Source organism: Micromys minutus (genome assembly GCF_963924665.1).
Source record: "Micromys minutus genome assembly, chromosome: 4".
Lineage (NCBI taxonomy): Eukaryota > Metazoa > Chordata > Mammalia > Rodentia > Muridae > Micromys > Micromys minutus.
In genome coordinates this window covers 42,538,936-42,663,189 of record NC_137973.1, presented here as the reverse complement: position 1 = coordinate 42,663,189, position 124,254 = coordinate 42,538,936, and the positions used below count along the sequence as shown (strand labels likewise).

General features: G+C 45.9%; 4 protein-coding genes across 7 annotated transcripts; 2 read left to right on the top strand and 2 right to left on the bottom strand.

Moving 5' to 3' along the window:
- Nucleotides 1–4,185: 4,185 nt before the first annotated feature.
- On the bottom strand, nucleotides 4,186–11,509 carry CFAP276 (cilia and flagella associated protein 276; the record flags this gene model as incomplete). Its single annotated transcript, XM_080916421.1, has 5 exons — nucleotides 4,186–4,256; nucleotides 4,659–4,783; nucleotides 4,940–5,055; nucleotides 5,874–5,990; nucleotides 11,429–11,509. 5 exons carry the CDS (start codon nucleotides 11,507–11,509, stop codon nucleotides 4,186–4,188), a joined length of 510 nt encoding a protein of 169 aa, XP_080772547.1.
- A 1,144-nt stretch (nucleotides 11,510–12,653) lies between these two features.
- Nucleotides 12,654–85,886, top strand: ELAPOR1 (endosome-lysosome associated apoptosis and autophagy regulator 1; the record flags this gene model as incomplete). Of its 4 annotated transcripts, none has more annotated exons than XM_080915498.1 (22): nucleotides 12,654–12,806; nucleotides 51,316–51,436; nucleotides 54,369–54,561; nucleotides 61,033–61,180; nucleotides 61,634–61,714; nucleotides 62,142–62,247; nucleotides 62,387–62,536; nucleotides 69,221–69,309; nucleotides 71,510–71,687; nucleotides 72,179–72,307; nucleotides 72,841–72,931; nucleotides 74,231–74,336; nucleotides 74,573–74,710; nucleotides 76,164–76,424; nucleotides 78,590–78,763; nucleotides 79,926–80,106; nucleotides 80,863–80,959; nucleotides 81,434–81,535; nucleotides 83,194–83,320; nucleotides 83,401–83,579; nucleotides 84,475–84,640; nucleotides 85,802–85,886. In XM_080915498.1, 22 exons carry the CDS (start codon nucleotides 12,654–12,656, stop codon nucleotides 85,868–85,870), a joined length of 3,039 nt encoding a protein of 1,012 aa, XP_080771624.1. The 4 variants fall into 4 exon arrangements, with proteins under 4 accessions (XP_080771624.1, XP_080771625.1, XP_080771623.1 ...); XM_080915499.1 differs by having other exon boundaries at nucleotides 85,784–85,870; XM_080915497.1 differs by having other exon boundaries at nucleotides 85,763–85,870.
- On the bottom strand, nucleotides 55,828–56,478 carry LOC308419572 (high mobility group protein B1-like; the record flags this gene model as incomplete). Its single annotated transcript, XM_080915338.1, has 1 exon — nucleotides 55,828–56,478. One exon carries the CDS (start codon nucleotides 56,476–56,478, stop codon nucleotides 55,828–55,830), a length of 651 nt encoding a protein of 216 aa, XP_080771464.1.
- A 10,123-nt stretch (nucleotides 85,887–96,009) lies between the features above and the next one.
- SARS1 (seryl-tRNA synthetase 1) lies at nucleotides 96,010–114,162 on the top strand. Its single transcript, XM_080915312.1, has 11 exons — nucleotides 96,010–96,200; nucleotides 103,370–103,440; nucleotides 104,925–105,005; nucleotides 106,707–106,865; nucleotides 107,716–107,859; nucleotides 109,280–109,435; nucleotides 111,284–111,505; nucleotides 112,014–112,143; nucleotides 112,419–112,576; nucleotides 113,366–113,495; nucleotides 113,767–114,162. Exons 1-11 carry the CDS (start codon nucleotides 96,065–96,067, stop codon nucleotides 113,916–113,918), a joined length of 1,539 nt encoding a protein of 512 aa, XP_080771438.1. The 5' UTR covers nucleotides 96,010–96,064; the 3' UTR covers nucleotides 113,919–114,162.
- Nucleotides 114,163–124,254: the final 10,092 nt, after the last annotated feature.

The following is a 124,254-nucleotide window of genomic DNA, read 5'->3' as shown; positions in this document are numbered from 1 at the left end:
TTCCTCCTCCTATTTCGCCATCTGGTTTCGTTTGGTTTTTGAGTCAGAGTTTCTCTATGAAACCCTGGCTGTCCTCAGACTGAGGGATCACCCAGTTCTGCTCCCCAATGCTGGGATTAAAAGCACGAACCTCCACACTCGACTTTCATTTGTTTAAAATGTATTTTTATGTGAATGGGTGGTTTTCCTGTACATATGTCTGTGTCCCACATGTATGTGGTGTCTACAGAGTTTAGGAGAAGGAATCCGATCCCTGGAACTGGAGTTACAACTGTGAGCTGCTATGTGAGTGCTGGGAATCAAACCCTGATCCTCCCTGGCGGAGCAGTCACTGCTCTTAGCACTGAACCATCTTTCCAGGGCCCCCTCCTCGGCCTTTTGAATTGAGTTCTGGGATTGAATCCAGGCCCTTGGTTTTGTAAAGCAGCTTGGTACTGAGACTGTGAAACAGCATTGTCATTCCTAGGTCTACAGAGCCTGTTACTAGTGTTTTGATAGGGATGGCATAGAATGCTTTGGACACTTTAACAGTGCTGGTTCTTCCAGTGCATGAACACAAAATGTCTGCATGTCAGTGTCTGCCTTTTGCAGTTTCTCAGTGCTTACAGTTTTCTTGATAGAGATCATTCACAAGGGATTGATTTCTTGTTCACACAATTTCCTATTGGTACATAGAAATGCTACTCCCCGCAGGGCCCCTTACTGAAGATCAACCCAGGGCCTTGGACATACTAGGCAGTTGTGCTATCATTGAAGTACATCCTAACCCTTTTTATTTTATTTTGAGACAAGCTCTAAAATTCCCAGGCTAGCTTGAACTCATTCTATAACCCAGGAAAGCCTTGGGATTATAATTCTTCTGTGTCAGTCTCCTGAATAGATGGTTTACTCACATTCTGAAATTTTTATCCTGAAACTTATGTTGAATTTATTATTAGCTCTAATAAATTTTGGTAAAACTTCTGATGTTTTCTACCCGTAAGATCATACATACATTTGCTGGGTGGTGGTGGCACACGCTTTTGATCCCAGCACTTGGAAGGCAAAGGCAGGCAGATCTCTGAGTTTGAGCCCATCCTGGTTTACAGAGCAAGTTCCAGGACTGCCAAGGATTCACAAAGAAACCCTATTGCAAACAAGAAAGCAAGGAAAAGCAAGGATGCAACATCACTGCATCCATGACAGCTGGATTTCCTACCCCCCCCCCCCCCGACACCACCCAGTTCTGATACTCTTTGTTCCTCCTGGTATGGCATCCTCTTGCTAGGATGTCAGCATCATACTGAATGTAAACGGTCCAAGATCTTAGAGGGAAAGTTTTCAGATGTCTCCTATTTGGTAAAATACTGAGAGAGGCTTGTGATGTATAAACAATGTTGGGGTAATATCCTTTGTCTTAGGGTTACTATTGCTGTGATAAAACACCAATTTGGGGAGCAAAGGGTTTATTCAGCTTACACTTCCACTGCACTGTTCACCACTGAAAGAAGTCAGGACAGGAACTCAAATAGGGCAGGATCCTGGAGTCAAGAGCTGATGCAGAGGCCATGAAGGGATGCTGCTCACTGCCTTGCTCTCATAGCTTGTTCAGCCTGCTTTCTCCTAGAACCAATAATCCAGAGATAGAGCCACCTATGACATCATGGTCCGAGCCCTCCTCCATCAATCATTAAGCATTTCATGGAGGTTTTTCAGTTGAATTTTCTTTTCTTTTTTTTTTTTTTTTTTTTTTTAAGATTTGTTTATTATATATAAGTACACTGTCTCTGTTTTCAGACACAGAAGAAAAGGGCATCAGATCTCCTTACAGATGGTTATGAGCCACCATGTGGTTTCTAGGATTTGAACTCATGACCTCTGGAAGAGCAGTCAGGGCTTTTAACTGCTGAGTCATCTCTCCAGCCTGGGGATGTTGGATTTTATCAAATGCCTTTTCCCATCTGGTGAGATGATTAAATGGGTTTTATCTTTCAGTCTGTTAATGTGCCATTTCCTGTTCATAGGTTTTTACATATTGAAAACTGCGGTCCTTGCTATGAACCACATTTGATCACAGAAAATAATCCTTTTAATGAGCCATTGGGCTTGGTTAGTACCTTGCTAAGTTTTACATTTATGTTTGTCTTAGTTACTGTTCCATTGCTGTGAAGAGACACCATAACCAAGGCAATGTTTTAAAGAAAACATTTAATTGAAATATTGCTTGAAGTTTCAGAGGGGGAGTCCATGACCATCTCGGCAAGGAGCACCGCAGCAGAGCCGAGAGCTCACATTAGATCCACATGTTAGACGCAGAGAAAGAGGCTGGGCCTGGTGTGGGCTTTTGAAACCTCAACGCCACCTGCAGGGACACACCTCCTTCAACAAGGCCACACCTCCTAATCCTTTCAGAATTGTTTTTCAACTGGGAAACATTCAAATATATGAGCCTAGCCAGAAGAGACGGTGCACACCATTAACCCCAGCCTTTCTTTATTCAAGCCACCATAACACTTATTACAAATATAAACCTTTCCTTTCTCTTGATTTTTAAAACAAAAAAGTGTTTGTGAGTGTTGTGTGTGTAAGGCTGTTTGTGTGCATGTAATACGTATTTAAGTGTGCATAAGTGTGTGAATGTATAAGAGTATGTGTGTATATGTAAGAGCAATGTAGGTGTGTATGTGAGTGTGTAAGAATGTATGTGTCTTTATCTGGGTTTGATGTTGGGCTAATGCTGCCCTAAGAAATGAAATTGTAAGAATTGCTTCTTGTTCAAATTTTCAGAATAATGTTAAGATCTTATTTTGATGGTGTATTATATAAGTATCTCGGGTTGGACTCGAACTCACTATATAGCCAAGGATGACCATGAATTCCTGATATTCCTGCCTCAGCCTCCCAAGTATGGAAACTTCCTATTACCACATGGCAGCAGATACTATCTGAGGAGACTGGAAAGTTTCAATATAAGGGGATACCGCAGTTCCTGGAGGAACCCCTTTTGTATCTGAGTTATAAATGAAGCAATACTGTCAGGCTTAACTAGAAATGGGACTTTCAGGGCTGGAGAGATGGCTCAGCAGTTAAGAGCACTGACTGCTCTTCCAGAGGTCCTGAGTTCAATTCCCAGCAACCACATGGTGGCTCACAACCATCTGTAATGAGATCTGATACCCTCTTCTGGTGTGTCTGAAGACAGCTACAGTGTACTCATATTAATAAAATAAATCTTTTTTAAAAAAAGAAATGGGACTTTATAGTACAATATTTTTTGTTTGTTGAAAATATTTTGAGGCAATATTTATATAACTCAGACTGACCTTGGACTAGCATCTCCCCTTCCTGTTGGGTGCTGGGATTAAAGCTGTCTATCACTATCCATACCTTAGAGCGCAATATTCAAAAGGTCATTGGACCAGTTTTTACCCAATATTTTTTGATAACAGGTTCTTATCAGTGCCTTTTAATTTTTTATTTTTTGTGCATATTTGTGCAGACTCACATGCCTGTGTGTGTGCACCTGTGGAGGCCAGACGTTAAGGTTGGGTGTCTTCCTCTCTGTCTGACTTATTGTATGTTTATTTGTTTGTTTGTTTGAGACTGGGTCTCACAGAACCTAGAACTCAGTTAATTCAGCCAGACTGGCTGACCTGCAAGCCCCAGGATCTGAACACTGAGTTTTTGAATGACATTTATGAGAATCGGGTCTATATGCCACAGGGGTAGAGGCAGGGAAACGGAACCTCAAAGAGAAACAGACTAAACCCAAGAGGAGGATTAATGGGACGTTAGCAGTTAGCCATGGAGAATGGAATACTGCAGTGATAACTTGCTCATTAAGAGAACTATGTCTTTATATTATAGGCTATGTCTATTTCCTGTTTCCCCGACTCAGTGCCAAATGCACCGGATGTGGCTCTGTGTAGCCGTGGCTTTAGTTTACAGACGTATACACTACATACTTGTGTCCGGTCCAAACCAGTGTGGCTCTGTCCTAAACCCTTACGTCTGGCAAAAAGACTTTCCAAGGCGCAAATTGACCCAACAGGACTAGTTTCTAGAATTGGGTTTTTTTCCCTCCTTTTAAGAACAATCAAAAATGCCCTGGGCAGCAGACACATCGGGCTTCATGCTGAACAAACCTATTTAATGAAGATGGGTGGCCGATGTTTCACCGAGTTGAAAGTAGCCCAGTTATCACCACTAGGTGGAGAAGAAGCCACCATCATTTTTCCGGGAGTAACCTCCATTGGTGGCTGCAGTGTGAGGAGACACTGTGAAGAGAACAGAGTGAGCTGGAATTGCAGACCCTTTGCCCCAAGCCCCGCTTTAATCCTTTAATCAATGCATTTATCGATACCATGAGGAAATTCTTGGAAAGGTAGGAAACAGATGTGACAGACCGATGGAAGTGAACCAAGGTCTTCCCTTCCACATTCATGTCCAGTGCCTGCCCAGTCAAAATGCCACCTAGACCTAAGGAACAGAGTCCTTAGTTCTATCAGCTGGTCCCCTAGTCTGGCAGGTGACAGCTTAATCGCTAATTCCCACCCCCTATAGTCTCTGATCTTTCCCATTGACCAGAGACCACGAGCCTCTGATCAGGGCCATCCTTTAGCATTGCCCCCCCCCCCCCACCGCCACTTCCGTGAGTCCACCCGTCACCTAGTCCTCACCGATGGATCCCTGGATGCTATAGATGGATTCCTTCTTAGGGTTGATCCAGTGCCTGATGGTAGTCCGGGAAGTAATGGGGGCTGGAGGAGAGTGGAAACTTTCTCCAGGAAACTGGATCTTGGTTCTAGACAATAGCGGAAAGAGAGCAGAGAAGAGAGTGTCAATCAGAAAGGAGCTGGTGGGAAGGAAACGTGATTTCATAAGCACAAGGTGTGGTTTGACCTTCTGTAATTGATGCTATGTGTCCTTAGGGTGGAGGGGCTTTGCCTCAAGTACTTACCTCTGGATATCCTCAATGGTCTCCTGGTGCAACAGTATCTCAGTTTTGTTCTTGAATGCCCCAGTGTGGTGGTCATACAAGGCTGCTAGGCGGAAATCCAGATCGTCCTTTGGTGTCTGTAGAGGAAGGAATCAGTAGTTAACGTGGCTGCTCTGTGCCTTGACTCTCGTCAGATTGTATCCAGATACTGTATTCAGATCGGACTCGGCTCTCCTATTCCCCAGAACTCCACCAGCTCTTAACACCACATTGTGCATGATGAGACTTCCTGTCAATAGGAAGAAGGGTCTCTTTTGGTTAAGTCTGTGTTACTGGTGACATGGAAAATTATCTTTGATTTGGATTTAATAAATCCTACCCCATTTATAGTTATATTCAGCCTTCAACGGTTTTTTTTTTTTTTTTTAAGTTGGTTTGTTTTTGTCTTTTGAGATGGGGTTTTTCTTATGTAGCTCTGGCTGTCCTGGAGCTTGCTCTGTAGACCAGGCTGGCTTCTAATTCAGAGACTTGCCTGTCTCTGTCTCCCAAGTTCTGGGATTAAAGGTGTGCACCACCACAGCCTGGGGCAGCCTTTGATTTGATGCTGTGTGTGAGAAGAAATTTGATAAAAATGATTTGGACCAAGCCTTGTGACTTAATAGGTTGGATGGTAAGATTGGGAACAAAAGGAAAGATGCTGAGGCACTTCAGACTATCTTTAGAAAAGGATATTGATGCCAGGTGTGCTGACATATACCTGTAATCCCAGTATTTACAAGGGTAAGACAGGAGGGATTGAGATCTCCAGGCCTGTCTGGGCTAAATACTAAATTTGAGGTCAGCTTTGGCTGTGTAGCAAGGATCTATCTTATAAACAGACAAAAAAGAAAATAAGTGTATTAAGGCCTAAGAAGACGTAAAAGGAAGTAGTGTTTCATATTTCAATGCTAAGTACCTTAGGATCAAAAAAGTAAGCATCTCTCCTTATGGACGTGACAGTTGGGGTTGAGCTGAGCCGACTCCAGGGATCCTGCTGCTGCGCAAGGTGGGTTGGGTTCTTAAACGGCGATTTCTGCAAGAGAAACCACATGCAGGACCTAATTACCAGACGCCTTCCCGATGCAGTGTGGGTCACGTTCATCACTGTGCTCCATCCCATTGTATGAAGAGGCACAGTAGCAGGAGCGGGCTTCCTGAGCTTTCCAAGTGAGAAATCACTGAAATGGGTCAGGGAAACAAGAAACTGGTAGATCAGGATCCTGGAAATAATAATAAATAAGAGGGGCTCAGGGAACAGAGTATAATTGTGGGACCTGATGCCAAAAATCCCACACAGCTGCAGCCTCTGCTACCTCTGTCACTGGGTCCAGCCAGTGTGCATGAGATCGGTGCTCAGCTGGGTGGGCAAACTCAGGCTCTGACTGTGAGACCAGTGCTCCACTGCTGGTCTTGGTGGGACTTCATTTTCGCTGCTGCCACGGGGCGCCAGGGCAAGCTGAACCAAGCTGGTGAAAGACTCTGGTGCAGGATGCAAGAAACTTTGGGAGAGAAAATCTTTTCCCAATTAGAGGTGTTAACAGCTCTTTAGAACAAAGGAACTCAGGTGGAGGAATGATTTCTACACATGTCTCTTACTTTTGCCCCAACCTCCTGTATAAATAAAGTATTTGAATGGCTTGGCCTGAGGGCTTGGAAAGACCTTGTCTACATTTTTGGGGGTGATACTGCTTCTGCCTAGAGATTACATGACCCAAACTAAACAACAAAATCAAAGGCTGAATAGATGTATAAATAAGAGGAGGCTGAGGCAGATGGATCTCTGTGAGTTTGAGAAGAGCCTAAGTTCTAGGTCTGCCGGGACTTCACAGAGAAACGCTGTCCAAAACAAACAAGCAGAGGCAGGACTTGGCATGACCTATCTTGCTGGGGTCTACGTCGCATCCTCCTGTGGAGGCGGGACTTGAGGCACGGTCAACGCCTGAGGGGCCGTGTACTGCTTATGGCAGTGTGAAGATCCTGATTCTAGAGAGTTTGGAAAGCTTCCTGTCATCTCATTTACCATTCCCGGGGCTTCGACCACCTCAATGAAGAATGAGGTGTTCCTAACACAGCCCACCTGCCCCACACATGATGATAATGGTCATGTTTAGAAGTCTCATGTTTGGACTCTGATTAACAGAAAACTGGAAGTGTATAGCTCCCTGGAGAACTGGAAACAAATAAGAGAAACCAAGTTGTCCACACGCAGTAGTAGGTGAGGCTTGCAGAAAAAGAACTCGACCAATAGGCTCTGTGAGGGCAAAATTTTCACTGGGGCAGGAAGGGTTTCATGAGAGGCAATGGGGAACAAAGAGTGTGTGCTGTCTAGGTGAGAAAGATTATGCAAAGAAGAATTACTCACAGAGGAAAGGAACATCAGAAAAAAAGGTCACTGGACACTCTGTTCTATAAACCCCACAAACATAAGTGAGAAAACCTTGATTTTTCTTGTAAATAACAATGAATATTTTCAGTACTGCATGTGTCCTCATTACCAAGCACATTGACCTAACACATGTATTTAACATGTATATAAAAACTAGGGCCTGATCAAACCAATGAGCAAATTCTAGTGAGCCTCCTGTCTAGCCTACTCTCCCTCCATGTAGCAAATTACTGTGTGATTTAACCCAGATAAATCTTAGTTGAACAGCAGCAGGATCAGACAAATATGTAAAATATGAATAGGTTCAGCCTCCGTGTTTGCTCTGCTGTATCTCTGAGTGGCTCTGCCACATTCCTTAGAAGCTATGCAAGGCTCAACATCTCCATTGGCACAAGGAGATTGCCTTTCACTAAGGCCAGGTGGTGGTGGTACATGCCGGCGGGAGGCGGGAGGGGGGGCGGGAGGTGGGAGGCAGGCAGATCTCTGAATTAGAAGCCACCCTGGTCTACATAGCAAGTTCCAGGACAACCAGGGCTACATAGAGAAACTCAGTCTTCAGAACCCAAACTAAACAACAAAATCAAAGGCTGAATAGATATATAAATAAGAGGAGGCAGAGGCAGGTGGATCTCTGTGAGTTTGAGAAGAGCCTAAGTTCTAGGTCTGCTGGGACTGCACAGAGAAACGCTGTCCAAAACAAACAAACAAACAGAAAATGCCAACTACCAACACTGATGTCAGTCTGCAGACCCTCTCTTCTTTGATCCCAGGGAGGCATCCCTTTGCTTAGGAGGAAGCTCCTCTAGACCCAGCCCTTCCCTTTTCTTTCCATCTGTACCATTCCCCACCCCCTCATCTGGCCCCACCTTCTGTACCATCTGTTTATGGAAGAGTATCTGCCACACTGTCACCGTCTCCACAGAAATACCCTTCTTCAGGGGTCAACAATTACCAACTCCCCTTCTTCACCAATTCCTGTCGCCAACCCTTTGTGGTCTAGCCTCTCTTCCAGTGCCCACTGAAGCTATTGACCTATGATCTCTGTGGTTAACAGAAGGATCTTTTTAACCCTGATCTTTTTTTTTTTCCCCCAGGCAACTCTGAAACACCACCACTGATACTTCATCCTGTGAGGCCAACTCTGGCCTCTGGCTGTTGTTACACCTTCCTTCTCTGCTCAGTCTTCTCAAGAGAGTGTCTTTTTGTTTTATTTTTTTAAACTTTCTTATTCTATGTGCATTGGTGCATGTACATCTGTGTGAGGATGTCAGAGCCTGGAGTTAAAGACACTTCTGAGTTACCAAGGGCATGCTGGGAGTTGAACCCAGATCCTCTGGAAGGTCAGTCAATGCTCTTAACCGCTAAGCCCTCTCTCCAGTCCTCCATGTCTTATTATTATATTCACAGGACAGGCTGCTTTTCCACTATAATTTTAAACAGCATATAAGTCGTGTAGCTCCCAGGTATATATCTTCAACCCTAACTTCTCAAACCTGCATACCACACAATCATTTAAAGATTTCACAGGCACCACAAAAGCATCTACATGATTGATGTCAACATCTTTCTGTTCAAATCTGCCTCCTTGGGATGCTCCATCTCAGTGATGGTGTTAATTGAACCCTCAGAAACACAAGGAGTCAATCTTGTATTTATCCATTTTCTTTAGCTCATATGGAGTCAGCCATCAAATCCCACTACCTGGTCTTCTGCATCCTTCTCAAACTCATCTTTGATGTCAGTTACTCTTCTCCAGGACTTCTGCACCTGCTTCCCAGCTGACTATTGTACCCGCTTCCCAGCTGACTACTGCACCTGCTTTCCAGATGACTACTACACCTGCTTCCCAGTTGACTACTGCACCTGCTTCCCAGCTGACTACTGCACTTGAATCCCAGCTGACTACTACACCTGCTTCCCAGCTGACTACTGCACCTGTTTCCTAGCTGACTACTATACCTGCTTTCCAGCTGACTACTGCATTTGACTCCCAGCTGATGCACTTCCGTTTCACTCCCAGCCTATTCAGTGTACTACTCCATGTGATTTTTCTTTTTCAAGTCAGAAGAACCTTATTCATTGGTTACCAATTCTGTGATAGATGTCTCTGAACATTAACAAATGTAATCTTTTATTATTAGCACACACTAACTATACAAAACAGGCTTCATCATGACATTACAAACAGCACAAAACTACGACCACATTTATCTCCCATTATCCTCTCTCGATCCTCTCCCAAACAGTCCCCTTCCTATGTTCATGTCTGGTTCCCACTTGCTTTGATATCACTCATGCTAGGCAAGTTGAACCACTCAGCTACTCCAGCCTCACATCCTTCATTTTAGACTCTGCCTGAGATTGCTCACCTTCCTTATTATGTTTGCACCCAACTCCTGGAAAATATAACGGTTCTTTATGACTAAATAATACTCGGTTGTGTATGTTGCACACATTTTGCCATCATGAGGTCAGGTACCTAGGCTATTTTTATTTTTTTAACTTGGGGACTGTGATTATCAGAGTCATAGTGGACATGCGTAGGCATCCTCCTGCTATCTCAGTTCCTCTGGGTATCCAGGACGTCCACAGCGAGCCATCTTGAGACTCTAACTTCCCTCTCACCACAGCCACACACAGCTATGCACAGTTGTTGAGGGTATAACCAAAGTACATTCCTAGCAGCAGTGACTTATTTACAGCGAGCTTAGGGAGCTTAGCATATGGTACTCATAAGATCAGTCCCATAAATGTTAATGGTATCCTCTCTTAATCAAGTTTACCCACCTAGGCCACCAGTTTTGGTTTTGGGGACAGTATTTCATAGAATCCAGGCAGGCCTCGAACTCGTAGGCCCTCCATTTTGCTTGTACATATGCATTTAACACACCTTTACTGTCACAGTGGTGTGATTCCCAACAGCTCTGTGATGACTCCTAGCCCACTAACACAATGCTCACAGCACTCAGCCACCAGGATCTGGTCTCTAGAACCCATCAGTCCCAGTTCACACTGACGTTTGGCTTTTCTGGAGTTACAGTTCTCCAGGGCCACTCTGTCTCTCCTTCCCATGCCTCTGTACCCACTGCTCTCCTTCCCCCCAGTAGCTAATTTTTCTTTCCTTCTTAACTGCCCCTCCACGCACACACACATGTGTACACACACACACACACACACACACACACAATCTCCCCTCCCCCTTTGCATGTGTCTCAGTAACTCATCAGATGTCACTCACTTTGGGAAGTTCCTTCTTCCTGTTCCTGTTCTCAGACACTCTCCCCAGGACTCCACCACAATGCATGTGCCACTGAGGGAAATACACTTTGGTTTTTGTTATGTCTGTGGGCTTGGTTGTTGGTTTGTAAACAGGTTCTTATAGCTCAGGCAGGCTTAGAGTTCCTGGTCCTCCCCTTCACCCACCAAATCCTGAACAGTTGTGTTGCCCACTAAGTGACTGGTTCAGTTGCTGGCCTGGCTTCCCCACTGAGCTAACTGGACAGTAACACGATCTAAATTTAGGCTGTATGCCTTCAGTGTTTCGTAGCATGTCTGGCATATAAGCAGGAAATATGGAAGAAAAGGAAGTTCCTTGGTGTTGTTATCAGACTCAAATTACCCCTTAATTCACTTTATTATGGATCTCTTCAAATATCCCAAAGAATTAGACTAGGAAAAAGACAGTTTGTATTTCTAGACCACTGAACACAATTAAGTTAAACACACACATATACAAATGTGTTCTCATCAACCAGAGGCCAGGGGTAATTCTATAGCTCACCTATCTATGGAGTACAAATGCCAAAAGAAGAGAAAAGGGTAGCTTGGTGGAACCCAGACTAGTATGTTATATTTCCCCATCATTTATATTCCCTATCACTGCTTTGACAGACCTTGTTCTTCTACATTAGAGTTCAGTTCCCTCTGCTCAAAACCACTTCCAAAACGTTATCAGACACAAATAGCGGGCCCAGGAGACAGGCAGAAAACACGTTTCTTTGGTATTTGGTGGTTTCACCAGAGTTAGGTTACCAAGATTCTGCTGGAGGCCCCACTGGGAATTTGCTGAGGAAACCTCAATGTACCTTAGAAGCCCGCAGATTTCCCAATTGTGTGTCTTCGTCGCCTAAGGCAGTGTTCGAGAAAGATTCCTGAGCGTGAGGCATGCTTAAAGGCCCAGAGACGCACGCTTACTCCCTGGAGACTAGTGCAGCCCCTACACGACCTGGCTCAAGATCCCAGGTCCCAATTGTTTGGAACGCCCAGTTTTTAGTTCCTAGGCAACTACCCCTCCAATTATGACACATGTAGTCCCTTGGAGAGATGCGCCACCTGGTGGTTCAACTAAGAAGGCTCCTTGGGAGGAGGCTGCCGTGAATGCGGAGGGAAGGCTACCTGGTTACGCACTCTGGAGCCTCAGTTGGAAAACGCTGGCTTCCCACGGCATGCTTTCTGCAAAAGCTGACGAAAGAAGTATTAAAAGATGACCCAAGGGTTTCCTTCTCACCCTCATCTAAAAGAAAGCTTCCCTATTTTCAAATCAATGAGAGTAAGAGAATGTCAAACAAACAAAGAACAAAAACAAAACAAACAAACAAAAAAAAAACCCCAAAGATCTCACGAGTCCTACTTGGAAAATTGTCTATTAGGTCACTCTCCTTGCTGTTTAACTATGCAGACGTCAGGGTTGGTCGCCGAGACGGCTGTAAAAACGTGGATGGATTTGGCGGGCTGGAAGGATGGAACTAGCTTTTGCAGTCAGTGCTGGGGCCACTCTAGGAGACGATTCCTGGAAGATGACGAAGACGTCTGTCTTCCCCTAATCGTTTTACAAGCCATGTTTACAAAATAAGACATGCTTAGAAATAGCCCTCGACCCGGAAGAGTAATAGGTGTAAAATGAGCTGCTACAGATGTTTTGGAGGGTTCTTCTACTGCGTTCTTTACGTAAGCCTGTTCGGTTAGTTGCAAACCCTGGCGCGTGCACTCCCACGCCGCGCGCCAGCGGTGGCGGCTGCCATGGAGACCGGCAGGTGAGCGGCACAGGCGCGCGTGGTCCCTGCCCCACCCGCGCTGAGCAAAAAGGATGCGGTTGTCAAGGCGACGTGAATAGGAGGAGAGGACCGAGGGAGGAGGAAGGATGGGCGGCCTTGGCGTAGCCGCAGGGAGGTGACTGAAGCGAGTCCAGCCCCTTGCATCCTCCCTCTGTGTACCTCCCTCCTCTTTTTTTTTTTTTTCTCCTTCCTTCTGCCAGCATAAGCAGCCACCGCAGCACCTGAGCTGCTACTGCCGCTGGCTCAGGACAGCGATATGGCTGAGCCTGGTCACAACCCCCATCCTTCTGCCACAGACGGAGGAAGAACTGAAAGGCGCACATCCTGGCTTCTGTGGCTGTTGCTTTGGGCTGGGACCACCTTCCAGGTGACCCTGGGAACCGGACCCGAGCTTCACGCCTGCAAAGAGGTACTGTCCACTCCACCCCTTGACCTGATCTCACCACTTTGGTCAAAAAAAAAAAAAAAAAAAAAAAATCATCCAGATTAGAGACCTTGGAGATCCAGTTACAGTTTCAGGGGCCACAGAGTTCAGTTTTTTTCTAGGGATGAGTAGGGGTTGGGGGGAGGGAAGCAGCCTGGCGTCATGGGTGAGGCCAGCCCATTGGAGGACTCCTAAAATAGATCACCCTCACAAGATCTCAGTAGCTCGGCTCCGTGAGTAAGGTCCAAAAGAATGACAGTTCTCAGAAAGAGAAAGAGTCAGGAGTTGCTTTCCAGATGGGTGGAACTACCTAAAAAGTGGTTGAAAACACCGAGAGGCCAAACAGAAAGAGGAAAGGAGGGGACAGGGATAAAGGTAAAGCTAGGGACCGGTAGTAGACTGGGGTCAGAAGTTCTGGGGTTTGAGGGTGGGAAGCTTGGGTTACAGACCTTAGAATAGTAGTAAGTACCCTAGTGTTGCCCGAAGCTGCTGACTGTGGCCCTGCTGGAAGCTTTGCCTGTTCTCTTGCATACTTTGTTTAGTGTTTAGCACACGACCTACCTTTTCTCGATTTTGAATTCTGTAACATACTTCGCCTACTCTTTCCTTTGAACTTCTGTTAACATATGCCATGAGTCTTTTTCAAGGTGTCTCTAAAATGTTAGCAACATAATTCATACAATAGGTAGTGAATTATTCTAACAACAACCAAATGCTTTTTGAAATTCGTTTTTTGGGGTCGTATGACAAGACACTGGGCACAGCAAAATTAAATAGTTCTGTATTAGTGAAACAGCGATGTTAGGTTTGTGCTCCAAGTGATTAAAAAAAAAACATATGGTAGAGGCAGCGCTGAAATATTTACAAGAAGTATATTGGGGGAAGGCAGAATGAAATTTATCTATGCAGAATGTGAGAGAAAACACGTCAAAAGTCTAGCACTGTAGGAGGAATGCTGAGTATCAAGCCAAACTAAGGTATTGAGGGGTTAAAACAGTCCTTTTAAGTCACAAACGTTAACAATGCCAGTGCCGTGCCATAAATACAAGTGTTATTATGTAGGGTCCCAACCACTAGCCTGTTTACAACATAGCAAATCACAAGAGGAGCAAGTGGGGTTTTTATACCAATACTGTTTGCCTCCAAAGATTCATTAATATTTGAGTGGCTCGTGGCTACCAGGCTTGTTGGCACATGCCTTTAATCTCAGCACTTGGGAGGCAGAGGCAGGTGGATCACTGTGAGTTCGAGGCTAGCCTAATCTACAAATCAAGTCCTAAGACATAGCATGTTCCACAAAGGGAGAAAAGAAATGGCTCTGGCTCAGTGGTTAAGAGAACTTGCTGCTTTTGTAGAGAATCTAAATTCAGTTTTCAGAACCCATATGGCTGCTCACAGCCATCTGTAATTCCAGCTTCAAGGGGTTTGAGATGCTCTCTTGGTCTCTGGGGGCACTGCATGCCTGTGGAACATACATGCATGCAGGCAAACATTCATATACATAAAATTAAAAAATATTTTCTTAAAATGGAGTGACCCCCTGGCTGGGACTTAGCTACAAAAACCATGTCACCCCTCATCACCTTAACTGTGCTTGACATTTGGCATTCCTCCTTCAGTGATAGACTTTTGTTTTCAAATCTTTCACATTTTGCATAGTTAAAAAAGTGCTCACTTAGCATGCATGAAATGCTGGGTTTGATTCCCCAATACTGAATAAGCTAGATGGGGTGGCACATGTCGGTAATCTCGGCACTTGGGAGGGAGGGACAGCAGGACCAGAAATCCAAGGTCCTTCACAGCTACATGGTGAGAGAGAGGCCCCAGAGTCGTCCTCTGACCTTTATGTGCGCACTGTGGGATGTGTTTACCCTTATTCATACACATATCAGGAACACACAAGAAAAGAACCAGCCTGAATCACTGGAAAATGGCCCCAGTCCATGGGCCATTTAGAACATTTACCAGTCCCAGTTATACCCTGGCCATGTCCATGTATGCTTTTGCCAAGACACTTCATGATCAGGTTTAAAGATGACCAAGAACAGAGGGATCTTCCCAGTCACGTTGGTTCACTGGCTTTGGTGGCCTGTGGTCTAATTGCCTTGCCTAAGAGTTAAACACTGCCATTTCCTTTGTAGAACCTACCATACAACTGCCATTAGGTCATTAGGTCTTTGTCCACTGTGACATAGGAGACACTGAAGGCCTTGGACACTTACACCATCTTGGCTGAGAGGAAGAAAAGAGTATGAACATAAGAATTCTGCCTTGTGTGAATATTTTGTCTTTAGACCTATTTAAACAACCAATATTTGCTTAAGAGTAAGCGAGCCGAAGGCAGAGGAAAGGTGTTCACTGTTCCACAGCTTGGGGGAACTGTGGAATGGGCGTTTTGCTAACTCCAACCTCAGGGATGACTGTCTCGAAGATGGAAAGATAAAAATGAACCTCAAATACAAAATAGAATTTGCTTCAGCCCTACTTCTTGGCTCAGCTTCTTTAACTAGACCCACACCTCTTGCCATGTTGAAATGTCTTTGGAGGCATGCTCGCTGGCCGGGGCACCGACAAGCTCTGTTTACACTCTCCTTGAGCAAACAGCCTCCAAACACCCTTGACTCCAAAATAATAAGGAAGAGAATGAGCCCATTATTACAAAGTTCTTCATTAAGCAATATGAACTGATCCAACAAGTTTGGGGGTTTCCAACCCTAAAAAGGTGAAAAATCTAGTTTGAGGAAGACCGTCTGTTTCTTCCTAGTCTCTTCTCTGGATTTTCTTATGGATTTCTTAGGAGCCTATGTAGGGTATTAATGCCGGGGCCTCTTATCAAGCCAAGGCTGATCCAAGAGATAGTGTTGCTGTCATGAACTATTTATAAAAGCTGAGACCTCCAACCGGATTGAAGCAGGAAGAAGGGACACTTGGCTGGAGGTTTTATTGAGGTGGCAGAGCACAGGGAGAGGAAACTGCAGGATGTGTGCCAGGGCTCGGCACTCCTGTCTCCGTTTTACAATAATCAGGGTCAGTGGATCTGAACATCCTGGATGATGTTTGTCCACATGAGTCACTCCTTGAGCACCGTGCTGGCTCAGGCTAAGTGCCGACTGAGACCCAAACGTTTCTTTTAACGTAGTGCAGCAACTGTAAATCCGAGGAGAGGAGCAGAAAACTGCCTCTGATAGGTTCTGCTTTGTTCTGAGGCTGTTGTGCTAATGGCCCCCAGAGGGACTTCCCAATCCATACCGAAAAGCCCAGGGGAGCCTAGGAATCTGGCAGACATGGATCGGAATACGCTTTGTTGAGTGAGTGATAACTCTGCCATTTAATAAGGAATCAAGATCATTAACTCCTGACAGCCTCAGATTCCTGTCCAATAAAATGGAGGGCGTCGTGTCCATCTCAAAGGGCTGTTGTGAGGATTGAATTCGTTTAGAGAGCACAGCCAAGTATCTAGTACACACTCCCAGTGTATCTTAAGCTTAAGAAACACTGGCAGGCGAACTAATCGTACACACAAATAACAACATATAACTTTGCCTAATAATGTGTGTGGTCAGCAGGGCTGGAGTGGCGAGGCAGGTGAGCTGGGAGGAGAAAAAAGAAAAGAGAAACAAAGTAGCCAGAACCGTAGCTACTTGGCCTGCCTCGGGAGTAATCCTTGCTCACTAGGCAGAGGTAGAGGCAGGAAGGATAGAAGGAGAAGCCTGAGAAAAGTTCAACAGATGGAAAAAAAAAAAAAAAAAAAAAAAAAAAAAAAAAAAAAACCCAGTTAGGGAATTGCAGGTAGACCAGTTAGCTGAAACATGAAGCAGTGTAAAGATAGTAGAAGACAAAGAATGTCAGAACCCATGAAGGATTTCTGGTCAGGACCATGGGGGCTGGGGGGTGCGTATTCCCCGGGATGTGCTTGAGGGTTAGGGCTGTGTCTCAGTTGCATTCAAGCAGCCCTTTGTTTGAACCCATATGTGAATGTAAGTTCCCAGAGACGACAGGGGTGTCAGATGCCCCTGGAGCTGGAGGTTTAGGGCATTATTGTGAGCTGAATTTGGGTGCTCTACCAGAGCAGTATGTGACCTTAACCAATGAGCCATCTCTCCAGTGCCTTACCTTCTGTCATTCTTAAAATTCTGGACAGAAGCAACCCCAGGATGTGGGACAGAAAGGCTGCCTCAAGTTGCACAGGAGCCTGGGCCACACTGGGAGTTTTAGAGCACTTTGGCTACATGCAGAGTCAAACCCCATCTGAAAGCAGAGCAAACACATTTAATAGACAAGGAGAGGGAAGCAGACTCGAAAGGCATTCTGGGAAAAAGGTGGCAGAACTTGGCAAAGAGTCTGGGGCTGTGGCATTTTACTCTGTGGCCACCAGCTAGCTGTAGGAGGCAGTTAGAGGTACGCTAGGACCCTGAGGAGCTTGATCATTAATTTTGTTTCATCTTAATTAAGTGAAAGTTAAAATAGATACTCAACTACTGCAAACCTTTTCAATTCAGTTTAAGATTACTTGGGTAAATGCATAGATTTTCTTTGCTGCACTTTTTATAAAATCAAAATGAAGATCAAAGCACTTTTGATGAATATTTGGTGCTGAAATGAGCTGTATCCTAATACCTGTCAATTCTGAAGAACACCACAATCGTTTATAATGTCTTATAAGTTGATATGGCCTAGATAGTATCTAAATGTGACCCATTAAAATTAACTTCACCCTTTTCGTTCTTTACATTTTTGAGAAAAATGGAAAAGCCTGTAGGAGGCTCACATTTCTCTGGGACATTGCTGGCCTGCAGACCACACATTTGGCCCCATTCTCCTGTTTCAGCCACATAACCTAGACAAGACTGGCAGGCACCTCTCACCTTCACCTTCTTGTCTGGTAGACGCGGGTGACGGGGCTCTTGCCCTTCACAGTTGATCGGGGGGCTGTGAAGGTGATTGTCCGAAGTGTTTGGTGAAAGGCAGTGCATGCCTCTCAGTAAGCCTGCTTGTTGGTGATTATGAAGTGCTCTTAGCTCTCTTTACAGGATCATCCGATGGTCCCGTGTGATGTATATGGGTGATGACCCGGAGGAGCTTGCCTGGTTAGCCTCTAATACCAAATTCCCACGGTGACTGTCTCTTCTTGCCTTCTAACGTGCCCCCTTTGAAGTCCTTTCTTTCCCTTCCCTTCCCAATCTTTTATTTACTTATCTTTAGACTGTGTTGCTATAGGGCCCGGGCTAGTTTTAGAACTCATGGTCCTCATGTCTTCCCTAGTGCTGAAGAAGAGGCTTGTATTACCACATCCAACCCAGGTGGTTCTCACCGATTTCCAAATGTGTTATCATTTCTTTTATTTCAAAACTGAAAAGGATGCTACAGGGAAGTGGTGGTGCAAGCCATTTAATCCCAGCACTCGGGAGGCAGAGGCAGGTGGATCTCTCTGAGTTCCAGGCTAGCCTGGCCTACAGAGCAAGTTCCAGGACAACCAGGGCTATACAAAGACTCGTCTCGAAAAATAAAAACCAAACCAAAACAAAAAAAAAAAAATCTAAAAAGAAAAATATCTATACAATGAATATACTAATAAACATTTAGTCACAGAGGTGGAGAGATGGCTCAGAGATCAAGAGCATTGGCTAGTCTCCCAAAGGTTCTGTGTTCAATTCCCAGCACTAATAAGGCAGCTCACAACCTCCTGTAACTCCAGGCCTAGAGGATCTGGCGCCCTCTTCTGGTAAATGTGGACACTGCATGCATGTAGTGTAAAGACCTACAGACTAGCAAAATACCCATACACATAAAAATAAATAATAGATTTTAAAGGCTGGGCAATGATGGAATGTACCCTTAATCCCAGCACTTGGGAGGCAGGAGCAGGTGGATCTCTGAGTTTGGGGACAGTTTGGTCTACAGAGTGAGTTCCAGGACATCCAGGGTTACACTGAGAAACCTTGTCTCAGAAAAAAAGGAGGAGGAAGAGGAGGAGGAGAAAGAAAAGGAGGGAGAGGAGGAGGAAAAGGAGGGGGAGAGATTTTAAAATTCATAAATAAATGGTTGAAATAGAGTTTAGAAACAAATAATTATAAGCCTGCAGTCCCAGCACTGGGAAGGCTGAGGCAAGAAGCCTGTCTTTCTAGAAGTTCAAGGCCAGCCTGGCTACCCAGTCAGACCTTGTTAAAGAAAGAACAAAAAAGGCAAAAGAAAGGAAGGAAATAGGAAGGAGAGAGAAGAAAAGGGAAAGATAGGGTTGGGGATATAAGTCAACGGGAGAGCACGGACCTAGAATAAATTTCATTCCCATGAAAAAGAGGCCTCTCCTGATGGTCTCCTTCCCGCTGCCTGTGTATGTAACTGCGTGTCTAGACAGCTGTTCCTCCTGGTAATCTTGTCTGACATGGCATCTCTAGACCACTCTCCTTCACTGAACACATTCCACATTGACTTTCACTGCCAGTGTTTTCAGAGAAACTGCACTCGTTCAGTTCCCAACAGGCTTCGTCTCTCTCTGATCGCTCATGCTGCCTACCCATGCTTTCTGGACACCAGCCCCGCTAGAGACGTTGCTTTGTTTCTGCCTCCCTTGTGACTCCTTCTCTTGTCTGCTTGATTTTCAGCCTCCTGGTCTCCTTGAGCTGTAAATCTGTCGGTTCCCAAAGTCAGTCATCAAACGTGTGTCTCTATCCACCCCCCCCATCTTCCCCCAGCCCTTGAGTTTTACTCCCTAAGGAACTTCAAACAGCAGCATGGCATGGTGAAAGGGCATATGTGGACTGATGGATCTTGAATTCATGCTTCTTGTCTGGACCTCGCCCCTGAACTCTATTCCTGTATATCCAGCTGCACCTGGATATGCATCTGATTGGCAGTTCAGGTTTATAATGTCCAGACCTGGTTCTCAGCACCACTTTGATGCTGATCCTTTCTTTGAGATCCCGTGCCTCAAAGGAACTTTCTCCTCTCAGCTCCCAGCAGCCCTTCCTTCCCAACACTCAGGCTGCAAATCCTGACTCCCCTCTTTTTCCTTCCTCCATCAGAATTCATCAGAAAAAAATTTTACCAGCTCTACCTCCAAAATATACCGAGTGTAATGGTTTCTTGTCCTCGTCCAAGACGCTGTCTCCAGGCCTCCCACTGAGCTGCTTCCCTTCCACAAGAACTTTTTGTTTCCCACAGCCTGAATAAACATACCAGACAGAAGCTTGATGTCTGTCCTCTTGTGCTAAGAGCAGGCAAGATGGCTCAGCAGTTAAGAGCTGGCTGCTCTTCCAGAGGACTGGGGTTCAGTCCCTGGCACCCACACGGTAGCTGACAATCATCTATAACTCCAGTTCTAGGAGCTCTGACATCCTCTGGTGGTCCCTGAAGGTACCAGGCAAACATTGGTGTACAGACATAAGTTCAAAACTCCCATATGCATAAAGTAAAGATAAATCTTTTCTTAAAACACATGTTCCTTGTTATAACTGGAACCAGTGTTTTTAGTGGTCTGTGAGGCCCTGTGCACAGATGGCCCTTCCTTCTTTCTCTCCAGCTTCATCAGCTGCTTGGTCACTTCTCAGACAGGAGGGGCGACCTCCTGCTGATTTGCCTGTGTGATTGGTTTCCACGTGGCCAGTCCACAGGGACAAACGTCCTGGAGGCTTCTTTTCCAGCCCCAGCCCCGGCCCCGGCCCTCACCATGACCCTGAATGCTGATCTTCTGCTTTCTTTCCTGTTTTTTAAAAAAATCTCTTTTCTTCACCTATGTCTTGCTGAACAAATCTTTTGTTCTATTTTCTTTTTAAAAAATATTTATTTTATTTATGAGTACACTGTAGCTGTCTTCAGACACACCAGAAGACGACATCAGATTCCATTGCAGATGGTTGTGAGACACCATGTGGTTGCCAGGAATTGAACTCAGGACCTCCGGAAGAGCAGTCTGAGCCATCTCTCCAGCCCTTGTTCTATTTTCCACTTTTATAAAAATTCATGATTGGCTTTTCTAATATGTTAATGTCATATATTACACACAATTATTACCAGTTTATTTCTATTATCATTACTATAGTTCATATAGTTGTATTATTTATTAGTTATATAGTGTATGATTGATATATTTTTACTTGCATGTTATTATATCTTCATTTTTATTAAATAATGCTTCTTTGGGCAGTCCTGCATCTGTCTCCTGCTAAGAAGGTACACATTCCTCAAAGCTGGAAACCCGTAGAAGCCTGATGCTGGGTCATGGAGTATGCAGATTCATCTTTGGGAGGAGCCAAACTGTTTTCTCAAGGGGAGGAACTGATCATAACTTCTTTTTCAATTATTTTGGCGAGTACGTGATTGAGATTCATATATTGATTTCTAATTTCCAAAGAATATAATCCCCACATTTGGGAGGAAGAGGCAGGAAGATCTACCATTGTAAGATTAACTTAGGTTACAATATTGAGTTCACGGCCAGACTGAGCTATATAGCGATATTCTGTCTCAACAAAGGCTGGGGATATAGCTCAGAAGGCAAAGCACACACAAGACCCTGGGTGCAATTCCTAGCACTTAAGGGGAAATAGATGAGTATGGGTCTTAACACTGTTTGACACTGGAGGGACTCTCAGAGGTAGGATATTAACAAGAACTCTATAGCCCTAAGGAATAGGAATAATGTTTGCAGATATGGATCAATAATGAAGGGTATCCTTGTTGTTTAGAGAACAACCAACAAAACCCTCCACTACAGCCCCACACCCACACTGCGGATTTTGAATGTAGGGCCTCAGGCATGTTAGATGTAAAGTGTATCTCTGGCTGGATCCATTTTCAACTCAAATGTAGCTTTTGCTACGATAACTCTTCAACTGAAAAGTGAGGAGGAGGAAGAAGGGAAGGAGGAGGCAGTGGTGAAGGAAGACTTATGTCACCTCTTCCCATACCACAACCCCCCTTAAGACTTAGTGGTTTAAAGGAGGAGTAACTGGTGTTTGGCTCAGAACTCTGTAGTTTCTCTGGGTCGATTGTTGAGGTCTAGGCAGAATGGCTAATCGCTGCTAGGCTCCCATACAGGAGTGTGGTCAAGTTGGTGGTTGCAAGGTCACTAATCTAGGATGCCTTGTTCAGATGTCTGCCAGTTGGCAGGCTGTTAGTGGGACACCTATGTTCCTTGTTCTTATTTTTCTGCAGGGAGTGAGAAAGCATGCATGTGGCATACACCCAAACATACACACATAAGCAAAATAAATTGAAAAGTAATATTTTGTTGTTTTTTTAAAGACAAAAAGCAATTTAGGAGGGAAGGATTTGTCTTGACCTATATATGGCTCACCGTTAAGAAAAGCCAAGTCAGGAACTCAAGGGAGCAATATGTAGAAATACTCCTCATTTTCTATATAAGCCGAGACCAGCTGCTCAGGGGTGGCCCATGCACTGTATGAGCATTCCCACGTCAATCATCAGTCAAGAAAATGCGCCACAGACAAGCCCACAGGCCAATCCTATGGAGGCACTTCTCAGTTGAAGTTCCCGGGTGACCCTGTAGTGTGTGGCAAGTTGACAGAAACTAACCAGCATGGTAGCCCAGGTTGGTTTTGAACCAGCAATCCTCCTGCCAGTTTCAGCCATAAAGCTTAAGCACCGAAATGAACATGCATACTTATTTTAGATGTTTGTCCCATCACCATTAAGTAACTTTGCCCCTGGCCTCCCCTTCCTCGCCTGTTCCCTCCCCTCCATCCCTTCCTTTCTTTTGTGAGACCGGGGTTCACGGAATAGCCCAGGTTCATTAGATAGTCAGGTTCACTAGATTGTTGGGTTCACTAGTATATGAGCCTAGAACTGCTTATCTTATGCCAGGACTTCCGAGTGCTGGGATTACCGGTGTGTGCTACCACACCCAAGGTGACATTTCAGTTTTTGGGACAGAGTTTCTCTATATAGTCCTGGCTGTCCTAGAACTCACTCTGTAGACCAGTCTGGCCTTGAATTTATGAGATCCGCCTGCCTCTGCCTGAGTGCTGGGATTAAAGGCACATACCACCATCAGCCAGCTCAGTCCTTCAGCTCTTAAATTACGTTCCTAGAAATGGGAATCCCCCGGTCAAAGGATGAACTATATAGTTTATACTGCTCAATTTTTCTCAACTTCTCTTTTGGAGAAATTGTATCAATTTTATTTCCTATTTACCTTATGTAGATTCATCTTTTATCAAGATGAAGTTTATTAATGAAAAATGTGAGATTTTAATCAACGCTGGGGATGTGTGGTTTTACCACTTTTTTCACTATAAAAAATGAACCACACCCATGGGTGTGTCTGGTGCTCATGTAGATCAGAATGCTTTTGAGCCATTTTTGTAGGTGCTGGGACTGCACCCAGGTCCCCTGTGAGAACAAGAAGTTCTCTTAAACACTGAGTTGTCTCTTCAGTTCTGTTTTTCCTTTAAAAAAATTTCTATGTGTGTGTATGCATACATGTCTGTTTGTGTGTCTTTATGTATGTGCATATAACATGGAGCACATGGAGGTCAGAAGATGGCTTGTAGAAGTCAGCTCTTTTCTTCTATCACATGAGTCCCAGGGAATTGAGCTCAGCTGGTCAGGTGCAAATGCCTTTACTTCTGAGCCATCTCAGACCCAAGCATACATTTTAATTATCCATCCTTTCTGGCTAGAATGCAAACTCTGTATGGGCTAACATTTTCACATGCTTTATTCATTTATATACTTCTAAAGCTCATCATGTTGGAATTGCTTCACTTTCTTTTCCTGAATTAAGCCCCATTTTGTAGATGATGAAATTAAGGTACAAACAGTTATTAGCCTGTCAGAAGTTACACAGCAAGTAAAAGGGTGGGTCTCGGGCAGCGGGGCTCTTAGCCACCATGCTGTCTGCCTGCCCTTGCCCCAAGTCCACACAGCCCAAACAGTATAAGCAGCAAAGAGAAAGCTCTTTGCTTTGCTTCTTTCCCTTTGTGTCTACAAGTCCCCAAAGACAAACATCTGTCAGAACTTCCATACGACATTCTGTTCGTTCGTTTGTTTGTTTTTTAAGACAGGGTTTCTCTGTATATCCCTGGCTGTCTTGGAACTCATTACGTAGCCAAGGCTGGCCTTGAACTCACAGAGATCCTCCTGCCCCTGCCGCCCAAGTGATGGGATCAAAGGTGCTGTGCCACCACCCACAGACCGCTATTTTTGAAATACTTCATTCCCAAATGAAAATATATGCCTCTTAGAACCCCTTTATAAAAACTGTGTCAGCATATCTGTCTTATTTATATTTTGTTCTTGTTATGATAGATCTCATTATTGTATGTGTATGATGTGTGTGTGTGGCCATCAGAGGACAACTTCGTGGAGCTGATTCTTGCTTTCCACCTTGACATAGGTTCTGGGATTGAACTCAGGTCATTAGGTTTGCATGACAGTTAACCAGCTGAGCTGCCTCCTGGGCTTGAGCATAATATATTGAAACTACTTCTCAGATGACTCAGTCATGTATAACGATGCTTCAGGGGATGTCCTCTTACAGGTCGATGGAGATTCGAGTCTATCTCTAGAATAAATTCTTTAAAAATAAGACTGCCGTGTCAAAGAGTATGCTTAACATTTCTATAGAAGTCTAGAGTCTAGTCAGCAGCACTGACTTAAAGACATCATTAGCCTTCTTGGTGACAGGCTCAGGGGAGATGTTGGCTGTGGCTCATGGACCTCAGGGAGTTACTGAGACGTGCGGGGCAAGGCTGGGAGGCCTGTCAGCTTTCTCTGGTTACCAGGTGTCTAAATCAAGGAAGTTAAGCAGTGGCTAATTAAAAAAAATAAAAAAAGTATATGTCAAGTGCTGTGTACTGTACCAGATTAAAGAACAGAACAGATCATTATAGTCAGGGCTTGACAGCTGCCGGAGACAGGTACATCTTCATACTCCACTTTGCAAACTCCTTTAGTCTGAAACTTAATGTACAGTTATCACCTACTCTTTACCTTCCCCTTGTCACGGATCATTAAATGCCTTTTTAAAGATGTAGATAGTGATGCGTCCTGAAGGAAATAGGTTGACACGCATGGCTCTCTACTCCTTTCAGTGTGTATGCATGCTCGCGCACGTGAGCACCCCGTGCTCTGGTACGTGAGTGTCAGATGACAACATGTGAAGGTTGGCTCTTTCTGCCATGTGGTCCTCAGGGATCACACTCGGGTCTGCGGTGCTTGGCAGCAAGTCCATCCTGTGTCAGCTCAGGTTAAATGTTTTCTAAGCCTCCATCTTTCTACTGATGTGAAGTAAAAAGAAATCAGACAATTAGTGAGAGGATGAGGGAGCAAAGGATGTGGACCCGGGTGTGAGCAACAAAACTAGGACCAGCCGGAGTGTGCAAACAGGAGTTACTAGGCTTCTCTCACCATGAAAGAAAGGAGACATTCCTTTTACTTTTGGATAACTCTAAGACGTAAGATAAAAAAGAAAGCCGTCAATACACCACAACTTACTATCATTGTTTTGTGTATGTGTATATACTTACATGCATGTCACAGTGGACATGTGAAGGTCAGAGGACAACCCTTGAGAAGTTGGCTTTTTCCTCCCACCATGTGGAGTCCTGGGGACCAAACTCAGATCCTCAGGCTCCGCAGCTGATGTCTTTGCTGATTAAGCCATCTCTCCACCCTAACTGCACTCATTAACATCTTAATTTTTTAACTCACAAAACCTAAGGCTAAAGGAGGTCAACAGGTTTGTTTCTTCTAGAGAGCATCATCTACATGGTGCCTTTAGGAGGCTGAGGATGTTGAGGTGTCATGGATGTCCTTTCTGTTCTTGCCTTCTTGAAAAATAGGTTCAGTCAAGATATATAGCTAGTTTAAGTTTATTTAGCAAAGACAAGAGAAGCAATGAAACACAAAGCAGTGGGTGCCCAAAATGGGGAGCAGCTTGCTGTGTGCTGCGTTGTGGATGTCAAAGATTAGAGGCAGTAGCCCACTCCTGAGCTAGGATGAACCTTTTTCAGTCCCCAATCATGGTGGGCTAGATCTTTCAGTATTTCCTCTCATACTCGCCACAAAAAGGAGGGGTGTCAAAGCCATGATACAAATGCTGTTAAAATGGGTCAGGTCCTTCATTAGTGTGCATGTGTGGGTGATGCTCTGGTGTGTTAATTGTTGATAAGGTGGGAGCAACCCAACTGCAGCTTCAAGGGTTTTAATCGCTTACTGGCTCTCTGATTGCCAACAACCACCAGACTCAGCTTCGGTTTCTTTGGTAACCTCCTATCTAAATCCCTGCTTACGGCATGCTTCTAGAGCAGACTCCTGTTTCCTTACAATTCAGTCTGGGCCAGCCAGACTGCATGCTTTTAATCCCAGTAGTCCGGAGATCAGAGGCAGGTGGATCTCTATGAGTTTGAGGCCAGCTTGGTCTACACAGTGAGTCCCAGGTCAGTCAAGGCTGCACGGTGAAAAACCTGTCTTCAAACAACCAACTAACCAGCCAGCCAGCCAGCCAGCCAAACAACCAACAACAAAACCAACTTAATCTGTTGAAAGAAGGGTATATGGAAAGACCATCGGCTGTGTGTGTTCCCGAGGAGAGGCTTGGGGAGAAGCGGGGGAGCCATCGAGGCTTGGGGGGAGGGAGAGGGAGCCAGCTGCAACCTTCCAAGACTCCAGCACTGCCTTGTCGTTTTCCCTTGAGGCCTGTTCTTCCTCTAATCTGTCAACTCAGATGTCAGATGGCTTAGACTCAGCTGGAAGCGCGTTTGCTTCGCTTCTCTAGCATCCTGATCATGTCCTTTTTACCCCAACATGCATTTTAACTCACACACTTGTTTTCACTGTAACAGCACAAGTCTGGACTTAGGGTAGCTCTCAGGGGAGATCCAGTCGAAAGGCATGTGCAGTTCCTAAGAATGTTTAGCCTCTGGTCCTGAGCAACGAAGTGTTTGTTGCTGTGTGTGTGTGTGTGTGTGTACATGTGTGTACACATGTGTATGTGTATGTACATGTGTGTGTACCTGTGCATGATGTGTGTGTGTACATGTATATGTGAGTTTATGGGTGAGTACATCAGTATTTGTCAATGAGAAGCTCAGAGAAAGACATCTGGAATCTTCCTCCAAATCCTTCTTGGCCTTACTGCCTTGAAGCTCTTTGTTGTCAGGATGAGTAGCTGGTGAGCAAGCTTCAGGGGTGTGCCTGTCTCTGACCCCTAACTGCTGGATCACAGCCTCGCTCAGCTGCATCTGGCTTCCTACATGGGCTCTGGAGATTCAAACGCAGCTTCGTGCTTGCATAGCAAGTGTTCTGAGCCACTGAGCCATCTTTCCAGCCCATACATATTTAAATATTTTGAACCAAAATGTGTTAAGCCCTTCCTTTCTATTTTTCGCAGTTAGAATTCAGAATTTTCTCCTAATTGGAGACAAGGAGCCCAAATAGATCCAAGGAAGGATCACACCCTACACTACAAATTCTCTTCCACTGTTCCAGACCAAGGGCTGGAACCCAAAACTCCCTTTTCCAACTTGCATCAAAGAACAACAGGTTTTTGTTTTGTTTTGTTTTTGCAACAGTGTCTCAAACTTGCTTTTGTAGCTTCAGAGGGCATTAAATTTATAATTCTTCTGCATCCCCTTCCCAAGTGGGATTATAGAAAATCTAATTTAGGGTAGACCCCTCCCTTCCCCCCTTTCCCCTTTGGATCTTTTGAGACAGGGTCTCACGTAGTTCTTGCTGTTTTAGAGCATGCTATATAGATGAGGACAGCCTTATGCTGGCATGATCCTCCTGTCTCTGCCTCCCATGTGCTAGTGGTACAGGCATGAGCCACAGTGACAGACTGTCAGGTTCTTAAAGTCTTGGACCGAGAACATGAACTCTGAACATTTGGGGAGGCTCACTGATAGATTACTCTGTAAAAAGAAATCAGAGCATTATATGTATGTCTATTATATGTACATATATGTGTGTGTATGTATGTGGTTAACCTCTTTAGTCACTGCACTATCAGAAAGTGCAGATTGTTCCTAATACCTGACTGTGAATCGTTAACACACAAAGGTTGTTAGACACTTAGGAAAGCATCTTCAGTTTGGTCCTCATAGGAAGTTCCAGGCCAAACAGGGCCTTAAAAATATCCTACAAATAGCTGTTGCTCCTGATTAAGAGAGATGGTTACATGAACTTGGGGGATCTTTTGGGGTCCACATATCTGGTGCGGAGGAGGAGATGCCTTTCCCTCTGAAGGGTTTCACCTTAGCAGCCCAGCAGCAGAGCTGCTCTCTCAACGCTCTCTTTGCTTGGAGCTCTAATTTCCTCCACAACATTCAGGCTCCAGATTTCATTCATTTATTTATCAAACTTCTTTGGACTATTGAGAAATACTGTCTGTATCGCTACTTGTCTCCAGAGAACGGACATATCAGAGCACTTAGCATTTGAAAATATCAGTTCTCTCCAGAAAATGTGGGTTATTATTGTTTATCCTATAAGATATTTACCTTTTCTCTGATGTTTAGAAACCTTTTTAAAATTGCATATTTTGTATATTCGAAGCACCTTCACCCACTTAGCCACCTCACTGGCCCTTTGGATTTAATAACTGAATCTCTGAAGTTTTAAGATAATTTATTTACCAAGTTATCTCCTCTGTCTGTTTGAGACAGGCTCTCACCATGTAACCTTGGCTGGCCTAGAACTCACCGTGTAGACCTGGCTGGCTTTGAACCCACAGAGATCTACCTGCCTCTGCCTCTGGAGCACTAGAATGAAAGTCATGCTTCAGCTCCTGCTCTCTGAGTTATACACTGAACATGACCGACTGAAACCAGAAAGATACGGTCGGAACTCCACACCTGCAAGCATCTGGCTGTCAAAGGCACAGGCGGTTGCAAGTTACAAAGAGAAATGAAGGTGTGACAGAAAGGGGTCAGATGGGAACAAGCCGCAGGCAAAGCAGCCACTGGGGCCCAGCATCAGATCCGAGTCCAATAGACTTCCAGACTCAGGCAAGCTGCAGCACCTCAGGTTCATTTATCCAAGAAGCTGGTGAATGTCCTTTGAAAGGTGGTCGCAAAAATGGGGGGGGGGGTGCTCATAGTGATTAGCTGTGGTTGTCGTTGAGGTTGCTTTAACAAAGTGCTATAAATCCAGGGCTTTAAAACAACCAAATATGGGGCTAGGGAGATGGCTCAGTGCTTTAAAGCATTTGTTGCTCTTCTGGAGGTCCTGAGTTCAATTCCCAGTACCGACATGGAGGCTCACAAAGTCTGATGCTGTCTTAATACTCATGTACATAAATAAACAAATCCAAAAACAAACAAGATGCAGGCTTTAGATTCCAGTACTTCAAACCAAGAGGCTGGAATAACCATAACCACGTTGGCCTTTAATCCCAACGTGGGGTTGGGGTAGGGAGGAGAGTTTCAGGACAGCCAGGACCACATAGTGAGACCCTGTCTGAAAGAAAAGAAAAAAATAAAGCAAACAAAACAAAACAAAAAACAAAACAAAACAACAACAACAACAAAGAAAAAAAACCTGGAATTCTTTCAGAATTCAGGAAACCAGAAGTCACAGCTGACATGGGCGGGGGTGGGGGGTGCTTTCCATCCTTGAGAGCTGGAGAGAAGAATTCCCTCTTGCCTCTTCCTTGATTCTGGTGTTTTCTGGCCATCCTGGTGTTCCTTGATTTGCAGATTCTATTAGGCCATGGTATTCTTCTTGTGTGTGTTGCTATCTTCTCAAGAGCTAATGATACCAGGCAGTGAATTTAGGGCTCATTCTAATTTTCTTTCTTCTTTTTTATTCAAGGTAGTGTTTTTCTGTGTAACCCTTGCTGTCTTGGGACTCACTCTGTAGACCAGGCTGGCCTCAAACTCAGAGATCCACCTGCCTCTGCCTCCTAAGTGCTGGGATTAAGGACATGTGCATCTACAGATTCAGGCCCATCCTAATTTAATGTACCCTTAACTAATTATATCTTCAAAGATACTGTTTCTATTAAAGTTACATTATAAGTCCCAAGTGGCCAAGAGTTTTAGATGGAAACATCAGTCCCCAGTGGGAACTATGGGAACTATCCAGTAGCAAAATGCAGATTAGTGCTGGGGATGGACCTCAGCTGAGGGAGGGCTTGCCTATCATTCACAAAGTCCTGAGTTCAATTCCAGTGCCGTGTGCTTTGGGTGTGGTGGTGAAGGTAGAGGTCTCAGGAGTTCAAAGGTCATCCTAGACCACATTGCAAGTTCCAGGACACATGAGACCTTCTCTAAGAAACAAACAAAACCCACCAGAGAAAGAGGCTAAGAAAACTTCTTTAAGCAAAGTCAATGTAAATTTCTTCCTTAAAGTATTTTGGTGTGTGTGTGTGTGTGTGTGTGTGTGTGTGTGTGTGTGTGGCCTGCCTAAATGATTATATGTGAACCACATGTGTGCAGGAGCTCTTGGAGGTCAGAAGAGGGCATCTCATTTCTTGGAACTGGAGTTGCAGGAGGTTGTGAGCAGCCGTGTGAATGCTGGAAGCCAAACCCGGGTCCTCTGAAAGAACAGAAAGTCCTCTTAACATCTGGTCCGTCTCTCTCGTCTCCATCAATGTTTCTTAGGAGAAAGTGGAAGCTCTTGAGTGTAAGGGTAGGGTGAACAAGAAAACAATACCTGTAAGAATAAATAAATGTAGTATGCTGGGGAGATAGCCCAGTGGTTAAGAGCATTGGTGAAAAGCACTGGCTGCTCTTCCAAAGGGTTCAAATCCCAGCACCTACATGGCAGCTCACACTATCTGTGATTCCAGTTCCAGGGGATCCAACACCCTCACACAGACATACATGGAGGAAGAACACTGGGGAAGGGGAAGACTATTTTTAAGGTTTTAAATTATTTTAAAAAGAAAAATAATGCAAATCAAAAAAATGACTTCTTTGGGCTAGAATGTTAAAGAGAACGTCACAGAAGAAGTAAGGACTAGGCAGCTGGAGAGATGGCTCAGCAGTTAAAAGTACTTGCTGCTCTTGCAGAGAGGACCAATGTTTGGTTCCTAGTACCCACCCGGTGGCTCACACCATCCATAATGCTGAGTTCCAGGGGGACTTGATGCCCTGTTCTGTCCTCTATTGGCACCAAACACACACGTGGTGCACACACATACAGACAAAACTCATATAAGTGAAATAGTTTTTAAAAGATCATTCAGAACTTATTGGTAAAGATCAAGGTTAGAGGGGTGGCTCAGTGGGTAAGGCGCTCGTTGCTCAAGTGTAAGAACCTACATTAGAACCCTGGCACCTAGTGGGGAAGCCTGGTCCTAGCACCACATGGCAGCTTACAACCATCTGTAACTCTAGTCCCAGGAGATGTCATCTTCCAGGCACAACCACAGTGCACATACATACATTCAGACAAAACACTCATACACATAAAAATAAAAATAAATACTTTTTAAAAAGAAGTCTGACATGATCATGCACACCTGCGAGCTCAGATCTGCTGGAGCAGAGACAGGAGAGTCACTGACCGTGCTGATGACCAGCCAACCTCTAGTGTCCCAAAGAAATAAAGCGGAGACACATAGAGAAGACCCAGTCTCTCCCTCATGCACACACGTGCTCACACATACACACATGCATGCACACGTTTGTGCACGCACACACCCATGCACGGTACAATTTTGATAAGTTCTGAGCTGTAGCAGAGCATCTCAGGTGCAGAGAAAGTCGAGCATCTCGGTGTTTTAACAATGGAATTACTAAGTTCACAAAGCCAGCTATTGCTGAGGCAGAAACTTCTTTGTTCCAATCAGAATTCAAAAGTACAGTTCTCTTCTTAACAGAGCTTTGGAAGTTGTAGAAATGGAGCATCTCTTTTAAACCACTGTAATTCCTTTTGTCTCAGATTTAAATAGAAGGGACCATGGTACTTAATTTCTATCTATTAACCACTCTGAAAGCCGGAGGCGATTAGAGCAGCAGAGAAACCGTGGCGGCTTGTTTCTGGGTGGTCATGAAGCATTGCCTGTGACTGTTCTGTTCTCTCAGTGACTGCTAAGCATCCCTCCAAACCTGCCTGAGGGGTGTTTGTAGCGCCGCCTTAGCTTCTTCTACCAGATTTCATTCTTGGACTCCCACAAAGTATGAGGTGCTCACGTGCACACAGTCCTGGTTGATGCGCTGCCCTGAAGGGGTTGGGGTGGGAGGGGGACATGGGGGCAGTAGGGGTGTGCTCTCACCAGCTTTAGCACAGGATAAAGGGACATTTGGCCTGGTGGGTGGCAGATTGTAACTTTGGAGGAGGGTGTGAGTGAGAGGAGGATCTCATGCCAGGGTCCTGTTGGAGTGAGGGTGCTTGTCCATACTTGGCATCCCAGCACACAGGAGGCAAAGGCAGGAGCAGATCAGGGAAGTTTGAGAGCAACTAGGTCTAAATAGTGAGTTACAGGATACCAGCCAGGGTAACATGGAGCTATCCTGTTATATATAAATACTTAAAGAAAGAGCTGGGCAGAGGAATGGCTCCATTAGCAAGTCAGAGGGTATGAATCAATTCATCCCAGAACTGACAGAGAGGAAAAGACAGAGGATTCCTGGGGTTTACTGAGCTACAGTCTAACACAAATCAGCAGCCTTCAGGTTCATCAACAACCCAGTTTCAAAAGAAATCAGGTGGACAGTGTTACGAAATATAATGTAGTGAGGGGGTACCTGGCAGGCCCATGCCGAGATGTCCCCCTGGGTAATTATGCTACGCAACAGATCCAGTATAAGGGAGGTTTATTTGGGGGAAGGGAAGGGATGGAGAGTAAGGGCCCAGAGAAGGGGTAGAGCCATGAGGGCAGAGAAAAGGGGACAGAGGAGGACAGGAAGGGGGAGAGGGAGACTGGCTGGGAGCACGTGGAAACAGAAAAAGCTGGGGTGGCAGCCATCCTTTATATGTAGCCTGCGCCTGGCTGCTGCAGGTAATGGCAGCAGATGAGGATGTAGGCCGTGCTAGCCACTGGGAGGAGCCTAGTAGAGTTCCTGCAAGTTACAGATAGCTGTTGAAAAGGGCACCCAACATTCACTTATGGCCTACACACACACACACACACACACACACACACACACACACACACACACACACATATAGACACACATACAGACAGACAGGCACACAGACACACACACACACACACACACGGACATAGACACAGACACACGGACATAGACACACATACACACACACACACACACACACACACACACACACCATTCTTTGTTCACTTTTATAAAACTGCTTCCACCAGAGGCAACTCTCCTGTGCGTGCTGGATACTACTACAGTTTGCTGAGGAAGACTGAGGGTGGAGCAGGACAGGGCCCCTCCTGTTGCTTTAGCCTCAGATGCTTTCAGGCTTTTGCCCGGGAAAACCTCCTACCCTTCTCCATAAGAGGCCAGTGCGCAGGCCTGGCTCTCGGTCTTGAACCAGTCTTTTCCAAACATTTTAGGACTCTGGCTGCTCTCCATTGCCTGCAGTCTGGATGCTACTGTCTTCTACTGCCAAAACTCCCAAGAAGAAAAGAGACATCTTTCCAAACTCAGGTTGTAGGCCGGGCCCGGTGGTGCATGCTCTCATGAGGCTGGGGAAGGTTAGGAGTTCAAGGTTACCCTTGGCTGCTTTACTTGTACAAGTCCATCCTGCGTTACATGAGAGCCTATATTTAAAACAAAAAGAAAGAAAAACAAAGAGGAAAACCAACCATAAAATGAAACCACATTAGTCCTGGTTAGAGATATAGCTCAGTGGTAGAGGCCTTTCCTGGCTAATGAAGGCTTCCAGAGCCCAGCCCTCGGTATAACACAAGGCAAACATGTGCCCGGTGACCAGCTGGCACCTACGACTCATGCTGTTGTCTTACTGATAAGACAGGATGCCTGCTCGGCCTGCCCAGCATCTGCCATTCTCACCGTAGCTCATCTGTGTAGAGCTCCGTCAGTTCCTGCTTCACAGCCCGAAGGCCAATTCAGGCTGTTGCCGGCTTTAAAAACACCATCGCTGCCTTTTTTTAGAAAGGTTTTTATTTTATGTGTGACTTATGCTTGTACGTCTGTGCCTCATAGGTTTGCCCCTTGGGAAGAGGGATTCAGATCCCCTGGAACTGGAGTTGGAGATGGCCACAGTGGGGACCTGGGGACCGAACCTGGATCCTCCCATCTCCCAGCCCTGTACCCTGGCTGTCTTATCCTAAGCAAAAGCTGTGGCTGGATGGGGCCTTCTCCTCCCAGGAGCTCCCAGCATTTATGAAAGAAACCTGGGGGGAAGTTCTGGTTTAAGGCGCTGTCTCTAAGTGCTCTTATCTCCCTCCCTTCTGTTTCAAAAATAGTGCTGTGGTGGGGCTAAGGGTGTATCTCAGAGGCAGAGCCGCCAGGTTTACAAGTTGCCAGATTCATCCCCAGCTCTGGAAACAAACAAATGAAAATAGTGGAGGGTCAAGCCTAGGCTACATATCCAGTCTGAGGCCAGCTGGGGTTTGTGAGACCTTGCTTCTAAACAAATGAACATAAAGGAGAAACGTATTTCCAGCATGAAAGACCACAGGGGGGCTGGAGGTGTAATGGAATTAGTGAAGTGCTTGCCACAAAGCTCTGGCTTCAGTCCCAGCTGTGTGTGTGACTTGGTTCAGGCCTGTGGTCCCAGCACTTGGGAGGTAGAGGCAGGAAGATTAGGTCAACGTCATCTCTAGATAAGTGATGAGTGTGGGGTCAGCTTGGAGTGCCTGAAATCTCGGGCATGCGTGTGTGTGTGTGTGTGTGTGTGTGTGTGTGTGTGTGTGTGTAAAAGTTTTAAAACATACAATAGCAGGAGAAAGAATGGGAAGTTTCTGGAAATCCTGCCATTGCATAGGACACTCATAAGAAAACCAGGAGAGTGTCAGTTTAACTGCGTGCCCACTGTCAACTCCAGGCAGGTAACATGCTGTGTCCTCTTGCCTCTGTGTCTAAATGCTGATTACAGCCACATGCTTGGCCCTGCTCTGATCTTTTCATCTTTTTACGTTTTCCATCTAAGAAGCCATTACTACATCTCACAGCACAGGACCGAGAGAGACCCTTGCTTCTCTCTGTCTAGATAGAAAACTTGATTTGTGGGGCATCGTAATGAGGTCACTCATGGTCTCCAAATACTTCTGTGAATTGTGGTGTATCCAGAACGTACCCCAGTGCGACCTGATCTAGAGACGGGGTCTTTGTAGATAGAGTCCAAGCGAGATCCTTAGGGTGGGACCTGATGTGACCGATGTTCTTAGGAAGGGCTGGGGAGACGGGTATAGAGGCACACGCAGTGAAGGCACCAGGCCAGGCGAGGGCAGTTTTGCGAGCATGGTACCACCTGTCTGTAATCCCGGCAAACTGAGTCGGAGGGATTGTCAGTTCTAGGCCAGCCTGGTGTTTCAGGTAAACACTGACTAAGAAAAGCCATAACACAGTGTTATATGGTAGCAGACCCAGGAACACCCCAGATTGCTGGTGGTCACCACAAGCTAGAACAGGAATGTAGAACATATTCTCCCTGTCAGCTTCAGGCGTATCCCCTGCTGAGTCCTTCATTTCAGGGACCGAACTGAGACAGCGAAAGCTTGTGGTTTAAGTCCATCCAGACTGGGTAGTGTTACAACAGCTTTGGCAGATGCCCACAGGCAGGGTGAGGTGTACCACTTCAGCATCCATAGGGTACAATGAGAAGAGGTCAGCAAGTGTGTTTGTGTGTGTGTTTGTGTGAATGCGTGTACACTTGTGTACTTGTATGCATGTGAACATATGTATGAGTGTGTGTATGTGCATGTGTGTGTGAACGTGTGTATGAGTGTGTGTGCATGCATACTTGCTTGTGCATACATGGAGGGAAGCAGACAACCTCAGGTGCTGCTTGTTCCCTCAGGCAGTACCCACTGGCTTCTTTTGATTGTTTAGAAGTTGTTGTTGAAACATTGTGTCTCACTGGCCTGGAACGTGCCAAGTTGGTTAGGTTGGCTGGCAGCAGCCTCTGGGGCTGCACATGTCTTTGTCTTCCCAGGGCTGGGAAAAATAAGCACAGGCTGCCACACTCAGCATTTCTGAGGCGACTCTAACCCAGGTCTTTATGCTCACAAGGCAAATAAATACTTTACCAGCTGAGCTCTCTGTCCAGCCCAACTTCTGTTTCTCATTACATAAAACTCCCCATTGTTTGAAATGGATTAATTAATTAGTTTTATGGTGCTGGGAATCTAACTAAGGGCTTTCTATATGCAAAGCAAGTGTCCTGTTTCTCAACTACACTCCCAGCCAGCCCTTCAAATATTTTTAATGTGTTAGAACAATGGGTCTTAACCTTCCGAATGCTGCGGTTCTTTAATACAGTTTCTCATGTTGTAATGATGCCCCCAATCATAATTTTTTTGTTCCTCCTTCATAACTGTAATTTTTCCTGTCTTTAAATTTAATATAAATATCTAGTATTCGTGATACCTGATACGCAATTCCTGTGGGTGGTCCTGACCCACAGGTCGAGAACCACTGACTTAGATACAGTAGTGTTATACAAAGAGCATCTGCATGGAGTCACAGTGGATTAAAGGCCCCACACAGTCCCCAAATCATGTGAAGTGTCTCAAAATAACTGTGGTGCATCTGCTGCAGGCCAAGCACAGATGTTCGAGGGCTGTCAATCAGAAACCGGAATCAGTTCGAGGCACCCCTATCTCCCCCTGCGCCGGGCCGGAGAAGCAGCAGCTCAGTTCGGTGTGGCGACTGTCCATCCCTGCTGGCGCATCGCAGAGGACAGAGTCCTCCTCTTCCGGCATCAGGAAGGGCTGTGAAAGGGGTCCAAGGTGGGCTGGTGGAAGGTGGCGGGCGGTGGAAGGTGACAGGGGCATGCTGCAGAGTGCGGGTGGCAGACGGAGCTGTCCTCTGCTGTTTTCACCACGTCCTTTAGAAACCCACGTCTTTGGGGGCTGGGAGGAGGCAGTAAATGCTAAAGCTTTGATTTTTCGATTATGAATAGCGGGAACATGTCCTTATACCAAGAAAGTCGAAAGCACAAGGGCAGCACACGAAACATGTCTATTCCTGCCTCCGTCACCAGCGTGTGGGATGTGTGGTTTCCTAGGTGTTTCCATAACTGAGGTCACACCGACTAGGGCACCGGAACACTAGACTCACTTGCCTCAGACACGGATAGACTCAGTGGGAGCAGAAACTCTGTCCCACTACAGGAGTCTTTTCTAACCCAGCTGGCCTGCCTATCCTTCTTCCTGGATCTCGGCCTTACCAGTAGCTGAACTTGCTTGATCAAAGGCCGGGTGTCTGTCGACCTTTGGATCAGGTTGATCATAAAAAATTATCATATATAGGTTCAATTCTATCACTGTGACAAAATACCCTGACACAAAGCAACTTAGGGGAGAAAGTGTTTATTTTGTCTTACGGTACTAGGTTCTAGGCCATCATTTCCCAGAAAACAGGGAAGCAGGAACTTGAAACAGCTACTAACATCCATAGCTGAGCAGAGAGAAGTGAACTTACACTTACTGCTGGTGCTGGCTTTCTCTACGCTACAGTGTAGGACCTAGATCCAGGGGATGGAACTGCCCACGGTAGGCTGTCTTTCCACGTCAATCAATTCCTAATCAAAGTCTCCCATGGAGATCCCCGAAGGCCAAAGGGATTCCAACTGTCCTTTGTTGAGATCTCTCCCCAGGTGATTCTAGATTATATAAATTGACAATTAAAAGTATCACAGGAAGCCGCTCATCTGAGACAAGTCTCATCTCAGCTTCAGTTCTCTCTGTGACCCACAGGTTGTCAGGCCAGACGTCAGTTGATGACAATGGTGACCCCACTGACCAGTCACAAGTACAGTTTTCATTGTATAGGACCCAGAGGCACAGGTGTGTCTGCTCAGCCCCTCTACCCAGGAGCCTCGTTCTTTACAGACATGTGAGGCTCAGATAAAACCTCACGAGTTAGAATAAGACCCTGTTCCTGTCTATCCCTCAATCATCTGGCTAGGAGCTCCTCAACGTTCCCTTTAAATTTCCCCCATGAGCCAGAGCAATCTGAGAAACGCTAGTCAGGCAATATCAGGCCAGGGCCAGCTCAGGGTCAGCTGCTCCCTGGGATGTTACAATGCTGACACAGTAAGGTGTTGCTCCTCCACTGTCTTCCCAGCTCTGAAAACCCTGCTGTAGGGTCCTCTGAGGGAGATGTTGTATTTTTAACATTTAGTACAGATGAATTTTTTGAAGATTCATTTGAAGAGATAAAAGTTTGAGATAGTGTTTTATATAGCCCAGGCTGGCCTCAGACTCACTATGTGGCCAAGGATGATTTCAACCCTGTGATCCTCCTGCCTCCACTACCCAAACGTTGAGATTACAGGTGTATACCGCCATGTCTGTTTTAGGTGGTGCTGGGGAATTGAACCCAAATTAGTTCCTCAGCGTAGCATCAAGTGACGACAGGATATTGTTATCCCAAGTTGATCCTCCCAGCTGTAAACAGACGTGGCGGGAACACGAGAGCTGGAGCCGCTCTGAAGAGCTGCCCCTTCCGGCTCCATCTCTGTGACCAGAGTAGGCAGAGCTATGAAGACCTGGTGGTTGGGAGGAAGGGGTGGGCAAAATCAAGACAGCGATACTCTGCATGATGTAACATCATATGTGTAATACTACACACCGGACAGAGCATCACACGCACGTTCATTCCAAGCCACAGAACATATAAATGCCACTTGACCCTGAGGTCAGCAGTGGATCTGAGTGGTAGCAATACATCCGTTGCTTTATCCACTTTGGTGGGGGAGGTCGATGGTGTTCAGGTTTGAGAACTTGTTGTTGGCTTGCCTGTGCTTGCTTTTACTGTTGTTTTGTTTGCAACTTCGTTTGCTTATGAGACAAGGTCTCACCACCCAGTCCTGGCTGGTCTAGTACTCACAGAGATCCTACCACCTCAGCCTGTCTGAGTGCTAGGGATTAAAGGTGTGCACTGGCACACCCAGACAGGGTCTTATGTAGCCCAGTCTAGCCTCAAACTCCAACTGTGTGATGTAGAATAGCCTTGAACTTCTGATATTTCTGTCTTCATCTTTCCAGTGCTAAGATTGTAGGTACCGGCCGTGACACCTGGTAGTTGAACCCTATTTGCCTAGAGTCCCTGTTTGTTGTAGGCAAACAGTTCATTGAGCCACATTCTTGGCCCTGAGAACCTATAATTTAAAAGAAAAATAATTTCTTTTAAAGTTTTGAGGAGAGCTGGAGAGATGGCTCAGCAGTTAAGAGCACTGACTGCTCTTCCAAGAGGTCCTGAGTTCAATTCCCAGCAACCACCTGGTGGCTCACAACCATCTGTAATGGGATCCAACGCCCTCTTCTGGTGTGTCTGAAGACAGCTACAGTATGCTCACATATAAGATAAAGAAACCTTTAAAAGAAAAGTTTTGAGGAAACTTGAAAGGACATATGGGTGCCCTTGGGGATCTAGGGACCCCAGTCTGAGAAACAGTCTTCTATTGTGGGGTTGTAGCAGCTGGGAATTATTTGCTAGAACTATAGTGGAATTAAAGCCCCATTGACTTGTATCTGTAGACATGCGTCCTCCATTTTGAAGTTCTCAATCTCAGACGGGGTGACATCCAGACAGGTCATGTCCTTGGACGGGTGTGTGAGGGCCAGGCCACCCTTGGCTCGGTGTTCTCTGGTCTGGTTACAAGCTCAGGCAAAAACAATCTAATGGAACATGCTGTGCTCATTACAAAGCAAGAGAAACCCATCTTTGGAGTGTAGTCGCTGACAGCCCCGCCCCCTGGACAGATGCACGCCCTCCTCTCACCTGTCAGAAAACGATGGGGTTTCCTAAAGTGGCATTTTGTTTCTTGGTGACAAAGCCTTTTTAATCACAGGGATATTTATGGCTGACACTGAAAAGCCCTTCACACCTGGTCACCTGGCCGCAGTTACCAAGCGTCAGCAGCCGGCCTTTGTCTGTGGGAGATTAGCTTTGGGGGGCTGTTGGGGTGAAAAACTGAGGGAGAAGACAGATGTTATTCCATATGTATGAGAAGACTTATATTAGAGAAGAGAGTGAGTCCGGTCAGGAAGATCTAGTGAGGCAGAGGAGGCTGTCACCGTAGGGCGTCACTGATGGACAGCAATGTCAAGGGCTCCTCTTGCTCTTGCTCCCTGACAGGACACCAGAAGTCTGAGTGCTCAGCAGGGTCCCCCCCCCATCCTAGTCCTAGTAAGAGGCAGCTTCCCCCCCTCGTACTAGAAGGTTGAACATAAGCCTCACACACACTGGGTGGGCGAGGGTTCTCTACCACCTGTGAGCTTTGTCCCTCTTTCACCTACTTTGAAAATTTTAGCTTCCAAGAACCTTCCTGAACAGACTCTCACAAACATTCTCAGAGATGGCTGTTGCCATCCAGATTTTTGGGTGTGAAGTGGGCTGTTTCGTCCTCTTCAGCGGAGTGTGTGACGTATCCAATTTATAGACTCGGGAGATCTCGAGGACCCACAACCCTGCAGGGTGTCGTGGTAGGACAAGAACAGGGTCCAGACCACTAGGCTCGAATCCCATCCCCTGCATAGCTCCAGCGACGCTGTGTCATCCAGGCATTCAACAAATCCTTATGGCCAGCCGCTGTATCTGGCCCTATTCTAGACACTGTTCGGTGCTACACCTGGGAACAAAATAAATGGCCACGCCCAGTGGAGCTCACAGCTGATCTGGCATGGGGATGAGACAGCGTGTTTGAAGGCAGTGAACTCTTCTACTTTGAAAGAGTGTTGGGGAATCACTCTGGATTTGAGGGAGCAATAGTTCAATGAGACCCAGGGGAGGGAACTGTCATTGTCAATAGGAAAGTGTCTTAGTTACGGTACTTCTGTCTTAGTTATGGTTTTACTTCTATGAACAGACACCATGACCAAGGCAACTCTTGTAAGGACATCATTTAACTGGGGCTGGCTTCCAGGTTCAGATTTCAGTCCATTATCATCAAGGCAGGAGCACGGCAGTATCCAGGCAGGCATGGTGCAGGAGGAGCTGAGAGTCTACATCTTCATCTGAAGGCTGCTAGCAGAATACTGGCCTCCAGGCAGCTAGGAAGAGGGTCTTAAATCCACTTCCAAGGTGACACACCTATTCTAACAAGGCTACACCTCCTAATAGTGCCACTCCCTGGGCCGAGCATATACAAACCATCACAGAAAAGTCAGACAGCAGGATTACAATTAGCAAGACTTCAGGAGAGTTGTGTATGTGTGTGTGTGTGTGTGTGATGCATAAGGTGCCAGCCAAATGCCTCATCATCACCCCAGTTGGTTCTTCCTTATGAGACTGTCCAGTGTGTCCCAGGAGCCAAGGCTATGCTCAGGACAGACAGTCCGTGCTACTACAGATAGATGCAACAGTGTCAGCCTGGCCCAGGGTCTGGAGGAGCCATATACCTGTTTTGTGTAGTGTGCCTCTGGGGTGACTAGGAGTGATCTCTTTTGAGTTTGGGTCAAAGGAGAAGCAGAAAACCCAGAGCAGAAAATAACAATGCTAAGAACCAGTAATCTAAGGCCAGGATTCTCCCAGACTCCTTAACCTGGGATCCCCAGAAATCCTGGTACCACGTTGCTAGGCAACCTCATCTGGTAGAGGACAGCTGGCTAGGACCAGCTAGCTTGAGGCCTGTTACTTAGGAGTTCCTGGGTCTGGTGCTTGCTGTGAAGGGAGGAAGTCTGAGATATTAGCAGAGGAAGTAACTGGTCACTGGGGGCACTCAGAGGAAAGCCCTAAGCCTCCTTAACCCTGTGAGTCTTCTCAAGTCCCCAACATTCATGGGAAGACCCCCATACTCTGGGATGAGATGTAGCTCAGTTGGGTGTAGCATGCTTGCTTAGCATGCGCCAAGCTGGCTTTGCTCTCCAGCACCACACAAAACCAAGCATGGAGCTCAGCATTTGCTGCCAAGCCTGACAAACTGAGTTTAATCCCAGAAAACTACAGGGTGGAAGGAGAGAACGGACTTCCTCAAGCAGTCCTCAGACCTCCACATGGACATCCCGGCGGGTGTACTCTCCCATCCCCACCCACACACACATACACGCATACACGGACAGAGATATAAAATCTCATTTTTAAAATGGGCTTGATGGTACACGCCTGTAATCCTGCCGCTGACGGAACAGAAGGGTTAGAACGGAGCCCATAGTCAGCCTTGTCTCAGAAGACTCTGGCCCCCTAACTGTTCTGAAGGTGTAAAACCGTCAGTGTGAACAGAAGTTTACCCAGGAAGAAGTATAAATATGTAATCCTATTAATAGGGCAGTGTTCTACTTTCCTTTGACGGGGCTATCTTTTTAAATCATTGGGCTCTTGGTTAAGGTATTATAGCCTTGGTTTAGTAAAATATTAAATGACTTCAAAGTTCCAATCCATCATGACACCTTTACATGTTTTTCTGTGTAGAGAGGAAGTGGCAATAAAGTTAATAGAAAGTGTGAGAAAACACACATGGCTGAATTCTGAATCTTGTCATACACAGAAGTGATCTATAAGCCACAGGAAAAGAACCATATCTTGTAGGAAATGTATCATCTAACAAATGGGATAAATTATTTATTTTTAGATTCATTTATTTATTTGTGTGTAACTATTTTACCTGCATGTATTTCTATGCACTTATGCTTGTGATCGTTATAGATGGTTGTGAGCCATCCTGTGGGTTCTTGGAATCCAACTCAGGTCCTCTAACCAGTGCTCTTAACCTCTGAGCCACCTCCCCAGCACCAGTATGTAAGTTAATACTTAGAACACTAAGCCCTGAAAGAGGGAAGGAAATTTAAGGACCCCACACACTGTCCAGGAAGCTTTGGTGAGCAGACAGATCTAGTACTGGTGGTCCTAAAAGGGTGGGGGTGGGGAGGCAGGTGGCTGCCCTTCCTCCTCCACTTCAAGTTTGGCAATCGAGAGAACAATAGGGAAAGGTCCTCCCACCACCAACTTCATAACAGACAAGGGAATTCAGGTTGCCTCGCTCTAGAGCCGCAACCCATCCCATGCACTACAACTCAAGCCCAGAACAAAAGGAATAAAGGAGGCCATTCCGGAGAACATCCGGCTGGCACTGTGCTCGGAATACTCATGATGAGGACTGACGTTTCCAATTGTGACATTTCTCTGACTTTTTCCAAGTTTCTGAGCAGAATGGCCTCACCCAGCCCTTCGGTTTATTTAAAACATAAAACAACTCACACAGAAGACTGGAAGTGTAGCATATGGAAGAGTCCAGAGTTCAATCCCCATCACCACCTCACTCCACACAGCATATGCATTACAGAAAAATAATCTGGGAAGAAAGACAGACAACAAAATATCAAAACGAATTTTCCCAGGCCACCTTTCACCCAGCATGCAGTGCACATTGTGGGGAACTTGACACACTGATAAATGACCCACTTCTGGGTCTCAGACAGGGTGTGAGCCTGTGTGCTGTGGCCAACTGAAAGCTTTGGCTTAAAGGTTTATAAATACAGGAGTGGGGGCTGGAGAGATAGCTCAGTGGTTAAGAGCACTGACTGCTCTTCCAGAGGTCCTGAGTTCAAATCCCAGCAACCACATGGTGGCTCACAACCATCTGTAATGAGATCTGATGCCCTCTTCTGGTGTGTCTGAAGAAGATAAAGAAATCTTAAAAATAAATAGTACAGGAGTGAAGTAAAATTGGGAGTGAAGTAAAATTGGGAATGGGATGAATTATTTTTTCTTGGTGGGCTTATAGCAAATCTTGTTCCTTTTCAAAAATTTTAATTGAGGGTCTAGTGAAGGGGCTGGAGGCACCATGTCAGGCCACATAGGTGGCAAAAAGAAGCCCCTGAAACAGCCCATAAAGCAGGCCAAGGAGATGGATGAGGAAGATAAGGCTTTCAAGCAGAAACAAAAGGAGGGACAGAAGAAACTCGAGGAGCTGAAAGCCAAAGTCTTGGGGAAGGGAATTAAGGAATCTGACAAATAGTAAAGCTGTTGCTCATCTGAGGGGACGGTGACCCTCCCCTTCCGTTCCTATTTGAACAGCTGGATTCCCCGCCATAACATCTTTGCCGCCTAATGTCTAGAACAAATCAAGTGTTATCCTGGAGCTTGTCGTTGTACATTGTAATAAACTTTTGTAAAAAAATGAATAAAGCAAATAATGCAATAGCTCATTGTCTCTAGTGTTTAGCAATTCCTACCTCAGCTGTGAATTTAAAGTGAACGCAGTCTGGAATCTCACCAGGGCCTACTGTTCCAGAGAATTCATTGTACTCTGAATTCTGTACCACGTTGAATTAAACCAACTCATTAAAACATTTTTTATTATATTCTATCATATACATATCTGTCTATGTATGTATGTTTGCATGTATGTATGTATGTATGTATGTATGTATGTATGTATGCATGCACGCATGTATGTATGTATTATGTTTGCATGTATGTATGTATGTATGTATGTTTGCATGTATGTATGTATGTATGTATGTATGTATGTATGTATGTATCTACTTCCCTGTACAACATGTGGGTACAGATTCATATGCACATGCCTACTCATGGGTGTGGCCAAAGACTGATTTATTGATTTATCTCCATCTCATTTTTTTGAGTCAGGTCTCTCACTGGACCTGGAGTTCACCAGCTCAGCTAGATGAGGCAGCCAGCAAGCCCAGGGGTCCTTGTATTCCATGCCCATGGTTCTATGATTAGATGTCTGGCTTTTATCGATTCTCTGTGAATCTCATGTATATATACCTGGATTTTAAGTGGGTTCCTGGTCTCACATTGTCGAAGGTCCCCATGCTTGTCCTACAAGCACTCACTGATAAAGTCGTCACACCAGGCCCCCTGCCTGCCTTTTGACTCTGCTGCCAGCCCAGGCCATCTGCAAACAGCACCCTTGGCAGCCCCGCTGGAGAAATGCCCTGGCAGGAAGGAGGATAGGATGGGATGCCCCACTGTCACCGGGCCATCTAGTCTTGTCCCTTAGGCATTTCTGCCAGCCATCTGTCCTCTCTTGTTTCTAGCAGCAAAGCTAAATGTTTTTGGAGGCCTGCTTGCCACAGCTTTCAAACCTCTCTGAGTTAAAAGAAGCACTGTTGCTCAGTGGTTAGCATTACCTTGGCTTAAAGAGGTGTTCCTGTCTCGGGCAGAGAGAGTCCTTAGGCATCAAGAGCTTCTGCTGAGGAAATGGTGGAGAGAGTGGGGGAGGGGAGTAGGAGGTATGGGTGGAGATAGTGGGGCAAAGAAAAGCATGGGATGGCAGCTGCATTTCTTTGTGTGTATGATGTGACCTGTGTCCTCTCCGCCTTGTCCTTATCAGCACAGTGCACAGCTGTCACCTCTGTGAAGACTGGGGCTCTTCAGACCCCAGGCCTCAGACTCTGCTGAGAGTCTCCCTAGAATGTTGGAGACCTGACAAGGCCGCCAAAGTCACCAGAGTGTGGATGTTTTAATTGTAAAAGAAGGGAATGCTTAAGATCGAAACATTTTCCTCCTCCTCTCCTCTTCTTTTCCACAGTTGCAACAAAAATGCCTTTAAAATGTCTTAATAACAATCTGGTAAACCTCAGGGAGTTACTGCTACAGGGGCATAGCCAGTAAGACCACATGAGGTGCAGCATGCTGCCTTCTACTGCCCCCCCCCCTTAGTGTCTTTTCCAGTTCAGTCAGTAGACTGAGTGGTAATTGAAAATACATTTTTCCCCCTAGAATAATTGGAGCTGTTTGTTGCATTTAGACTGCCGGGTAGCCAGATTTCCACTGGAAGACCTAGTTAATAGACCAACTCTGAGGCTGGGCATGTTCTCCGGGCCTTATGGCGCAACCCCTTTAAAATGTCAAGTGTTTAAACTACACTTCAGACCAGTCTTGAATTTGCCATCTTCTGCCTCTATTTCTTGAGTATTGGAATCACAGGTTTGTGCTACCACACCCAGTCATTATGTCCCCTCCCCCCATTTTATAGTATAGGCCTTGTGAGATGGTTCAGCAGGTAAAGGTGCCTCAACCAAGCCTCAGGACCCGAGTTCAACCCCTGGGACCCACACGGGGGTTGGAGAGAACTGACTCCCGAAGATTGCCCTCTGACCTCTACACACATGCATAGTGTCACACAAACAAGTTATTTAACGTAATTTGTTTTAAATGTAGTTTTTTTTTTGTTTTTTTTTTTTGTTTTGTTTTGTTTTTTTTAGTTTTACACACAGCAGAATTTACCAGCTTAGCTCTTTTTACTTGTGTGTGTGTTTTACAGGCCTGTGTGTCTAGGTAGCACGTTTATGCCTGATGCTTGGAGAGACAGAACAGGGTGTCTGATCCTCTAGAACTGGCTGTAAGCTGCATGTGGGTGCTGGGAATCGAACCCAGATCCTGTGGAAGAGCAGCCAGTGATCAGTGTCAGGTCATTTCTTCAGCCCCCAAATTAGCCATCTCCCATTAATTTGTTTATTCACTCTATGTCGTTGTCGTTGCTGCCCCTCCCCCACACACAGTCCCTCTGCTCATCCCCCTTCTCCACTCATCCCCCTTCTCCACTCATCCCCCTTCTCCACTCACCCCCCCCCCACACCCTGGCACATCAAGTCTCTGCAGGGCTAGGTGTATCTTCTCCCACTGAGGCCAGACATGGCAGCCCAGTTAGGGGAACAGGATCCACAGACAAGCAATAGCTTTAGGGGCAGCTTCCACTCCAGTTGTTGGGGAACTCACATGAAGACCAAGCTGCACAAAAAAGGAGGGTTAGGTGCCACAATCTATGGTGGCAGTGCCTTAAGTGTATGTGTGTTGTTAGGCCCAAGGGTCTCTTCCATCCTTTCAAGGGGAGTACTAACCTCTCTATTCATACAACACCAAATTAGCTATTTATAAGTGCTCCGCTCACTAGCTGAAGGACACACACACACACACACACACTGCTGCACTGTTGTCAGCACACCCCAGATCTGTCTTGTGAAACTGTCTCCAGGAACACAACCCCTCCTTCTCCATCCGGTCCCTCGACAGATGCAATTCTGTAGTCTCTCCGATCCCAACTACGCAGGGTACAGCGTAGATGGGAACCCATACAGCATTCTTCCCTTTCTGACTGGGTTCTCTCCCTTAGTATAATTGTTTTGCCTCTGTGGACTCGGGTGGGCGGGGCCATAGCCAGGCGTAACTGGGAAGGAAAGAGGGCTTCTGGGGAGGACTTCTGGGCAGCAGCTCCGCGTCTCCTCCTCTCCCTGACTCAGTAACAACCCACTTCAGACTCCTACTCAATGATCAGAGGTCCTCACTCCCTTCATCTCCTCTCTCACTTATGCCACGAGAGTATCAGGCAGCCTAGCATGGGCCGTGTGCAGTCCTCCTAAAAGGGCCACCATTTCCAGAGAAGGGGGCTGTAGTGGACACTAGGCAGGCTGCAGCACATGTCCACTGCTGAGGTGGGTCCCTCACAAGGTACAGCGCGTGTCCAGGCCTCCCGTGCCATACAGCGGTGGCCCTTGTTTGAGAGATCCGTAAAACAGTCTCCTCGTCAACTCCCCAGCATCTCGAGAGCCAGTGTCAAGGCCCAGACACACTTGTGAGTGTGACAGACGCATGTGCTGCCTCTTAAACACTGACAGCTGTACACATAGACTCCAATTCAAATGGCTGGTCATCTGGCTCTGTGGCTATGAGGAGCAAGTGACTTCCACCTTTCGCAACCCTGATTCTTTCTTCTGTAAAATTGTTAAGGGATTGGGAACATTGCTTAGGGTAGAACACTTGTCGTCGGAGAGTGAGCAGCACCGGGCGGACCTGCCAGGTCCCCTGCTCAAATCTAAGTTTGTCTTTCAGAATGTGATCTTAAAGCACAGCTCAGTTTCCTCACAGCAGCAACAGAGCTGGCGATCCCAGATGCTGTGACCCTCCCTCCTCCTCCCCACCACCCGTGGACGGGGAGAAAATTAACACACATTAGGAGGGCAACTTTCTGAAGCTCAGAACAACCATTCTCCCAGGAAAATCTCTTAGCCTCATAGCACTTGGAGACACCAAATGAAAGCCAATGAAAAAGGATAGATTTGCCCCGTGTGCCTTCAAAAGGCCAAACACAGTCAGAGTGAATTTAAACTATCAGCTTGAGTAGATTAGCTATTTTCACACCAATTCTCAGGCCTCAGAAGCGAACCGAGCTTGGCTGCTGACAGCCCACTGATATCGTCAGTTTTAGTTTTTAGGCTTGGCTGTGAAATTCGGCTCAATGTGAGTCTGTGTTTTGTCCGACCCACTAAAGTGGGAGAGGATGCCTGCTGGGACAGTTGGGCAACAGTTCGGGCTCAGTGACTTACAGGTTGTGTGACCTTGGACAAGCAAGCCATTTCACCCCACGGACAGCCAACTCCACAATGAAAACAAACAAACAAAAACAAAAACAAAACGAAAAACCTCTGCTCTGTCTGCCCCTAGGAAGCCCTGAAGCTCAAATGAGATGGGGTTCTGGAACTATGAAAGCACCATATGAGTGGCCAGGGCAATTGGGTTCACAGATAGAATCCTTTCTGCCTCATTACCAAACCTCTGTTGAATATGCACATTGTGAATATTACTTGACCCCTATTCTTGCAGCAAGACCCTTTGGAAACTCATTTTTAGAACTGAAATCAAGATATGCTTAGTTGGCCTCCCAGCGACAGGCCAGTTATCTCTGAGACTGGGGAATGACTGAAACCATGAAGAAAAGGAGACCTCCAGAGGTTGGAGCTCAGGCCACAACAAATTCTCTCCCTGATGGTCTTTCTTTTCTTAGTGAAACTGACATTTAAATCCAAAGACGCAGACTCCAGTAAAAAGTTAAGCTTCAGAAGACAGGTGTGGCGGTGCACATCTGTAAGTCCCAGCATTTGACAGAGGCAAGGAGGTCAAAGAATTTAAGGCTTTGCTACACAGAGAATCTAAGGCCAGGCCCGGAGGTGGCTCATTCAGTGAAAGCATCTGCTGCCAAACCTGACAACCAGAATTCAGTCCCTGGGACCTTTGTGCTGCATGGTTTTATGTCAACTTAAAACAAGCTAGAGTCATCAGAGAGGAAGGAGTTCTCAGCTGAGGAAATGCCTCTATAAGACCAGGCTATTTTCATAATCAGTGATTGATGTGGGAGGGCCCTGCCCATTGTGGGTAGGGCCATCCTGGGTTCTGTAAGAAAGAATGCTGAGCAAGCCAGTAAGCATCACCGTCCATGGCCTCTGTATGAGCTCCTGCCTTCAGGTTCCTGCCCTGTTTTAAGTTCCTGTCCTCAGGTCCTTCAGTGATGAAGAGCTATGAAAGCCAAATAAACCCTTTCTTCCCTAAGCTGCTTTGGTCACAGTGTCTTATCTTATAATAGTAAATCTAACTAAAGCAGACTCACATGGCAGAAAGATTTTCAAGTCTTCCAACCTATGCAACCACACATAAACACACACCACAAGTCAATGTAGTTCTTAAAAACAGTTCAGGGCTCGAGCAAGGTTCAGCCGTTGTAGCTCTCTCACTGCACTTCTAGAGGACCCAGGTTCAATTCCCAGGTTCACAAGGTCTATTTGTAACTCCAGTTCTAGTTCCAGAGGGCCTAATGCCCTCTCCCAGACCCCTGGGGTATGAGGAATCCACATGGTACACAAAGAAACATACAAGCAGAGCTCCCATATATGCAAAAATAAAATACTCATGAACACAAAGGAAAACACTCATATACACAAAAATAAAATTTAAAAATACATAAACAGTTCAAAATTCAATCCAGGCTGTGTGACCCTGACACAAACAAACATAATGGCCTCAATTCTCCCAACTTCTGTTCTTCGTTGTTTTCCTGAAGGTGACGTGTCAAGTTCAGGTTACTGCCCAAGCCGAACTTACTGGTCCAGCTTGAATTTGTACATGCTGGACCAACAATATGTATTCAGCAAATATTTACCAGGGAGGGAAAGGAAGATGTAACCCACAATTATTCTTTCCTTGTACTAAGTTTCTGGAATCCAGAATTGGAAACACCATGCTCAAATTCATCTTTCAGCAGATCCGAGATCCCTCTGCTTCTGAGACAGGCCATCTTATAAAGGTAGCACATAAGAAAAAGTTATAGCCGGTTAAAATATGACACGATGCTTTTCTTCTTCTTACCATCTCTACACTTTGACTTTATAGATGTTAAGTGGAAAAGTTACATATCCTAGGATAGATAAGACCGTGCTTTAAAAAAAGGAAAGCAAAGCTTTTCCTCTTCCCGGCAGGACAGGTTAGCAGACCTCAGCCTGTCTCATGGTCAGCCTCAGCTCCTTGCAATCAGGCATGTTGTAGAACCGTTCCTTTGTGTGGAAGGAAGGGGGACACTCTGCCACACTTATGGATACGGTGACACAAAATACAGGTGTGAACTTATAGAAGTGCAAACGCAATCAGTTCTGAGGTTCATCGGGAGGCTCTAAGGTGCCGTGTGTGCTGAGGGTGCTCGCCCTATTAGCTGCGTCTCCTGTGTGAGTAGCGCTTTTGCTTCTCACAACCTTTTCTTGTTTTACTTCATCTTGATTTGGCGGCTAGGTTCCTGTTATCTTCTCGTCCTGGTTCAGGGGAAGCAGCTGGAAGGCGAGGGCCCCTTGCACAGGGAAGTTAAGTGTGGACAGGTGTGTGTGATGGCAGCGCCTCACCTGCTGGGCTAAAAATGGCATTTGTGTGATGCAATGGGAGCCGAAGTCTTTTTGAGCAGAGGGAGAGTTAGAAATAAAGCTTGTGTGGCAGTTGTAATTGGCTTGGGGGCAGCCTCTCTGTTTAGAATGTCCTTGTTCTTCTTTTTTTAGTTCTTCTCTCATATAATACATCCTGACCATAGATAGCTTCCTCTTCCTCCACTCCTTCCAGTCCCTCCCCATCTCCCCAAGATCTACCCCTCCCCACCCCCCACTCCCCACCCCCAATCCCCATTCCCTGTCTCATCCCAGAAAAGGGCAGGCCACCCAAGGGACTGTCCTTGTCTGTAAATTCTATTTGGACTAGAAGAACTTCGTGTGTGTGTGTGTGTGTGTGTGTGTGTGTGTGTGTGTGTGTGTGTAAAATCTTACGTAGCCAGGGTTCACCTTAAACTCGGCATACAGCAGCCAAGGATGACTTTGAGAACTGTGAGTGTGGAATGCCGCGGAAGCACTCGAGAGCTGAGTTACATGCCAGCCTTAGTTTGTTGTTTAATTACCCCATTGCTACCATCAACTGGGACATTATGTATTCACAGCAGCAAAGAGAATCACACACGCGCGCGCGCACACACACACACACACACACACATGTTCTAAGTGACTAGACCACAGGCAGAGTGGGGGCAGGGATGATCCAAATTATTGTAGTTCTCCTAGGGGCCTCGTAGTCCCAGGATACCATGACGCCTTGCTCCTTGGGCCGTTCCTGCAATGAAGGGTGTCAGTAGTAGCCCTCATACTGGGCAGAAGACTGTCAGTGCCTGAGCTCTGATGATGGACGTTTGCTCACTGTTCTCTCCCTTACAGTCAGAGTACCATTTTGAGTACACAGCGTGTGACAGCACAGGTTCCAGGTGGAGGGTCGCCGTGCCACACAGCCCGGGCTTGTGCACCAGCCTCCCAGACCCCGTCAAGGGCACCGAGTGCTGTAAGCAGCCTTCCTGTTCCAGGGTCTCCCTGATGCTTAGCTCTGACCTCTAACCCAAGCCTCTTGCCATCCAAGCCAGACTCTTCCTGACAGTGCAAACTTCAGTTTTTCCCTAGTTAGTCCCACCCCCAACCCTTCTGAAATGTGGCGCGGCTGCAGAAATTTTATTTAGGCAGGAGTGGTGGCACCTACCTGTCATCCTGGCACTTGGGAAGCAGAGGCAGATGGATCTCCGTGAGATAGAGGCCAGCCTGGTCTACTTAGTGAGTTCAAAGAAGGCAGGACTACATAGAGAGACCCTTCCCCTCTCGCTCTCACACACACAGAAGAAGAGAAGAAAAAGGAGAGGAAGAAGAGGAGGAGGAAGGAAAGAAAGGTTACTTAATTCAAACTCAGTATCTGAGTTTGCTTTTTTTAAAAAAAAAATTCAGATCCAATGAATACAATATAAACAACTCTGTATACCTGCCACATGCTCACACCCTTTGTTTTTCTTTTCTGCCTGTCTGTGTTTCTCTCCGACCTGCACCTACAGCTTCAGCAGTCATAAGGCAGTATTCCGCTTCACTTTTGTTCTTCACAAAGAAAATGAGCCTGTGCAGACTCAGGCTTTAAAATGCTCTGGTCATTGTGTCAGGGAGCTAGGTCCTTCCCTCTGTCGAGGTGACTGGAAAGGCAGTGACTGGTAGCTCCAACCAGCCTCTGATTCTTTCCTTACAGCTTTATTTGCTCCAGTTCCCTGTTCTTTTAGGATGCAGAGGGAATAGAAATACATAACAAGGGCTAAAGTTGAGGGATTATTTAGAGAGTTGCAAAGGAGATTAAGCACATTCACATTTCACCATCAGTTTAGCCCACTGTCCAGTTTGAGCCTTGAAGAATGGGCGTGACTGAGATCCAGGCAGAACGGAGGTTTAACCACTAGAAACAAAAGCGCCATCCTCAGTGGACTCGGCAGACGTTAGTGAGCCCCTAGCATATGTAAGCACCTATGTGTGTGCACAATGATGTACTTATGCTGAGTGAGTCCTGCCCACAAGCACTGAGGGCACAGACATTCAGTCCATCTCTTCTGCAAACCTTTAAGGTGCTCCTGTGATGGCTACAATGTCCTTGTACAGTGTGAGAGAGTGTAAGGATGTTTATGATAAGGAGTACCTAGGAGGACCAAAGCAGACGCTTGGAGATGGAAAAGTAGAGGGGGGGGTGGTGGTGCTGGGGCTCAACATGAAGACATCAGGGTTGAGAAATGTGTGAGACAGGAAGGCAGGCTGGAAAGTTAGGATCCAGGAAATTGTAGAAGGCAGGGTGCCAGGCCAGAAGCTCAATTCCATAACCCAAAAGCTGCGCCACACAGTTTGTTGTTTAATCTCTGCATAGTTCCAATCTATGTGCTACTGAAACAAAACAAGCACGTGTTTAAAAAGAGAAACAGACACAGACAGATACACCGGGGCTGGGGGCGGGGGGAGGGAGAGGCTGGAGAGATGGCTCAGAGGTTAAGAGAACTGGCTGCTCTTCCAAAGATCAATTCCTAGCAACCACATGGTGGCTCGAAACCATCTGTAATGGGATCTGGTGCCCTCTTCTGGCTGGCAGTTATACATGCAGGCAGAACGTTGTGTACATGATAAATAAACCTTTTTAAAGAGAGACATTAAGAGTACAAATCCGTTATAGAAATATACCTGAGGCTACAGAATGAACCAAAACAGGAAATCAGTCAGTCAGGAAAGCATTACAGTGGTTTAGCAGATGCTGAGAAACTCAGCTCCGTTGGCAATAGTAGAATCTAAAAAGAAGAAACAGGCCATAGGATAAGAGGGAATGACGGCTGAAGGACCTTACATGGTCCAGAAGGCCCAGCGTCCTCCTGGCTGGAGTGCTTTAAAAATAGCTGAAGCATCTTCAAGTAAACAGGTCATCAGAGATGTGCCCCGAAGTCCCAGCAAAGCAAAGCCTGCCTGACCCCAAGTCTTTGCTCCTCTCCCTCTCCCAATCCTTTCCTTTCTCTCTCCCTCTCTCTCCCTCCCTTTCCCCCCTCCTTCCCTGCCCCCCTTCTGCTCTCTCCTCTGTCTTTCTCTCTCTTTCTTTTAACATGTCTAAGATTACAGAAGAGTCACCATCTTGCCTGACTTTAAATCCTTTCTTTATTAAGACACAACTACTTTAACTAGGCTGTTTTGTTTTGTTTTTTTTTTTTTTTTGTTTTTTTTAATTGAGATAGGATCTCTGGGTAGCCTTGGCTAGCCTAGTTCTTGCTGTATAGACAAGGCTGATTTTTTTTTTTTACTTTATTTTAAAAAACAAAGATAAATGTACAAATTTTCAGCATTTTTGCATAAAAGTATATGAATACATTTTTTAAAGAAGGCTGATCTTAAACTCACAACAACCCTTCCTCTGCTTCCAAACTTCTTACACACAATGAATTTTACCCCTTGTTGGGGAAATTTCAGGGATGCTAATCTTCACAGCATTTTGTTTGTTTGTTGGTTGGTTGGTTGGTTGGTTGGTTAGTTTTATTGATTTTTCAAAACAGGGTTTTTCTGTGTAACCCTGGTTGTTCTAGAACTCAAGAGATCCACATGCTACTGCCTTCCCAAGTGCTGGGATTAAGGTGCATGCCCATCACAGCCCAGCTGTTCACAGCAACTCCTAACCACTCAAATTTGGGGGCATTAAGAGTCTGAAAAACAAGTTCTTGTGACAGTCTCCTACCTCACCTATGGTAACCACAAATCTGCCCTGTGTCTCTCTGACTATTCTGTACAAATATCACACAAGATATTTCTTAGCCCTGAGCTTTAGTGGTCCAGACCCCAAGATCCTGACCCCGAGGCCCCAGCTTTAGATTGCCTTCAGCCCCATCATTCCTCCAGAGACCACAGTGATCTCAGCACCCCTCCCTTGTCCCTGCTCTGCTTTTCAGCTTTCTCTTGCAATGCCGGGGAATTTCTGGACATGAAGGACCAGTCCTGCAAGCCCTGCGCGGAGGGCCGCTACTCCCTCGGCACTGGCATCCGGTTTGATGAGTGGGATGAGCTGCCCCACGGCTTTGCCAGCCTCTCAGCCAACTTGGAAGTTGATGACAGCATCTCCGAGTCCACCGAGAACTGCACTTTGTGAGTTTGGGAAACAGCACACAAATCTCCTGCAGAAGGGGCCCAAGTGCACTCTAGGCAGAGTTCTGTGGTGCTCCTGAGGCTGGAGGGAGGAGGACAACACACCCCCTGCAGATGGGGGTGGGAGTAAGGACTAATAGATATGACCACTACTTTGATTGACTGACAGACATCTGTGGGAGGGAAACATAAAAGCGATAGAGGCAGGCAGAGGAAGGACAAGCAACTAATGGCTCAGTAGGTTGTTGTTGATTATTATAAAGACAAAAAACACAATTGTATTTTCTCTGTGGAATCTTGAGTGACCATATAAACTTCATCATCCTGATTAGAATGTGGTGTATAAAATACTGGTTGCATTGCTTCCTGGCCTTGGTGTCAAACTGGTTTTGCCAGACATGCTGCTGTGGGTTTGGAGAAGACAGAGTAGGGTAAGAGTTTAAACTTGGGAATGAGATTCTCTAACTCCCTTGAGACCTCATGTCTTTTTTGCTTTCTGTTGGTGTGAAAAGGTGCCATAGCAACTTATAAAGGAAGCAGTTCACTGAGGGCTTGCTTACAGTTTCAGAGGGTGACTCCATGCAGGCAAGCTTGGCCCTGGAGCAGTAGCTGAGATCTTATATCTAATCCACAGGTAGGAAACTGGGCCTCATGTAGGTATTTAAAAGTACCTCCTACAAAGCCACACCTCCCAATCCTTCCCAAACAGTTCTACTAATCAGAGATCAAGGACTCAATTATATGAGCCGATTTAAAAAATTGTATTTACATAGAAGCATTCAGAATGTCAACAAGACAGCCGCATTTTTTTTTTTTTTTTTTTTTTTTTGCAATTACAGAGTGGTATTCAGTTAACAGAACAACAATTATCTTCTTATAAGCTGCATCAGAGACAACTGAAGATGAAAAAAAAAAAAACCCAAAATAAAACCAAAAGAAAAAAAACGGGAAAAAAAAACAAACAAACTACAGTCCCCATATATAACTAATTTGTGCTGTGCACCAGCAAGAACCTGCTTTAAATTTCCATGCCAATTTACAACCCCTAGACTGTACCAGGCAAGATTAGTGGCTATTTACCACCAGGACAGGGCTATCTAAAGACACATTTGGTAGTGTGTTAACTATACAAAGAAAGACACTGTACAGTTTAAAAACAAATCTTACACAGCCTTACATTTCAATTTTTTTCTTTAAAAGGAGTGAGTAGTGTACAGAAGGGTTAAATGCTTTATAGACAAGAAAAAAAGCTGCGCTAGAACCAACTTATTCATCATCATCTTCTTCTTCATCTTCCTCTTCCTCTTCTTCCTCCTCTTCCTCACCCTCTTCATCCTCCTCATCATCTTCCTCTTCCTTCTTTTTCTTGCTCTTTTCAGCCTTAACCACCCTCTTTTTTGCTGCATTATGTTTTCCTTTAACTCTGTAGGCAGCAATATCCTTCTCGTAGTTCTTCTTCAGCTTGGTGGCCTTCTTTTCATAGGGCTGCTTGTCATCCGCGGCAGTGTTGTTCCACATCTCCCCTTGTTTCTTTGCAACATCACCAATGGATAAGCCAGAATGGTCACCTTTGATTTTTGGGTGGTACTCAGAGCAGAACAAGAAGAAGGCCGAAGGAGGCCTCTTGGGTGCATTGGGGTCCTTGAACTTCTTTTTGGTCTCCCCTTTTGAGGGGGGGGGGATATAGGTTTTCATTTCTCTTTCATAATGAGCCTTGTCAACCTTTGCCATATCTTCCAATTTCCCCTTTTCTTTAGCAGACATGGTCTTCCACCTCTCTGAGCACTTCTTGGAGAACTCTGAGAAGTTGACAGAAGCATCCGGATGCTTCTTCTTGTGCTCCTTCCGGCAGGTTTGCACAAAGAATGCATATGAGGACATCTTGCCTCTCGGCTTCTTAGGATCTCCTTTGCCCATGTTCATTTGATTTTCCTCCGCGAGGCACAGAGTCGCCCAGTGCCCGTCCGGCTCTCGCTTGCCCCGGCGCTGTCTCTATGGAGCTCAATGGACTGCAATGGCTGTCGATTGGGGCCACTCTTATCTGAATGAATCTCAACTGAATGTATATTTCAGATGTGCTCTTTTTCATATTTGCCCAATGCTGGATGTATACATGGAAATTTTTTCTTGAATCAACTTGCACCCAGTAAAATTGGCATTGTGATTTCCATTGCAGAGTGAAAAACTGGAGACCCAATGAGGTGACACATTTCACCTTAGTTTCTTAGTTTGAACTTGGAGAGATTGGTACTCAAACCCAGTCCCAAGTTTTTTGTTTTTTTTTTTAACTGCTCCACACTGTCATGTTAAAATAACACAATTTACTTACTTACTTGCTTAGGTAATTCAAGATAGGGTTTCTCTGTGTAGCTTGGCTGTTCTGAAATTTTCTGTGTAGACCAAGCTAGGCTCAAACTCCCAAAAATCAATCTGCCTCTGCCTCCCAAGTACTGGGATTGAAGGTGTGAGTCAGCATGTCTGGCAAATTGTACTGTTCTTAAACAATGTGGTACCAATGAGATAAATAAAAGTATATATGTAAACAATGTGATACTAATGAAATAAATAGGAGTGTATATGTAAAAGTTGCAGCCAGGTGTTTTGGCATATGCCCCTGATCCAGTACTTGGGAAAGCAGACCTGACTAGGATGTATAGCTTAGTGATAGAATTCATGCCTGGCATGTTTAAGACCCTGAGTCCAATCACAGATCCCCAACGCTGGTCAAAGAGTGGAGGAGAGGAATCTAGAGCAATGTCTAATGCCCTAGAAACCAACCAAACATGTTGTGATTATGGGATGTGAAGTGTCTTCACCAGGGACAACTAGCAAACACCAGAATGCAAATGTGACCCACTTACGGCATCGTTTTAATTATTCATAAAACTTGAAGAGTTATTTGTAGCTGATACTGTGGAGTACATCAGCATTAAGCATCTCTTTCAACAGGGGAATCAACGCTGTAGGCGGGATGGGTCATTTTGGAAGAATATGGCTTATATTATGTTTCTATTTTGGTAATAACATTGACTGTTGCTGGGCAGGGGTGGCACACACCTTTAACCTCAGCCCTTGAGAGGTGAATTTCTGTGAGTTCCAGGCTAGTCTGGCCTACAGATGGAGTTCCAGGACAGCCAGAGCTACACAGAAAAACCCTGTCTAGGAAAACAAACAAAATATACTGACTGTTAAGCTTGTAAGACTATGTAGTTGGGACAAACATAGGGGAACCCTTAATGGCCATTGTTAAACAGTTGACGGTCTTGGGCTAGTCTCAGACAAAAGAGAAACACCAGAACTGTCTCAATCTGTTCTTTTCTGGAATCACCCTGAGGTCCTTGGGTGTCAGAGTTAGAAACTGGGGGAATACATTATCATGTAAGACAAGGTTGATTTTTGTCCTCCCAAAACTCTACAGGCTAGCCAGGAAGAATTAAAGTATGGCCAGAAGAAAATACCAGATTGCAAGAAAGCTTGAGAGATCAGGGAAATGAGACTAAAGCCCAACTAGCCAGTAAATGCCTTATTACAACATATAGCAATACTCTCCACCACCTCATAGGGCAACCATAAAGTCTGTTCATTTCAAATTTGCAGTAGATGCGGAGCAATAGAGACCCTCTTAACTTGCCAGCTGGGATAAATTGATACACGTTTTGGGGAACAAGGTATCAGCAGGGTACTGCTGGGAGTTCTCTACCCTATGAGTCAGCAACTGCTCCCAAGCACTCTGCTCAGATGTGTGTACAGACACTGGAATGTGAACAGTTATGAAAACCCTGGAAGCACTCCACATGTCCAATTGCTGTAAACAAAGATCCAGATCCACGCAAAGAGTATGAAACAGCAGGAAAGATGAAAGAAGGGCTAGGAGTGTATGAGTCAGCAAAGAGGTGCATAGAACATAGATTAGGTCTGGGTTCCATCACCACTGTGTGTGTGTGTGTGTTTAATTAGAGTTATTTGCACGTTCAGAGGTGATTTACCAGAGGCTACACCCATATAATTAACTCCCCCCCAATAGCTCCTCTATGCTGGAATGTTGACTGTCTTGATTTTGAACCACAGCTACTATTGTTCTTGAGTACAACTCATGTAGTGCCCAGCAGACAGCATTTCACAGCCAGAATCCTTCCCACCCTCTGTCCTTACTTTTTATTTTAGCCCCTCTGCCACAATGTTCCCCATGTCTTTGTAGAGAGAGTCAGATGATGCTCAATTAGAGAGCAGAACATTCAACAGTCACTATACTCAGCCCTTTGACTAGCTATGATTCTCTGCACTGGCTTTTGCCTGTTGCAAAATGGACTTCTCTGACCAAGGTTGACAGCAATGCTTATCTATGGATATAACCATAAATATTTAGAAGGCAGTTTGACTTTTCCATTTATCAAAACAACAATAGATGGTTCCCACCTAGGGCCTATGATATCTCCGGCCATGGGCTTTTGGCCAGATTTACAATGGCAGACATAAATTACCTCCTGTGAAACAGGCCTCATATCTAATTAGAAATTATTTGGTTCCCCACATAACATTTCATGCCATCATTGCACCAACTGGGCACACCTTGCCTGGCAGATCAGTACTGTAGCATTCTGGGTAACATTACTGATGACTTTTCTCCCCCAACAGCCAGCATAGCACCTTCCGGCACTATAAAAGCTATATTGTGTTGGATTTCTTAAGCTATGTGATAGACAGACATATGCTGATTTTACTTATGCATAATTCCTAAGTGGCTGACAACATATTAGAATTTTAGGGTAGAATGGAATTATGGGGGAAAAAATCTTAGGGCATTCTTGCAGAAGCAGATAAAGTCAAGGAAGGCTTTTGTTTGTTTGGACAGGGTACCACTGTATATCTCAGGTTGACCTGGAATTTACTCTGTAGATCAGGCTGGCCTCAGTTTGCAGAAGCATCACCTTCAGCCTCTGAAGGATTGGAATTAAAGGTGTCTGACACAAGGCTGACTTCTTAACATTAAGTGGTATTTATTTGTTTGTTTGTTTATTATAAGACAGGAGTAAGAAATAAGGAAAAAGAGGAGGACTTTGTTGGAGAAAGATGGTAAACCCAGGGGCAGAGAAAGTTTGACATAGGAATTGAGAGAAATCCTACAGGTTTGCCTGATAAAGTGTATGCCAGGGATGTGGGGCCTATCCCAAGAGCAACAGGAAGTCATCACAAGGGTTTAGAGCACTGAAAATTTGGTCATTTTTCCTTCTGGGTGTTTCTAACCATGGAGTGGAGAAGGATTGGAGGATGCAAGGCCAGACACAAAATGAGTCTGAAGGCTGTTCAAGAGACAGTGTTGGTAGGGAGTGAGGAGGAGCCATTGGCCAGGAGGTTAGAGTGAGCCTGAACAGAGAAGACAAGACTGAACTCCTCTGGCTCTCCTGACATCTCTTTCTGATAAAATGTAGCATTATAGAATAGATGTTTCTGGAGAAACAAGTGGGATTAGATTGGATGAACTTCTGTGTTGTCAAGGATATGTTTGCTTATGAATTTGAGAACTTTGGGAATGAACAGTTTTGAACTTGAATCCCAGTCTCGTCAGTTGAAGGCTTCCTGATGTTGGCCAAGGTACTCTCCACACCTGAGTATTCTCATCTGTTAAATAGTCCTCCCTCTCACTGAGCATAAAGCAAGGAGATGGAGCATGCAGCTCAAGAGCTGGTTGGTGTACAGCTTCCCACACCTGCCTTTACCTGCCATCTACCTCCAGTCCAGTTGGGGGAAGCATGGAGCCACACCCAAGTGTCTTCCTCTTGGCCATGTTAGCCCCTTCCATCCCCTTCAGAGTACCTGCTGTTGCTACTCTAACCCGAGCATGCTCAGATCTTTCTTAGGTACTATTTTATTACTGTGAAGCAACACCATGACCAAGGCAACCCCTCCTCGCCCCCACCCCCGCCCAGACAATGTTTCTCTATGTAGCCTTGTCTATCCTAGAACTAGTTCTGTAGACCATGTTGGTCTCGAACTCACAGAGATCTGCCACCCTCTGCCCCAGCACTGCCAGAGTGCTGAGATTGAAGGTGTACACCACCACCATGTGGCCAGGGCAACTCTTAAAAGAAGGCATTTAACTGGGGGCTTGGTTAGGTCTTGACCATCACAGTGGGAAGCAGACAGGTATGACACTGGGGCAGCCACCGAGAGCTTTACATCCTGATCTGAAGCCTAGACAGAAGTGGTGTGGGGGACTGGCCTGGTGTGGGCTTTCGGAACCTCAAAGCCCACCCCCAGTGACATACCTCCTCTGGAAACCAAGTTTTCAAATATATGAGCTTCTGGGGCAGGGTGGGGGTATGCTCATTCAAGAAACACGTTTCAGCTTTTGACTCCTCTAAGTCTGGAGTCCCCCCAAAACCTAACCGGAGAACATGGAACTTAACACATGGCACGAAGCTTTGTGGGGGTGTGCTGCTGCCACAGCGCTTGGTCCCTGCTCTTTCGCAGGTCCAAGTGGGTCCCGCGGGGAGACTACATCGCCTCCAACACAGACGAATGCACAGCCACACTGATGTATGCTGTCAGCCTAAAGCAGTCTGGCACAGTGAACTTTGAGTACTACTATCCGGATTCCAGCATCATCTTTGAATTTTTCGTGAGCTCCTGGGTGTGAGGGAGGGAAGAAAGGGTTGTGGGGGAAAGACCAAGATTCATCTTGTAGGAATCAATCACGAGTGTAGCCATGTTTGGACTTTTGTTTTGTTCTATTTTTTTTGTTTTCCCACTTGAGAAAACTGTGAGCAAAATGAGCGGAGGCTTGGGGATCTGAGGAGAAAAGCCACCAAACAAAGGACACTGATGGGGAGGGGCAGAGCCTGTGAGAGTCCTAGGTGTTTCATCCTGTTCAGACTTGTTATGACATGCAAGGGGCTGAGTTGCGAATTCTTTCTTTAAGGTCAATGTTCAGCCACAATTGTATGTAGCTGTCTTGTTCTCAGTTGGCCGGGGAGGGAATTGGCTGCTCCTCTCCTGTGAGAACGGTGTTATAGAGCATCTCACAGTATGGGGTAAGGAAGCTGAACCTCTCCTCCAAACCCCTTTGCCTCAGGTCCAGAATGACCAGTGCCAGTCCAATGCTGATGACTCCAGGTGGATGAAAACTACGGAGAAGGGATGGGAATTCCACAGTGTGAGCATCAGCGTCCCACGGTCCCAGAGGAGGGGCCGAGGGCCTAATGGGGAGATTCTACTCTAGGGCCCATGACGAGGCAGTCTGAGACATGTGTGGAGCATGATTCCTCTCTGTGATTGATGGGTTATGCTATTGTTTGTCCCCATGACTTCTTCCCAGGAGCCAGAGCTTTCCAGCTCTGAGGCTGTGTTTTCTGGAAAACCATAGAAGAATGGGCGAATGCCAGTCTCCCTTACTGCCAAGTCTCCTCTGGTCCTGTTCTGACCTCTCCATAAGAGATGCTTATAGTACATATATGATTCACAGATCATATATGGAGGATCGGAGACGAGTGGGGGAGGGTGAGAAAGACAAGGCTACAAAAGGCAAGTTAGCAATGCCCATTTTTGTGACGAATTAACACCTACCTTATGCCTTCTTTAAGGTTGAGCTGAACAGAGGCAACAATGTCCTCTATTGGAGAACCACAGCTTTCTCAGTGTGGTCTAAAGCGTCCAAGCCTGTGCTTGTCAGAAACATCGCCATAACAGGTACAGAAAACAGCTTGGATCTAGGGTCTGCTGCTGGCTTCCTGGACTCTTGGCTTCTAAGGGAGGATGGGCATTGGTCCCGTGGGGCATTGGTGTCCAGACTCAACCTTTTATTTTCTATCCCATTCTTTCTTCCTAGGGGTAGCTTACACCTCCGAGTGTTTCCCCTGCAAGCCTGGCACATATGCTGCCAAGCAGGGCTCCCCTTTCTGCAAGCTTTGTCCAGCCAACTCTTACTCAAACAAAGGAGAAACTTCTTGCCATCCTTGTGATGCTGACAAATACTCAGGTGATGTTTTAAGGGTAGCATGTGGTGTGGGGAGGGTGATGGTGATGGGAGAAGTGGGGTACCAGTGGACACACAAAGGAAACCAGGAGGCCCATCCTATTGGCCACCGACAATAATTCTTTTTTGTTGTGTAGTACTGGCTTTACCCTTGTGTGTATGTAGAGGCTCAGAGGCTGGCTTTTGTTTTTGTTTGTTTTTTTGTTTGTTTGAGACAGGGTCATTCTGTGTAGCCCTGGCTGCCTGGCATTCACTTTGTAGATCAAGCTGGCCTCAAACACACAGAGATCCATTGCATCTGCCTCCTGAACATAGAAATTAAAGCTATGCACTACTACCAGCTTGACTTTGAATTTCTGCTCTCTGTCTTTATCTCCTAAGTGCTGAGATTGTAGGCAAGTGCCATTATGCCTAGTAGTCTGAAAACAAAACAAAACAAAAACAAAAACTATTGCCATACTTAATCTATAAGAACCAAGAGACTGTATTGGTAAGAACAAACTTTTCAAACTTTATTTTCGATAACAAATAGTAATTACGTTACTTTGGCCATGATGATTTTGGACAGTGGTCTTTCTCCTTAAATCTTTGGGGTTAACAGTATGCATGAGTTATAGTGTGATTTCAATACAAACGTACCTTGGGAACAGGCAGACCAGGCTACAAGTGTAACCGTTTTGTTTTTGTTTTTTTAAGACAAGTCTTAGTACTCTAAAAGAGACTGGAGAGATGCCTCCACAAACATTCTAATTTGAAAAACAGGACTGGAGAGATGCTCAAGTGGTTATGGGTGTGTGCTGCTCTTGCAGACGACCAGAGGTGGGTTTCCCAGAACCCGTGGCTCTCATGTGAGGCAGCTCACAACTCTGTAACTCCAGCTCTAGGGAACCTGACACCCTACTCTTCTGGCCTCTGTGGACACTGCACTCACAAGCACAAATCCAGCCACAAACATACATTTTTTTAAAATACATTTTTTAAAATAAGGAAAAGAAACAAAATCTGGTCATTTAAGAATATGTGAGAACACCTGTGTCAGACAGCCCAGTGATGGGTGTGTCCGGTCTAGACCGGTCTAGACCTCAGAGTAGGCTGTGCAGGAGAGTTCTGCTCTGCCCTTTCCCTAGGAACCCCATCACAACCCTTTCTTCCCCTTCTTATACAGAAACAGGTACAAACCCAGCACAAGGCCCGTGTGTATAGACCCACACCCCTCTGTAGACTTTCCCATGTGTCACACAGGTGTTAAGATTCGAGGTGGCTAGCCCAGGACCAGCCACTGACCTGTGCCTTGCTTATGTCTACATTCCCAATACAAAAGCCCTATTTTTCGACTCTGATCTTGCCAAACGTGGGTAGTTTTTCAGTCAGACAAGAAAGTTTAGACCTGGGAGGAAGTTTCCAGCCAAATATCTAAATTCCTGTCTTTCCGCTTTAATGCCTATTCCTCTCCCCTGCCTCACCTCTATCAATGGTGGCCTTTGTCTGTCTTTGGCTCCATTTCTAGCTCTACAGTTGTGCAAGGGTTTGAATGACAAGGTAGTTGTAAAAAAAACAAAACAAAAAAAAGAACGTGTTTCGGTCAATGCTGTATAAACTGATTTCTTTCTAAGAGTTGTCATGAAATTGTTAATCAAGAAACTGAATTCATAGAGAGAGCTGTTCTCTGGTCACCAATTTCTTAATCTGCCCCTTTGACTCAACCTCATCAGCCTAAAGTACAAAGAAGAGTCACATTTATTGGAGGTGTAACTCAAGGGGAGAGTCTGGGGAAAATGCTAGGAGTTGAATATGAACCTAACATGCAATGCCCCTGAGGGAAGGTGGTGACAGTTGACACACACATATACCTTGAGTGCCTACTAAGACTGGCCTTGGTGCCACAGCCAGAGTTGGTGCCTGTCCTCCAGGTTGAACCAAAAAAAAAAAAAAAAGATCTGCCTATGTGGACACACAAATGTAGACACTCACCATGGTGCAATACGGATCAGTAGAGGCAGAAAAAAAGAAATGTGGTTGATCTTCCTGGGAAAGGGGGCAAGCCTTCGCTGGCTGAGATCTTTCAAGGTGAAGGTGCAGTTTCATGGGGACAAGATATTTGGGGTGGAGACGGTATATGCCAAACTAGAAGTCTCATGGGCAATTTGGCATGATGGCTCGAACCAACCCCTCTGTGCTATTAAATACTAGAGAAGTTTCCTAAGAGAAATGCATACGGTTCAGGAGCAGGGACTCCAGAACACACTCAGCCAGGTCCTGAGCTCAGCTTCGCCCCTCATTAGATGTGACACCTGGGGCATGTGACACAATCTTAGTGGAGGCCTGAGAAGCAACTGCACCTCCATGTCTTTATCTCTAAAACATTAGTGATAATGATCATGTCCTATCTCACGGTGTTACCGTGGGGATTAGCTAATGCAGGAAGGATCCAGAAATGGGCCTGGGATTTTGTAATTGCTTTGTTGTTGCTGTTGTTCTTTTTGTTTGTTTGGGGAGGGGGTTGGGACAGGGTTTCTCTGGCTATCCCTGGCTGTTCTGGAACTCACTCTGTAGACTAGGCTGGCCTCAGACTCACAGAGATCCACCTGTCCCTGCCTCCTGAGTGCTGTGTAATTGCTGTTTTAAAAAGATGTTTCTTGTAGTGTTGGGGATAGATCCCAGAGCTCTTGCACATGTTAGGCAAGCTCCCTCTGCGGAGCTTCAGCTAATTATATTACACTTATTTTATCGTGTGGGGGGTGTTTCGTGCATGAACACATGTGCATGAGAACAACTTGCAGGAAGTTGTCAGGCTTGGTGACAAGGACCTTTACCCACTGGGCCATCCTGCTTACCTTACCTCTTCAGCACCAGTTCTATTGTTTCTTTCTTTCTTTTTTTATGAAGGCCATCCAGATAACCCCCACCCTTACAATATGAAAAATGTTCTCAGTATAGTTTACAATAATAGGTCACTTGTATAGAAGTTTACACTTAATACAACATTATCTCATTTATGACTCAAAGCAAGGTGTGGGAGTGAGCTCTCCATTAACAAATGAAAGGTAAGCTCAGAGAGGCCCAAGGGCCTGCCCAGCATCTGAGCTGCCATTAGGTGTATCACTGGGGTCCTATGCCTGCTGAGGAAATGTTTTCCTTTGATAAAATGGGTCTCAGAGAGAAATAACACTGGACTAGAAGTGGGGGAAAGGTATTGGCAGGGGAAGGGAGGGACAGAAAAAGGACCCAAGGCCCTGAGATAAACGCCTTCTTACATTTTTCCCCAGGAACAATACTCCTCAACTCACACTCAATCCCTCTCCCTACCAAACATCTAGGTGACCTTTTCACACTTGGCCAATGCCCAACTTAAACCTCTCGGTTTAATCCTGAAGGGAAAGTGAGGTCGGTTTCAACATTCTAGTTAATCATTTATTAAAGCCATTTTCACAGTGGCCTGTGTATAAACAGCTGGGCCATTTCTGCTAAAACTTAGACCTAGGGTGTTGGGTTAAGCAAATGTTTAACTAGCAGAACAAAGGTCTCTGTGCCAAATACATTTTCTAACACTTAACTTGTGCTCTGCCAGACCTGATACACAAGGCCCTGGGAACTGGCGTCTCTCCTGACCAAGTCAGTCACCAACAGGAGTTTCTAGTTCCTTCTCTCAGGAATTGGGCCTCCTGATTGTTTACCAAATAAAGGAGCTGAGACTGAGACAATTCCAGCTGTTTCCCAACACTTCGTTCTTGCCCAGCCTAATAAGACAGGGACAGAGAGATGGGGAGATATTCAGTCTTGGAACTCCCAGTGGAGGCCAACAAGGCATCCTTAGAAGTCTGATGGAGGAAGGCATCTGGGAAAGGGAAGGGACCTGTTGAGAGGTAAATGCCTCACTAGAAGGGAGGGGAAGAGACTCGTAATCTAATAAGTTTCCCAGAACAGTTCTTAAATAAGAAGAATGTGCGAGCCTGCGGGCAATGACAGTGACTGGCATTTCTTTCTTCTTATGTTTTCAAAATGTATTGTTTACGTCTGTGTTTGTGTGTGTATATTGTGAATGTATCTGCACATGAAGGTTCCCAAGGGGGCCAGAAGAGAGTATTGGATCCCCTGTAGCTGGACTTAAAGACAGTTATGCACTGCCCAATGTGGGTACAGCTGAACTCTAGTCTCTGAGAAGAACAAGTGCTCTTAACTCTTCAGCCCCTGTAGCTTCCATTTTGAGAGTCTGTGAGTGTGATAGTTCTGGCACTGTAGACAGTATTACTCCTGCCCCCTGGATGAGAGAACCAAGAAAGGTTAAATAACTTGCCTAAACATGGCACAGCTATTAAATGATGAATCAGGACCCAAACCTAGACCTGCCTAGTTCACAGTCTCATTTGATGACACCACATTGTCTAGCAAGGAATAAACAAGAGATTGCCTCCCCCTTATAGATACTTATCTGCAGAGGCACAGTGTTCATATTAGAAGCAGCAAATGCAGCAGGCAGGGGCATTACAATGGGGGAATACCATAAAGCAGTGCGTTTTAATTCTGTCTGTCTGTCTGTCTCTGTATATGTATGTGTGTGCATGTCTGTGTATATGTGTTCATATATGTGTGGGCATATATATATACATACATACATACATACATACATACACACACACACACACACACATATATATATATATATATATATATATATACAGGTGCATGTGTGCATCTACATATGGAGGCCCAAGGTTTGACCCTGGAAATATTCTTCCATTGTTTTTCACCTTGTTCACTGATACAGGGTGTCTCAATTGAACCCAGAGTCCATTGGCTGAGTTAGTCTAGCTGGCTAGCTTGTTCCAGGGATCCCTTCTATCTGCCTTATGACAGCTGAAAATACAGGTGGGCTCTCACATCTACCTGCCATTTAACACAGGTTTGGGCATTAGATTTCCAGTTCTGATGCATGTTTGGCAAACCCTTGAACCACTGAATCACCTGCCCATCCCAGGTGGTTTTTATTCTGGAGGGGGAAAAAAATCCTATGGGAATTTTTAAATTTTAAACTTGCATGAATTATACTTATTTTTCTTGGTAAAAGAAACAGCTTTGTTTTTTCTTAAGAAACTTTTTACAAAACATTTTGATCATACTCTTTTCCCTCTCCAACCTCTTTTTCTTAATTTTTCCAAAAAGGATTTATTTTGGCTATTGAGACATTTGTAGCCCTGGCTACCCTGGAACTCACTATGTAGACTAGACTTTGCCTAGTTGAACCCACGGAGACTGGTCTGCCTTTGCCTCCTGAGTGCAGGGATGAAAGCTGTGTACCACCACACCCTTTATAAGTATATGTATGGTGGCATACATTTGTTTTCCTAGTACCTGATGCATTAAGATTGGGAGTTCCAGGTTAACAGAGGCTATGGGGTAGGCTACAGTTGTCTCTAACATCAAAACAAAAGGAAAATATGGCATCCATTGCTTTAAGGAGGATTCATTAGTTCTTCTGTAAAAGTTTATGGTATTGGAGCAACATCTTTATAAGAGGAATGCAAAAAGCCTACAAAACGGTTAAGGATATGGGGTTCAGTGGTAAAACATGCCTGGAGCCCAGGGTTCAGTCCCCAGTCCTCCCAGAGTAGGAGAAAACTGGGGGAAAGTCAGCACAAGGATGCTGAGGCTGAGGCAAGTCAGAGGCACCTTCATCTTGAGTTCATGGCAATTCCAACTTTATCTGTGTGGGGTGGCCTCGTGAAGAAGGGGAAGTAACAAACAGGTCTTCATTTTTGTTATAGATAAGAGAATGCTCAGACAAGGTCTAAGGACAGGGCCTGGAGAAATGGCTGAAAGGTTAAGAATGCTGGCTTCCCTTCCAGGGGATCCCGGTTTGATTCCCAGAACCCACACGTGGCTCACTGCCATCTCTAACTCAAGGTCAAGGGTATCTAACAGCCTCTTCTGGCCTCCTTGGGAACCAGCCACACGTGTGATGCACAGACATGCATGCAGGCAAGCAAAACAGCATTACACATATAAATAAAAGTAGGTTTAAAAAGATTGGGCTTGAGAGATAGTTCAGTGGTTAAGAGCACTGACTGCTCTTCCAGAGGTCCTGAGTTCAAATCCCAGCAACCACATGGTGGCTCATAACCATCTATAATGAGACCTGATGCCCTCTTCTGGTGTGTCTGAAGACAGCCACAGTGTACTTATATATAATAAATAAATAAATCTTAAAAAAGAAAAGAAAATTCCTTGGTGGTGCACACCTTTATTTCAAGCACTCAAGAGGCAGAGGCAGGAGGATCTCTGAATTGAAGGCCAGTCATGGTTTACAGAGGGGGTTACAAGACAGCCAGAGCTACACAGAGAAACTCTGGCTGAAAAAGCAAAACAACCGCAAAACCAAAATCAAACAAACAAACTTAAGACAAAAGAATAAAAGACCATGGAGGCTCACACCTGTAATCTTAGCCCTCCAAGAGGATGAAGCAGGGGAATCCCTTCAGGTTTGAGGCCAGCCTCGACCGCACGGTGAGTCTCAGGTCAGCCTGTCTCAAAAGACCAGAAGAAGGCAAATAAATGAAGACAGAAAGCAAACACCTTCTGGAAGGTTGTGTGGTGACACACCCTGGGCTTGGGAGTTGCCGGTCACTGGTCAGTGGCTAAGAGCCACTTGAAATGTAACTTGAAATATTTTTTCTCACTTTGGACATTTAGAAAAAGGATCTTCCACCTGCAAAGTGCGCCCAGCCTGCACAGACAAGGATTATTTCTACACTCACACAGCCTGTGATACTCAGGGAGAGGTGGGTAAACATGCTTGGAGCACCTGTTCCCTGCTCCTTATACTTGACCACTGTTGAGGTTCCTGTGTGATGTCACTAGAGAAACCCCTGAAGACTGGAAGGCTAGCTAAGGGGGAGGAACATGGTCTTGTTCATGTTCCGACCAGGCATCCTTTTGCCCGTGTGTTTCACCCAGTATCGACACATTTTCTTTTTCAAACTCACTGCATTTTCTTTTGCTTGGTTTCTCCCCACCTGTTGCTTTTCACCGTTATACTCAAAGTCTCAAGTGCTAGCTGCTTCTGATGAGAACAGAGGGGGTCCTTTCCTACCCTTAAGTCTCTGGAAAATGGCCTAAGTCAGCGTTTCTCAACACATGGGTCTTGACCCCGTTGGAGGTCAAATAACCCTTTCACAGAGGTCAACTGTAGTTGATCCAATTTAAACTTATCCCTGATTAGCTTACAAATAAATGAGACTTAGACTACGGTTACCTTCTTTGGCTTTGATGATTACTGGGGGTAACTGCTAATCTACTTTTCTAACGGCTGGCCCTACCTACCTACCGGTGCTCCCCAAATATTTGCTGTTTTCCTGGCCATGCATTCATGGTCCAGCTCCTCTCCTGGTGCCTTCTCCTCTCTCCTCCTCATTCACCTGTTCACCCAGGCCACTCCAAACCCACCTACCTCTAATCCCTCCAGTCATTGGCTGTAGCCATTTTTAGTTAGCCAACAGTTTTAAATTAAGGAGCAAGGTTTGCACAACAAAAACTGGCCTAGACCTTTGGGTACAGAATTTAGCATTCCAATACATAGCATACATACATACAATACAATACATAGCAGCAGACCAAACCTCAACTTAAGACCATTGGAAAATATATTTACATTACAATTCATAACAGTAGCAAAATTACAGTATGGATTTGAATTACTATACGAATAACTGTACAAATTATTATTTTGAAGTAGCAATAAAAATGATTTTATGGTTGGGGGTCACCACAACACGAGGGTATTAAAGGGTCGCACATTAGGGTCGGTGAGAACCACTGCACTGGCCTAACTGGTTTTAGTCCCAGCTGTTTCTCTCCAGCTCCCAACCACTCTAAGCCTTCAGCCTCAGGACAAAGCCTTTCCTTTGTTCTGGGCTGACAAACGATGCTTGTGTGAACTGGGGTGTCAGGCAGGGATCAGAGGAAAAACCAGAGATGCACCTCCCATCTCTCAGAGCTCACAGGGGGCAGGAGGGAGGCTGAAGAGGAGAAAGAGAGGCGGGCCCCAAGGCCTGGGAGAACCCCAAAGAACAGAACAGGCCTGAGGAGCCTGAGAAAGCCTTTTTGAAAAGACTATTCAACAAATAAAAGATAGTCAACAAATATTGAAGGGGTGTGGGGATATATATATATATATATATATATATTGAAACAGGGTCTTATTATGTAGACAGTGTTGGCCTAGATTTACAGAGATCTATTTGCCTCTGCCTCCTGAGCACTGGGGTTAAAGGTGTGTGCCACCACACTCAGCTAATAAAAAAGTTTTTTTTTTTTTTTTTTTGGAAAGAGTCCACAAATGCTGTCTAAAGACACGTGGTCACTGAGTTCCTCTGTCATTAGATACACCCTTCCTCCTCTGATTGTTATTTGGCAGTTACTGAGTACAAACATGTGACCAGACTGAATTCTCTACTTTTTCTGTAATTCTCACCCTGGTCCAAAACTCTGGTGTCCTCCAGATCTTCCTAATGCTGCGACCCTTTAATACAGTTCCTTGGGTTATGGTGACCTCCAACCACAAAATGATTCATTGCTATTCCATAGCTGTAATTTTGATACTGTTATGAATCATAATATAAACATCTGATATGCAAGATATCTGAGATGTTACCCCTCAAAGGGGTCTTACCCCACAGGTTGAGAACCAGTGTTTAAAAAACAAAGGTTGGGCTGGAGAGATGGCTCAGCACTGACTGCTCTTCCAGAGGTCCTGAGTTCAAATCCCAGCAACCACATGGTGGCTCACAACCATCTATAATGAGATCTGATGCCCTCTTCTGGTGTGTCTGAAGACAGCTACAGTGTACTTATATATAATAAATAAATCTTAAAAAAAAAAAACTAAAAACAAACAAACAAAAAACCCAAAGGCTAAATAAATCCCAGATGTGCTGAATCTTGCTTAATTCATTTTCTTCTTTTCTATTTATTTGCTTATAGACACAGCTCATGTACAAATGGGCCATGCCAAAAATCTGTGGTGAGGACCTGGAGGGGGCGGTGAAGCTGCCCGCCTCCGGTGTGAAGACCCGCTGCCCACCCTGTAACCCAGGCTTCTTCAAAACCAACAACAGCACCTGTGAACCTTGCCCATACGGCTCCTACTCCAACGGCTCCGGTAACAGCTCTCTCTGCATCTTACGTCCTCTCTGTCCTAATCGTGACTGTTGGGTGGGCCATGTGAATACCCACAGTAGCCGAATGGACTCTGCCCGTCCACTGAAGGCAGTGAAGGGCAGACCAGTTCTGAGGACCAGGATCAGGACAGAGTTGTCCAGTGTGGATGCTCACTAGAAAGGTCAGGGGGCTGAGGTGACTAGCTGGACAGAATCAGAACCTGTAAGTTATGCTGCACCAAGGAGGGGGCAGGGATAGCGGAGGGCTGTACCTACTAATCCGGATACCGTTGATGGCTCTGTGGGAACCACCTAAAGTACATGAGTAAGATTAAAAGGGACATGGAAGTGGATGTTTTGATAAGTAAGGGCAGCTGACATAGTGGCCCTCTGGCATATCATTGTACCATGGCACCACGTCATCCGTCTGTCAGCAGTTTCAGATGGTGGCTGTAGATTTCCTCCCGGGTAATGGACCTTGTGCTTCCCCTAGATTGTGCCCAGTGCCCAGCAGGAACCGAGCCTGCCGTGGGATTTGAGTACAAATGGTGGAACACGCTGCCCTCCAACATGGAAACCACTGTCCTCAGTGGGGTCAACTTCGAATACAAGGGCCTGACAGGTGAGGGCCTCTCCCCACTTGGCCTGTGCTGTCACTCCCTGCACTCCCGCGGGGAGTGACCCATCCCCTTGAAAGCTCCACTTTATACAGCGGGCATGCCACCCTTGCAAGTTTCAGAGACAGCTAGAAAAAACATGGGCAGGCCAGTCTTGGTGGCTCGTGCCTGTAATCCCAGCACTCAGGAGGTCGAGGCAGGAGCATCACTGTAAATATGAGACAATAGTAAGGTGTGGGCTGGCCTCAGGGTGAAATCCTAGTCAAAACAACAAAACTATTAAACATAAAACAAAAGGGGTCAAGGCAGAAAGATTGCCACAAGATCTGGCCAGCCTGGGAAGTGAGAGAAAGTGGGTGGGGGAGAAAGAGAGAAAGAGGGAGAGAGGACGGTAGCTAAGAAGAAAGAACGTAAGCAAGTTAGTTGTGAGATACCATCTGGTCTGGATACCTTGAAGGACAGGGCTATCTCTAGAGCGATATACATTTGCCAATACCTGGTGCCATCCGGGCATTAACCCTTTCCTCTCCTTCTCCAGGCTGGGAGGTGGCTGGTGACCACATTTATACAGCTGTTGGAGCCTCAGACAATGACTTCATGATTCTCACTCTGGTTGTGCCAGGATTTAGGTGAGGAAAGCCCAAACCAACTTGGCCTCATCCAAATCCACGTACTCGAGAATGTGGTAGAGGAGAGGGCTCCAGAGATGAATCTGTCCAGAAGAGAGGAACACACACAGTGGTCATGTTAACCACACTAGCACATTTTCCTAGTTATCACCAGTGGTTGTCACTTTTTAAGACATTTTTATTTTGTATGTGTATGAGAGTTTGCTCGAATGTATGTATGTGCCCCCATGAGTGACCAGAAGGGGACACTGGATTCCCTAGAGCCGGAGTTACAGGTAGCCATCATGTAGGTGCTAGGAATCAAATCCCAGTACTCTGCAAGAGCAGCCTGTGTTCCCAATCTCTGAGCAGTCTCACCAGAGCCCCCGCTCCCCACCCCGCATGGTGGCTTAGTTTGAATGTCAACTTGATAAGATTTGAAATCACCTAGGAGACATATCTCCAGGTGTGTCAGAAAGGGTATTTTCCAAGGAGAGGAGATCTGTCCTGGATCTTGGGCCACCTCATGTTCAGCTGTTCAGCTGCTGGACTTCCCCAGAATGTGGACTTTTTCCCCTCAGACCATGAGCCAAATAAACCCTTCTCTCTTAAGTTGCTTTCCATCAGGCACTTTATCACAGCAATGAGAAAAATAACCCATCGCTGTGATGTATACTGCCCATGCTGTATTGGCCCACCTGGTTTCTCTCACTGACAGGCCACTTGAATCCTTCCTCCTCACAATAGCCAAGAGAGTCTAAAAAGAGACTTAAAAACAGGGTCATGGTGCCCTTTGCAGGCCGTTTTTTACGCGTTTATTTATTAAACTTATTTCTTTTACTTGGTGTGCATGAGTGTTTTACATGGATATGTATACACATCTGTGTGTGCCCATTGGATGCCCTGGAACTGGCTGCAAGCCACCATATAGGCTCTGGGAATTGAACCTGGGTCCTCAGCAAGAACAACAGCTCTAAACCACAGAGCCATCTCCCCAGCTCATATAAAGTTCATTTTTACTTGAGGCAAGAAAATTGAGCAGGGTTGTTCCTATGAGAAAGCACATTCACACATGGTGTATTGTTGGACATCCACTTTATAATGAGAGATAAAGAAGATATTTATCACCTCCATTCCATAGCCGACAGAGCTAGGTCAAGGTCGTAAAGTTTGGGTGACATAATCGGACTTCGTTCCCACTTCTTTCCAACAAACACCTTATCTAGGTCCCCCAAACCTTTAGCTAGCCCTTTCTGCTGTGTGGACTCTTCAAACAGCCCTTCTTGGCCTCTGAGATGACATTCCATGTCTCTCTCACAGACCTCCAGAGTCTGTGATGGCAGACACAGAGAACAAAGAGGTGGCCAGGATCACATTTGTCTTCGAGACCATCTGCTCTGTGAACTGTGAGCTCTACTTCATGGTGGTATGTTTCTTCTCCTAACTAGATGGGGGTTTCCATGGGAAGGTTGGCCCAGCATGTCCCAGCAGTGAGGTAATATACTGGACACCCATCACGGTGATTCCACAGAGCAAGAGCCTGGAGTGACTTCCAGGGATGCTGTAGTACTTACCCCAGGTCTGACCAGTGTGTTAGCCCACAGCGTAGTGTTTGCCTCGTGTAACAGCCTTGCCTTCCTCACTTGCCTCTCCTGGGCTCAGGGCATGAATTCCAGGACCAATACTCCAGTGGAGACATGGAAAGGCACCAAAGGCAAACAGTCCTATACCTACACCATCGAGGAAAACGCTACTGTGAGCTTCACGTGGGCCTTCCAGAGGACCACCCTCCACGAGACAGTGAGTCCCTCTTCGCAGGTGCAGCCCGTGAGCGCAGGGTTCCTGCCATGAGCTCATGCATGCTTCTGAGTTCATAATCTAGAGGAGCCAAGTAGAATGCTTAACAGGGCCCTCTGAGGGCTCCAGCCTTTTCTAAATGACTTCCAGGGAAGATGACATTGAATATCTTCGATCATCTCTCCCCCGTCCTTGGCAGTCTTTTTAAGAAAAATCACTTTGCCTTTCTTTCATTTTTTTTTTTTTTTTTTTTTGAAACAGGGCCTTGGTATGTAACTCAGGCTGACCTGGAACCTGTAATCCTCCTGCCTTAGCCTTCCCAAAACTTGGCTTTATTTTCTTAACTCAGAAAACATACAGATGTATTGCAGAAAACACAACCAACCTGGGCTATAGAGTGGAATCTGTCTCAAAACAAAGAAACAAACAAACAAACCACCCATCATCTTGTTACCCACAGAAAACCCAGTTACTGTCTTGGAGAGTGTGGATTCTTTGTTTCTATGTCTCTCTCTCTCTGCACCTCTCTCTCTGCACCGAATATGTATAACAAGTATACTCTCACTTCTAACTCCTACTCCTCAGTCTCTGGTGTTTTAGAGACAGGGTCTTATAATATAGCACAGGCTGGTTGCCTTCCACTTGAGCTCCTTCTGCCTCTACCTCCTGAGTTTAGGGAATATAGGGTAGTAAGACTACACCTAGTCCTAGTTTTGATTAAAGACCCCCCATATATATTTTTTAATCTCCTATAAATTCCCCATGGTGCATAACATTTTTACCTGAAACTTAAAGGGTTGGGCTTGTTATTAGTTACACAAAATACATAAAAGCCATTGTTCTTTTTTAAGTTAAACTGTTTATTTACTTAACTTTGTTTTTTTTTTTTTTTTTTTTTTTTTGAGACAGGGTTTCTGGTTTCTCTGTGTGGCCTTGGCTGTCCTGAACTCATTATGCAAACTAGGCAGACCTCAAACTCACAGAGATCCACCTGCTTCTGCCTCCCAAGTGCTGGGGTTAAAGGGGTGTGCCACCACCACCCAGCTCACAGTTTACTTTTAGTATCGTACAAAGAGCTACTAAATAAAGTGAAAAAGATGCTTCCAGCGGTTCAGTCAGTACCAGCTGTTGCCATGGAGCCCAAGGACCTGGGTTTGATCTCTAGCATCCATGTGAAAACCAGGACATGAGACAGTTCAGTGAGAGACCCTGTCTCAAAACAATGAGACAGTGATAAAAAGAAGGTCTGATGTCCACGTCTGGCTTCTACATGCATGCTCACATATGTGCCTGCACATTCAAATACACATATACACAGGCACACATGTGCACACACACAAGTAAAGTGAAGATAAGCACACATTTTTGTAAGATACAATGTCACAGTACTCTTTTCTTCCTATGGCTACTTCTGCCTGAGGCCTCTCCTTTCTCTGCTTTTGTTTCCTATCTCCAGGGAAGAAAGTATACCAATGACGTCGCCAAGATCTACTCCATCAATGTCACCAACGTCATGGGGGGCGTGGCCTCCTACTGCCGTCCCTGTGCCCTAGAAGCCTCTGATTTGGGCTCCTGCACCTCTTGTCCTGCTGGACATTACATCAACCGGGATTCTGGAACCTGCCACCTCTGTCCCTCTAACACCATCCTGAAGGCTCACCAGCCTTATGGTGCACAGGCCTGTGTGCCCTGTGGTCCAGGGACCAAGAGCAACAAGGTGCCACCAGTCTGCCAGGCTTGCACGGGTGCTGGGTTCTTAATGGGATTCTCCAGGGGCTGATACTCACATGCTCCCCCTTGGAGACCCCCCACCTTATTCCCATGCTCAGGTTGCTGTGGAGGAGACACTAACCAGGAGGTGACTGTGGGTGGTGAGTTCTTAGCAGGAGAATTTGTCTTCCCTCTGTGGGAGACAAGTCACATATTCAGTTGGTGACAATTAGTGACCCTGTAGTCCAGAGGTTTGGCATCTGTGCAAAGACCTGAAGGGAAGAAATAGTGGGGTCTGTGGCCCAAACTTAGCTCATTGCCACAGTAATCTGCCCCCTCTGCTTTAGAAAGGTGAGTCAACCTTTGCTGGTACTGGTTATTCATTGGCATTGCTGCCCTCCGAGCAGAGGGGATATAAAAATCCAGTGTAGCCAAACACTGATACTGCCCCCAAGCAGTTTCACAACCAAGAACAGACACCTATGAGCCAGGCACGGTGACACCTATCAGTAACCCTACACTTGGGAGGCCGAGGAGAGAAAGTCGGGAGCCCAAGGTTATTCTTATCTACCTACACAGCAAGTTTGAGACCAGCATAGAAGTCATGAGCCCCCGTCTCAAAAATCAATAAATAAATAAAACAAAATAAAACCCCAAACAAAGTACATATGAAGAAAAGGTCTTAGATAGTCATTAACATTTAAAATTAATTTGTATTTTACTGATCACACCAGGGAGACATCTATCAGACCTTATTCATTCATTTAAATTTATTTATTATATATTTATGACACCAGGTCCTATGTAGTTCAGACTGACTTCAAACACTATGTAGTCTTGCTCTATTTATCTGCAAAGTGTGTACATTCATTGTATAGACACCTGAAAGTCTCTTAGGGCTGTGGTTCTCAGCCATTGAGTGGGGGCCGCATATCAGATATTTACAGTATAATTTATAACAGCAAAATTACAGCTACAAGGTAGCAATGAAGATAATTTTATGGTTTGGTGTCTTAAAGGGTCTTAGAGGGTCACAGCATTAGGAAGGTTGAGGACCACTGTTTTAGGGAGTACCTGGGACATTCTCCAGTCTTCTTCCCCTGGAGCTCCCTCTGCTGCTGGTGGGGAGAATGGCAACATGTCAGACTGCCTCTGACGGGTCCCTAACATACAAGTAATCAGAAGTAAAAGCTCCTTCAGCAGCTCTGTTTCTTCCAGAGAACTCCAGCAAAAGAAAGCAAGTTTCAGTATGTTTGAAATGGCCGTGTGTGTGCATCTGTCTGTCTGTGTATCTGTGTGTGAGTCTGTGTGTCTGTGTGTGTCTATTTGTGTGTGTCTGTCTGTGTGTGCATGTGCTTGTGTGTGCATGTGTCTGTGTGTGTGCACGTCTGTCTGTCTGTCTGTGTCTGTGTGTGTCTGTGTGTGTGTGTGTGTGTGTGTGTGTGTGTAAGTTTCTTTCTTGCCATTCTGGAGTGCTTATTTCAGTTAAGGTCTCGCTGTCTTGTGCTTGAAAGACAAGCTTGGTCACAGCACATGCCCAGCCTGCACAAGACTCTAGGTTTGATTCTTAGCACTATTAAAAACAGACAGACCAATGAGCACTGGCATCTAGGAACCTCAGAGTTCTGCAGTGGGATGCATGTGCCACAGTAAGTCATAGGCCTATTCAAAGACTTTGAGACAAGGAGACATTTAGTGGACACGAATAAAAAGTGTGTCAGACATATTGGAACAGGGATCATTGGCCACCATGATCAACAAGAGAGTGGCATCAGTCCAAGGCTGAGTGGACAGTTGCCCACTTTTTACAAGTTGTTCTTGTAAAAGTCTTTTGTGTGTGTATAGGGGTGTCCTTGTAAGGACAGAAACACTGGTGCTTCTGTCCGGGTTTCATGACAGCCACCACCCACAGGCAATTGTATACGAACCCACTTCACGTTCATTTTGCATGTGCCAATCAAGAGCAAGGGAGATCAGATAGGTGTCTGCTCCACTTCTTTTGAAGACCACCTCAGTCCTTCCTCCTCATTCATTTCATTCCTGCTGGAGCAGATTGTGGGGAAGGTCCACGGTCCTCCCCTGCAGCCCTCAAAGCCTTAGGCTGGCCCTTGATGGGACTCTTTCACCCTTCAGGCCTCAGGCTGGCCCTTGACCAGACCCTTTCCCCCTCAGATCCACTCTGTCTGCTACAATGACTGCACCTTCTCCCGAAGCACTCCCAGCAGGACTTTCAACTACAACTTCTCAGCTCTGGCAGGCACTGCCTCTCTGGCAGGAGCACCGAGCTTCACCTCAAAGGGGCTGAAGTACTTTCATCATTTCACCCTGAGTCTCTGTGGGAACCAGGTAAGCTGTGTGGGCTAGCTGTATGAGCATTGGAAAGTGGTCTAGGGGCCACATGTGAGCACAGGTGGCAAACAAAACAAACAACACCACAGAATCTCTGAGGCAGCCTAGGAAGGAGAGGATTTAGGAGGTTTAAGTAACTTGTAGCCAGTGTCCCAGAGGGAGCGAGTGGGGAGAGCTAATGTGGGGAATCTGGGGTACCGGCCCTTCTAGGCCCGTCTATTCCTGTTTCAGCCTCCCCAGTGCAAGGTATACACTCAACTCCATGGCTGGTCATGGCAAGGCTAGTAAAGACCAGAGGTGCCAGTCATGGTGGCACAGACACAATCCCAGCCCTCAGAAGGTTGAGGCAGAAGAATCTGGAATTTGAAGCCAAAAAAAAAAAAAAAAAAAGCCTGGAAGAGAAGCCGGTTTATTTCCCTCACACATAGTTTGCTTTGTTTTATTTTGCTCTTTCACAAAACAGAAGGGAGAGGCTGAGAAGCCAGAACAGTGTAGCAAGCATACGGCCCTGAGTTCACTCTCCCAGAACTGCCCTTACTTCCAAAAGGTTATCCAGACTTACAAGCCTTTGAGTACCTAGTAATCCCATGTATTTGGGGCGAGGGTGAAGCAGGGTTTTCATTAGTTCTAGGTACCTCTAGGCTATTTAGCAAAATCCCATCAAAACAAACCAAAAACAAAGCCAAAGACAGAGGGACCTGACTGCTCTTCAGACATCCTGCCTCAAGTTGCTGGGAGTATGTCCAGACAGTGCTTCTAAGACAGACAGCTGAACCATTGCACCAAGGGAGCAAGAAGGGGCAAAAGCCAGCCCTAATGTTCCAGTAAATGTCACTGGCCTCAGGGCTCAGTTACATAGCTTAGCTGTCTAGAGGATGTACCCAGATACAGAAGGACCCCCAGATGGTTAGAACTCCAAAGCAGCTGCTACCGGCACAGTGGAAGTGACCACAGGGAAGTACAAGGCCAGCGTCTAGAAACTGGGACAAAATCTTTACCCTCTTCTCCGCCCCGCCCCTTCCCCTCTTCAATCTTGTGAGTTACTCTGCTGCAGCATAGGATGGGGAAGCCTACCTTTTAGATGTGTGGGGAAATGTTCCCTGTTCCCCTTTGGGACTCTTCTGTGATCACTTGCTTTCTTCTACATGTGCCCCACCAGGGGAAAAAAATGTCTGTGTGCACAGACAATGTCACTGACCTCCGGATCCCTGAGGGTGAGGCCGGTTTCTCAAAGTCTGTCACAGCCTATGTCTGCCAAGTGGTCATCATCCCCTCTGAGGTGATGGGTTACAAGGCTGGGGTGTCCTCACAGCCAGTCAGTCTTGCTGACAGACTTATTGGTGAGTAATCCAGTTACCCTAGGTTTGCTTGAGTGTCTTGTCTCTGTGTGTGTCTGTGTGTCTATCTCAGTGTTTGTGTGTATGTGTGACTCTTTGTGTATGTGTATATCTGTGTTTGTGTCTCTCTGTGTGGCTATGTTTGTGTATGTGTATATATGTGTCTGTGTACCTCTTTGTATGTCTGTGTATGTGTCTCTCTGTGTGTCTATGTTTATGTACGTGTCTTTGTGTGTATCTGTGCGTAGGTTTGTGTGTGTATCTTGTGTGTCTGTGTTTGCATTTGTATCTGTGTGTGTTTCTCTCTGTGTGTATGTGTGTATCTCTGGGTGTTTCTGTTTGCATCTCTGTCTGTGTGTATGTTTCTGTATATGTGTGTCTGTATATTTGTGTTTGTGGGGGTCTCTGTGTGTTTGTGTGGGTCTTTGTGTCTCTCTCCCTGTCTATGTGTTTCTTTGTGTGTCTATGTATGTCTCTCTGTCTCTTTGTCTGTCTCTTTGTGTGTGTGTGTGTGCATTAATGAATATGAAGCTGGTGGCTGCAAGGTACATGGCCTCATATGAGGAGCCCAACCTCCTGATCGTTTTAAACTCCATTCCGTGTACCCCTGACATCTCTGATAAACCTGGGGTTCACTTTTGCATGAGCCACTCGGTGATATGACGAAATAAAGGTTGGCTGTTGACAGACCCTGAAAGTGTTGAGGTATCACCAGTTAACAGTATAAGCAAGAACTAACCAGGAGCTCTGGTTTGACAGGAGTGTCAACAGACATGAGTTTGGATGGAATCGTCTCCCCAGTTGAACTTTTTCACCCAGAGACCTCAGGGATCCCGGACGTAGTCTTCTATTTTAGGTGAGGATGAAAGACCAGGCTAAAAGCAAGTGAAACCTCAGACTCTCCCACAAAATCACACCCCTTCATCTACCTCCTACTTGTCAAGCCTGAACAGGATTGATTGAGGTCTAAGGCTACCTAGTCATCAGAGAAAAAGCTGGCTTAACTTTGACATTAGCTTTTTGCATATCCCTGGGGCCATTATGCGCTGGGTCAAAGAGAAAGATAAAGGATCTGCCAGAGACTCCCCTTCCCTTTAGGAGGTCCCAGTATGTGCTAGCCTTGTCTTTCTTAGGCCAGGGCACTGCCCCCTTGATTAGATTCCTCTGGTCTCCACTCTCTCCACATAAGGACCAAAGTTTGTGTCCTCCCTGTCTATCAAGGAGAACCTGGATCCCTACTTGCCCAGATCACCCCATGTTGATCCCATACAGTGGCTCCCTAGTGACAGCTGAGTGAGCCCTTCCCTCATGACATTGGCTTTTGCTGCAGATCCAATGATGTGACTCAGTCCTGCAGTTCTGGAAGATCAACCACCATTCGCCTCAGATGCAACCCAATGAAAGCTGTTCCCGGCACCATTCGGCTACCCAGGTAATCTGTGGAGGGAGGCTACACCAGCCACAGCTGGGACTCACACCATCCCAAGATGCAGACACTGATTTTAAAAAGAAAAAAAAATCACTTTAGATCCATTAATGGGCTCTTGGAGGGGCACATGGCCCCTAGATCTTACCTCAAAGTAAAACAATTAAGCAGGGTGTGGTGGTTCATGTCTTTAATCCCAGCACTTGGGAGGCAGAGAGGTAGATGGATCTCCAAGTTGAAGACCAGCTTTGTCTCCAGATCAAGTTTTAGGCCACTAGGATGACATAGTTCCATATTGTCTGAAAAGGGGAGAGGGACAGGATCTATGCTCTATCAGTAGTATGGAAGTAGGAAAAGCCTCCTTACATTGTGTCACACACAGCCAAGCACAAGCTTATTCAAAAATCAAGCAAGCATGGGAGTGCATTCCTGTAACCCTGGTAACCCTGTACTTAGGAGATACAGACAGAGGAACCAAGACAGTTTTGCATATTCCTGGGGCCATTATACACTGAGGCAGGGAGAATCATGGAGGATCTGTCAGAGACTTCCTTTCCCTGAACGACATCCCAGTACGTTTGCTTTGATTTTTTTTTCTAGGTGAGGCCAGTACATTGCAGCCTTGACTAGCTTTACCTGGTCTTCACCTCTCCATATAAAGACCAAAGTCTGTGCCCCAGTCGAGGTTGATCTCAGCTACATAGTAAATTCAATATCAGCCTAGACTACAGGCGCGCACACACACACACACACACACACACACACACATGCTTGCATTGGCATGCCCACATGCATACTCACAGTCATATATACAGCAAAAGCCAGGGCTGAGGAAATAGCTCAGCAGTGACAGTGCACAAGCATGAAGCCCCGAGTTTGCTCCCTACCAGCTAAGTCCTGTGCCAAGCATGGTGTCACACTTGGAATCCCTGTGTTGGACAGCTGGAGTCAGGGGATCTGTGGAACTCACTGGACAAGCCAACCTAGCCTAATCAGCATGTCCCAGGCCTCCCCCTGCCCCCCGAAATAAACAAAGTGGGACAACACCCAAGCACAGGCATAATCCACATCTACACATGAACTCCATCTCAACTACAATCCCACAGCCAGGCAGATGTATGAAAATGGCCACTGTAAAATGTGGTACATCTGTGGTAGAACAGTCTCCTAGGGGGTCCTAGAGCTCAGACATCTTAGATTGAGCTCTCGGTTTGACATCAGCAGAAACAGGTAGGGATATTGGAGACTAAACTGTCAGGTGGCCATGGTGACTTATCCATTCATTTTCAGCACTTGGGAGGCTAGGCCATGGCATTACTGCGAGTGTAAGGCCTGACTAGGTTACAGAGTGAGACCTTGTCTCAAAAAGAAAGGGAGGAAAGAAGGAGTATAGGAAGGAAGAAGAAAAGGAGGAAGGAAGGTTAGAAGGAAGGAAGAAAAGATGAAGAAAGGAAGGAAGGAAGGAAAGAAGGAAGGTAGGGAGGAAGGAAGGAAGGAAGAAAGGAAGGAAGGAAGGAAGGAAGGAAGGAAAGAAGGAAGGGGGTGAGGGAACACCTGAGTTAAGGTCAGGTTGACAGAAACATTTGGGGGAGAGAGAAGATGAATCAGGCAAGAAATGTTACAGGCCTCCAATGTGACAACTGGTCTCCTTTCTACTTTGCTAGCATGTGTTCTGATGGGACCTGTGATGGCTGTAACTTCCACTTCCTGTGGGAGAGTGTGGCTGCTTGTCCACTCTGCTCAGCCTCTGACTACCACACGTTTGTCAGCAGTTGTGTGGCTGGGATCCAGGTAGGTTGTCCTCTGCCCGGCAATACCGGGAGGAGAAAGGGGGTTATGAGTTCTGAGGTCCTTGTTTTTCTCCCCAACAGAAGACTACTTACGTGTGGCGAGAACCAAAGCTGTGCTCTGGGGGCATTGCCCTGCCTGAGCAGAGAGTCACCATCTGCAAAACCATCGATTTCTGGTTAAAAGTGGGCATCTCGGCTGGCACCTGCACCGCCATCCTGCTCACTGTCTTGACCTGCTACTTTTGGAAGAAGAATCAAAAGTACATGGTGGGGTGTTGGGGTCTGAGGGAGGTCAGAGTAGGATCCTTGAGCCAGGGTATTACTGAGAATTTTCCTTAGAGTTGACTACTGACCCTGTGATTGACCAGAGACTTTTAGAGATACTCATCCACTGTAGGTCTTGGTTATCTTTGTTCTTGAGCAGGAATAGCTGTCTAAAAGTGGCTATAACGTTTTCTAAAGAGAAACCAAATCAGGTGAGGCAGTGCATGCCTTTAATGCCAGTAGTTAGGAGGCAGAGACAACTAGATTTCTGTGAGTTCAAGGCTAGCTTGGTCTATACAATAAGACACTCTCTCAAAGAAAAGAACAATAAAAACACCCAAAACAAAACAAAAAACCAACAACAACCCCCCAAAAAAAATAAAAAAGAAAGAATCATTAAACAGAGGTTGTAGATCAGTGGTAAAGTACTTGCCTACCATGGATTCAAAGTCTAGCAAAAGAGAAGAATGTTCTTAATTTGTGGTTTTGTGGTTTTTATTAACAATGAAAAAGCAAAGTGTAGTGGTAAATGCCTGTAATCCTAACACTTTGGAGGTAGAGGCCAGAAAACTCAGAGTTCAGGATCATTCTCCAACTGCATAGCAGTTCTGGAACAGCCAGGGCTAAATGAAACCCTGTCTCATAAAATCCAAAACCAACCAAACAAGGCATGACTTTATAATTTCAGTATTTCTGGTAACCCTTGACATCCCAGAAAGAAACAAGCAACCTTGAAGAAAAAAGATGAGTAAACTGGAAAGCGAGAGCCCTTTGTTCCCCTGTCCCCCGTGCCATTTTTCCCTTACTGTGACAGGCGGTGTCTAGTAGCCCAGTCTTTCCCCCTTGCTCCCGAATTCTCATTTCTTACCGTCTCCATCCCTTGCTTCACAGGTTAGAATACAAATACTCCAAACTGGTAATGAACGCTACTCTTAAAGACTGTGACCTGCCAGCAGCAGACAGCTGTGCCATCATGGAAGAAGAGGACGTGGAAGATGACCTCATCTTTACCAGCAAGAAGTCCCTCTTCGGGAAGATCAAATCCTTTACCTCCAAGGTAGGGAGGGACTAGAAGTGAACAAAAAGTCAGCTTGGGGTAAGGTGTGGACACTTGGACACTGAGTAGCCCAGCTCCCCACAAGACCTCTACTCTGATCCCCACTCCCAGTATTCTCATGGCCTCTTCTAATAATATCACCATCTTCCCTCTGTAGCTCACATCGGTGCTCTCTTCCCTGGAGCTCAGCCTGCTCTGAACAGGCTCCTTCCTCCCAGTGTGTATTCTGGTGGGTGGGTTGTTAGGGTCTTTTAGCTTCCGGATGGAGTATTGAACCATTTGTATGTAATAGTTACACATACACACACACACACAGAGAGAGAGAGAGAGAGAGAGAGACAGAGAGACAGAGAGAGAGACAGACAGACAGACAGACAGACAGGCAGGCAGGCAGGCAGGCAGAGACAGACAGACAGGCAGGCAGAGACAGAGACAGACAGAGACAAACAGATACATAGAGAGGCAGAGAGAGATCTTTTATTTCCCTTTTAATGAAGAGGAGGCCATCTTTAACCAGTGGAGGGTGCTATCCCTAAGGTGTGTCCGCCACCCCACCCCCCCATCCTGAGTGTCTGACTCATAGCCAAGCCTAAACTGCAGCTGCTATGTAATTCTGAACTGGGCTGGCTGGCTCTGTGTGGGTGTGTGCGGGAGTGTGAAGCTCATAAATGCAATATAGACACCACTGTCTCTGGGCATGGGCCAGCAGGGGGCATCCAAACAGTTTCTCCCAAACATGCATCTGACCACTGCACAAGGGAGTCTTTCAAACAGTGTGAATGCTGAGGGCACAAGAGTCCGCTGAAGAAGGGGTTGGCCTTCTGCAATGCCTGGGTCTTCTTTCCTTTGTGCTGACTTGTCAGGGTGACTCCCTTGGCCAACGCGGGCCTTGAGGGTTTTTATTTTCTTCTCCCACCAGTGAGAGACAGTTACCCTGAGTACCTCTTAGGTTCTGACTGGGACTTCTAGAACTCAGCAAAGATGCAAACCAGGAATCGTGATTCTCTTGTTCTCTTTGGGAGGCTAACTTCTTCCTATGCTCCGGCAAAACCACCGAAAGCAGGAAGTCCAGAAGGGTTCTTCTGTCACCCATTTTCTATTTCTCTTTTTTGTCCCCTTAATTTGCCCTTGGGCAGCAGCCAGCTCCTGTCTCTCTTTCAGAGGACCCCTGATGGATTTGACTCGGTGCCATTGAAGACGTCTTCAGGAGGCCCAGACATGGACCTGTGAGAGGTCCTGCCTCGCCCCCCTTCTCGCCTGGGCACATTACCCTGCAGGCCTGTGGCAGCTTAGGTGCCAGCATCCTGCACTCCCCGCTGCTGGGAATCTCTTCATTGTGGCCTTATCAGAAGTTTGGATTTCAGACACTTGTTTTTTATAGACTACCCAAACCTTTCTCTCCGCCTGCCTCAAACCTACCAAATATACCCACACTTTGTGTATTGTTTCCTTGCTTACATCCTGTTTTCTAAAACAGCCCACCCACGGAGCCACACCCTCATCTTCCCAGAATTCCTAGAGTTTTTGAGTGAAGGCAGTCTTTTTTAAGTGTGAAATTGACTTCCGGCCTTCTGTTTGAGGGCAGGAGCAGCTGGGGGGTTTTCTGGTCAGATAAAAGCTTTCAGCTCATGGTATCTTTAGAAAGGACAGTCCTCAGAGCAGCCTCATTCATTTCTCTTGGGTAATGAGTTTGAGTAGGGAGCAGTGGACAGTCTGAGGGCAAGGCGGGTGAAGCCTGTGTAAGAAAAGACTGGAAAAACACAAAGAAAGGCAAGAACAAAAGCGGGGGTGGGGGTGGCAGGTGTTGTTCGTTCTGCTTTATACCCAGGTACCTCATTTTCTTCTTTTTAAATGATAAATATTCTCACTAAAGGGAAAGGAAGCTATTTATCAAGAACCTGTCCAGAGTCCTACTAGATCTAATCCCCATGACTGTTTTTGTCAATCTCACATCTCCTTGTGACATTAGAAAGAACCAGGTAAGTCTAGTTATAATCTTCTACTAGCTTTGCTGGAAGGTAGTAAACACTTACCAGTGAGGAACACCCCCATCTGTGAATGCCTCAGTCCTAGAGGCCTAGAGCATCATGGGATGGAGACCTAGAACATCATGGGATGGAGCATCTTATTTAGAAAGAACACAGAGGACCGGGGATTTAATGGGGCAGTATTAGACTCCAGCCCACTGTGGCATGAACCAGCTATGGTCATGATATCTGTTTCTGACTTTATCTTACTTGCTAGATCACAAAGTTATAAACTTCTAGACTGACCAAAAAGGAGATGAACGTCAGGCAGATACAAACCAATCTTCAGGGAAGAAAAGTAGGGATGTCTCACTAGACCTGCACCCAGCTGAGGCATTTGTTGCCCCTAAGCCTCTGTCCTGGCTCTGGCCTATTCTCATTTCAGTTGTGTACCAAACATCTAAAAGACTCCTGGCCCTCATTTCTGGTAACACTCCTCTGAAAGGTAGATTAGGTACCAACTCATAAGTGGAGTAGGATTCTTCTTCCCATCCCCTGTTTACTCCAGCTGTAATCGGTGAAAAACCCAGAATAGAGAAACCAGAGAATAATTCCCAGTTAACTTTCCCCCCTATTATTAGAAATTTAACCTCTTTAATTCTATGCCAGAATAGCCATCTTTTGGTCAAGCCTGAGTTACCTATGGTCTTCACCTGTGTCTTTTCCCCAGTGACAGGTGGTTGGTATAGGTCAGAGAGGCATTTCTGAGTGGTTTGTCACCACGAAATGGCTTGCCCATCTGGCTAGCCATGGCTGCCCTGGTGATGGTTTCTAAGAAGTGAAGCTACACCATGACTTTTGGTCATCAAAGGCATCAGTAATAGCTAGACAAACCTAGAAGCTCTTCTTTGGTTATCCAAGTTGTCCCTCATTTTGTGGCTCTCAGAACCTTGACCATACTGAAATATTCTTGAGTAGATATGTACACCCAGGCCATGAGCTCACAGCCAGTCTCCTGCAGCCTCTTGGGTGTCTGCTTTCCATGGAATTACTGCTTTCTGTGATGAAGACCACAGAGATACTTAGACTGTTCTGGAAGACATGGGAAAACGTTTGTCTCTCTGGGCTTCTTTATTCTGACATCCTGGAATTGAGTGCTCTCCTCCCAAGCATCCTCAAACAGCACTGATTCAGTGAAAGCAGCTTTCTTGATCTCTCCCCTCCACTTTACTGGGATGTTTCCAAAAGGAAGAGGGTCACCTGTTGCTTCTCTACCAGCTCAACAGCTTCACATAATTTCAGGAGCTCTCCTAACACATAATTCACATTCAAAGGGTGCATAAGTCACCCTTTCAAAGTGTACAACTCTGTGACTTTGGGTACATACATTTTAGTTTTCTGTGCTGAAGATAAAACCCAAGGCCTTCACACACTAAGCAAAGTGTTCAACCACTGAGCTCATCACTACCGTGAGCACACAGTTCAGAACACATACAGCAGATCTTCAAGGGAGACGGCTTTTGTCTTTGAGCCAGGACTATGGTAGTTTGCACAAACTCCAGGGCCAGGAGTTGGCTCAGGAGATAGTTAATCTCCATTTGGATGTGTAGAGTCCTAGAATACATAATTTCATCCTGTAGTTTGTCAGCACCTGTATTTGATTTGGATGAAGATTATGGTTTATCCAAGGCCCAGGGGATTTCTTATGCCATCAAAACTTTTTTTTTTTTTTGTCCAACTATATTAAAGATAAGACTGACTATATTTATACAACAGAAGCTTTGTAAACGATTTTTCAGCTTTGTGAAGTCATATTTGTGTCTAATTGCGACGGGTTGGAGTCCCTTTTTAACCTGTATTTCATATATTTAGTTTGTTAGGAATGGGTATCGCATGTCTTTATTTCCCAATTAAAAAAAAAGAAAAAACGTATCTTTTGAGCTGTCTTTCTTGAATTATGGGGTAGCTGGTTGGATGGGAAATGATGTCTTTGAAGCCTAAGAAAAGAAGAGCAGAGAAAGGAGCATAGATTTCAGAACAAGAACGAGAATGTTCTTGGCACCTGTTAGGGAATCAATGCCTAACACCTCAGTTTCTTTAATAATAAAGCACCGAGAGATACAAGGCTGGGAGAAGGACAGAAGATGTGACAAGCAAAAGATAACTTGTTAGATCCCTTCCCCAGGTAGGCTTCTCTCAGGTGACATTAGCTAGCCACACAGCATTTCCATAAAATACAAGTGAATTTAGCTTCTCCTGGTAAGAAGTAGATTATTGCCTGCAGAGTAGATGTGGAGAAAGTTCTAGAGGCTATTAAGGACCTACCATTCCCCAGGGCAGCTGGGTTCTTCTGATTATGAATTTCCTTTTACTGTAGTTGAGTACACTCAACACCCCAGGAGAACTGAACCTGCCAAATGAGTTCAGTATGTCACTGGGTTTTGAATATAACTGTCCCACTAATGTTCCACACCAATCTTTGGGGAAACTTTAGAGTCCAAGTTTTTTCTTCAGTCCTTCCCAGTTCTCTGTCATGATAGCCTCTATTCTTTTCCTCCTTCTCCATCTCTTTTTTGTTTTGGTTTGGTAGTTTGGTTTGTTTTTGAGACATGGTAGCCTAGGCTGGCCAGAACTCATTATGTAGCCCAGGCTGGTCTCAGACTCACAGCAATCTTGCTTCAAGATGGCTGGCTTCTTCACCTTCTTGGCCTGAGACCAAACCTGGAGATGAAAAACAAAGACCTAAGGGAATTTTTATCCTCCTTGGAGGGCCTCCTGCCCGCGGACTGTTTTGACAAGTTCAAGGGCTGACTAGGGTGTGCTTACTCCAAACTGGTGAATAGTTTTCTTGTTTTTGTTCAAATTGACCAACACTAAACTGGGAGAGGAAAACCCAATCAAAAACCCTTAACCACACCCCAAACTCCCTCTCTCCCCTTTCCAGTCTCTCATCCTCTCATATACCCACCTCTACCCCCCAAGGAAGAGACTGGCTTCCTCCTGCTTTACAGAGCATTCTTTTTTCCTGTGTGCCTTGCTGAGTAGACAAAGTTTTTCATTCTTTTTGTTGTTGTTTTGTTTTTGTTTTTTTTGTTTGTTTTTTATTTTTGGTTTTCAAGATAGGGTTTCTCTGTGTAACCTTGGATGTCCTGGAACTCTCTGTGGACCAGGCTGGCCTCAAACTCTCAGAAATCCACCTGCTTCTGGCTCCTGAGTGCTGGGATTCAAGGTGTGTGCACCTCTATGATCAGCAAAAGCCTTTACCAGGTAATTTTGTCTGCTCTCTGATTTGCCAAGCCGCTACCTGTTGTGCTTGAGACTTCCTGCCTTCAAGTTCTTTAACTGGTACAGAAAGGACCTCTACAAGGTAACGGTGTGGTATTCAATTGCCATGGTGCACCTGTGGAGGTTAGAGGACAATTTGCAGGAACTGGTTTTTCTTTTCCTCTCTGTGGGTCCCTGGAATTGAAGTCAGGTCATTAGGTTTAGTGGCAGGCCTTTACCTACTAAGCCATCTTGCAGGATTGTTTGGTTGCTTTGTTTTGTTTTGTTGAGGCAGGGCCTTAGGATGCAGCCCAAGCTGGCCTCAAATTTGAGATCCTTCTGCCCCTGCTTTCTGAGTGCTGGCCTTACAGGTGTCCATTGCTGTGAGTGGCTCGGGAACTTTTTTTTTTTTTTTAAACTAATGTGCTCAAATGAACAAAAGTCTCTCCTGTCAGGCAGGACAAACTTGCTGTATATGACCCACTTCCTGACTGTGATACTGTTATGGGATGTGGGGTCCCAACTTGTGTCCAAATTGTGGAAAACCCAAATTGAGTCTTATCTATTTGATGTTCCCATGAATGAGACGAGAGATCGGGGATCGATGCAAAAGCAAGAGGTTTATTAGTCCAGTGCACTGGGGTAGCCTACATTCAAAGGAGAGTCAACCCCGAAGCAGTTTTTATACTTTTTAGGGGCACAGGTTACATCAGCAAGGTTATAGTTTAAACTTATTGGCTAAGTGTGTTGGCCTTTGAATCCATTGGCTAGGAAGCATGTGACAGGCATTCGAACTCTATCTGGGACAGAGGGTCAGTCAGCATATTCTGCGGGGTTTCAAGAGTGTTCCTGCTTCTTCCATAAACTGTGCGTGGAGAATGGAACTTGGCCTAGCCTTGACCTGAGGTGGTGGATGTAAGGCTCCTTCAAAACTCATGTGCTCAGGTCTAGCTGTCCTCAGTAGGCCAATTTAAAAAGTCAAATTAAAAGTAAAAAGCAGGCCTGGCAGTGGTGGTTTACTCTTTAATCCCAGCAGCACCAGAGGGTAAAGGCAAAGTCAGAATAATCTCTGAGTTCCAGGCTAGCCTGCTCTACAGAGCAAATTCCTGAACAGTCAGGGATACACTAAGAAATCTTGTCATGAAGAACAAAACAAAACAAACAAGTAAGTAAAGAGCAGAGCTGGTGTAGTGAACACCTTTAATCCTACCATGCCAGAGGCAGAGGCAGGCAGGTCTCTGTGAGGTCGAGGCCAGCCTGGTCTATGGAGTGAGTTCCAGGACAGCCGGAATGAGATCCTGTCTTAAAACAATTACAAATATATCAGGAAGCAGAAAAAGACACACTCAATGTGACTACCTGGGAAAGAGAGAGGAACACGAAGCCCAGAGAAGCTGAAGAAGGCCTCAGAGTAGTCTAGTTGAGGGTTCTTAAGCCCTTGAGTCCTCAGAGGAGGCACCCAAAAGCTAGCTATTTGTAATAATAAGAACTAATAGAAATAACTACACGCCATTACTCTGGAACTCTTATTTATTATTTTTGAGACAGAATTTTGCTATGTAGCCTAGCTTACACACTCACTGTGTAGACCGGGCTTTATCTAATTTACAATTCTCTTCCTTGGGTTTTGTAAGCACTAGCATTCTGAGAGGGTGCGCTATCCCATTTATTTCTAGTCACAATTCGTCACCATAGCCACACCACACTGGTAGTTTTCTGTTGACTAGGATTTGTTTTCCAGCCACACACATCTGATAACTAAAGGCCAATAGACTTTTTAATCACATTAGCTTGGTGCAGTGATATACAGTTGTAGTACCATCCACTTAGAAGGCAGAATTCCTGAGTCCTGTTACCCTTAACATGAACGGGGCAGACAGCAACAAACTCCCATAACAACGCACCTTCAAAGTGTTCCCTCCTCTCATTCCCAGAAAGTGCTATGCCTTAGATTATTTTTAGTTTTACTTATTTCTGCTCACCATTTTAACTTTAAAAAATTATGTACATTAGTGTTTTGTCTGTATGTGTATCTGTGTGAGGGCATCAGAGTCCCTGGAACTGGAATTACAAACAGTTGTGAGCTGCCATTCGGGTGCTGGGACTTGAACCTGTATCCTCTGGAAGAGCAGCCAGTTCTCTGAACTGCCAAATCATCGCTTCAGCCCACCATTTTAACTTTTGAACACATATTCCACGGTTTTCAGCTAAACATCCCCAGCAACGTATGCATCATTTTTCCTTCTTGAACTACAACCTCATACTAAGCATGCTCAAGAGAATATTCCCTAAACCAGTGGTTCTCAACCTTCCTAATGCTGTAGCCCTTTAATACAGTTCCTCAAGTTGTGGTGACTCCCCAACCACAAAATTATCTTGTTATTTCATAACTATTTTTGCTACTGTTATGAATCAGTAATATAAATATCTGATATGCAAGATATCTGACATAAGGGTTGTGACCCACAGGTTGAGAACAGCCACCTTGAACTGACTGGGGGAGATGTGTGGGTCATGGGGACACATCTATAATCTCCACACTTGGAGGATAGAGGTCAGAGGATCAAGAGTTTAAGGTCAACTTCAGCTGCACAATGAGTTTGAGACTCTATCCTCAAAACACAAAAAATAAAAGCAAAATAGTTTGATTGGGAAGCACCAGTGGCTGGCCTAATTCCATACAACTTGAGTGGGGAGCACCAGTGGATGGCCTAGTTCCATACAGTTGTCTTTGGCTCTGTCACTTTAAATTTGTTTCCTTCATGAGTTTCTTCTGAAGTTATCTTGGGTTTCAGGAATCACAAGTGATTGATAGGCATCTTTATGACAAATGACCAAAACTACTTCCAAGCAGCTGCACAAAACTACAGAAGAAAACTTACTGCCTACCCCCCACTGGTTGAAGGTGATTATCCTCAATGATAAGGCTGCCTCATAAAGCAGACCTCATCGTATCATCAGAACCAGACTGTTCTGGGTAAGTCAGAACAGCCATCACAACCTCTCTAGGGCCCCTGGCAGAACCAGATTGAGAGAATGACCAATCAAGCTGTGGTCTTAACCAGAACTACCTGTTTTGTCTCTGTCCCCTATACAGACCCCAAGTCCTTCCTTTCTCTCCCTTTTCTTGCCCTACCTCTCTCCTTTTCAGTGCTGGAATCTGAACCAGGGCCTTGAGAATGTGAGGCAAGAATTCTATAGATGAGCTAAGTCCCTGGTCCTGTTAGACTTGGAGACAGACTTGAGGGTCACTGGACCCCTTTCTCTGTTCTTCCCAAAGTGATCATGTTGATGAAAAGACCTCCATTTTCTGTCCTTTGTAACAGTCTCTTTGGTGTTCTGAGGTGGGTGGCTAGTCTCTTGGGACACTTGAAACCTTGGCTTGGTAACATGAGTACACTCAGGAACATACCTGAACATGCCTGTTCCTGAAATGATTTTCTATTGACATGCACAGGCTTCCTGCACAGCCCTGCCTCCAGGCTTCCTCCAGGACACAATGACAGTGACTGTGGCTGCTCTCCTTACTCATCCAGGCAAATTTTCCTGTCTTTTAATTGTAGTTTTTGACTTTGCACTTACCAAGAAGTGAACCCTCACCCTAACCCTAACCAAGTTGCGCTTGGTTACAGGGTCACAGAAGGAAAAGCACTAAAACTCCTGATCCTAAACTGACAAAGGGACCGTGTTATTACTTGTTATACTTCTCAGGCATCCGTTTACATTTTATGTATTACATTTTTTAGTTATGTTATGCCTGCTCTTTTGGAGGGGTGTGTATGTGCAACATGGGAATCAGGTCTTTCCTTCTAATTTCTGGATCCCAGGAACTGAACTCAAAACTTTAAGGTTCTAGTCAAGCACCTTTACCTGCTGAGCCATCTTATCAGCCAGCCCTAGTACAAGAATTTTTAAAGAGAGGTATTTATTTATTTATTTACTTTTATTTTTTCTTTAAAAACTATCTAGGATTACTTAGAAAGCATTATTTTAATTAATTAATTAATTAATTAACTAATTTTGGTTTTGTAAGATAGGGTTTCTTTGTGTAACCTTGCTCTGTAGACCAGGCTGGTCTCAAATCCATAGAAATCCACCTGTCTCTGCCTCACCAGTGCTGGGATTAAATTAGTAAGTCACAACTGCCCAGTAATTAATTTATTTTTACTTCATATGCATTGGTGTTTTTTGTCTGCATGTCTGTTTGAGGGTGCCAGATCCCCTGGAACTTGAGTTACACACAGTTGAGCTGCCACGTGGGTGCTGGGAACTGAACCTGGGTCTTCTGAAAGAAAAGCCAGCTCTCTTAACTGCTGAGCCATCTCTCCAGCCCAAAGAGAGGTATTTATAAATTAATGATAAAACTAACAGTTAAAAAAGAAAAAAAAAAAACCCAAAAACCAGAGGAAGTTTGTTGTTTTGTTTTTAAGAGGCCAGAATTTCAAAGTCATCTCTGGAATTACAGTATAAAGGACTGGACCAGAGGCACTCCCCACAAAAGCACCTGCCACTGTTTTAACACCTTAGATTAATTATACAGATCTTGCCCTCACAGGGTTCAAGTGACCCCAACATTTTGACGACAACCATTATGTGTTTTCTGCAAAGACTGCAGCTCTCTCTCCTTAACAACATTTATTATTACAATTTATTTCAGTTGATTTCCACTTTCCAGCATCCTTGCTAGATATTCGGGAAAGAGCACTTTTTAGGACTAGGAAAAGACACAGGAAGGGCAGAGCAGGTCTGTGGGTTCCGTGTCAGTTAATGTTTTCTACTATATGAGGGTGGTAGGTTTTTGGTTTGGTTGTGTGTGTTTTTGTTTTTGAGTCAGATTCTTATTATACAGCTCTGGCTGGCCTGGAACTCGGTATGTAGAGGTATGTAGATCAGGCTGGCCTTGGTTTTACAGAAATCTCTACCTCTGGTGTGATAAAAGGCACACACTACTAACCCTGACTAGGTTTTTTTTGTTTTTTGTTTTTTTTTTTTTTTTGAGCCATGCTGGCCCTGAACTCATGCACCACTGCTCCCATCACAAGAGGTGGAATCGTGGATATGCACTACCACATCTACCCAAGGGAGGTAGTTTCAAGCGAGGTCTTCTCACTTTAAGAATAACAGAAGTGTGTAGGCTGGGCTTGGTGGCACACCACTTTGATTCCAGCACTCCCCAGGCAGAGGCAGGCATCTCTGAGGCCAGCCTGGTCTACATAGTGAGCCCAGGACAGCCAGGCCTTTGTAGAGAGATTCTATCTCAACAAACAAAACAAAGGAGCAAAGAGTAACTTGAATGTACCTATAGAATAGCTTGGCAAATTACGTAAACATAGAACAGTTTCAGTCATAAATATAAGCTACAACTTCTTACAAAGGTCTACTGAATGTGGGGGAGGGGGTATGTGAGAAGTGTGCCCATCACGTAGACTCATCTCCTGCTACCTAGCCCACCTTCTCCTGGTTTTAAACACAAGACTGTAGACCAAACTGCAGGAGACCCAGACGGGGCAAGCTCAGATTACCCTGTCTCCTAGTCTTCTTCAGTGTCTCTGTTTATTAAGTCCATCGCAGTCTCTAGCCTTGTTCTTTTATCTCAGGGGGCTTGGCAAAGGTTCATTGGGGGTAGGGGGTAGGGCTAGTAAAAAATAAAGGGTGAAATGACACACACCTTTAATCCCAACACTTTGTTGGAGGCTGGCCAGGTTTACATTGTTACTAGTCAGAGCTACACTGTGAGACCCTGTATTAAAACAAACCCCCCCAGAGCTTGAGAATCTTGAAGGTAGGTAACTGGGTATGTAGCTGTCCTCTGGTATCAAGATATAGGAAAACTGCCATCTGAAAGGTGCACTGGTTTCCGGGTCAGCGACAGGCTTGGGTCCACACAGAGATACTCCCTCCAACAAAAGGAACCTGAAGCACTCACGACTTCATGGGGGTGATGAGATGAGAAGCCCTTGCCTTCAGAAGAGAAACACCAGGCAGAAGGCTACGCCCTTTTTACTGCACACCACGCCCTCCAGATTCCGCCTTACCCTGCAGCTTCCGGCGGGCTAGGCACTCCCCCACCCCCACCCCGTGCCGCCCCGCGCCTGCGCAGTGAGACCAGGTCAACGCGCAGGCGCAGTGCGTGGTCCACTCGCCGCTTACTGCAGTACAGTCCTCTCCTAGTGTTAATTCGTGAGGCAGAAGGATGGTGCTGGACCTGGATTTGTTTCGGGTGGATAAAGGAGGGGACCCAGCCCTCATTCGAGAGTCGCAGGAGAAGCGCTTCAAAGACCCGGGGCTGGTGGACCAGCTGGTGAAGGCAGACAGTGAGTGGCGACGATGTAAGTGCCGGGAGCTCGCGGTATCCCTTGAATCCCTCATGGCTTCAGAGGTCACAGTTTACAGTTCTTGTCAGATGCTCCCGGGACTGACTGGCTGTAACGCCACCTGTCCCTGGAACAAGCTGGGAACCGGGCTTGTCCCCCTCTCCCTGCAGCTCCGGCGGCCTGGGTCCCTCCCCATGCGTGCTCTGTGCTGACTGCTGCCTGTGCCTCAGGAAGGAGCAGCACGCACGCGCAGGGAGAACTGTCAGGCCCTTGCTTGGCTACAAGCAAACCAGAGCTGGGGTTTTACTTGGGAGCGGGTTGGGAATTTCTTTTCCATACTTTTTGGTCGTTCACAGTGTTCTGCTCCTCCTTAACAAACCCAGCTTAGTCCTTCCTGTTTTGATGGGATCAAAGGCTGCTTTCTCAGACCGAGTGACATCTGCAGCGCCATAGGATCACTCCACCCTATTCGAACCATTTGGGGCCTTTGGATGCTACTTTTGGCTAAATGCAGTGATCTCAAAGCTTGGGATGGCCATTTCTCTAACCCTGTGGGCATACCTTTAAGAATCAGGCTTTTCCGTGCTAGATCAGATAGGAGGGAGGGGCGCTGTAAGGCAAGAAAAAGCTTGTAATTACTAGGATGGTTGTGATTGGTAGCTTTCTGGGAAAAGACGCTGGCAGAGTAGAAGTGACCCAGCATCATTCATGAAATTAAAACAAGCCCTGGAATCCTCTGCCTCCAAATGTGCCTCTGTGATCACCTGGCAGACCGGATGTTGTCAATGGCATGTGATGCGTTTTGTCTGATGCAATAGGTCTGCAACCAGCTGAGATCCTGGTTTATAAGAGCACTCCAAAGGCAATCGCGCGATTCAAGAGTGTCTCCCCGCCCCCCAAGACAGGGTTTCTTTTTCTCTGTAGCCCTAGCTATCCCACAACTTGTTCTGTAGACCAGGCTGGCCTTCAACTCAGAGATCCACTTTCCTCTGCCTCAGGAGTGCTTAGATCAAGGGTGTGTACCACCATGCCTATTTGGGTTTATCTTTTGGGGGCATTGATTTTTCCGTTAAAAAGCTTCTTGGGTATCAAAAAATATTTGCTTACCTGATGTGTACTCATTCTGTGGTTTTCAGGTACTCTAATAGGGTAGTTTGTAAGAATCTAAACTGGAATCTAAAGTTTTGAATTGGCCTCAACTGATCCCCCCCCCCTTGTTTAAGATTAAAAATATTCTAGGCCAGTGGAGGGTACCTGCCTTTAATCCCAGCACTCTAGGGGGCAGAAACAGGTGATTGAAACTAGCCTGGTGGTCTACATAGTGAGTTCCAGGCCAGCCAGGGCTATACTGTGAGATCCTCTCTTGGAAGGAAGAAAGAGAAAGAAAATACTCTGAGTGGACTTGGTGGCATTCACCTGTCTATCTAATCTGACTAATGTAGGTTCAAATGTTTGTGGTCTCTCTGGAATTTCAAGTGTGTACCACCACAGCAAGCTTAAAGGTGTGTGTGTGTGTGTGTTTGGGGTTAGGTTCCTGCTATGTTGCCCATTCTTTAAACTGGCAGTCTTGTTGAGGTGACCCAGGCAGCTGGAAATATACTCATACACAGCCATGCTTCCTTATTTTCCAAAATTTATTTGAAACTGTCTTAACTCTTTTACAGTGCAGCCCTGGCTGCCCTCAAACTCACATTGTCTACTCTGTGATTGGGGATTAAAGGCCCCACATCCAGTTGTCAGTTTTAGAATCAGCAACACTTAATTCTGTAAAAACAATTGTGTATTTCAGTGAGCTGAGCAGGAGGAGTTGGCTTTATAGATCCTGGTTGGGAAAAGTAGAAACAAAAGGCAAAAAGCAGATCTGTCAACTTAAGTTTCCCTGTAAGATGGTAAGATGGTAAGATAGAAACAGGAAATAGTTTCAGTTTGGTGATATGAAACTTTGACATGGGCTGCGTCCATTTTGATTTTTGATATGGTTTGTTGGAGCTGGGTACAGGAGAATAGTCAAAACGGTGACCTCCTGTAATTTTTTAAAGATCATGCACAGACATAAAAACACACATACAGATATACAAAATGTTCCAGTCCTTGGCAGCACACCTCATCCTTGGTAAGAGTATGACAAACATTTGTCCTGTGTATGAAGATCTGTGTCCATCATTATTGTTGCTGGGCTGAGTATTAAATTCGGGCCTTCAATAAGGCCAGGTTAGTACTGTGCCACTGAACTATGTCTAGAGCCCCCTTTTTACTTTTTTCTAAGGGGAGAAAATTCACATTTTGATTTTTGATTGGGTATGAGATTCATTAATGGACACAATTATTGGAGGGTAGCCACACAGGAAGTTGTCACTAGTGCTGGGCTGTCACTATAAGGGACCAGTCACTGCGCACAAGCTGCTTCTCAGCTACCAGGTCTTCAGATTCACCTGCAGTAAACCTGGTGAAGCCTTACTTTGAGATGTTGATCTTCTGTCAAGCAGGAAACTGGAACTTGGCCCCATGTGGGGTTTCTATCACATGTGCCTTATTCTGCAAGATGGTGCAGTTGTACGGGATGATCTGGCCAGCGTGAGCCTGCCCACTGTGTCCTGAGGCTTAACATTCCACACTGCATACCTATCTAGAATCTAGACTGGGGACATCGTGAGATCAAAGACATGAATCTCCATCAGATAACTGTTTCTCTTAGAGCAATCCAACAAATCCTAGACTTTGTACACTCCCAAGGAGGATGCTGTTTGCAGCCATTGCACACCAGGTCCCTGTGATGAAAGATATCTCGTTGCCTTAATTGCTACAAATATTTTTTAAATATTTATTTATCTTATGTATATGTGCCTAAGTGTATGTATATTCTACATACATGCAAGAACTTGTGGGGGGTGTTGGGTCTCCTTAGAATGTGAGTTACAGGTGGCTGTAACTGCCCTGTGGGTGTAGGAACTAAACCTGGGTTGTTCAAGAGCAATGAGCCCTCTCTAACTGTTGAGCCATCCCTCCAGTCCTCTAGATACTTATTTTTAACAAGGTCTCCCTAAGGAACTCTCCCTAAGGGATCTAAGTAGCTTGAACCCACTATGAAGTCCAGGCAGACCTTGAACTTGTGATCTAACTGCCCCAGTCTCCCAAAAAACAGCCAGCATCACTGGAGTTTCCTGGCTGGTTATGGTGGACTCTGACATGTCATGTTATGGTTCTTTCCATCTTGAACTTCAGATTAGAGGATAAGGATGAGGTTCTTCCCCTATCACTATCGTATTGGTGGCAGCGAGAACTTAGAACCAGTGTCAGGGAAGAGCTGAGACTATGCTTCCAAGTATAAGTATTAACGACCACTCTCGTTTGTTGTTGTGGAGACTTGATGGTGCCTATAAGACTCCCTGGAGAACACAGCAGTCTGTAATGACCACAGCTGTGACCCTTACGTTGAGCAGCAGTTTCTTCTTAATTCACAGCAGTGGAACAAGGCCATGTTTGGGGCATCTGTCTTTGCTGGCCTCCAGACTGCTTGATTTCAGTGTATCTGAAACACATAGCCAACTGCACGGATTCAGTCCTCTGGAATGTACTATGCATCCCCATCAGAGAATGAAATTTCTTCCTATCAACTGAAGACAGGTCCTGCCCTGATCTTTGTTTTCCCAACAATTAGAAGAGCTTTCAAACATTTTTTTTTTTTTTTTTTTTTTAATTCTAGTCCCTCTCAGATTTCTGCAATGCCGATCTCACCCTTGGATTCGCAGGCCTTATACTCCTGCCTCAGAGAAATACCAAAGGCTCGGGTATGAGCCACAGATATGACACTGACTCCAAAAAACATAAAAGGGACTGGACTAAAGAGGCCAGAAGTACCTGTAGTGAGTCTGAGGAGAGGTCCAGCCGTGGTCTCTTGCCAGGCAGTATAGAGCTGAATAGAATTTGTCTGGACAATCAGAAACAGGCCATCTTTGCCAGTGTGCTGGACACGCCACTTTTGCTGTCTTTGTGGCTGATATGCAGGTGGGAGCAGCAGGCACAAGATAAGGTAAGGCCTGTGATTGGACAATGAAAAAGGAAGGAGGGGACAGTTTTTGAGAGGAGGAAAGATAGGAGAGAAGAAGCCAAAATGGAAGAGGAAGAAGACGATCCATCCCGTGTGACTTTAAATAGTCTATGAATATCTTATAAGAGATGAATTATTATAGGACAATCTGTCTTATCTACGTGGGCAGTTTATACCAATTATCAATTGGCTCTGAGCTTATTGTGTGGTGTTTTCCTTCACGCTGTGACTCAACTGAGCTCTAGAGAAAGGTACGGTGGCGGGACGCACCAACCCCACCATGGGACTTGGGACACGTAGGGCTGGTGTGGCAGTGGCCTACCACAGGAACTTTGTGCGTTGGGTGGAGAGGTTTTGAGAGCTCCGGGCCAGAGAGTTTACGAAGTCCAGCTAACTGAGATGAAAATACCCCACAGATGCCATGGCACCTTCCTCTCTGAGGCTGTCCGTCACCTGTCCCAGGCAGCAAGAGTGAACATGATGCTTTTCTTCACCCCAGGTTCCAGGATAGTCAGAGGCAGGATGGAAGTGTGATGGTCACTTCACCCTCATGTATCACAGTGTACAGAGCAGTTACACCTAGATTTTCTAAACACCTTGGTTTCCTCAAAGTCTTCTTTAAGCCTATTAAATACGAAAATCGTGTGTTTCATGTTAACCATATTAAGATCCACATTAGTCCATACTCAAATTTACCGAAATAGTTTACATCCTTTCTTCTTTACAGGTCTTCAAAAGCTATTGTGTGTTTTACACAGTCTCATTTAGGCCTTACTACATTTCAGATACTCAGTGGTCATCACATACAGCTAAAGACAACACAGTCAACCACACAGCCTTAAAGCACAACATTCCTCCAGGCTCTTCTTTGGCTTCCCATCTTCATCTTTCATTCAGTTGCAGATGACCTCCGTTCTGCTCTAGCCTGTCACCCAGTCCTCAGACTGCTCTCCACCCGTGTGGGTGCATGCAGCGCCTCGGTTGTTGTCTGTTCTCTGTGCTTTCCCTCTTTTCCTAGAACAGGCTGTGTAGATGGTCAGGCTGCCTCCAGAGTATATGTTTGCTGTGTATGTGTGTGCGCATGCACATGAAGGTCACATATTTAGGGTATCTCAATCACTTTCCACTTACTTGTATGTATGTATGTTTTGGGTTTTTATTGTTTGTTTATTCGTTTTGATTTGTTTTTTTGAGAATGGGTCTCTCTAGTCCTGGCTGGCCTGAAATTCGGTGTGTAGACTAGGCTGGCCTCCCAAGTCGGGGGGGGGGGGTTAAAGCAATGTGCCACTATATCAGACTCCCCGCACCCTTTTTTTTTTTTTTTTAAGACAAGGTTTCTCTGTGTAGCCCTGGCTTTCTTGGAACTCCTTCTGTAGACCAGCCTGGCCTTGAATACAACAGATTTGCCTGTTTCTGCCTCCCAGGTGCTGGGATTAAAGATGTACACCACTGGCTCTCCTTTTTTTTTTTTTTTTTTTTTTTTTTTTTTTTTTTTTTTTGACATACAGTCTTTTAGTAAAACTGGACTATTCAGTAAAATTAGGCTATACAGGCCCTAGGGAATCCAGATTCTGGTCTTTTACAGCAAACACCTTTGACAATGGAGACATTTCTCTAGCTCCACTCTTGTATAAACCTTAGCATCCATTTCTGTTGAGTGTGTATCCAAGAGTGGAAATTGGATTGGTGGTGGCACAGAGCTACGGTAAAGCAGTTTTCCAGAATAGTTGTAAGGACTGGTGTTCTGTGAGCAATGTGAAGCCTTGCCTTCAACTCCAGCCACAGCCTCCCAAGTGTATGATTACAGGTACGACCACTCCCAGACCTGTTTCCGTTTTGACTATAGAGTTGGGCATTATATTAATCAGATTCCATTACCACGCCTGGCCATTATTATTTCTTGGTGGAGGCTCCAGACCTGTGCTATGGTGTAAGAAACAAAGATTGAGACAGAAGAAACAAATTCATAATTTGCATATGACTTGATTATAATGGGAAGAATTGGAATTACTCTTTAACTTTAGCAAGACCACTTAATATAATAAACAGATCAGTGATGTTTGTATGTATAAATAGCAGTTGGGAAAGTATTACATAGTTCCTGTAAGTGAACTTTAGGATAATTTGGCAGGCTTTGGAGAAGTGTCCCCCAGATAGCTCGGTTGTGTTGTTCTGTGGTGATGTATAGAATATGGTGCCTTTTAAAACAAGATTCATTGTATTATTTTTGATTCTGTGCATGTTTGCATGTGCTCATGTGTCTGTGGGATGCTGTGTGAATGTGAGTGTGGGTGTCCATGAAGGTCAGAGGCATTGTATCCCCTGAAGCTGGAGTTAAGCATTTGTGAGCTCTATGGTATGAATGCTGAGAACTGAACTCTACAGAAGACCCCTGAGCCATCTCTCCATCTCCAGATTCTGGTACTTCAATTTCAACTCCAGACTGGCCTTTTCCTTGTCACCAAATCCTGGGATTCCCTACTGTAGTTGGTCTCTGTCCACTAATTTTAGTAGTCTAGGCAGAGATCAGCATTGGGTTAATCGACTTGTTATTAACACTTAACTAAAAAGACTCAAAGAAATGGAAGATCTTGGTGTGGTGGTGTTAACCTTTAATCTCTGCACTCAAGATGCAGAGGCAGGCAGATCTCTGAGTTCGAGACCAGCCTGGTCTACAGAGTGAGTTTCAAGACAGCCAGGACTACACAGAGGAAACCCTGTCTCAACAAACAACAATGAAAAACAAAAAAGATGGAAGAAGTCAAACATGGTGGCACCACCTATAATCCCAGCACTTGGGAAGCAGAGGCAGGAGGATTGTCAGCAAGTTCTAGGCCAGCCAAAGCTATGTAGCAAGACTTTGTCTAAAAAAAAGGAAGAAGGCTGCTCACTTCAGCTGCTCACCTTGTGGCAGTTAGGAAGCAAAGAAAGAGGAAAGATAAATATATCCCCCTGCCCTTGGTGCATGATGATAGTAATCTGTGGCCTCCCATTAGGTTCAGCTCTTAGAGGGCTGAATTCTGCCAAACTGAAGACCAGGCCTTTAATACATAGCACAGAGCATTTGCAGGAGAAACTGTGTCGGGGGTATCTTAATGGTGTGTGCGTTGTTGACATAAAGCTTTTTACATTTTAGGCAGATTTCGGGCAGACAACTTGAACAAGCTGAAGAATTTATGCAGCAAAACAATCGGTGAGAAAATGAAGGTAAGAGAACAGGCTGGAGAGTTTGAGCAGAGCTTCCATCTTGTCTCAGCGCTAACCCTGTGTCTAAAGTCTGATACTGAACTTCCACCAGGGAGAAATTATTATTTTTTTATTCAGTTGCTTGGTTTGGTTTTCCAAGGTAGGGTCACTCTCTGTAGCCCAGGCTGTCCTGGAATTCACTCTGTCAGGCTGGCCTCAAACTCAGAAACCTGCCTACCTCTGCCTCTAAGGTGCTGAGATTAAAGGTGTGCACCACCATTGCCCGGCTGAGAAATGACTTTGAAAAGAAAGGGGAGGAGCGAGGGCACCAAGAGTCGTTCCTGGTACCCTGTGGTGGTTTCATCTTTTGTTTCCAACAAGCCATCTCTCTGCTGCTTATCTGGGCCCAACCTATGTGTCAGGAAGGTATCTTCCCACCAGGCTGCAGAGGTCTTTGCCTTAGTATAGTCTGGCTTTGAAAGGAACACACATATGCATGCAGTGTGTATCTTGTTAAGCACTCTGCTAGTGAGCCTATTTCTTTAAAATATCTTATGTGAATACACACATGTAGGAGCCCATGGACTGTGTTTCATTTATACACATATGTGGGCATGAAGGATATCACATAAAGTCTGACCTGGAATTTTGGCACATTAGCCTTCATGATATCCTGCATCCTTTGACAGTATTTTATTATACTTTCAGCTATGAAAATCGGTATCAATAATAGCTTTATTCTTACGGGACTCATGCTGATTAATCAATTACGGGTTAGAGATCCCTTAGTCATGGGTACTTTTGTAGTCTCATGTACCCCTACCCAAGTATTGTTTAGATCCTCTTCACGGACAGTGCCCACTAATTGTTTGACCGTGTGTGGGGATCAGAAGTGATCTGACAGACTGACAAGTGTGAGCACAGAACCGGGGGTGAGGGAGCGGGTCCTGCACTTTACCCTGATGCCTTGATTTATTTGTTCCTCTTCCTTACCTCACATCCGTTTTTAACCCTTAGCCTATTGCTGGGGTTGTTCTTAGAGTGTTAACACAATTCTTCCTCAGGGGCAGCTTTGACTACCACATTGTTTTTGTTTTGTTTTTTTTCTTTTGAATTATGGTCTTGCTTTATAGCCCTGGTTGCCCGAGAACTGGCTCTGTAGACCAGGCTAGACTTTATCTCACAGCAATCCTCCTCCCTATCTCCCAGATGTCTTGTGGTTTCTTTGATGGTTCTGTATGTGGTAAAAGCTGTTCTTAGTTTCATGATATTAATGCTCTCACCAGACAGATTTATTGACTTGTCCAGGATCAGAAAGGAAGAAGTGATAAATAAGGACTTGAAACTTTGATTTCTAGCTTTCTAACTAATGTCTCTACATGTTGCAGCTTACTAAATATAATGCAGTGTGATTAGCTTATATGATGTGTTAATTTGGCACATATTTAATAAAACAATGTCAGAATTTTTTATCTTAATTAAATTGCCTTTTCTTCTCCCTGCAGAAAAAAGAGCCAGTGGGAGATGACGAGTCTGTCCCAGAGGATGTGCTGAATTTTGATGACCTCACTGCGGACACGTTAGCTGTAGGTTTCTCTCCTTTTCTAAGATGACCCTGTTCCTGCGGTGACCTCATTCCTGGACAGGAAGAGCTGGCGCTGTGTCCATGCAGCAGTATGAGAGCCTCGATCTGTGCTGGATTGCTCTGACCTGCCGCTGTTGTCCTCTGTCCCTGAGCCTCCTTAGTCACAGGAGAGAAATAGAGTGAGGCAGTGAGGGAAGGGGGGAAGGGGGTTCTCAGCTTACTCTAGTTACGCAGAGGTTTCAGGGTGGTCGTTTTCTGTGTTTGTCGCCAAACTGCTCTTTGAAATCCTTAGCACCCTGCAAGAGTACAAAGCAGAAATGCTGAGTTGCTGTGCGTGGAGGGCTAGGCTAGGGGCTCATTCCTCTAGCTGGGCTTGGTAAGGGTTCCCCTGAGAAATTAGAGAACAGTTTGAAACATGTAAAGTAAGGGGGTATTAAGACAAACTTAAGAAAGTGTCTCTTGGTCCTCATGAAGTTATTCCTGGAGAAATTTGAATGGGACTACATAATAGAGTGCTAAACTGGTTCCGTCTAGAAAATAGGAAGTTAAGGGGAAACACAGGAGCAAACTCCTGGCTCTGTATATGTATATGAAGGGAAGAAAGGTCTGTCTATACATCTCTGCTCCCGAACAAAAGGAAAATGCTCAAGGATTAAAAGGCAAGACGTCTCTGGTCTGCCCTGTGGAGTCAGCCTCTGTTCTTAACTTCATTCATTTTTAGTGTTGGGTTTCAGACCTGGGACAAGGGGCTGAGGTGTATATTGAACAATACCGAAGGGGACCAGGCCTTCATGTTCTCCCAGCATCCCTCAGTCAGTCCTACCTGTCACAGGCCATGGCAGGCATAACCCCTAAACTTTCCAGCCTAGGGGCTGGGTTTCCCTCCCCCAGAAGCTTCTCCCTATATAATCCAGACATTTTGGTCTCCCTCTCTGCATTTTTTTTTGTCGCTCTGTGCACATATTCTTTCTGTCTTTCTCGTCCCCTCCCCTGTCTCCTTCTCCATGGAGACTCCTCTGGCCTGTTCCTTAGGACTAGTGATCCTGCTGGAAAGCAGCTTCTCAGTAAACCTGCCCTTCTCTATTTGAATTCAGCTTGAATTGGCTTGTTTCACCAGCATAGAATAATTTGCATTTAGTACTTACTGTTATTTTGAGATTGGAGCTCATAGAGCCCAGGCTGGATTCAGACTGTGAAATTCAGGCTTACACTGAATGCTGAGATTACAGGTGTGTGCATTGTTTTGGACAGTATTACTGTGTAGCCCAGGTTAGCCTAGATTTATAATCCTAGTTGCTAGAATCAGCAGGTGCAGGGTACTATTCCTCTACATTTGCTTGTTGTTTTTGCTCTTTGTTTTTTTTTTTTTTTTAAAGACAGTGTTTCTTTGTAAAACACTGTCTGGCCTGGAGCTCACTTTGTAGACAAAGTTGGCCTCAAACACAGAAATCACCTGCCTCTGCCTCTAGTGCTGGGATTAAAGGTGCGCACCACCACACTTGGCTTTCTTGACCATATTTTAAATGTTATCATGGGTAGAGTGCTTGTCTAGCACATTCTAGGCCCCAACTATGATCCCTCACACACTGCTCCTCCAGTAAAAAATAGAAAATGTTACTGTGAGAGTTGTCATTAGAGGATAACTGTTAAGACTCGGATATTTTATGAATGCCCCCGCCCTTTGGGGTTTGTTCCTCGGCAGGCCCTGAAAGTCTCACAAATTAAAAAAGTAAGAGTCCTCATTGATGAAGCCATCCAGAAGTGTGATGGGGAGAGGATAAAGCTGGAAGCTGAGCGATTCGAGAACCTCCGAGAGATTGGGAACCTTCTGCACCCCTCTGTGCCCATTAGTAACGATGAGGTAGGTGGGGCTGGGCCATGCAGGGGCTCCCTCCCCGACTGCCAGGCGGTGTGGGAGGAAAGGCGTGAAGCTGGCGCCCTGTCAGAAAAACCTGCCTTTGTGTGTTCCCTCTGCCCACCAATTGAGCATTGCTGGAGTCAGGTCCCGCCCGATCGGGAAGTGGCAGGGACTGCAGGTAGGAGGAGACTCTGGTCCTGAAATCTTTTCTAAATGGGGCTGCTGTCCTCCCCGGCCTGTTGCCCCTGGTTGCAGTAAGTCCTGTGGGAGGGATCTGTTAAATCAACCTAACCCCTCACCCACACCCCACTGGGAAGCTGCAGGTTGAAGGGAAATCTGCATGATAAAAGTTTCCTGCTGAGCGGGAGCTTCCCGGGCACAAAGCTGCTCTGAGCTCAGCCTTTGTTCCCAGACACCCCAGCCGTGGCAGGGCCCATCTGTGCCTCTTTCATTCATTCCCTTGTGAACACGGAACTCTGCCGGCTGGGCTGCGTGGAGGCCTTGGAGCCTGAGCAGACCGAGGTCAGGGCCTGGAGCCCACCCTCATGTGGCTCAGAGACCAATGAGAGCCCACAAAGAAAAAAGTCCTGCATTCTCCTCCGTACCCCAGGTGATGCCAATTGTCAGAGGCGGGTTCTTGTGCTGGGTCTTTAGAAAGCCATTTAAAAGGGTAAAGAAAGAATATACTGTAGGTCTCTGAGCAAATCAAGGTTCCCAGTTTGCTGACCGGGGCTTCTGTGACTTTGTAACTTACTTGTCTGTCAGGTCCCAAAGCTGGTGCTTGGTTTAATGGACGCACTCAAAGGCCCTGCTGTTTTCTGCTACTTGTCCCTTCTCCATTTTGTTTCCTCAGGATGCAGACAACAAAGTAGAGCGTATTTGGGGTGATTGTACAGTCAGAAAGAAGTATTCCCACGTGGACCTGGTGGTGATGGTGGACGGCTTCGAAGGCGAAAAGGGAGCCGTGGTGGCTGGTAGTCGGGGGTACTTCCTGAAGGTGAGGGTCAGGAACCCCGGGGAATACAGAAGGGACTTAAAAACAAATAAATAAAAGCTGAAAAGCGTAATCATACTTAAAGAGGCTCACAACCCTCTACTTGAACCTGATGCCTGCTTGTGAACGTGCAGCCATTAGACTTGATTCTCTTTCTGAGGCAAGAGAGCGCTTACCCAGATTCCATAGAACAAAGCCACTCAGTGATCCTTCATAATGAATATGTTTTGCTGACTGAATCAGAACAGTCTTTGCCTTTGAGGAGCTCCGTGTAATTGGACAGTCAGACAAGTAACAAAGACTCAGAACCCAGTGTGATAAGTCTTCGGTCTGAGCCGACCCAGCATGCTTTGAGCCTTGGTAGGTGTAGGCAGCTGGCACAGATTAACTGGGGCAGAGGGCATGTGAATTCGGGAATCCTCCCAAAAGGAAATGGCAAAATAATTTTGGAAATGCTGTACACTTAAACATTGTACATTTACAAATGAGTCTGGCGTTTTAAGAATTAACACAGAAAACACCCATCTGTGTACCCTGGCTGAATATTTTCTTTACTTTGGTCTGTTTCCGTAGGGATGGGGTGGTGGTAAGAGGACTTTGAGACATGGTTCATAGTAACACTACCTCAGCCTCCCAGGTGCTAAGATGACTAGTGTGGATCACTACCACCAGCTACTTGAGTCTCTTACATGGCGTCCCCGCGATGTTGGCCTTGGGTGTTAAGAACCTCCTGGGAACTTCAGTTTTGATTCTTGGCATGGTTATCTGTGATTGTGTAAGTGAGAATGAGTTGGTGAGGTGCTCACCACAACAATTCCAAATATCAGTACATACCAATTTCTGTGGCAGTGAGGAGGCAAGCTGGTCATGCATGCAGCTTAGGGAAGGAAGGAACAAATTGCTCTTTTGGACAGTCACAACAGTAAGTTTCCCATCATCATGCTGAGATGCCAGCCCAGCATCAAGAGACATTTCTGTTAGTGAGGTGAACAAATGTTCTTTCTTGGAACCAAATATCACCCAAAAATGAGTTGTATGTAAACACCCTAAAGCCAGATGTTTACAGGGTCAGGGCTAAATAATTTTGTACATGATTATCCTCTTCATACTTGGTATTGAGTTATAAAAACACAAAAACCAAAAAACCCTGCCAGTTGGTCTCTTAGATTGAGTTGAATTAATATTGTAAATGTTTCACTAGTTAATATTGCAAATGTTTCAATACATAAGTTTTTAATGGACCAACTAAATAAGATACTACTTTAAAACAAGTATCTCGGGATATTGTTGTAGTCTGGTCTCATTGACACGCCAGTGCCACTGGGTAGTCCTGGGTTTTGCCCACTTGTGCCTGTTGGTTCTGGCAGTAGAGTGGCAGATGGCTGGGCTGGTGACAGTCCCACTTGCTGTGTCCGGTCCTCAGGGGGTGCTGGTGTTCCTGGAGCAGGCGCTTATCCAGTATGCACTGCGTACCCTGGGAAGCCGAGGCTACACTCCAATCTACACCCCCTTCTTCATGAGGAAAGAGGTCATGCAGGAAGTGGCCCAGCTCAGCCAGTTTGATGAAGAACTTTATAAGGTAAGTAATGTGGTTGACTGACTTAAGTTTCAGGGCTCATGATACATTCTCTGCAGCTTTCTGCTATGGTAGAATGCTTTCAATGTTCCAGTGTAACCAAGGAAGCAAGTTTGCTAAACTTTGCTTTTCTGTTTTTGTTTTTGTTGTTGAGTACTGTTTGTAGGCGGGACTGGCCTTGAACCTCCTACCTCAGTCTACTGAGTGGTAGTTACCGGTGTGTGCATGTTTAGCACAACAAAAATGTATTTCCTTATAGTTCTGGAGCCCTGTGTCCCAAGATTAACATGTTGCTGTCTTCTGTTGCTTCTGTCCTTGGTTTGCACATAGCCAGCCACCTGCTGACTATATCTAATCACAAATGTTTGTTTGTCTCTCTGTTTACTGTGCAGTACTGTTCAGGCAGGGGATTGAACCCTGGGCTTCTTGAGACAGGCCCCCTACCACCCAGTTATAGTCTCAACCCTTGTTTTTATTTTGAAATAGTCTCAGTAAATTGCCAGGTTAGCCTTGAATTCACTTAACTCAGGCATGCCTTGAATTTTAAATTCTCCTTCCTCAGCCTCCTGAGCAGCAAGGATTACAGGTCTGCATCAAGAGAGTGGGTATTGGAGTTAGAGGAATGTACCACTATGCACTGCTTACAAGTCTGCTGACAGTCTTGCTGCCTGTGTAGTCCTAGCTGGCCTCACTCATTTGTAATTTCCTCCCTCTGTCTCCAGAGTACTGGGATTAGGATGTATGCCACACCTAGCTGTTGGCAGAGTTGTCTGGGGGGTTTGTTGTTACACTTTTTCCAGTTATTTGGCATGGGGAGGCTTGTGCATGCCACATGTGAAGGACAGTGGATAATTTTCTCTAACCATGTGGGCCTGAGGATTGTACTCAGGCATGGAAGCAGGTGCCTTTCCCTGCTGAGTCAACCCATCAGCCCAGCAGGTTTTTAATGTGAGTTAATTTCAATATTAAAAGCCACATGTGTTTGGTACCTATCATGTTGTGTTGTAGAACTGAACCCCTTGTCTTCCTCTTAGAAATCTGTGTAACATATTTAAACTGAGCACTCTGTCACTAGGAGCTTAGAAGAGAAGCCCTTTTATGACAACTTAGACAAGAGAAATTAGAAACATGGATTGATCTCCCAGTCCACTTTCAGAGACTTCCACCCTTACTGCAGACTGGAAACGTCCATCCTTGTACCTTCTGCTTGAAGCTGGGGCAACCAGAGGGTTCAAGTGGACTTTCAGAATGTTTTCCTGACCAGCAGACTCTGACGTTAAACAGCTTCAGTCTGCCTGTTGATTTCTGTTTGTTGGTTAGAGGACTTACAAATACTTGTTGAGTGCGTAATATGTTGTACATCTGACCATTTAATACCAAAAAATATATGTTTTGCATTGTTCAAAAAGTTTTTAGGCTCTTCATCTGATTTCCTTGTTTTTATGAACGTAGGACTCTTGCTTGTTTCTTTTTGTGTTTGTGTCAGGGTGTTTTTGATCAATGTTCTACATAGCCCAAGCTGAGTTCAAACTCAAGGCCCTCATGGTTCAGAATCCTGAGTGCTAGAATTAAAAACAAAAACCAAAAAGAACCTTCCTCCTCCCACCTCCCTGCCCTGACATTTCCCTACACTGGGGCATGGAGCCTTGGGAGGACCAAGGGCCTCTCCTCCCATTGATGCCCAACAAGGCCCTCCTCCGCTACACATGCGGATAGAACCCTGCCCTCCATGTGTGCTCTTTGGATGGTGGTTTAGGCAGGAACTCCTGTTTTAGCATTCATCCCAGGCTTTCATTATACCTTTCCTGTGGCTTCGTACACAGTCTTCCCTCGCACGCATCCCTCCTACAGGTGATTGGCAAAGGCAGCGAAAAGTCTGATGACAACTCCTATGATGAGAAATACTTGATTGCCACCTCAGAGCAGCCCATTGCAGCTCTGCACCGGGACGAGTGGCTGCGGCCAGAGGATCTGCCCATCAAGTACGCTGGCTTCTCCACCTGCTTTCGTCAGGAAGTGGGCTCGCACGGCCGTGATACCCGTGGTATCTTTCGAGTGCATCAGTTTGAGAAGGTGAATAGATGAAAGAGTCGGTTCTTTGTGCTTCCCTATCCGGATCGTCCCAGGAGGAATGTGATCCGCCTCCCCGGAACCCCACTCGCTACAGCTTTTCCATTCATTGAAGATCTCTGGGTGGGGAGGAACCTAGAGAACGCATACAGTGCTGTGTGCATAGACTAGAGCAGAGCTTCCTAAACCTCCTATGCCAGTTTCACCACTCACTAGCCGTGTGACCTCCGTAAAGACAGGTGATGGTGGCAGCCACCTCCTGAGGCTGACCAGACACCAAGCTGCTTAGGTTAGTGTGTGTTGGACACATAGTGCAATATTTAGCACAAGATGGTGACACTCTGTAGACTCCATTGTCCTGGCTGTTGCAGTTTAGTTGAGCACTGATCTCTGGGACCCAGCCTGGCCTGTCCCCTGGGGCTGTGGGACAAGCTCACTGCTAGAGTGTCTCCACTTGAGTCCTTTGTTTTGTTCACCCTCACCTGTCCTGTCTCCTTGCTTCACGCTGCAGATTGAACAGTTCGTGTACTCATCGCCTCATGACAATAAGTCATGGGAGATGTTTGACGAGATGATCGCCACTGCAGAAGAATTCTATCAGTCTCTAGGGATCCCTTACCACATCGTGAATATTGTCTCAGGTATGGAACCCCTCATCTCTTCCTTCCCTTTGCTGCAGCTCACAGATCACTTTTGCCAGCTGAGGCACCACACAAAGAGATAGCTCTCAGTTCAAGTCATTACCCACACTCATTAAAATATCACACCCTTCTCCCCCCGGAGCGTTTGGTGATGAGATCTGAGTGTGATTTTTCCATTTTGGGGATTCGATGTGATATGAAGGATTCTCCAGGCTCGCTGCAAAGGGCCTCCTGAAACCCCACCTCCCTTCCTGAATCTCGGGGTTTCTTTACAGGCTCTTTGAATCACGCAGCCAGTAAGAAGCTTGACCTGGAGGCCTGGTTCCCAGGCTCAGGTGCCTTCCGTGAGTTGGTTTCCTGTTCTAATTGCACGGATTACCAGGCCCGCCGGCTCCGAATACGATATGGGCAGACCAAGAAGATGATGGACAAGGTAGTTAGCCCCCCAGGGAAGTGGGCAGCAGGGCCTTCTACACAGGGCACATTTTTCTGTTTCTAATTCCTGGGAGTGTATGTTTCCAGCAGCATGAGAAAATCAGCTCAGTCTAGACCCAAAAGACCCAGAAATAAATAACCTCTGCTGAGTCAGGGCTGGGCTCTTTTAGACAGAAACCTATTCTACAATCATTCAAGCTTTTCTCTCTTTGGCTTTGTTTCCCTAACTGCAGAGAAAGAATAACCTCCGTTTCTCTACACAGAACAAGCTGCAGGCAGTGTCCTCCCTCTTTTCGCCCAAGAAGGTCAGGTTGTAAGCTCCTCTCTTAAATCCAGTGTCCAGAGCTAGGCACGGTGGCCTAATCTCAGCACTCAGGAAGCCTAGGCAGGCTCTGTGTTTTCGAGGCCAACCTCATCTATACAGTGTGTTCCAGGACAGCAAGAACTACACACTGAGACTGTCTCAGAAAACTAAAAATGACCCAGTCTTCAGACCCTGATCTTTCCCGAGTTGGGTTTGGCATGGGTTAAAAGGAAGGGCCACACTGGTGGTTTCTTCCTTCCCCTTACATCCTCTGAAAATCCTGTAACCTATTTGTCATACATGCAAACATGGTTACCTCAGAGGCATTTAAAAAAAAAAAAAAAAAAAGTTTTGCAGCGTTGGAAATGGGTTAAAGCAGTTCTTTGGATTGGGGAACTTTTGGCTGAGTGGATGGTTCCCGGTCATCAGGAGGAGCAGCTGAGGGATGCCTTTAATTTTCCCTGTGGAACCTGCTCTTCCCAGGTGGAGTTTGTCCATATGCTTAATGCCACAATGTGTGCTACCACCCGGACCATCTGCGCCATCCTGGAGAACTACCAGACGGAGAAGGGCATCATTGTGCCAGAGAAGTTGAGGGAGTTCATGCCGCCAGGTACAGCCCTCCGCCTTCACACTTTCTGAGGGGGCCTCTGAAATCTGCATCCCATTTTCCTACAGCCTGCATAATTTTGCCCTCCCCATGGTACTGGGGACCTATGGCTGTGGGTGTCATCTGTAGATCCTAAATTCAGAGTGGGGAAGAGGAGAACAGAGCAGTCCCTCCCGGGTACCCCTTCGTTGAAAGGATATTGCCTAAATTCTCCACTGAGGCCTGTGGGCTTTGACAAAAGTAACAGGTCACTTAGCAGGCTCTTCCCTCTTAGGGCTGCAGGAACTGATCCCGTTTGTGAAACCTGCACCTATCGACCAGGAGCCATCTAAGAAGCAGAAGAAGCAACATGAAGGCAGCAAAAAGAAAGCAAAAGAGGTCACTCTGGAGAATCAGCTGCAGAATATGGAGGTCACTGAGGCCTGAACACTGCCTCCTCCCAGTTTGCCAGACTTACGTACTGCCCACCAGGATCCCAGGTCTGCCCTGGACCAGAGAGGCCGGGTATCACTCCTCACGCTGTCCCATCTGACTGCACAGCAGCTGGGGAACCATCTGCCGTGTGCTGAGCAGGTGTTCCCATCTCCTTCACTGACAACCGGTGAAGCCACGCAATAAAGCATTTCTGGGGAGGGCACAAGACTTCCCCAGTCTCCTCCCCAGGCTTGAACCTTGTCTCTGCTGGTTCTCCCTGGGCCTAAACTGCTCCCCCAAAGAAGGCTTCTTTTAGAATAGTACAGAGCCCTTCAGCCAAAGTGTTAGTGAGGAGAAGGTGTATTTAGTAAAGGCTTTTTAGAGAACCTGGAGTTGTAACACAAGTTTTCAGGACAAGGATTGGGGTTCTCTGTAAATTTATTCCTGCCTAAAGGCAGTGAAGCTTAGAGACCCATATGCTAGAAAAGCCTGCTAGCATGTACATTCCCTAGAAGGGCTTCTTGGAAAGGGAAAGGCTGGCTGTGGTAGCTGACACTCAGCCACAAGAGCCCCTAGGTTCCAAACCATGAGCTATGGTTATGAACAGCAGCTTCTGTCTTTATAGCTGTCCCCATGTGGGGAGATCTGCCACACAGCAGTTACTTGTGTAGTGTCAGAGGCAGGGCAGAGGGGTACAGGGTGGATCTGTCCTCAGGAACTCCCACTGTGTCCTAATAGCTGGGCACCTGCACCCCAGGGAAGGTAGCAGTCAGGCTTTTTTCAACAACTCCCTTTCATCTGTGATCTGTATCCTCAACTCTAATGACACCTTAGGTCAGTCTGGTGCTTGCCTCCTAGCAGGTTGGAGTGCTTCCTCTAGATTCTCCCTTTTATCTTCCTATGGTCCCAGAAGGTAGGGTGGGAACATGATTATACCTGTTCCAGAGTGGGAGAATGAGGTGGTGTGGCCAGGTGGTAGTCTGGCTCACAGTGACTTTGGGAGGTTGGGAGCTGAGTATGACCTGGCTCGTTATAGGCTCAGCCCACCTCAACTGCTTTGGCCCAGTACCAAGCAAGGAAAGAGGCCGTGGGCTCATTTCTTTGCTAGGGTGTTGGCTAACCTTGCTCTTGGTAAGCCTATCAAAACTGGGTGCTTACAAGGGTGAACACTGGCTTAACTGCTGTGTCAGCCAGGGGGCCCCAGGCAGGTTCCGTGGCCCATTGGCTTCAGCCCTGAGGAAACAGCCTGGACAAGAGGACAGAGCCAGGCTGCTCCCATGTGTAATTATCTCAGAATCAGAAAGGCACATTCCCACAACCTTAACATTCAGTTTGAAGAAAAGCAGCTTGAACCATGATCCGGAGGCTAGGCTGTCCCACTTACAAGTCTGTTAGGACTGTCCAGGTGGTCCTGTGTTGTCACGGGCCTGACCTAGGTCTCCATAGCTCCTACCCTTGTCCTCTAACGCCTGTAGCCTTCAGGCGCAGGGTTCTGCTTCCCTACATCAGCTCTTGACTTACTCTCTGCCTTGCCGGTTTTCTGGATCGGCCTGCTCTTGGACTCTAGACACCCTGAGCAATCAGTCATTTCTCCCCGTGGCAGTCTTCCCCAGAGTGAGCCAAGTAGTCTCAACAGAATGCATGCCTCCTTCCTGAAACCAGAGGAGAGGGAAAATGACTGTCTTCCCCATACTTCATATGTGTGTTGACAAGTGGACATTGAGTTGGACCCTGTTGCTAAGCTCCCTAGGAGCAGGGTTTACAGGGAAAGTAGAACATAGTCCCATGGTCCCAGGACTCAATCTGCTACAGTGGTTCTTGACCTGTGGGTCGTGACCCCCTTGACCACCCTTTCCCCCTAAATATTTACATTATGCTTTGTAACTTGCAAAATTACAGCTCTGAGGTAACAGCATAAATTGTATGGTTGGGGGTCACCACAACATGTGGGGCTGTATTAAAGGATTGCAGCATTAAGAAGGTTGAGAACCAATGATCTGGGAAGGTGTGGCTTGTTCTCCAGAGCCACCTCCTTTGGAGCAGTGGCTCTGGCTGATGCAAGCCTTGTTTAGAGGATAGGCTGACCCACCTGGAAGTACTTGGGAATGAGCCCAGATAACCTTGACTCCACCCTGGTAGTTGCCTCCGCAGCCCACAGGCAATGCCCTCATACCTGGCACCTTGACTGCCCCATCTCCAGCCTCAGCTACCCGGGTTACCTCAGCAAACAACCCCCAGAGGGAGGCCCTGTGGAGTGAGTCAGAACCCTGAGTCCCGTAGAAGCTTTTGGTTCCCACACCCAAGAATTCAGAGCCAAAATGCAGGTTTAGATGCATGAAGTAATCTGGGACCTGATGCTTGTCCTAACCATTGATCATCAGCTAGAAGGCATGTCTTCCGATGGTTATGAAAGGTCAGGCAAGTGTGGCAGGCCCAACATTTCCTAGGGACCATCCTGAGCTCGCACAGCCAGAGCTGTCAACCAGACACACCCCTAGGCTGAAACCCCACTACTGGCAGCAGACTCCTTGCAGTCGGTCATGCTTTAACTTTCCCATTTAACTTCTCATTTAACTTTTGTCCTGGGTCTATCAGTTACCTCCCCCCAACTCCCATACCTCCTACTGGGGGCCTAGAGCAGTCCTGGCTATGCTCCCAGGATAAGTCTGACAGGCTGAGCTGGGATGGGCCCCATAGAAATGAGTTACATGTCAGAGCTTGTGCCAGGAAGAGGGGCCTCTACTCAATCTCCCAGCATGGGGTTCCTCAATAGCCCCTCCCAGATAGGCACAAAAGGGGTGCATCCTTGCAGCCCCCACCTACACCGGGGCCTGGTTGAGCTTAAGTCTCCGCCTCTGATATTGCCCTTTTAAGAGCCCTCCCAATGGGGGCGGGGTACTGCAAGCAGAGTCTTGCAGAAACCCGGCGACGTACAGCTCCCCCACCACGGTGCCTAGAAGACCTAGATCCCGGTTCTCAAGGCTCTGGTCAGAGACCGGGGTTCTCCTGGTCAAGAGACCTGGTCTGGAGAGTTGGACCCTCTCTAGCTGCTCTAACTGGAAAATGCTGCATTTAGGAGTCTCATATCTAGTAAGACTGCCCCCCCCCCAGAAGCCTGCCGTTAGAAAGAATATGGGGAATTACATTTGTTGTGTAAATTGCTGATAAGAAGGTATGACCCTTAAAGGAACACTTGGATTTTAAGTTCCGAAACTGAAGAACTAAGCTCCTAGTTGAGAAGAGCATACACCTTCCATCTTGTGTAGGAGAGAACAGTTTCTTTTTACTCTTCCGAACCAGCCCTATCTCCTTGTGCCTAGAATCTGTCTCCTGGGTCTTATTAAGCTTTTGTTCCTAAATTTCTTTTTACCTCTCGTCTTTCCCTTTCCCTTCCCTTAATATCACCCTGCTTACACTGCCCCCGTCTTCGGACAGCAGCCTATCTGGCTCCTTTTTTTCCCTCAAAGATTCATTCTTAGGCGATGCTTGCATTTCTACTGTCTCTTTAGTATCCCGGCCCTCTGGTGTCTCTGCTCTAGATAGAAAACTGCTGGAATTGCAAGGAAAGGTCTGAGTTGAGGCAGAGGAAGCAGCTTGGGGAAAAACATGGCACCTGATTCCACGTACTGGTTCCAGAAGCCTCCGGTCTCCCTTGTCTTTCCATATGCCTGGTCTTCAGTAATGCTCCCAAACATGCAGACTGAGCCTCTCTCCACTATGGCAAACCCCAAGTGAGTTCTCATTCCCACAGCACATCCACCTATACCCCCTACTCCAGACCCCTGGGAAGTTAGCCTAGACAGCTTCCTGCTCTGTATCCCAGGCAAGTCTGCTGCAGAGTCCTACTGAGTTTTCACCGTGATACCTGCTTCTCATTGCCCTGCTGGTCTACAAACCACAGTCCTGCAGGGTCAGCCCCCTTAGGGTACCAGAATAGCTTCTGATGGGTCAGCGGTGATTCTCCTTCAGGAAGGGCTGCTAACATGACTCAGATGGTAAAGCCACTTAACCACCAAACATGGTAAGCAGAGTTTGATCTCCAGGACTCACATGTAGAAGGAGAGAATCAGCTCCTGCAGGTTGTCCTCTGACCTCTAAAAGCACACATGCACTTTTTAGGGACACCCAACTGCCTACCAGGTAGAAGTTCAAAGTATGAAGAGACACCTGACATCTGTGCCATCCACCAATAGATTTCTTCTTATTTGTCTGACTGGTATTTACTGTCTACTATGTGTACTGGTTGAACGCTAGGTATGAAGGATTTGGGACACATTCTCCCTGGTCCTGAGGATAACAGCCATTAAGCAAGTAAATTGACAGGTACATACCCTGTGTAATTGCAAATTGCCATACATGAAGAGGAGACATTTAAGACTTCTTGCTGTTCAGCAGCTGGGAGGAGGCCTAGGTATCCAGAGCAGTGTGAGGAGTAGGGAGAGGCTAGGCCACTTCACCTGGGGCTTCATGGGCTAAAAATTTGGAGATTTGTCCTGTGTGTAACAGGGTAGGGTTCTCAGCAGGAATGCAACATACTTAGACTTAAGTTCAAAATGTTACTCTCTGTGAAGAGCATCATGAAGTGTCCTTAAATCAGATAAAATCCTTTTGGGGCATGGTGGCATACACCTTTAAACCCAGTACTTGGGATACAGAGGTAGAGGGATCTCTGTGAGTTCAAGTCCTGCCTGGTCTACATAGTGAGTTCTAGAACAACCAGGATTATGTAGAGTGATTCCCTCTCTCTCTCTCATTCTCTCATTCTCTCTCTCTCTCTCTCTCTCTCTCTCTCTCTCTCTCACACACACACACACACACACACACACACACAGAGAGTCAGATAAATCTGAATTGTGGCACCTAAACAAGAAAACTACCCTGGACCCTTTGGACTATGTCATTAAAAAGAAAAAGGAAATGGTGGGGTGAGTGGGGAGAAGAGAGGGGACACGTAAGATGGCAGGGTAACTCAGCGGCTAAAGCACACATGGCAATCTAAGTCTGAGCTCCAGATCCCATGGTAGATGGAGAGCCATGCCTGAAAGTTGCCCTCTGACCTCCACAGGGCAAGTATGCACCTACACTCAAGTAATATATATTACATACCAACATATAGTAATAATGTTAAAAATACAGCATATGCTATGCACAAAAGTCTGCTTTGAAAGCAGAAACTTCAAGAGATAGAGTTTGTCTTGGATTGGACATGAGATCTTTCCAAGGATTCTCAGTCATGTTCCTGGTTGTGACCATGGCAGAGCCCCTGTAGGTGATGGGGGTGGGGGAGGAAGCTGCATTTCTGGTACTGCTTGCTGAGGTACTTAGAATACAGGTACTCCAAAAGTGTGAGAGAGAAAGCAGTGTTGACCATTATTGTACCTAGAGGGAGAGTGTTAATTATAGCATAGTTTCTAACTTTTACATGTATTCCAGGCTGGCTTTTAACTCCCTGTGCAGCCAGAGATCATCTTGAATTCTGATCTTCCAAGGATGGCCTTAAACTGTTTTCTGTTCTCCTACCTCCTGAGTGCTGGGAGTTCAGGTTTGTACCACTGAGCCCAGTGTACGCAGTGCTGTGGAGGGAACCAGGGCTTCTGGTGTGTTAGACAAGCAATCTACCGATGGAGCTACACTCCCAGCCTTTAGGGTGCATGTTTGTTTTGTTTGTTTTAGAGACAGGGTCTCCCTATGTAGCTCTGGCTAGCCTGGGACTCGCTCTACAGACCATGTTGCTCTAGAGTACAGAGTTCAAGGGCATTAAAGGCACACACTTCTCCCATCCTCTGGCTCTTACACTCTTTTGGCCCTCTCTGCTGCAGTGTTCCCTGAGCTTTGGGTGATGATGGTGAGCAGATATAGATGTCCCATTTACAGCTGAGCACTTGCTGTTTATTCTGAGCAGCTTGGCAGTTGGGATCCTCTGCATTAATTAACTCTAAAGAAACTTCTCTAGCCAGAATTGACAGCAGCACCAACAAATTGATGTAAACACAAATTTTAGAAGGCAGCTGGACAATGTGACCATTCAGTGAAACAGGTTCTCCCGGAGCCTGAGTCCTTCACAGCCATAGGCTTTTGACCAGGTTTAGAGTACTTGGTATGGATTCCCATGTGTGACATCCAATCAGACATTAGTTGACAACTAATGACTTCCATGCCACCATTGTACCCGTGGGTACATCTTGCCTGGCAGGTCGGTGCTGTGGTAGGGCCACTAATGACCTTTCTCCCCCAGGGACCTGCACGGCGCCTTCTGGCACTATGAAAACTCGCCAGCAGGGAAGACATTTCCAGGTCTGTTCTAGGTAGACTCCTTCCTCTGTGTCCTACGATCAATGTGTGCTGTGTCTTCAGCACCAGGGTGCATTCAGCTCTCTTTGCTTCTTATGTTGGGACAGATCTGACTGATAGCCTTGGCTGGCCTGGAACAAACTATGTAGACCAGGTTGGCCTCACTGAGATCTGCCTGCTTCTGTCCCTCTGGTGCTGGTATTAAAGGCAGGCACCAGCAACAATAGAGTCTTAACGTGTACTTCTGGTGAAAACGGAGGGCAATGGCAGTAACATGTGCTGTGTGGGGAGCTCTGTGGCCTGTCTGGCCAATAATCCATAGGCAAAGGTATACCACACTTGGCTATGAAATTTCCATTTAAGGGAGAAGCACTGTCCACTCATGCAGGGTGATATGCTCAGGAGCCCCCTTAATACACACATACACATTCTTTTAACTAACTTACAAAGTAGTAGGTTTCCATAAGGGTTTTGTCATACGTCCTTTGTTTTGGTTAACCCGTCGTCCCCCTTCCTCTCCTCTCTTTTGTCCCCTCCCCCACCCTCACTTAATAATTTTTTTTTTTTTTTTTTTTTTTTTTTTTTTAAATTGAGTCTGTTCTGACAATCCTGGGATGTCCTGGATCTCAATATGTACATCAGGCTGATTCTGAACTCACAGAGAGACACAGAGAAAGCTTCTGCCTTCTGAGTGCTAGGCTTAAAGGCATGTACCATGCCCAGGCCAGAGAGCTTACATCTTAAACCTCAAGCAGGAAGCAGAGAGAGGAAGAACTCAAAATGACTCTAAAAGTCTTAAAGCCAGTAACAAACTCCCAACAACAAAGCTGAACCTCCCAAACCTCCCAAGCAGTGCTATCAATGGGGACCAATTGTTCAAATGCCAAACAGGGTACTGCATTCAAACCACTGAGGTGTGTGTGTGTGTGTGTGTACTCAGCTGTTGGTTCCACAGTACCAGCTTTTCAAGTTACTGATTAGATCTGCCAGTTCCCACCTCCCCCAGTGCTGGGAATATAAAATAAACAGATAAACACTTAGTTGTTTTTTATGTGGGCTCTGGGGATGGAACTCAGGTCTTCATGCTTGCAAGGTAAGCGTTTTACCTGCTTACCTCCCTGTCTAGGTTGCTCCAGAGGCATTCTGCCTAAGCCACACCAGATCCATCTTATGCCATCATGAACTTGCCATAGGCCAAGACACTAGTTTCCAATACAGCAATAACTCCCCAGCACTCCAACCCACCCCTGAATTAGGGTTTAGTTATATTGGGACTCTTATTCTCCTGCCTCAACGTCCCATCTGAGCCTGCTACCCAAAGCTGCTGAGACTGCAGCCATACAGTACACCCCCTTTTAAGTCTGTAAGGCTTCTTTAGACCTGGGTAGGAGCAGGTGGTCGGGAAACCCAAAGTTCCTTATAGTTGAAAGGCTCCATGAAGCCCCTCTAGGGGGTCTCAACACTAGGTTACCCCCTTTTGAGTCTCCCAATAATGAATATAAGACTTGGAAGTTTCCCTCCTGTTATGGGGGAGATGGAAAGAGCTGAGAGAGGTGAGAGAAGAGGCAGCTGTCTGCCCCCCTAGGGGGCTGGCTGAAGCTAGAAGGGAATTAAGTACTACTTGCCAAATATGTGTGGAGGATGAGAGAAGGCTGGGTGGGTCCCTTACATCCCCAGCCTGTCTTACCTTGAGGAGAAAGGTGCTGGCAGCCCTGCCCCCTCCCACCCCAACCTCTAGCTGGGTTTCAGAACCATGGCCACATTCTAGAGTCAAAGTTGCTCTTTCTTCTACCCTGCAAGCCCATTTTTAGTCCCACAGGATAAGCAAAGAGCCACAGTTTCTCCATGAGTTGGCTTGGACCTTCATCAAAAACAAGTCTCATTACCCAACCACAATTCAAAGGATAATTAACAGGCAGTATAATTTCCGAGCATTCTCTGTACCACATGGCTATGAAATGAGGAGGAAAAATGCCCACATGAACCCAGAAACCATACTCTGAGGGAATCAGGAGAGGCAGAGCCCCATGGGGACCACTTATAGGACCCCCCCCATCTGAAATGACTTGCTTCATCCCAAGGAAGACAGTCATCTTGGGTCAGATTTTAGCTTACTCCAACCAGGAGTTCACCACCAGCCCTGCCCCTCCACCAGGAAAATAGTCCTTTCCTATCCAGCTTCTCTTATCTTCCCCCTGCAGAGAGAGAAAAGCTGGCCTGTCACCTTTGGCATAACTCTGAGGTCACATGGGGGATTCTCTGATCTAGAGTAAAGGTGGGGAGTCCTTTATGGTAGCTAGCTGAAAGGGATACTGTGTGACCATAAGGTAACAATGGAGAGAGTAGCTGATCCCTTGCTCTTTAAAATAGGTTCCTAAGGATCCCCAGGTTCCACAGAGCATCCCAAGGGTTCATATCTCATTCTCAGACAGTTCTTCAACTGCTTACAGCTGAAGCCTTGGGGCAAAGAGCTGGCCCAGCAGGTGAGAGTGTCCTCTCTGCAGGCTTGACACCCTGAGACCCTCACATCTTTAATCCTTGAGAGGCAGAGGGAGGCTAAGCTCTGTGAATTTAAGGCCTGTCTGGTTTATAGAGCAAGTACCAGGACAGCCAAGGCTACACAGAGAGACTCTGCCAAAAAGGAAAGAGAGAAAGGAAGGAAGGAAGAAAACAAAAGTAAGAAATTAAAAGACATCTCATACAGGGTAATACACAATAAATTAGTAAGCAATTGAAAAACATTACAGGTACCTGTAATAAAATTAATTAATTAATTAATTAATTTTGAGACGGGGTCTCACTATGTAGCCTTGGGTGGCCTTAAACTCACAGAACCTCACTAGCCTCTTCCTCCCAAGTGAGTGCTGTGGTTATTAAAGGTATATGCGACCATATCCAGCATAAATTGTTTTGTGTGTAGGGGTATTTTGCCTAAATGTATGTTTATGCTCTGTGTTTATGCAGGCCAGAAGTAGGTATTGGATCCCCCTGGGGCTAAGGTGACAGCTAGTAATGAGCTGCCACGTGGGTACTCTTAGCCACTGAGCCATCTCTCCAGCCCCTAAAAATTCTCCTAAATAACACATCCCACCCACCAGCCCAGGACTAGAGAATTAATCTAGGACTTTGTATAGCTAGGCAAACACTGAGCTATGTCCCATGTAGCCTCAATCTGTAGCTAAGGGTGATCTTGAATTCCTGATCCACTTGCCTTTCCTTCCCAAATGCTGGGCTATAATCCCAGCTTGTTCCTTCAGACCCATTTAGTGTGTGTGCGTGTGAGCACATGCGGTTTTGTATGTGAATGTGCACCCATGGAGTATAGAAGCTGATATTTGGTGTTTTTTGAGACAGAATCTAATGACTCTGAGAGTCATCAGTTAGGACAGACTGGCTGGCCAGCAAGCCCTTAGGATCCTCCGGTCTCTGCTTCCCTAACACGGATGTAACAGATGCACGCTACTGTGCCCAGCCTTTTAATGAATTATTTTTTATTTTTGAGATTATAATATATCATCTCTCCCTTCTCTTTCCTCCCTCCAAACCTTCCCATATACCCCCCTTGCCCTCTTTCATGACCTCATTTTTTATTAATTGCTGTTATATGCACATATTATATACAGATACATTTCTAAGTACAACCTGACTCATCTGTGTAGTGTTACTTGTATGTGGTTTTCAGGGCTGACCACTGGCGCAGGATAACAAGTCAGTATGCTCTTCCTTGGGAAAGACTATTCTCCCACTCAGAGTCCCTTAGTCACCTGCAGTTCTTGTAGCAGGTTGGGACCTCCTGTCTACTTTGGCATGCCTATTGTTGGGGTCCTTATTTGGCTCATGCTTAGGCAATCATGTTGGTGAGACTGTGCCCAGCTTTCTTTGTGGGTGTTGGGAATCCAGACTCAGCTCCCGATTCTCGCATGGCGTGATCTGTACCTGCTGCACTGTTTCCTCAGACCATACCATCACCTCACTCGAAACTTCTGAAAATCGATTACTTTATTCAAGTCCCTCATTCTAGGGGAGGTCACAGAGCAAGCAGGTGAGAGTTTTCTCC

Excerpts from the sequence above, each read along its gene's own strand:
- SARS1 (XM_080915312.1), top strand. The coding sequence starts at position 96,065 with ATGGTGCTGGACCTGGATTTGTTTCGGGTGGATAAAGGAGGGGACCCA. Across the intron at positions 103,441-104,924 it reads CAATCGGTGAGAAAATGAAG|AAAAAAGAGCCAGTGGGAGA; the intron begins GTAAGAGAACAG and ends TTCTCCCTGCAG. Across the intron at positions 111,506-112,013 it reads GAGTGCATCAGTTTGAGAAG|ATTGAACAGTTCGTGTACTC; the intron begins GTGAATAGATGA and ends TTCACGCTGCAG.